This window comes from Sciurus carolinensis, chromosome 1 (assembly GCF_902686445.1).
Source record: "Sciurus carolinensis chromosome 1, mSciCar1.2, whole genome shotgun sequence".
In the NCBI taxonomy this organism is placed as follows: Eukaryota; Metazoa; Chordata; class Mammalia; order Rodentia; family Sciuridae; genus Sciurus; species Sciurus carolinensis.
Genome location: NC_062213.1, coordinates 43,174,981 through 43,296,876, shown reverse-complemented (window position 1 = coordinate 43,296,876; position 121,896 = coordinate 43,174,981). Strand labels below are relative to the sequence as shown.

Sequence of the window (121,896 nt, the reverse complement as noted above, 5' to 3'; positions counted from 1 at the left end):
TGTGTGTGTGTGTGTAAGATTTGGCATGTTTTATTTGACAATTAGGCATAAAAAGTGACAGGGAGAAAAGATGACACTCGTGTTTCTGACTTCAGTAACAGGATATATGACAGGAACATATCTTAGTATAGGGAATATCTAAGGCACAGGTTTGAAATGCATTTTATAAATGTTGAATGGGTATCACCTATGAGATGGTGGAAATATCCAGAAATCTTTTGTTTTCTAACGAAAGGTATATAACAGTTTTGTTTATAGGAGAAAATCAGAATCATGTGTACGAAAATATTTTGCAAATAGAAGAGTTCTATATATTAGCTAGTATTTATCAATTTTTCTAGGTATAAAAAACTTACCTGGGGGCTGGGGAGATAGCTCAGTCGGTAGAGTGCTTGCCTTGTAAGCACAAGGTCTTGGGTTCAATCCCCAGCACCCAAAAAAAAAAAAAAAAAAAACTTACCTGTTGGGCTGGGTTTGTGGCTCAGTAGTGGAGTGCTCGCCTAGCATGTGTGAGGTACTGGGTTCTATTCTCAGCACACAAATAAATAAAGGTCCATTGGCAAGTAAATATTAAAAAAAAAAAAGCTTACCTGTTGCTATGGTAAACGAAAGCATTTGAATGCAGACCAGATTGTTCCCCCCCTCCCACTAGGTTGTTATTGAGAGGTGGTGGGGCCTAGTGGAAGCAATGTATTAGATCATGGGGGTACTGCCTTCATATGGGATTATGGAATGAGTTTTATGAATGAGTTTTCATAAGAACAAGGTGTTGTAAAAACCAGACCAAACCAGATCCCTGGATCTCTCTGGCTTCCTTTCTCTTGTGATATCTTCTCCATAAGGTCCTGCCATGGTGATGCCATCTTCCATGACACTCTCAATGGGAGTGAAACTAATAGTCACCAGATCTTAGACTTTCAACTTCCAAAACTGTGAGTTAACTAAATCTCTTTTAAGTACCCAATTTCGGGTACTTGTTATATCAATGGAAAACTGATTAACACACTGGTATCATCACTTACCTGTATTTTCCTTGAGCTTGACCTCTTTTAATTCTGTTATCAACTCTAACTTATGCATTATTTTTATCCCTGCTTTAAAATGTGGAAACTGTGGTACAGAAATATTAAATTCCCTATCTCAAGCGTTAGCCAGGTGTGGTGGCACATGCTTGCAATCCCAGTACAAGGGAGGTTGAGGCTAGAGGGCTGTGAGTTGGAGTCGACCTAGGCAAATTAGTGAGACCCTGTCTTAAAAAAGGAAAAAAAAAAAAGTTTTAGAATGGTGGAGTGTAGTAAGTACACTCTAAATCAGTCTATGATCTAATGGACTAATTCTCTTCACTGGTATTGTTTATTAATAAAATATACAAGAACATTACAGAATGGAGTAAATGTAATATGGGGTTTATTGTATCTCTAGGGGGGATATCAAGAGGATCAATGCTGAGGCGCTAAATACTGAGAGCTAGTCCTGAGAAGTAGAAGGGAAATTTGATCTCACTGTATATAGTCATCCCTCCAGGAAGGTGTCGTGGGCTGGGCGGAGAGGGGAGCGGTGCCCACGATAATAGGTGACATCTGTACAGAGGAGGTAGGTGGGAGGAAATCTCAGAAATGGAGAGCACCAAAGATAGCTTTCCCGAGTCACAACTTGAAGCTGTAATGTTCGGATTTACGAAAACACTGAGGCCCACTGCAACCCTGGATGAGGTGCTTCGCTTTCTCGCTGAAGAACTTTCATGGAACCGGGAAAGCGCCTCTTGGATCTAGCGTCAAACTGAGCGGTCTGTCTTAGCAACCCAAAAGAGGCGTGGCCTGAGGGTTGGCCACGCCCCCATCACAAACTGAGACGACGATTGGTCCGGAGGCGCGGTGGGGACGCAGGGAGGCGGACCCAGGAGCTCAGTTCCGGCTCGCGCCGCCATTTTGGGCCTTGTGAGCTTCTCAGACGTTCCGATTGTGTCCTCTCTCTGGGTCGGTTCGGCAGACCACAGGCTTGGGGCCTGCGTTCGAGTGTCAGGTTGGAGCCCGGAAACGCCCCTGGTGGTAGCGGCGGCGGGGGCAGGATGAGCGCGGAGGCTGCGGACCGGGAGGCGGCCACCTCCAGTCGGCCCTGCACCCCGCCGCAGACCTGCTGGTTCGAGTTCCTGCTGGAGGAGTCGTTGTTGGAGAAGCATCTGCGCAAGCCCTGCCCGGGTAAGCGTCGCACCTGCAGCTTTTGGGTGGTCAGGATTTCTGGGCCACCGAAGCGTGTTGGGGCCTCTACTTAACCCTCTTGGATTAAATATCCCTGTGCAGGGATGCAGCCGCGGAGGGTCATCGAAACAAGGCCCTTTCGCCCTCTGTAGACCCTTTTCACTGTTTGGGGTTTTAGTACGGCTCTAGTGGCTCTTTGGGTCGGGGAGGGTGGCCGGAACCCCCCATCCCCACCCGCAGTGCTGGACGTTGAACTCAGAGGGAGATCAGCGCCACTGGGCTAGGTCTCCAGCCCTGTTTTGAGATAGGGTGTCGCTAAGTTGCCCAGACTGACCTTGAACTTGTGGTCTTCTTGCCTCAGCTCCCGGAGTAACTGGTATTACAGGCGTGCTCCACCGCATCCGCCACCCGGACCCTATCTGTACTAACCCGGGGTGGTATAAATTCAGGGAGGTGGGGAGGAATCACCTGTTCTGATGCAGAGCCTGACGCTAGTTATTATCTTAGATTCTTGTTTAACTCTTTTGTTCTGCAGTGAGAGAATTTTATATTCCAAAGCTGGCTGTGTGTTATAATCTTTGAAAGCAGGAACTGCTATACAACTGCAAGTTGGTATTACATAGTGGTGGTAATGCTTAATATTCCACTTAAATGGGCGTTTTGGGGGAAAGGAGGGAAACTCCAAGCATTTCTGGAAAGAGGTAATGGTATGAAAACCTAGGTTTCTTGCTTTAGTTCAGATCCAAATATAGGTTGACTCTTAACAGGCTGGCCTTAACCAAAGGTTGTCTTCAGAGACTAGTGTGAGAAGTTAGTGTACTTTACATAGGCAGTTTTATTACATATACTGTGTCTTTTTAGTTCATTCCATTTGACAGAAATCAATTGTTTTCCGGATGCCAGGCACTGTACTTAATTCTTTACATCTGTTATCTGAATTAATTTCAGTCTCAGAATAATCCTGTGACATAGGCGGTATTATTCCTCTTTTGCATTGGAGGGAGAAGGTGCAGAGAGGTAACTTATTGGAGAGTCCTCTAACTGTTGACTCAATAGTTCTACAACCTGCACCTCTTTCTTCTAATTGGCATTGGTCATTTGCTGAACTGGGAATAACTACAATCTTTCCTGTGAAGTGCTTTCTTCTGTACTGTTTTATCCCTTCTTCCTTACCTATGCTTCTAGATCTTCTTCTTTAACCCCCAGGTGCATTTCTTATGTATTGTATTTCTTAGTCCTTATAGCTGCACAGCTGTTTGGATTCCATTTATGACAAAACAGGGCTGGGATATAGCTCAGTTGGTAGAGTGCTTGCCTCACAAGCACAAGGCCCTGGGTTCAATCCCCAGCCCTGAAAAAAATAAGATTAAGCATTTATGACAAAACAAAAACAGTACGGTGAATTCTTTTTGTGTCTCCATGATTAAAATTTAAATTTAGGAATTTATTTTCTTTTAAATCCTAGATCCTGCACCAGTTCAACTTATAGTCCAGTTTTTGGAACAGGCTTCCAAACCTTCAGTTAATGAACAAAACCAGGTTCAACCTCCACCTGATAACAAGAGAAATCGTATTTTAAAACTTCTTGCTCTTAAAGTTGCTGCACATTTGAAGTGGGACTTAGACATATTAGAGAAAAGGTATAAAGATTTACATGAAATTTCATTCGGAGTACTGTTTTCATATTTTTGTTTATTTCTGTGTATGTATTTAGGATATTGGCTTTTAAAATGAAAATTTTTTTCTTATATTTTCTTGGTAAAATATGCAAGTATTTTTCACAAAGTACAAAAAGCATTTAAAGCAGGGTGTGCCTCGAGTTCCAGTACTTGGAGACTGAGGTGGGAGGATCACTTGAGCCCAAGAGTTAGAGACCAGGGTGGACAACATGGAAACTATTAAAATGTTGATTTGGCTGGATATGGTGGCACCAGCCTGTAATCTCAGCAATGTGGGAGACTAAGACAGGAGGATCACAAGTTCCAGCCCAGTCTCGGCAATTTAGTGAGACCCTGACTCAAAAAATAATAAAGATTGGGGATGTGGCTCACTGGTAAAGTGCCCCTGGGTTCCATTTCTGGTACGGTACCAAAAAAAAAAAAAAAAAGACTGATTTTAATTAGGGCTTTTTTGTTTAAAAAAACAAATACTATCAGACCCTTGGTTAGAAAAATTATTTGCTTTCATCCCCTTCTTCTTAGTTTAAAAAGAAATACGTCATAGGAAATAGGGAAAATTTCAGAAAAGAAATAATTCTGAAGAGAAGTACTTTTTAACATTTTCTTGTTTTTGGTATGTTTTTGTGTTTTCAGTGCTGAAAATTGAACCCAGGGCCTCAGGAATGTTAGGCAAGTGCTCTACTGCTAAACCACACCCCCAGCTCTTTACATTTTTCCTTTTGGTCCTGGGGATACCCAGAGACACTTCACCACTGAGCTACACCCCTAGCCCTTTTTGTTTTTTTTATTTTGTGACAAGATCTCACTAAGTTACTTAGGGCCTCACTGCATTGAGGCTGGCTTTAAACTTTTGATCCTCCTGCCTCAATTTCCCAATCTCTGGGATTACAGGCATGTGCCACGGGGCTCAGCTGCCGTTTACATTTTTAAACAAAGTAGTGATTTTATCTTGTGTACTGTTTTGATTTTTTTTTTTTCACTTAACATCATTAATTGTTTCTTAATTGACAGTCATTTTGTTTGTTTCTAGTTTTTCACTATTATAAATCCCAGGCTCTTAAATATCTTTGCCCATGAACTTTATTTGTATTTGAGGTATGTTTTTAGGATTTAACTTGCTTGATCATGTGATACACCCTTTTTCTTTTTATTCCCTGGATTCTAGGGATCAAACCTACGGCTTCTCCCATGCTAGGCGAGTGTTCTACCACTGTGTACAACCCTAGCCCTCCAGATGGATAGTCGAATAGTTGATGATAATAAGCAAATTTAAAATTTTTAGATGTGGAATATATATTATACTGTGATGATGTTAAAAGTTAATTTTCTGAGATATAATCTAAAATATTTACAATTTGGAAAATGGGTTAGATTAGAAATGAAACATTGGTCATTTGCTGATAATTGTTGAAGGTGGATGATGGGGGTTCATGTTCTACTTTTTGTGTATGTTTAATTTTTTTTTGTAATTAAAAGCTTAAAAAGTTTTTTTGAAATTTGATAGGCAGACCTGAAGATTTGACCTTTTGGAACAATGTAGTTATTTTCAGTGATGATTTAGAATTGTATATTTTGTGCTTCTGAAGCAGCTAACATGCAAACGTGTACCTTTTGTTTCTTTTAAGTTTGTCTGTTCCAGTATTGAATATGCTCCTAAATGAACTGCTTTGCATCAGTAAAGTTCCTCCTGGGACAAAGCATGTTGACATGGATCTGGCCACTTTACCTCCAACCACTGCCATGGCTATACTTCTCTACAATAGATGGTAAATTATTTCATAAACCCAGAATGTGCTGGACAACCTCTGTTTTATTGAACTCTGGCTTTCAGGATTGTGCTTTTAAGGCTGTCCTGCCCTAGGGGATTCTCAGAGGATCTTTGGAGCTATGAATGTTTTGATAGAGCAAATTTGTGAATGTGTATATTAAAAGCATGCTGCTAAAGTGTATATACATATATATATATATAAAGTGTATATATATATATATATATACATATATATGTCAAGACTTCAGAGAATTTATGCTACAAATCTTTTAAGTAGTATTTGAAGAAATAATCGAAGTGACATTTATTGGTATATTAAATTTTGTTTTTCCTGTCTTTTCTTCAGGGCAATTAGGACAATTGTTCAAAGTAGTTTTCCTGTCAAGCAGGCAAAACCTGGACCCCCTCAGTTAAGTGTGTAAGTTGGCATATATGACTCTTGCTAGGCATTTTTTAATCAGAATTTTTAAAAAATTTGCAAGTTTTAAATAACCTGTTACAGATGAAGCAGAGCAGAGGGCCTACATAAAGGTTTATTTGGAGGAGTTAAGAGGGTTGGAGAATCAGATAGTGCTCTAGAAATCTGGGATAGAGAGCACTGAAGAGGTAGGGGAGCATTTTAGGAATTGTGCCATTCATCTGAAAGTAGTGTATTTTTTTTGTCAAAATCAAAGCTAATTACAAAAATTTGAACATGAAGTTTTAAGTTTAATTCTTAAATTTCAGGTAATAGTTTATCCTCATTTAGTGATCAAAAGCATACTTTCTAACTTTATAGAAATGAGCTTTTGTTGTCAGTAAGTTTTACTCTTGAGAATTTTGTTATGCAAAGCAGATGAGAAAATACTGGCAAATTATTGAGCCTCCATAAAAGTAGGTATTTTGTGTGTGTGTGTTTTTAAGCATGAAAAGTAGTAGCATTAAAATACTTAAACTCACCTTAAAAAAAATGATGCTTTTCAATTTAGAATTTTTTAGTCTTGAGAATAACATTTGAATGATCTTTAATTATTTATCTTTTAGTATGAATCAGATGCAACAGGAAAAAGAGTTAACAGAAAACATTTTGAAAGTGGTAAGTATTGGCATTAGTTACATTGTAACAGTCCTGGATTACATTTTTAGCATGAATAGATGCATCTTCTAAGGTATGTGAGAATTGAGGAGGTCTAGATGATTGACAGAAATTTTTACTCTTAGAATGTAGCTAATACTACACTCAGTTATACAGGTTTCAACTCTAGTGGTAGAGTACTCTTAGCACCAGTTCTGTTGTTGAATGTTTCATGATTTAAGAAATCAGTATTACAGGTGATGTATTATATATTGTGTTTCTAAAAATTCCACAAGAAACATATATAACTTTGTCTTTTAAAATTATTCCTATAATCATGCTGGGCATGGTGATGCACACTTGTAATCCCAGCAGCTCAGGAGGCTGAGGCTGAGACCAGAGGATCACAAGTTCAAAACCAGCCTCAGTAAAAGTGAGGCACTAAGCAACTCAGTGAGACCCTATCTCTAAATAAAAATACAAAATAGGAATAGGGATGTGGCTCAGTGATCAAGTGCCCCTGAGTTCAATCCCCAGTACCCCTCTCTCTCCCAAAGAAATTATTCCTATATTCAGAAAATTGTAATTTTGGGGGTGGGGGGAGGTTGCTGGAAATTGAACCCAGGGTTTACACTCGTGGTAGCAGGCACTTTACCCCTTAGCTATATCCCCCAGTCCATACCATTTTTTTAAAAAATGATGATTTCCTATAATTTAAATATTATTTCTGTTTAATACCTACAGTATCCCAGAGATATTGTAAAGGGAGGGATGGTAAATAATCTTTATCTATATACAAGAAATATGCTGTAGAATATGGAATATGGAAACAAAAACCCTGAGTCATTTTACCTAGTGCCTAGTAAAATGCTTTGAGGCATACAGACATTTCTTGAATAGAAGTGGAGCAATGCAAATTTTTATTATTTGTTATTTATTTTTGGTATCATGGATTGAACCCAGTGGCACTTTACCACTAAGACATATCCCCAACCCTTTTTTATATTAGAGACAGGGTCTCATTGAGTTGCTTAAGGTCTCGATAAATTATTGAGGCTGGCTTTGAACTCATGATCCTCCTGCCTCAGCCTCTCAAACTCTGGTATTACAGATGTGCATCACTACACCATTACAAACTTTTATTTTTAATTTTGTTTTTTGTACTGGGGATTGAACCCAGGGGTGCCTTGCCACTGAGCTACATCCCCAGCCATTTAAAATTTTTTTCTATTTTGAGACAGGGTCTTCCTAACTTACTTAAGCCCTCTCTCAATTGCTGAGGCTGATCTTAAGCTTGGAATCCTGCCTCAGCTCTCTGAATCACCAGGATTGCAGGCATGTACTACTACACCCAGCAGTGCAAATTTTAAAATAATTTTTACTAACCTTTTATGAAAAAAAGCAATATTTCTGTATTTTGTTTTCTGATTTCATAGTAGGAACTTTTAATTTTTTAATTTTTTTTTCCTTTAAGATAACTTCATTTCAATAAATTTAATTGTATTCTTGCTGTGTTGGAATTTTTTTTTTTTTTTTTAAACTAGCTCAGTACCCAAGCTACTAAGTATCTTGTAAATATTTTTTGGTTAATATAATCACTATTTTTGTATTTTAATTCATTTATTGTATTTTATAGCTAAAAGAACAAGCAGCTGATTCTATTTTAGTACTGGAGGCAGCCCTAAAATTAAACAAGGATCTTTATGTCCATACAATGAGAACTCTAGATTTATTGGCTGTGGAACCTGGCATGGTAAATGGAGAGACCGAGAGTTCTACTGCAGGATTGAAAATCAAAACTGAGGAAATGCAATGCCAGGTATTTATTTCTATATTTTATTACTGCATGACAAAATTTTTTGTTTAATATGAGATCATTCTGGTACTTTTAATTGAACTTATTTCTGCCTTTTCGGTTTTGACTGAAGATGCTATTAAGTTTGAATTTATATTTTACACAATTTATAAGATTTGAGATTTTTCTAAAAAGGAAAATTTCTTGTGCTCTATTATCTCTGAAATAGTTTTCCAATTGTATTTAGAAGACAGTTTAAATACTGAGAATACAGTGAGTGTAAGACTGATTTGCAGTTTATTCATGACATTAGAAGTCTAATTAGATCAAAACCAAACAAAACCTTCCAAACTACTATTTTGCTATACTGAAAATCTAGGCTCCTAGAGAAAATATCTAGCTTTTTGTTGTTTTTGTATTAGGGGTAGAGTCCAGGAGTATTCTACCACTGAGCTATATCCCAAGCCCTTCTTATTTAAAAAAATTTTTTTTGATACTAGGGATTGAACCCAGAGGTGCTTTACCACTGAGCTATATCCCCAGTCCTTTTTATTTTATTAATTTTGAGACAGGGTCTTGCTAAGTGACTGAGACTGGCCTTCAACTTGTGATACTCCTGCCTCAGCCTCCCGAATCCCTCGGATTACAGTATGCATTACCTTGCCTGGCTTCTGCATTTTACTGACATAGAACCTTGAGTACAATAGAAATTTTAAAGTGGTCATTGATTACTACCTAAAGAGGTCCCTTAGATTAGTACCTTTAATCTATATTCTTTGTGTAATTGGTATGAATATTTTCATGACTAATTCTGGAAAGGGACAGAAGTAGTTAACATGGTGTTGTAAAGGGACTTTTCAGATTTGTTGACTCCACAGTTGAAGGTAATAAGTTTTTCAAAACCTGGTGAGATAAGAGTTCATAGGAAAAAAGAAAAGTTTGTAGTAGTAATCATTGATGAAACTTGCATGTGAGAATGTTTCTGGTATTTACTGTGTATCTTATAGTCTTTCAGAATCTGTTTAAAAAGCTGTTGGTGCTGTGTGGTGGCTCATGTTTGTAATCTCAGTGACTCAGGAGGCTGAGGCAGGAAGATTACAGGTTCAAGGCCAGTCTCAGCAATTCAGCGAGCCCCTAAGCAATTTAGTGAGACCCTCTCTCAAAATAAAAAGTAATAAGGGGTAGGAATATAGCTCAGTGGTTAAAGTGCCTCTGAATTCCATTCCCAAAAGAACAAAAACAAACAAACTGTTGGCAACACTTCTGATCTGATCTTCACCACATGGTAGTTGACATAACCTGGGGGCAGGGGGGAAACAGCTGGGCTGGAGTTGTGGCTCAGTGATAAATCGCTTGCCTGGCATGTGTGAGGCCTTGGGTTCAATACTCTGCACCACGTATAAGTAAATAAAATAAAAGATCCATTGACAACTAAAAAATATTTAGAAAACAAAACTATAAAACACTTAGATGTGCTAGGTTAGTTTTATCAGATATTCTCTTAATTACATAGCTGAGTTATAATTCCTGTTTTCGGAATTGAAAATTAGTGGTAATAACTGATTTTGCCACATGGTAATGTTTAAAGAATCTTTATAATACTAAAATTCACTTAAGATTCAAAAGTATTTGTATCATTTACCATAAAACGAAGGCTTGCTGAACTTAGTGGTGCACATCTGTAATCCCAGTTACTGAGGAGGCTCGGGTAGGATCGCAAGTTTGACACCAGCCAGGCAACTTAGACCTTAATGTGAGTGAGGTCCTGGGTTTAATCCCCAGTATCACTGGTGGGGGTTGGGAGGGGGGAGCTGTTTCTGTCTAGTGTAGTTGGTTTCATTATCTCATTTTTAGTTTTGTTTTTCAATCTGTTGACCACCTTATAACTATAGAATGTAAACTCATTTTAGTGGCTTATTATTTACTGTAGTAAGACTTGAGAAAGAACTTAATTTTTTTGTATTCTCTTTGCTTGGAAAGGAGAATTACATTAAACTATTGTGTGTGTGTGTGTGTGTGTGTGTGTGTGTGTGTGTTTTAATCCTTTAGCACCCTTCACTGCAGATACAAAAGGCTCTCTAGAATGAAAATCAGGCAGATATTTGATGTTGACTAAATAGTACAAAGCAGGGTAGAGGCTGATGAGAATTAACCTTGATTCATTGAACAGAATAAACTGTGTATAAAGCATAACAATAAAGAAGTGTTCCATAATGAGTACCAGACACCATTATAGCTTAGGTATTTGAAAGAAGAATAAGCATTCGTTGGCTAAATTTTGTTTGGCATAAATGGAAATAAGGTGTGTAGAATGAAGTTCACTTGTTTCTGGGATACTGTGCGAATGGGAAATTGAGAAGACTGATGTGATTACAATACAGGAAAAGAGACTTTGAGAGAAAAATTAAGGCAGATGCTGGGATCCTTAAAGATTGGTCAGTGAGATTGTACTTTCTCCTATATGGCCAGGGTTGGGGGGTCGGTGGGGGGATAATTGAAGAATTTTTAAGTCAGCTCAAGTAGACTTACATGGGGACAGGTGAGCTCAGTGGTAGAGTGCATGCAAAGCACTGTCTTCATTCCCTAGCACCAAAATAAATAAAACAACTGCTTTCTCAGCCATGTGTAGAATAAATGTGCTGCTTAATATTAGGAGTCTAGGAATCTGGATTTAAGCCTGGGCTCTGCTAGTGTTTGGTTCCATGTTTTCCATGTCACTTTCTGGAACCTATATTTTTGTTTTGGTCTTGGAATTTGAGTCCAGGGCCCTTTATCACTGAGCTGCATCCTGGTCCTTTTTTAAATTTTGAGACAGTGTCTTGCCAAGCCGCCGAGGGTCTCACTAAGTTGCTGACCTTAAAATTTGTAATCCTCCTCCCTCAGCCTCCCAAGTCACTGGGATTATAGGTGTGTGCCACTCCTGGCAGGACCTTAGTATTCTTTACTTTTAAAATATTTTTTTAGTTGTTGATGGACCTTTGTTTATTTATTTATATGCAGTGCTGAGAATTGAACCCAGTGCCTTATACATGCCAGGCAAGTGCTCTGCCACTGAGCACAGCCCCAGCCTTGGACCTTAGTATTCTTTAAATGACCAAAGTGACAAAATCTGAGTTTTCTTTGAGGTAGGTGTGCTTTTAGTGAATCTGGGCATCAGTCTAAAAAAAGTTCCTGGAAAAATATAGAAATTCTGCCTTTAGGAAAAGACAACTGGAAAAGTAGTATTTTTAGCCATCAATCTAAATTCCTGTTTAGTTGGTCTATTATGATAGATTTTTGTTTTCCTCCCCATTTGGGGGACTCCCTAGCATCTGTTTCCCTCTTCTATGTTGGAAGAATTCCTTATCTTTGGGACTTGGTGGAAAGCAGACCCTGCTTCTTAGGTTAGAAACTCAAAACTAAATAGTGACTTAGTGTCACTAAGCTTCATCCAGCTTGAAGGTAGGCATATCACAGATGAGTACAGTTAATTTAAACTGAATTAGCATCCTATAGATAGAAGAAGTGGTACTGATAGACAATCTGTTGTGGTAGGCAGTAGCAGCATCACTAGTTAAATATAGTTTCAAGGGGCAGTACTTGGAGAATGCAGCGGCCGCCTTTGGTGTCAAGTACTGGTGGCTGTGGGTGACATAAGCTATGGAATCTAGTGTTGAGATGGGTTACAGTGGTACCCGCATCAGTTTTGGATCTTGTCCTGACTACTTGACTCCCTTGCCTCTTTTGTTTTCCTCACCTGATTCTTTGGCCTTCACAATAGTTTTATAGGCTAACAGAAATCTTATCATTAAATGAGTTTTCTGCTTAAGTGAGTGGGAGTTAGTTTCTATCTTATTATTCATCAAAAAAAAATTTTTTTTTTACCTCTATCTTTTTTCCTTGGTTTTCCTGACATAAAGATCATTTTGAGTTCTGTCAACTTTAAAGTCTGTGGAAAATTATTAAGCAATTTTGGTATTCATTCCATTTTAGGTATGTTACGATTTGGGTGCAGCATACTTCCAGCAAGGCTCCACAAATTCAGCAGTTTACGAAAATGCCAGAGAAAAATTTTTTAGAACCAAAGAACTAATTGCAGAGGTAAATACAATCATCATCTATAGATTTTTTGGCTTTAATTTTCCTGAAGATTAAAAACATTTTGGGGGGAGGGTATTGTAGCTCAGTGATAGCATACTTAGCATGTGTAAGGCCCTGGTTCAGTCCTCAGCAGTACCACTAACAGAAAAAACCTCAGTGTGTTCAATTGCACTAAATTTGAAGAGTTCAAAAAAGTACTAAAAACTGGTTTAAAAAAAAAAATTCTATATTACTACTACCTGGAAGTAACCCCTTTTACCTTTTTTTTTCCCTCCCCTCTGAGTGGCTGGGGATTCGAACCAGGGTCCTTGCGCATGCTAGGCAAGTGCTATCCAACAAGAGCTATTTCTTCAGCTCCCCCTTTTACCTTTTAATCATATTTTCTTCTTTCTGTATGTTCTTTTTAAAATATATTTAGTTGTAGATAGATATAGTACCTTTATTTATTTATTTTTATGTAGTGCTGAGGATGGAACCCAGTGCTTCACCCATGCCAGGCAGCCACTTTCTGTATGTCCTTAAACAATTCAGCTCATATTGTATTATATTTTGTATCTTGCTTAAGTCTTTGAAAAGGCATTTTAAATTTATCATTCTGATGTGTGTGATTTTTTTGTTTTGTTTTGTTTTTGGTACCAGGGATTGAACTTAACCACTGAGCCACATCCCCAACCCTATTTTGTATTTTATTTAGAGGCAAGGTCTCACTGAGTTGCTTAGTGCCTCACTGTTGCTGAGGCTCACTTTGAACTTGTGATCCTTATGCCTCCCAAGCAACTGGGATTTCAGATGTGTGCCACCGTGCCTGATTTTGTGGGTGTTCTTTGATTAACTTTATTTCCTTTATGTTTGGGCACTTAGGTTATTTACTCTTTTTTTATTTTTTTATTTTTATTTTTATTTGGAATTAAACCCAGGAGTGCTCTACTACTGAGCTACCTCCCCAGCCCTTTTTAATTTTTAATTTTATTTTGTTTTGAGATAGGGTATTGCTAAGTTGTCCAGGCTAACCTTGAACTTATTATCCTCCTGCCTCAGCCTCCCAAATAGCTGAGATTATAGGTGTGCACCATGATTCCTGGCTATGTTATTCACTTTTTTTTTTTTTTTTTAATTTAATATTTTTCTAGATGTTGATGGACTTTTTTTAATGTGGTACTGAGAATCAAACCTAGCGCCTCACACATGCTAGGCAAGTGTTCTATCACTGAGCCACAACCCAGCTCAGGTTATATTCACTCTTTATTATAAAGCTTTATTTGTGTCTTAAGAATAAACTTCTGTTCAGATTTTAGAATTGTTTAATTCCTATAAATACTTACCATATCAGTGTTGGTTTGTTTTTTTTTTTTTTTTTTTTTTTTTGTGGTGCTGGGAATTGAACCCAGGCCTTGTGCATGCAAAGCAAGCACTCTGCCATCTGAGCTATATCCCCAGGCCCTAGTGGTTATTTTTTAAAAGCAATAAATTTGTAAAACCCAATTGCTTTCCAGCTTTATTTTTCTGATCAGTAGTGTTTTACACTTCATTTACTTGAATCAGTGTATTTAATCATTAGTATTAAAATTTATTTTGTTAATAAGGGTGAAATATAATATCTTTAAAAATTTACCTTAATTCCTACTGAGGATAGACTTTAAATCTGATTATTGCTGGGCATGGTAGCATTGTGTGTAGTCCCAGAGACAGGGGGCTGAGGCAGGAAGATCACAAATTTGTGCCATACGTGGTAGGTTAGTAAGGTCCTCAGCACCTCAGTGAGACTGTCTCAAAATAAAAAGGATGGGGATGGAGCTCAGGAGTAAAGTGTGCCTCAGGGTTCAATCCTCAGTAGAACACTTGTGTAGCATGTGTGAGGCCCTGAATTCAGTACTGCTATATTGATAGAGATGACTACATTTTAAGGTTTATAACTATGTTTTTGTATGCCATGTGCTTGGAAACATCCCTGCTTCAATCTCTTCTTTCCTTAGAGAAATTAAAATGCCTTTGAGATTTAATTTAGTTTGTTCTTTTCTCTGTGTGTGTGTGTTAATGGGAATCAAACTCAGGGCTTCATGCATGCTAAGCAAGTGTTCTGCTGTGGAGCTTATACCCTTAGACTAGATCTTTTATAGATCTATTAGGAATTCCAATTTAACCTTGCCCAAGGACCTCATCAGATTTCTAATTTCAGTGCGTTTTTAAAAGTATAGTAATGTAAAACCCTCACTTTCTCAAATGTTTCTCTTAAAAAAGATGTTTTTGGCAGCAGCATTTCTTTTCTTCCTAATTGAAGAGTTAGAGTTTTCTGTACTATCTCCTTTGCATTTCTGACTCACATGTATTTAAAAATGTGTAAACTTGTTTTTAACATTGTTCATTCTTCGTTAATGTCTTACTTTTCATGCCTGGATAGAGAAATGATAATGTCTTCTTTTTTTAATTTGACCCCAAAACTTTAAACCAGGGATTGGCAAAAAAAAAAAAAAAAAAAAAAAAAAATTTGGTGTGGGAGGGGTAAAGGGGCAGGTGGTAAATACATTAGACTTTGTGGTCCATATTCAGTCTTTGTCTGACATTCTTTTTTGTTATCATTTACAATCCTAAAAATTGTTTTTATCTCAGTGAACTAATAAACAATAGACCCCAGGCTGCATTTGTCCTATGAATAGTACTTTGCTGATCCCTCCTTTAAGTGTTTAACCTTTTCATTTTTTACGGTTCTTCCAGATGATAACTTTCTGTTATCATTTTCTTGTACTGTTAAGAACATTAAGGGGGTACTAGATTATTGTTTATATTACATTAATGGATAATGATATATAACTCTTACTTTACAGATAGGTTCATTATCTCTTCATTGTACCATAGATGAGAAGCGGTTAGCTGGCTATTGTCAAGCATGTGATGTTCTTGTACCTTCTTCTGATAGTACCTCTCAACAATTGACTCCATATAGTCAAGTCCACATTTGTTTGAGATCTGGTAACTATCAGGTAAGATATATGATGGGGATGCACTGGTATAGCTGAAAAGTTTTGGAAACCAGACAAAAAAACTGAGTTCCAGTCGTGATTTTACCATTTACCAGTTGTATGATTTGGACACATCACTTAAATCCACTGACTGGCTTAAAAAGTAGTGGTAATAGTTGCCACATTTCATAAGTGTTAACTACACAGATTTTTTTTTTTATTATTGATATTGTCCTTTTTTGACCGAATAGAATTCGCCCATCATAAATTAATTCTGTAAGAAACTCTAGAAACAGAACTTTTAACTTAAGTTATAGGTAGATAGCTTTTAATTTTATGGATCTTGAAGTTTTTTGTTCATTTTGAAAGTATATTTTTGTATCATAGCTTTATTCACCTTTGTAATACTACAGCAGGAGGAGAGTATGAACAAAGTGGTTTTGTTAGGTTGTTACGCTCATTTGCAAAGCCTACGTGCTCTTAAGCTTGGTTGTCATCTCAGGGTGTTGAGCTATCTTGCACCTCAGTGCTTATCTTTAGCTTTGTAATGAAATCACTGGAAGTTAGAGTGTGTACTTTGAAGTATTTATTGAAAAACTTTCATTCTAGATAGTGAACAGTGCCTTAATGTTATTTAACTCAAAACTGAAATCATGAAATGACAAAGCTGTAACTTACTTTCAGTTTTATGTTTCCATAGATGAAGGGGTGGCGGGAACAATACTTTCTTCCCTTGTTCCTGATTCTTCTTTTAATATTGCTTTCCCCTATGTTAGAAAATTAAATTTTCTTTTTTAAGAAGTAGATTTTTAGTTGTAAATGGACAAAATACCTTTATTTAGTTAGTTATATGTGGTGCTGAGGATTGAACCCAGTGCCTCACATGTGCTAGACAAGCACTCTACCACTGAGCCAAAACCCCAGCCCTGAGAAAACTAAATTTTCTTCTTTCTTTCTTTCTTTCTTTTTTTTTTATACTAGGATTGAACTCAGGGGCACTTAACCACTGAGCCACCTCCCCAGCCCTTTTTATTTTTGATTCTGAGACCAGGTCTTACTAAATTGCTTAGGGTCTTGATAAATTGCTGAGTCTGACTTTGAATTTGGAATTATAGGTGTGAGACACTGCACCTGGCAGAAAATTAAATATTCTTGAACATGAATTATAGATGTGGGTGAATTAAGTCTAGAGATCTTTCGGTTAGCCACTCTCTAGAGCAGACTTATAGACGAGGGTCCATATGGTAATATACCGATTTTTTTTTTTTTTTCTCTTCTCTGGGAATCATTGAACCCAGGGCCTCACTCATGCTAGGCAAGTGCTATACCACTGAACTACAAGTTGCCCAGGTTGACCTCAGATTTGCTCTCCTTCTTCCTTTGCCTTCCTAGTGCTAGAATTATAGGCAAGTAGCTGGGTTTATAAGCCCAGTGGTTCTACAGTTTGAAAACACTTTTATCAGCACTTTTGTGGTAGTGACTGATTAGCTTCGTTTTCAGAAATCCTCTTCCCATCTCCCCACCCTATCACCCCTTCTTTCTTTTTTCGTTTTCCATTGCTTGACAAGACTAAGAGGAAAAAAAATAACTTTACTAATGTGGGTATTTTTATAATTGACTAATATTTTAATATCATTTACATTTACTAGAATTTTTTTTAGTATATGTTTTTTCTAGATGATTTAAATTATTAGTTTTTAAAATATTTGTTCTGTGAAGCAAATTTAAAGTTTAAAAATTTTTTTATAAAGAGTTTGGATTGCTTCTCACTGATTTATTTTCCCCTACCTCTCATTTTTTGATCCATGATTTTCAACTTTAAAAAAAGGGAGAATTTTTTTTTTTTGGTATTGGGGATTGAACTCAGGGGTCACTGAACCACTGAGCCACATCCCGAGCCCTGTTCTGTATTTTGTTTAGAGACAGGGTCTCACTGAGTTGCTTAGTGCCTCACTGTTGCTGAGGCTGCTTTGAACTTGAAATCCTCCCGTCTTCGCCTCCCGACCTGCTGGGATTACAGTTATGCACCACTGTGCCTGGAAGGATAATTTTTTTAATATAATTTTTTCATTTGTTCTTTTTATATATGAATGATTGCAGAGTATATTTTGGCATATTATACGTACATGGAGTATAACTTATTCTAATTAGTATTCCATTCTTGTGGTTGTACATGATGGGGAGTTTCAGTGGCAGATGATTTTTATTCTTTTTTTTTGCGTGGTGCTGGGGATCGAACCCAGGGCCTTAGGCTTGCAAGGCAAGCACTCTACCAACTGAGCTATATTCTCAGCCCTGATGATGATTTTTATTCTTAATCTAATTTTAGAATTTTAGAAAGAGAATGTTTTCCCAGTAAAATATATTTATGATATTCTTCAACTTGTATTTTCCAGTATAGAAAGAATTTTTTAAAGTAAAAAAACTGCCATGATTTTTGAAATGGATACAATTTTATATATGTGTTCTAGGAGGTTATACAGATTTTCATTGAAGATAATTTAACCTTCAGTTTACCTGTCCAGTTCCGGCAATCAGTGCTAAGAGAACTCTTTCAGAAAGCTCAACAAGGGTGAGTAAGTTGACAAATTACTTTTCAGGTTCTGAGTAAAAGAGCAAGTGCTTTCTGGTTTTGAAAAACCTACCTCCAGTTTATCTACAAATCTTTGACATTACTTTCACTTTTGTTAATATAAGGGAACACAACCAAAGGATACATTCTAAAGTTGTTTTTCTAGTTTGTTTTAAAAGTGCTTTCAGGGAGAAAGTTACACAAAGCAGAATTAATTCTGTTGCCTAATCTGTAACTAATTATCCCCTGATAAATTAAAAACCTATTCTTTTTTTCCCCCTGACTTGGTATATGATATTTACTAGTTTGTTTGAATATCCTAAAATCTTCTTAAGTAAGATTGCCTGGGCTGGGGAGGTAGCTCAGTGGTAGACTTGCTTAGCATATTTGTAAGGCCCTGAGTTTGATCCCCATTTCTGGAAAGGGAAAGATAAAAATGACAAAAGGAATAAATGACTCATTTTTGTGAATTTATTGTTGTAATATACACCTTTTAAAAAATAATAAAAATAACAGTGGATCTACTTTTTTACAGAAATGAAGCTCTAGATGAAATCTGTTTTAAAGTCTGTGCCTGCAACACAGTCCGTGATATATTGGAAGGTAGAACAATTAGTGTTCAATTTAACCAGCTGTTTCTTAGACCTAACAGAGAAAAAATAGACTTTCTTCTTGAGGTAAGATATTGTTCCCCTTTAGATTCATAATTAAATTTAATTAATTTGGTACTGGGGAATTGAACCTAGAGGCGCTTTACCACTGATCCACATCTTCACCCCTTATTTTGAGTCAGGGTCTCAGTAAGTTGTTTAGAGCCTTGCTTAATTGCTGAGGCTGGTCTTGAACTTGTGATCCTCCTGCTTCAGTCTCCCAAGTTACTGGGATTAAAGGTGTGTACCACCAAACCCAGCCATAATTCATAATTTTGCTTTTAAGTTTACCAGTGTCCCTTTACTATCTTTATCTACCTTCCTTTTCTGTGGCGGGTAGTTGATACTCTTGACAGACTGCTCTTCTACTTCATCTTCACTGTAGCTCTTTTGAGTTCCCCTCCTCCATATTTCTTCTACAGTTTTTATTGGATTTTCTTTGATCCTGCATTGACTTTTGCTCTCTCTTTAATGATTTTGTTTACACAACATTTGTCCTTGACTCATTCATTTTATCAAGCCATACAGAGCTTCAGTCACCTGTTAAGTCATTGTGCTCTAGAAATTCTCAAATCATTCCTTTAGTCTGTAATGTGAGCTGCAGAATCTGTGTGTTTTACTGGATTTCTCTACCTCTTTTTTTTTTTTTTAAAGGTACTGGGGATTGAACCTGAGGACACCTAATCACTGAGCTACATGCCTGCCCCTTTTTTACTTTTTAATTTTTAAATTTTTTGTTACCAGGGGATTGAACCCAGGGGCACTTAACCACTGTGCCACATTCCCAGCTGTTTTTATTATTTATCTTATGATAGAGTCTCACTAAGTTACTTAGGGCCTCACTAATTTGCTGAGACTGACTTTGAACTTACAATCCTCTTTTCTCAGCCTCCTGAGCCACTGGGATTACAGGTGTGCACACTACCATACCCAGCCCACCTTTTTAATTTTTTATTTTGAGATGGGATCTCACTAAGTTGATGAGGACCACGCTAAGGCTGCCCTCAAACTTGAGATCCTCCTGGCTCAACCTCTGAACTTGCTAGGATTGCAGGTGTATATACCACCATGCCTGGCTGAGTTTCTTTACCTCTTAACAGTTTTTTGTTTGTTTGTTTTTTTGTATTAGACAATTAAACTCGGGGCACTCAACCGCCGAGCCACATCTCCAGCCCTATTTTGTATTTTATTTAGAGACAAGGTCTCACTGAGTTGCTTAGTGCCTTGCTGTTGCTGAGACTGGCTTTGAACTCTTAATGATTTTGATGTAATAGGCACTGAGAGAACTTGAAAAATAATACCGCTTAATCAAAAATAGAGCATTACCAGCATTCTAGAAGCCCTTCTTATGCTGTTTAGCAAACTCTCAGCTTCATCCTGAGGTAACCACTACTCCCCCCCCTTTTTTTTTTGTGTGTGTGTGTGTGTGTGTGTGTGAAACCACTTCTTTGCTTACCTTTGAAAGTACCCAAAAGCATATTATTTGTCTATTTTGAACTTCATGTAAATGAAATCATAGAATATGATTTCTCACCTTTTTTACTGAACATTAAATTTGTGAAATTTATTCGAGATGTGTTTAGATACAGTTTTGTTTTGTTTTGTTTTTTTCTCATTGCTGGAAGGTGTTAAAACTTTATATGGACCATGCCATAATTTATTTATGAAATCATGATGGACATTTGTGTTGCTTATTGTTGTGTTGCAGTTATGTTGTTTGGAACATACTTGCACATACATCCAGGTGCACACTTACACCAGTGTATTTTACATATCGAGGGAAAGTATGTCCACAACAATATAATATCAGAGATGATTGTTTGATGGTATCTCATTGAGATTTTAATTTCCATTTCCATATTGCTGAGATTTGACAACTTTTCATTTGTTTTATTTATTTATTTCCATGGTTCTATTGACTGAACCCCGGGCCTCCTGCATGCTGGGCAAGCATTCTACCAGAGGTACATCTCCTGCCCTTGTTTTTGTTGATATGAATTTTGTCTTTTGAGGTAGCTATTCCAAATGTTGTGCCTCATTTTTCTATTAGGTTGTCTTTTTTTGTCTTTTTGGAAGGAGGTTTTGTTTTTTGTTTTTGTTTTTGTTTTTTTTTTCCTTTCTTTATAGGAGTTCTTTATTCTTTCTTTTACTAGTTTTAAATGTTGCAGGTATCTTCTCTGAGTTTGACTTCTTTTGGTCTTATATTGTTCCAAATTTTAATACAGTCAAATTACCAATCTTTTCCTTTATGGTAGTGATTTCTGTGTGTTCAACATAGCTTTTCCTATCCTAGGGTATAAAGATAGTCTTCTATTTTTGTCTAAAGCTTGATGTCATAGCCTTCTTTCCACCTTTAGGTGTTTTTAATCCAAAAATCCTTGATTTTTGTGTAACATGTGAAGTCAGAGGTCAGGTGTCAGGTGTCATTTTTCTTTTTTACCTGACTACCCATTTTTTCCAGCACAATTTATTATTTACTTCCATCTTTTGTTGTTGTTGTTATTATTTTTTACCAGTCTAGGGCCACCTCTTTTCTGTGCCAAGTGTGGATTTGTCACTGTGTTCTCCCCCTCCCCACACACACACTGGGAATATAACCCAGGGTCTTATGTGTGTGCTAGGTAAGTGCTCTTACCACTGAGCTATACCCCAGTCTGACTAATTTACTATATGTAGTAATATTTCGTGTTAGTTTTTCTTATAACTCTTCCTTATCTGATTATGGAAGTTTCTTTCTATTCTTAAGTCACTGAGGGTTCTTTTAAATTGTGAATGATTTTTAGGTTTATTAAATGCTTTTCCTGTGTATATTGAGATCTCAAAATTTTTTAATTTGGTAAAGTTTATTGATTTACATGTATTATATAGATCACCTCATGTTTTATATATATATATATATATATATATATATATAGAGAGAGAGAGAGAGAGAGAGAGAGAGAGAGAGTGAGAGAGATGGAAAATATATCTGCATGTCTGCAACAAACCCAACTAGGACATAATCTTTTTTAGATATAGCTTAATTTGATATGCTAATATTTATAAGTTTTTTTTTTTTTTTAACATTCATGTGTGAGATAGATTGATGCATATACTTTTCTTATCCTGTCAATCACTTAGGGCATTTTCTTTCTTTCTTTCTTTTTTTTTTTTTTGCAGTATGGAGTGTGTTAAAATGAAGTCACTGTCCCCCTCCCCCCCCCTCCGTATTGGATAGAATTTACCAATGAATCCTGGACTGAAGACTTTTTGTGATATTTTTGACACTCATTCAATTCATTAGTGATTATAGAGCTATTCTGTTTTTTCTTTTTTTCTTGGGCTAGTTTTAGGAAGTTATTTTCTAAGAATTTGTTCACTCATCTAAAATTTTAAGTTTATTAACATTTTTATTGTTTACAGCATTTATAGATGTCTACTAGTTCATGTTCTTATATCAATAACTTTTAAAAAATAAGGTGAAATTCCCATAACATATGCTCATATTTATCATAAATTAAATATTTTCTGTTGTTCCATGACACCTATACAATGCATCTCTGTATGATACCAGTTATGAAAGGAAATTCAAGTGTAATTTGAAAGAAGATGTCTTACAAATGACTGCAAACAATAGAAATTCATGTGCACAATTGAGCAAAATTATTAGAATATAAGCATATTGTATATAATACTCCAAGATGCTCACATATGATTTGTACTGATAGTTTAATCAAAAAATGGTATTGAGCATAGTACTTATCAAATTGTTTTGTTTGTTCTATTGATACCAGGGATTGAACACAGAGGCGCTCAACCACTGAGCTTCATCCCCAACCCTTTTTATTTTTTATTTTGAGACAGGGTCTTGCCAACTTGCTTAGGGCCTTATTAAGTTGCTGAGACTGGCTTTTGAATTCATGATCCTCTTTCCTCAGCCTCCTGAGCCACTGGGAGTACAGTGTGTGCCACCAAGCCCAACTGTTTGCTTTTTGAGACAAGTTCTCAGTAATGTTGCTCAGGCTGACCTTGTATTTCTTTTTTGTTTGTTTGCTACCACGGATTGAACCCAAGGGCACTTAACCACTGAGCTACATCCCTAACCCTTTTTAATTTTTACTTGGAAACAGGGTCTTGCTACATTGCTTAGGGCCACAATAAATTGCTAAGACTGGCTTTGAACTTGTAATCCTCTTGCCTTAGTCTCCTGAGCCGCTGTCATTATAGGCATGTGGGACCATGCCCAGCTTGGCCTTGTATTTCTTGACTCAGGCAATCCTCCTGCATCAGCCTGCCAAGTATTTGACAATACCGGAAAACACTACCATGCTTGGCTTCTGTTATTTTAATAACAGCTTCAGTGAGTTATATTTCATACCCCATGGGGTCCACCTGAAGTGTACAGTTTAGTAGTTTTCTTTACCCCCACCAAACCTTTTATTCACTCCTCATTTTTTCTAAATCATCCCAAGCTTAGAATATACTTTTCTTTTTTTTTTTAAATTTTACAACTACAGTCCCAGACCTTTTTCTTTTCTTTTTTTGAGATAGGTTCTTGCTAAGTGTCTGAGGCTGGCCTTGAGTTTGTAGTCCTCCTGCCTCAGTCTCCCAGATTGCTGGCATTATAGGTGTGGTCCACTGTGTGTGGCTCTCAGAATCTACTTACTTTCTGTAGATTTGTCCATGTTGGACTTGTCATATGAATTTATTCATTTAATAGTTTGTCTTTTAAAAAAATTTTTTTAAAACATTTTTTACAGACTGCATTTTGATTCATTGTAGATGACGCAGAGGAAAATGGGGGGGGTATAAAAAATGGTGGAATGAGACAGACATCATTACCCTGTGAACATGTATGATTACACGAATGGTATGAATCTACATTGTGTGCAACCACAGAAACTAAATGATGTACCCCATTTGTGTATAATAGTTGGTCTTTTTTAACTGGCTTCTTTCACTCGGTGTAACATTCTCATGGTTCATATTGTAGCCTTTATCATTTATTCCTTTTTTAATTAATATTCCATTTTTCATTTATCGATTTGATGGACTTCAAATTGTATAGTTTTTGTTTAGAAAATATTTAACACTTTGCCGTTAGGAGCTCTTACATTAGTTACATTTTATTTTGTCGTCTTGTAAGTACTATTTAAGGAGGACTCTTAATCTATAGAATAAATTTAGAATAATTGAAAATATTGTTTGTATATAACTGATGTTCCCACAGTTAGTTTCCATTATTATTTTTATTGTTTATTTTTTCACCTTTGGTTATTTTCTCATCATTGGTTCTGTATTCATTAGCTGTTACTGATCATTGTTGTCAACTGTTTCTCACAAGAACTGTTGATTCCTACAGCTTATTACTTATATTAAATTATTTGTAGTAAATTATTCTTTACTACCCGTAAATACCTGCAGGTATTAGAACAGACATATTCTCTTTCTGTAGTGAACTGTTATTCATTGGTCTTATCTCTTGTCTTAAATTACTTAATCAGATCTGTGATTACTTTGTGGTTGAAACAGGAAAATTCAATTGTTTTAAATCAAAACTTTAAAAACTGATCTACATTTTTTAAAGTGCTTATATTCAAATGAAATCACTCAAATTCCTAGGTATGTTCAAGATCAATAAATTTAGAAAAAGCTTCAGATTGTCTGAAAGGAAATATGGCTGCTTTTCTAAAGTAAGTACCTTTCTCTTTTTTGAACCTTTGAACTTAATCCTGTGAGAAAGTATCTTTTATTACCTTTTTCTATTTGTCCTATATATCTTAAAATCAGGCAGTAACTTGTTGGAAAAGCCAGTTAAGTTCAAATTTGTGTAGCTAAGTGAAACTTTTGGATTACATAGTTACTTTTCTTATATATCATAGCACTGGTATTAAAATTTTAAATAATGACCAAAGGGAAATTTTAAAATCTATTTAAAGATATTGCGATATAATTTATGAAATAATAGCTTTTTAAAATGGCTTATTAATAAAAATTGATTCATATGATTATTTTCCTCAAACTAAATTATACGCTTTTTTGTTTTATAATATTTCTTACTGATCTAGGAATGTGTGTCTGGGGTTGGAAGATCTGCAGTATGTTTTCATGATTTCTTCACATGAGCTTTTCATTACATTGTTGAAAGATGAAGAACGAAAGCTTCTTGTTGATCAGATGAGGAAGAGATCCCCTAGAGTAAATCTGTGCATTAAACCTGTAACTTCATTTTATGATATCCCAGGTTAGCACTCTAGTCTGCCAGCTAGACTGTTGGCACATTTTTGCCCTTCTATTCAAATTTACATTGAAATATATTTAAGGATTCCCTTTCACTTGTTTTGATTTATACTTATAGATATTTATCTGTCTGCTATAGTTAAGATTTCAGATTTCTGTATAAGCAGTTAAGTGGTAGGACTCTGTCAAGCCTATGGTTAATAAACAATCTTTTATGAGGCCAAGATTTTGGATGAGTACATAAAATCTAGATGGGGAAATAGACCAAGATAACCCCACTGCTAAGTTGTTGAAATTAAAAACAAGAAGGGAAGGGGAGTGGTAAGGGATAGTGGGCCAAGAAAGATGAAAATTTTGATTTTAGCCTTTATCATTGTGCTGCCATCTGTTGGCTAAACATTCAGCTTTGGCAACATCGCCATTTTTGCTTATTTATTTAATGATTTTTCTCCCACTTTTGCCCTAATTCATAAAAAGTGGAAAATACAGTGCTGTTTATTAATTAAAAACCATAAACTTCAAAACTTAGTATAGATGAGGCAAAGAATTCAGTTAGTTTAACATAAGCACAATTTTAACTACTTTGACCCTCACTAAATTTAAATTGGTTGACTGACCAGTAATAAAGGAAAAAGTAGTAACATTAACACATGTGAAATGCTAGATATATTATTGAAGACTGATAACTGAGAGTTTTTTTTTTTTTTTTTTTTTTTTTTTTTGGTATGTGATGCTGGGGATTGAACCCAGGGCCTTGTGCATGCAAGGCAAGCACTCTACTGAGCTACAACTCAGCCCTATAATTAGAATTTTAATGATCATTTTGGCTCTTTTCCCTCTTTTCCTTTCTCCTCAAAAAAACCACATCTTCAGTGTTTATTATTCAAAAGTTAAATTTCATACATGCTTTCATTTACACATTATGTTCAAAAATAGAAATCTCTGTATATGAATTATTCTTTCCATGTATTGTGAATATTCTTTCCATGAACCAATTACTGACTTTCACTTTGTTTATATTTTTACTGTTTTTCACATACATTCACTTACAAAGGCAGATGTATTTCAAATTATGGTAGATTTTCTATGTGAAGATAAAGTTAATAAGTAACTTACATTATGTTGAATGAGTCAGTTCTCAAAACAATAGCTGCTTTCAACTTTGAATACTTACAAATATCCAGCTTTAGTTGTCATTCTCATAGGTTTACATGTATCTTTGAGTTAAATCATTATTAAAATGGAACTCTTTTCTTAGCCTCAGCAAGTGTCAACATTGGTCAGTTGGAACATCAGCTTATATTGTCAGTGGATCCCTGGAGGATTCGACAGATTTTAATTGAATTACATGGTATGACTTCAGAGCGTCAGTTTTGGACAGTGTCTAATAAGGTAAGAAACCCTCTGTTTAGAACCCGTGTGAGGGGCTGGGGTTGTAGCTCAGTGGTGGAGTACTTGCCTAGCATGTGTGAGGCACTGGGTTTGATTCTTAGCACTACATATAAGTAAATATCTTAAAAAAAAAAAAAAAAAAAAAAGGTGTGAATTAATCTTCGTTTTTTAATCTAATCTATTAGAAGACCTGTCCTCTGGCCTTTTTGAGAGAAAGGACCCATTTTACTTAATTTTATAGTCTTCACCTGATCATAATTGTACATTTAACATACATTGGCAGAAAAAATTGAAAGTGTCCCAAAAAAAAAAAAAAAAAACCCTAAAACCTCAAAAAACTATTAAATCAGTAACATCTGGGCTGGGGTTGTGGCTCAGTGGTAGAGTGCTTGCCTAGCTTGTATGGGGCACTGGGTTCAATTCTCAGCACCACATATAGATAAATAAAATAAAGGTCCATCAACAACTAAAAATTTTTTTTAAAAATCAGTAACATCTAAAAATGAATTTATATCTTGTTGCTGAAGTATCTACATGCATTTTAAATGTAGCTATAAATATATGTATAATGTATACTACCTATAATAATCTTTAGTTAATATTAAGTACTGTTTAGGGTCCTTTTCTTCCCTGACCAGTGCTGGTTATCAAACCCAGGGCTTTGCTATTGCTAGGAAAACAGTCTACCACTGAACTATGCCTTGGGCCTTTGTTTTTAGTTTGTTTATTTATTTATTTATTTAAAATTTTTTTTAAATTGTAGATGGACACAATACCTTTATTTTAATGTGATGCTGGGGATGAAACCCACTGCCTCACACGATCTAGGGAAGTACTCTCCCACTCAGCTGTAACCCCAGCCCCTTGTTTTTACTTTATTTTGTGTGGTATGTAGTACTGGGGATCAAACCTAGGAGTGCTCTGCCTCTTGAACTATATCTGCAACCTTCCAACTTGTGATCCTGAGTAGCTGAAATTATAGGCATTCACCACCTTGCTCAACTTGGTTTTGCTTTTCAATACTGTCTTCAAATCTAAAGCCTACACCATGGAATCTCAGTGTATTAAAAGTTCTTCATAGAACATTTTTGGCTTTAAATGTTCTTTTAAAATGTCCCATCTAATGTATTTACCTATTTCTGAGGTTATCTATTTAAATATCTTGCACGAAAAGTGCAAATGAAAATAACTTTTAAAGCCCCATTTCATCCTGGTGTGGTGGCATAGGACTATAATCCCAGCGGCTTGGGAGACTAAGGCAGGAGGATTGTGAGTTCAAAGCCAGCCTCAGCAACTTAGGGAGGCCCTGAGGAATTCATTGAGACCCTGTCTATATAAAGGGACTGGGGATGTGGCTGAGTGGTTAAGTGCCCTGGGTTCAGTCCCAGGTAGCAAAAAAACAAAACAAAACACCATTTCAGTGAAAGATATCTTAGGCATAAAAGTAAATAAACCACAGATGTAGGAGAAATATGTGGCAGTGCTTCTAATTAACTGCATACTACTCCTCCGGCTGAAGGAGTAGTGGAAAAGCAACCAGAAATTCATTTATAATTTTAAGGGACTTAAACATATTTAAGCACAGTGAAATGAAAAATTATTCTAAACATTAGTTGGTCTTCCTTGCTGTTGATATTATTTATTAGTATTAATTTTTAAGGTGAAGAAATATAGCATAATAGTTAAGAGAAGCAATTCTGAGACTTAACTGCCTAAGTTTGAATTCCGTCTCTGCACTTAACTAGTGCCATTATCTTAGAAAAGTTAACTTCTGTGTGCCTGTTTTCTCATTTGTGAAGTGGGGATAATAGTACCCATTTCATAGTATTATGAGGATAGCATAAGTTAAAACAAAGCTTCTAAATTTTACACATGCTTTCATTAACACATTAGGTTCAAAAGAAGGAATCTATATATGAATTAATTTCTTCAGAAAGTTCTGATCCATGTAATTATTGTTGCTCACCAACATGAAAATGTTCATTTTGATTAGCATTTCATTATTTCTGTCATTTTTCTTTCTCTTTGAAAAATGATCTGTAAATGATTTTTCCCCCCAGTGCTGGGTCTTGAACCCAGGGATGCTCTACCACTGAGATATATCCCCAGCCCTTTTTATTTCATTTTTGAGATCAGGTCTTGCTAAGTTACTGAGTATCTCACCAAGTTGCTAAGGCTTACCTCAAACTTGCAGACCTCCCAAGTTGCTGGGGTTACAGGTGTGTGCCTGGTTTATGAATGATTTTATTTTTTTTTATGTTTGAATGTTGCAGAAAGATTCTCATCTAGATTTGGCTTTCTTTGTTCTGTATTTTAATTTCTTCTAGTGGGAAATACCTTCTGTGTATAGTGGCGTTATCCTAGGAATTAAGGACAGTTTAACAAGAGATTTAGTATACATTCTCATGGCCAAAGGCTTACACTGCAGTACTGTTAAGGTGAGTAAAAGTGTGCATCAAATGCTTGTTATGAATATGCTTTAATAATTTTAGCAAAAAGTTAGGAATTAAAACCTGTTATCTTTTCCTGGTCTTAAAAATCATAGTGTAGACCTAAAAAGATTGGCCTAATATTCCATTTGAAAAGGCATTTTAGTCAGCTTTTTCTTTTACCCTTATAATTATACTGCAGTTGTTTCAGACATGTGGGCACCACTTTTATACCTTTTAAAAGTCTAGATAGCAGGCATGGTGGTTCATGCCTTGTGGTCCAGCTACATAGGAGACTGAGGCAGGAGGATCACTTGAGTCCAGTAGTTAGAACCAGCCTGGGCAACATTGTGAGACCTCATTTCTTTTTTTTTTTTTTTTTTTTTTTGCGGTACTGGGGATTGAACCGAGGGCCTTGTGCTTGCAAGGCAAACACTCTACCAACTGAGCTATATCCCCAGCCTGAGACCTCATTTCTTGAATGAATGAATTTAGAGAGCATGAAAAAGGTATCATTTATATTCTTTAGGATTTAGTTAGTAAGATTGTATAAAAGGATTTAAAAAAAAATGTTCAAATTACTTTTATAGTATATTTTATAGAAGGAATATGCAGTCTAAGAAGTTGAAACATGAGCATAAGTCATTATGAGTGTAATTGTGCAACTAACAGTTTTCCTATTATATAGGAAGCTTAAAGGTAGCATTTGGAAGGCAGGACTCCTGAGCTGAAACTGAGGCTTAAATCAGGTAGCTATTTAAAGAAAGTCAAAGACATTGAAGACAGAGGATGATACCATTAATAAAAGTTGAAAGATAAGAAAGAATGGTACGTGTGGGGATTGGAAGCAGTTCCCTTGATTACAGTGTTGTTAGGAAGGTAGTAAGGTAACTGGGAAATTAAGATTCACACTGAGAAGACTCCTGTGAGCTTTATTAAAGAGATTGGTGTTTCTGAACCAGCAGTCCTACCTGAATCACACAGCTAGAAGTAGTCTAAGAAATAGACATTGTAGTTTAAGGAAGCAGTTCTTAGCTTCGCAACTTAATTTTTTCCCTAAAATTGACCTGAAAACATACACTTAGAGTCCACATGTAGTGTCAGTTCTCCATTCCCACCTCTGTTTTCGCACTTACCCTTTTCCTGCTGACTAAACTACATGGGGTGGGAGAGCAGCATAATGTAACCAAGTTTTGAAACCAAGTGGTATAAATCCTCTGGTTTTGTTGTATTTGAAAGTCATGTTGGCTGTTATTGGTAGTTTGCTTTTTCATATAAATTTTAGAATTAGCTTTTTAGTGGCTAAATAGGCTATAGTTTTGATTCAGATTGTGATAAGTACGAATAAATTTGGAGAAAATTGCTATTTTAATCTTGTTTATGTACATAAGCATACTTTTATTTATGTCTTTATTCTCATCAGTTTGTCATTTTCATTGTACAACTCTTAAACACATGTTGTTGGATTTATTCCTAAATGTATGTTTTTTTAAAAATATAAAGTATAGGGCTGGGGATATGGCTCAGTTGGTAGAGTGCTTGCCTCACAAGCACAAGGCCCTGGGTTGAATCCCCAGCACCACACACACACACACACACAAAAAAAATTTGCAAAAAAAAAAAAAAAATAGTAATATAAAGTATAATTCATTATTTGAAAGCCAGTATTTTCGCTACAGCAGGAATTAATCCTTTGTACTTCCTTAAACTTAAGCTTTAAATTCACATAGAAAGTAAGTACTTTTACAAGAGCAGGTAGAAAGGGAGCAAAAAAAAAAATCTTTCTTTTTTTTTTTTTTTTTTTCTTTCGGTTTGGTACTAAGAATTGAACCCAGGGGTATTTAACCATTGATCCACATCCCTAGACCTTTTTATTTTATTTTCTTATTTTGAGACAGGGTCTCAATAAGTTCTTTTCTTTTCTTTTCTTTTTTTTTTTTTTTTTGGGGGGGGGGTTTCTGGGGATCGAACCCAGGGCCTTGTGCTTGCAAGGCAAGCACTCTACCGACTGAGCTATCTCCCCAGCCCCAATTTGTAATTTTTTAGTAGCTCACATTTATTCTCAGTTTGTGTATTTTTAGTGCTGTGAATTGAACCCAGGACCTCATGCATGCTAGACAAGTATTCTACCAGTGAGCTGTATCCCCAGCCCTGTAGCTTGCATTTTTTAAAAATTTATTTTTTATTTAATTTTTTTGTTCTAATTAGTTATATGTGACAATAGAATGCATTTATGCATTTTGGTAAATCATACATAATGGAATATAATTTCTCATTTTTCTAATTACACATGTTGTAGGATTATAGCCCCCATTTTAAAAAGTAAAAATACAGTGATTTTAATGAGACATTTAATTTGAATTATTATAATATCAAAATTATTTCAATGTGTAATCAGTATAGGATGTTGAGATATTTTGCATTCTTTTTCTTACCTGAGAGCTGTGTTCAAAATATACCATTTGATACTATAATTACCTCATTTTGGACTGATCACATTTTGTATGTGAATAGCCATTTGGTAGCAAGTGGCTGCTGCATTGGACACTGTCACTAGACAAATTAAGTTATTGACATTTTAATGGGAGGCATGTAATTGGCAGCTTTTCTTACACATCTAAAATAGCATATATTGGATACAAAGAGTATTCTGCAATTATATATATATTAATTCTTTTGTTTATTCACTAAAAATTGTGTCAGAGGTAAAGAATCAGAAACTCAAAGTATAAAATTGTCCAAGATCACACAACTGGTAAGTGGCACAGTAGGAAGGAATAAAAAGAAGAGAACACTCTATAGAAATATTTAGGGAGTACAATCTAGGGATTGGTGACTGATTTGATGTGGACAGCAAGAGGGAAAAAAGAATCAAGGATGATGCTTAGGTTTCTGGTTTGGGTCTCAGCGATGGCAATCTCAGTGAAATGTTCAGGAAACTTTTTAAAAGGCATATTATGAACTGTTTTGGCTTTTTTGTTTGTTTTTTGTTTGTTTGCTGGTGCTCAGGATCAAACCCTGAGTCTCAAGAGCTTTCTTGCTGAGCTACATCCCCATCCCTTATGAGTTTATTTTTGCAATGTGTAATTTGAGACTGCAATTGGAAACATAATCCTGAAGCATGGGAAATGGTCTGGACTGGAGATACCAGTGTGAGGTCATGGAAGATAACCCAAGAATTCACAGAGCATGGAGCTCAAGGGAATGCAACATTGGGTCCAAGAAAGAATGGTGTGATAGATATGGGGAAGACAGATGTGGAAAGGGAAAAGAGAATGTTTAAAAAAAAAAAAAAGTGCACAGCACTGGAAGGTAACTGAAAAATGTTTAATTGATTAGAAAACCTTTGGTTTGTGAAAGTTATTTCTTTGTAGTGATGGGAGTACAGTCAGATTATTAAAATGAATAAGACATGGAGAAAGATAATGAGTGAAAATTAGTCTTTAGAAAACTTGGGATAAGTAAATGCTAGAGAAAAAGATAATCTGGCTTCACTCCTTGAGGTGAGCATTGTTAATCATTTAAATTAATTCTTTGTACTGAAGACACACTTTTTTTACTCCAAAGAAAAGGGACTCAGGCTATTCTGTTATTTCTTTTATAGGACTTTTCCCATGCTAAACAGCTATTTGCTGCTTGTTTGGAGTTGGTAACAGAGTTCTCACCAAAACTTCGTCAGGTCATGCTGAATGAGATGTTACTTTTGGATATTCATACACATGAAGCTGGAACAGGGCAGTCAGGGGAAAGACCTCCCTCTGACCTTATTAGTAGGGTACGAGGATATCTGGAAATGAGGCTTCCTGGTAAGACTGGTTCACAAAGTCAAATTCAGAAATTCAGTACCTAAGTAAGTGTGGGAATAGCAGTTTAAAAAAAATGACTTTACTATCTATAAAAATTTCTCTAACAGTACTTGGATTTGGCATTCATTTGAGAACATTGGAGAAAAATGGAGGAAACTACTTCCTAGAATTTCTATAACACAGTATTACAAACTGGGTAATTTAAAACAAAAATTTATTGTCTCACAACACTGGAAGTTAGATGTCTGAAATCAAGGCGTTTCAGGCCATTCTTCCTCCAAAGGCTCTCTACCTCTTCTTGATTACCTCCCAGCAGTCTTTGATATTCCTTGGCGTGTAGCTAGATGTATCCAGTCTCTGTCTTTGTCTTTATGAAGCATCCTCTCTTGTGGTTGTTTCTTCTCTTCTTAAAAGGATATCAGTCATTTGATTTGGGGCCTACCTTAAACCAGCATGGCTCATCTCAACTAGTTATATCTGCATAGACCCTGTTTTCAAATAAGGTTACATTCTAAAGTTCCAGGAGTCCATGAATTTTTGTGGAACTATTCAGTGTGCTATAAAAACTATATTGCAGTGATTTTGTTTTGTTTTTGAAATAGGGTCTTGCCATGTTTCCCATGTTGCCCTGAAACTCCTAGGTTCAAGTGATCTCCTGCCTCAGCTTCATGAGTAGGTAGGGCTCTTGGTGTGTACCACCACACCCAGCTTATACTGTAGATTCAGGATAGTCTGTTAAAGAATCAAAATGTCCTTAGGAATACAAATTGAAGGTTTATTTCCCGTAAAATGTCCTTGTATTGATTGCCAGTGGTCCAGTTCATTTATGGCCACTTTAGAACAGAGCTTGAGTGCTCAATTCCACTGATAAATATTTTTTTATGAAAATGACCATATAGGACCAGATGTGGTGGTACACACTTGGGAGGCTGAAGAAGGAGTATCACAAGTTGAGGCCAGCCTGGGCAACTTAGTGAGACCCTGTTTCAAAAAGGGGTGGTATGTAACTCAGATGTAGCGTGGTACTCTACATGTTTAATACTATAACTAGTAAAATTGAGTTGTAAAGAAGTGTGCCCATGGGCTGGGGATAGCTCAGCTGTTAGAGTGCTTATCTTGCATGCACAAGGCCCTGGGTTCAATCCCCAGCACCACCAAAAAAAAAAAAAAAAAAGAATTGTGCCCAAATAGTTAACTCTGGCCCACTAGAGGACTTATGAGTCAATTATATTCTGATTTCCCACAGGGGGCAGGTAGTCATGAATCACAATCTTTTTAGCATTGTAGGTAGAATACCTTGGAGAGATTTAATGCATCAGTCCCCTTTGGTATCATAATGTCTTTTAGCGGGTAGTAGGGATTGAACCTACAGGGACTTTTCCACTGAGCCACATCCCCAGCCCTTTTTATTTTGAGACAGGGTCTCACTAAGTTGCTTAGGGCCTTGTGTTGCTGAAGCTAGCTTCGGACTTATGATCCTCCTGCCTCAGCCTCTGGAGTTGCTGGGATTATAGGCATTTGCCACAAGCCCAGTGATACCATATTTTTTATAAGAATTGATTTAGTAATATGCTGGCACTAAGTGTTGATGGACACATGCTTGTTGTATATGTACTTTTTAAAGGTAAGTTGGTTTTCATACATGATTTTTCTCAGAAGTTTAAAACCTTAACATTTTTTAGTGTTAGCTACATGTCAGACATTGTTCTAAGAACTTTAGTTGCCTAACTCATTTAGTCCTCACAGCAGCTTTGTCAAATAGTTATTGTTGCATTATCCCCATCGCATAAATTAAGTAACTGAGGTCAGAAAGTTTAAAGCATTGCCCAAAGTCACAAGGTAAGAGAGTGAACTATGATTTTATTATTCCCTCAATCCAGCATTTAAGCCTGTGCTCTTACTCTTTGAAATTGGTGGGAGTGACTTAATAATTAAGAGTTGATGGTACTTCCCCTCCCTCACTTTTTTTGGGCTGGCGATTGAATCCAGGACCTCCCACATGCTAGGTGAACCCTGCCACTGAACCACTGTCCCAGTTCCTTTATGACTTTTTTGGGGGTGGGGGTAATCAGGGATTGAACCCAAGAGTGCTTAGCCACTGAGACATAGCCCCAGCCCTTTTTATTTTTTATTTTGAAACAGGGTCTCACTAAGTTGTTTAGACTATCTTTTGAACTCACGATCCTCCTGCCTCAGCCTCCCAAGCCACTGGGATTACAGGCGTGAGCTACTTCAACTGGCTTCTTCCAAATGACCTTTTTCCTTTTTTTTTTTTTTTGGAGTTCTGGGGATTGAACCCAGGGCCTTGTGCTTGCAAAGCAAACACTCTACCAACTGAGCTATATCCCCAGCCCCCAAGTGACCTTTTTGATTTAATAGGTTGGAGGTCATGCCCCTTTTTTCCATTTCGTTTCATAAGGGGTTTATAATCTGTATATAGTTTATGTAAACTTTTAGCTTGTTGAATTTTCGACTTGTCCTATTGCTTGTGCTAGTTACCTGAGTTGAGAATAGACTTCTGCCTCTGACATTCTAGCTCTGCACCTCAGTGCCAGTGTAAGAGTTGATGTTTGTAGGCATGGTTTCTCCAGAGGTCAAGAGAGGGGGAGGGGATTGTCACCTGCCACCTTCTCTTCACTCCTTTTTTAAGGAAAAGAAACATCAGTTTTGCACAAGTAAGATGCATGCCCTCTATAGTAAACAGAGAAGCACTCTTTTACATGGGTTGACCTGGTTTTATTTTAAGGAACAGGAAGTGAACTTAACTGACAACAGATCCAGCCTTTCAGTTATAGTAGAAATAAGAGGAGGACTTTAATTTTTCTAATACTACTTATGTATTTTGGGAGAGAGCCCCAACTCTTAATATCTGTAGCTAAGTAGGGTAACTGTTCAGACACATTTCCTTTTTATGTTTGTCAATTTCAGCTAATTTGAATGTTAGACCAACTTTGGCTGTTAAAGCCTATGACAAAGCATATGACTTTGCATTTTTAATGAATAACTGTATTGCCAGTACTTTAGGGCAGTTCTAATCTCTAAATCACTGACTCTCAAGCTGTATCAGAATCCAACTCCCTACATTGATTCTCCTTTAAGCATCATTGCTGTAGCGAGCCAGTGTAACTGATGAAGAGAACTGGTGAATAAAGGAGGCCTTTGAGCCAAGCCCTGCCTTCAGCAAAATGAATAGAACAGTAACAGGCATGCATTTGGGGAACTATTTGTCTTCATTCTGTCTTTAGATGATGATGCAGATAATGTATTTTTATTTTGTTTTGCTGTGCTTTGCATATTTTTCATCCCCTCACATCCTTTTTTGGAATAAAGTGAGATAAAAATAGCCATAGGCACTGTCCAAGAAATATAAAAAGATTGAGGAATACAATTAGCTTGAAAAGGGGGAGCTCATGTTGATTTAACATTGTTAGTTGGGATTTAATTTGGTTTCTTTTTCCTAAAATACATTAAAATCTGAAATTACGTACTTTGAGCTATGAACTTTTGCAACATATTACGGTATATTATTTCAAAGGAAATAATGTTGAAAACTACTGATTTTTCTTACTTTTTTATTTGAAATTCTTTGTAGCATGGTAAATATTTTTTGAATGAGTAAATGACTTATGAATATTACATTTGAATCAGAAAAATTAAAAAGAATAAACAGATTTATTGCAATTTTGTATAGTTTACCTATTTTCTGTAAACATGCTAAAAGTTTATACCATACCATTTTGTACTTGTATAATTATTTTCTGCTCATTCGAATTACAAGTTTCTACAGGACAGGTATCAACTTTTAGACTTTAACAGTGGATTATTGGGCTCTGAGGGATAATTTGCCTGATTAATAATTAATAATAGAGACTATGGACATGTATTGTTGGGAAATGTTAAACTTTATAGAGAAAAGTTTAAAATATTAGCATTACTTTATTTTTCTTCTGTAGCTTTTTAAAAAAATTCATTTGAAATCTGAGCAGATGTTATGATGGTTATGCCAACCATTTGTTTTTTAGATATTCCTCTTCGTCAGGTAGTAGCTGAGGAATGTGTTGCTTTTATGTTAAACTGGAGAGAAAATGAATATCTTACACTGCAAGTTCCTGCATTTCTCCTTCAGAGTAATCCATATGTAAAGGTAATTAAGGTTTTATCTAAATAAAGTGATTTTTAAAATGGTATTATACCTGTTTCTTTATACTACTTTGGGAAGTTGCCTAATTTTTATGATACAGTGTAAGAAGGGACAAATGTGTTTAGTTAAAATCCTAGTGTTTGAAAATTCATGCGCTTGACTTTGCCCCTTTGAATATTTCTAATGCCCTATAACTCATGAAGATACAAATGCAAATGATGTGGTTAACAGACAACACTTTGGTATAATCGTAATGTAGCAAGAGGTTAGTTAAGGTTTGCTTCAAATGCTGTGTTTAAACTATAGAACCAGTGGTGCTCTGTACATTTTCCATTTGAACATCTTACCTTTCTTTAGAATCAATTTATTATTCTTAGTTTGATATGCCTGAATCTGTATCATGTGTATTATTGAATTAGCATAGTTTTCACAGTGTATCATTTATTGAATTATTTTGATTATTCTGTTTGACCAAAAAAGTAGGAAAAGCATCAGTTTTCATCTTTGTCATAGATCTTGCCTCTTCGCAAGAGAATCCACCTTAAGCAGTGGGCACCTCATGAGAAAACTTTCTAGGTATAGTTTGGTGGAACTGGGGTTTTCAGATGAACTTGAAATTATCCCTGCCACTGAACCCCCAAAGGAACCATGATGTATAAAATTTAATAAGTGAGGACAGAGGGCTCTCTTTTACTTTGAAATTATGGAAAGAAAATTCTGAATTTGACATAAACCTGGTTTTCTCCTCTGTATTTTGGGCTTATCCTTTTTTTTTTTTTTTTTCCTGCCTGTTGCTTTCAACCCATCACTATTTTGGAGTTCTTCCTGTGTCTTAGGTCATTAAGACTGCCTTTAATCAGTCAACCCTTTCTGTAATCTTGCTTCATTATAGCTCATATTAGCAGTAGCTCCATCCCCAGGTGTGACCATTTTTGTTAGAGAAAAGTTGCTTTAAGGGCTGGAGTTGTAGTTTAGTGGTAGAGGCCAGGTTCAGTTCCCAGCACCAAAAAGAAAAAAGTTGCTTATTCCTTTTTCTGCCAACTTTTAATTTCCTTAGTCTTTTCCTGTTTATAAAATGAGTAAAGGTAACAAATGTGTTTGTGCACATGTGTAAGCACTATTTTCATCTCAGCTTTGAACTTTCACCACAGTTAAGGTCATGGTGTGTGCTTTCCATTATATACTTTATTATTATTATTTTTAATTGTGGTGCTGGGGATTGAGCCCAGGGCTTCATGCATTACTAGGCAAGCACTGTACCACTGAGATACATCTCCAGCCCTTTTTATTTTGAGACAGGGTCTCATTAAGTTACCAAGCTGGCCTCAAAATTGGGATTCTCCTGTCTCAAACTCCGAATAGTTGGGATTATAGATGTATGCTACCACACCCAGCTACGTACCTTTTCTTAAAAAGATACATCATACTATGTGTGTTGGGCACTTTTCCCCCCACCTAATCACTTATCTCTTTGTATTCATTATCTCATTTTTTGTCCTCATTAGCCTGGTTTCTGATCTCTTAGATTATAATTGTTCGGAAAATGATGAGGTTTATATAGTAGAACCAGTGGATCCTCTTCCTCAGATTCAGATCTGTCACTCTACTGAGTGTAAGCCCTGAATTCCTCAGAAGTTTTATTGAATACACAGCATAAAATAACTGCTTGGTATGTTTGGGCAATAACCATCTTTCTTCAGTGTGCCCTAATAGGACTGTCATGTAGGATATAATGGATTATCTTTTGTCTATTTTCTGTTTGTTTTTCATGTTATAGCTTGGACAGCTTTTAGCAGCGACATGCAAAGAACTTCCAGGCCCTAAAGAAAGTAGACGGACTGCTAAAGACCTTTGGGAAGTTGTTGTTCAGATTTGTAGTGTGTCCAGTCAGCACAAACGAGGAAATGATGGCAGAGTTAGTTTAATAAAGCAGAGGGAATCTACATTAGGTATAATGTATCGGTATGTGTTGGTGTGTTTCTGTCAGTTACAAGTTTTTGCATTCTCTAAGATTTATATTCTCTGAACTGTTTCAAGAACATCTACCTTTATCCTGTATATCATAAAGATGAATAATCTTAAGAATTCTATGGTTCTCCTTTCTGATGAACTTATCTGCATGGCCACTTTGGAAAATATTTAAGAGAACAGCCTACCAATAACTGATTAATTTAATCAACCACAACTCAAAATCTTAGGTTGGATAGTACTAAATATCTGAGATTGGATGGTACCAAAGAATTCTAGGGTACAATTGTGAAGCCTGACTTTAATTCTTGCTTGAAAAACTTAATGTCATTTATTTAATGGTCAAAACCTGAGTTTCATTCTTTAAATGTTGTTGTAAGGAATTAAAAAGTCAATTTTTTGAGGTAGTTGGAATGAAAGTACTAGTTGGAAAGAGATCAAAAGTCATGAGTGGGGCTGAAGGTAAGTCAGTGGTGAAGCACTTGCCTTGCATGTTAGGTACAAATCTGTTAGGATTATGTAGACAACTTGTATTTCTGTATTAAAACAGAAGAAATGTTTACTAGGTTATTACAATAGTATATATTATACTCCTTTTCATACATGTAGAATTGGAGAGTTAAGAATAAACCTTTCCATGTAGTTTTCATTCTTGATCTTATTTTTTTTAATGTCTGATATTGTGTATACAAAAATTTTTTTTGTAGGAGTGAACTACTTTCTTTTATCAAAAAATTACGGGTAAGTTTTATTAATATTGATCTAATTACTTTTGCTGATTTTTGTAGAATGCTAAAATATATTGAGTGCCTCAAATGGCTGAATAGTTAACTTTTTAATGTGTTCATCTGCAGCAATTCAGTTCTTATTGGGGATGAGATAATCTGAATAGAGAAATTTACTTTGTATTTACCATGTTTTATTAAATAGAGCAGGTATTTTTTAAATCATAAAGACATTTCCACAATAGGGCTAGATGTGTGAAGCCTGGCTTCAACTTTCGCTTGAAAGATTTAGTGTTGGATTGAAGAAATAGCCCGCATTGGAGAGTGCTCGCCTAGCATGCTCAAGGGCTGTGTGTGTGTGTGTGGGGGGGACTCTTAAAAAAAAAAAAAAAAAAAGATTTAGTGTCATATTTATCTAATGTTCATGACCCAGGATTTGTCCTTTAAATGTTATGTTAGGAATAAAAAGTCAATTTTTTGAGGCAGTAGGAAGTTCTAGTTGGAAAGAGATCAAAAGTGTAGCTTAGTGGTAGAGCACTTGCCCTGCATGCTGGAGGCCCTAGGGTTGATCCCTTAATACCACCCAAAAATGAGGATTTGAGCCTAGAGAGAGAACACCATATACCAAACTTCTAAATATGGTAATTGTTATGTAAATTATGTGTTCTGATTTTTGTGTGTGTGAGATTAAAAATAAAGTTGATCTTTAATAGGTTCTAAAATAAAACAGATGCTAAATTCCAAAAGACAAGGGTCTTTTGAAGAAAATACTTAGTGTCTCTGAGATTGATAGGAGAAATATTAAATAGATATATTTATGTGTATGGTGTGTGTGTGTGTGTGTGTGTGTGTGTATGTGTGTGTAAACATATGCACACTATTTTAAGATTTTTTTTTCCCCCCCCTCCTAGGAACCATTGGTTTTGACTATTATTTTATCACTGTTTGTGAAACTTCACAATGTTCGGGTCAGTATTTTATAATTTCATGTTAAAAGGTATTTGAAAGAAATTTCTTTTTAAATCATACTTTTTTTTTTTTTTAAAGGAAGACATAGTGAATGATATCACAGCTGAACACATTTCTATTTGGCCATCTTCCATTCCCAAGTAAGTAATCATTCAGCTTATAATATATTAAATTAAACTAGTTATATATTTAATGTATACAATATTAATACATATAATATGTATTATGTATATTTAATATATATATCGTATATTAAATTAGTTATATATTTAGAAATCATCCTGAGTTGTATTGATATCCTTAGGTAATTTAATTGAAAGGTACAAATCTATTAGGATTCTACATACAACTTTGTGTTTCTGTGTTATAGTAATTGCCTTCCTAAAAATTAGGAGTAGGCCCTAGATAGAATATCTAAGTTTTCTGGTGAAGTTTTTTGGATCCTCTAAATATAGAATCATGTCATCGGCAAATCTGAATATCTAAGATGTTCTTATTTTTAGTCAATAGAATTGGAAAGTCATCTACCATTTGAAAATCATTTGTTTCGTACATAATTCCTTATAGATCTCTTCTAATACTGTGATTACCAGTCCCTTTAATTGCCATAGAAATTTCTTTAATTACTTAGGAAATCCTCTCTCACTTTCATCACCTGAGAGTTCAATAAAATCATGGGATAATTTTTTTAGAAGAGAAAATAATTTTTTTCTGAAAGAATAAACTTTCACATTTTTTTTTCTTCCTATATGTAACAACTTCTCATACAGAAGAGTTCACTTGTTTCCTGTCAAAAGTTTCTTTCCTTCCCTGCTGTCCCTTCCAGTTGGCTTATTTTGTACTTAAAGGGTAGATCCCTCCAGTCTGGAGGGCTCTTAAAGGCATCCTTGAGGAAAAAAAGATTTTAGTAGATTGGTGAGTATGCAGTAAAATGAGCACAATTTCTTCTTAGTCTTAGAGATTGGAAGTAGCTTTAAATCTCATATAGGAATTTGGAGAGTCAGAGTGGGTGAGTGTCATTGCCATCAACTGACTTAATAAAGGTTATTTTTTGTATCGGGGATTGAACTCAGGGGCACTCAACCATTGAGCCACATCCCCAGCCCTATTTTGTATTTTTCTTAGAGACAGGGTCTCACTGAGTTGCTTAATGCCTCGCTGTTGCTGAGGCTGGCTTTGAACTCTAGATCCTCCTGCTTCAGTCTCCAGAACTGCTGGGATTACAGGCACGTGCACCACACCCCACAATAAGGATTTTCCCCCGCCAAAGGAATACCCATGCTTCATGAAGCAAATGCATGTGCTTTGCAACATTCTTACTGCAAATTCCATCATAATATCTTTCTTAATTTTTGTGTAAAATTCAGTATGTTCGATAGCAGTAAAGAGAATTTTACTGGGGATTGAACCCGGGACCCTTAGGCAAACTAGACTACACCCCAAGCCCTTAATTGTGTTTTTTTTTGTTTGTTTTTGTTTTTTGATGGTACTGAGAATTGAAGCCAGGGGTTCTTTACCTCTGAGCTATACCCCTGTTCCTTTTTATCTTTTATTTTGAAACTGGATCTCACTAAATTATTGAGACTGACCGACGAATTGTGATCCTTCTGCCTCAGCTTCACGAATCCCTGGGCTTACAGGTGTGCGCCACCATTCACAGCTGAGAGTCTTTTGATTCCAAGAATAGCATTCAAACAATGGCAAGAATGGCATGGGATTAAATATTGCTATTTTAAAACTCACTGCCATGTAGATAGAATTCTTAGACAACATCTTGTAGGTATCTATCTATAAAATATAATCATAAAGCAATTTAACTCATTTTATTGTAAATAAATGGGGATTTGCTGCTAACACCATATCTTTTTTCCCCTATTGTCAGTGGTATTATGGTAAAATCAAACACCTGTGGGCAATAGAAGTACTTTGTCAAGTTAACTTTATAAATTAGATAGAATCCTGACTTGAACCTTTTGTATGTCTGAATCCAGAACCTGTTTTCTACCACTGAACCTTATTGCTTCTGGGAGGGAGGAGCCCTCAGCTTTGTTTCTGGCTTTTACTGTCACTGTTCTTTCTTCTGGTTCTGTATCTCCAGTCCTCCCCTCTTATCCAGGATCAGAGCAGCTGGACATGTTTCCTACCTGTTCCTTGACTCTCTTGCTACTACCAAAAGTACTGAAGTGTCATACTTGTCACAAATAAACCTTAAACCCATTAGGGCCAGTATAAAATCTAATCCAGGAGTCACTTACTCTTGCGAGAAGCCATAGGTAGATTTAAGGTCTCATGGCAGTATTAGGGTTTGAGCCCTTGTTGTTTGTGGCTTCTTTTAGATAATAGAACTTAAAAAGCATTCAGGGAAATTCTATGAGCCCTTCTCTTGTGTTGACTATAAATTGTCCTCTGATAGGTTGGATAAAGATTTTATCACATTTATGACCATAAGAGTTTAGACTTAATCTTTCTGTTTTTAGTAAATGCGTATATCTAATTTGAAGTTGACTTTTAAAATAGAAATTAATGTTAAGTATCTTTCCTTTAGCCTTCAATCTGTGGACTTTGAAGCTGTAGCAATCACAGTGAAAGAACTAGTTCGGTATACACTTAGTATAAATCCAAACAACCATTCCTGGTTAATTATTCAGGCAGACATTTATTTTGGTAAGTGAACCTATTTTGCTTTGGTGACACTATTAGAAGTAAAAGTAAATATATTACAAATTTTATTACAATAGTTTATTAAACTCTGTAGGTATTCTTGGTAATTATTAGTATTCTTGGAGATGAACTCCTAATTTCCCTCCCCCTTACTGATTATGTGTTAAATATTCCAACTTGATAAGAAATTTTTAGTATTTCTTTTACTATACAGATCAAATAAAAATTCAGACTGGTATCATTTCAGGATCTTTTTCTAGAAGTTGATTTTTTTAAAAAATATATTTTTAGTTGTAGATGAATATAATACCTTTATTTTTATTTTCATGTTGTGCTGAGGATTGAACCCAATACCTCACATGTGCTAGGCAAGTACTGTACCACTGAGCTACAGCCCCAGCCCTAGAAGTTGATTTTTTAAAAGAGAAAGTTCAAAATTTAAAGGTGAAAGGGATAGCATAACGAACTCCTGTTTATCTACCATTCAGCTTTAATGATAATTTATTCATGGTTATTTCTGTTTCTTCTGTATCCCTTTCTACATCCTTCCCCTCTCCTCCAGATTTTCTGAAGTAAATAACTGCTGATTTTCATGTTCATTTTCATCCCAGCCCCCAGAAGAGTTTAATCACCAAGACCTTAATATAGATTTGCAGAATAAGTATATTGGTTCTGAACTACCCCCCAAAATTAGGATGTTTCTAGTTGAATATTTGGGAAATAAATACCTCCAGATACTGAATTCTGTACTAATAAATTTGGTGAGAAACTGGAAGTAAATTTTTGGTTAATGAGTTTTAGGAGGCAAAGAAACTACTGCATCACTTTATTTGGGTGGTGGTGGTACTAGAGATTGAACCTAGGTACTCACATTTTGTGCAAGTGCTCTACCAGAGCTACATCCTTAACTCTCTTCTTTTTGGGTACCAGGGATTGAACCCAGGGATGCTTAACTATTGAGCCACGTCCCCAGCCATTTTAAGTTTCCTAGGTGTTGCTAAGTTGCTAAGGTTGGCTTTGAACTTGTGATCCTCCTGCCTCATCCTCCCAAGCTACATGCCACTGTGCCCAGCTATTATATTGATGTTTTAAAATGTGACTAAAAAAAGGCAGGCTTTCTTGGTATCGTCCTAAATAAGTACAGTTTTATCCCCATATCTATCATTTGAATCTGCTTTTGTTAATTAATAAAAGAGACTTTTTTTCCCCCCCAACTCATATCTAATGACAAGTAATTTTTACCTCTGTTTACTACTTCAGCAACAAATCAGTATTCGGCAGCTCTTCACTATTACCTCCAGGCAGGAGCTGTGTGTTCTGATTTTTTTAATAAGGCTGTGCCTCCAGATGTTTACACAGACCAGGTAAGTTCTTTTGTGTGCTTCCTTTCTTTTTACCTACGTTTACATAGTTTTCTTCCTGAGCCCTTTTTTGGCTAAATTTGGCCATTTCTGTGTATGTGATGATAAACTCCCAAGTTGATAGGTCTAGACCAGATTGCTGTCCATATTTTCTTTACCTTTTTCCCCTCTTTTTTTTGACTGTCCATATTTTCAGTGTCCATATTTCCAGTGCCTGTTGGTGTTTTGATTTCCCCCAACACCTCAAATTTAATCTGTCTAAAACTTGGTTCCATTTTACCAGCCTTCTCTCCTAATAAATTCACCTGCTCTTCAAACAAACAGACAAAACAAAAACTCTGGAGAGTACCGAATGCTTTTATTTAAACACTTGAGACAACTAAGCCCAATCCTTAGCATTGTCCTTGGCTCTTTTCCTTACTTAGTGATCCTGTCACCAGTATCCATTCAGCTTTCAAATCATGTTGACTGTCTCCTAAATCCCCAGTTCTTTCCCTCGTTGGGTGAATGCATAAATGGGTGTGTACACTTACAGTAGATAACACGATACAGGTAGAGAAATTAGTCAAATCCATCATCTTCCATAATTACCCCCCTTTGTGCTAAGAGCACTTATAATCTGTTTTTTAAAAATTTTTGGTTTTTTAGTTGTAGTTGGATACAGTATCTTTATTTTATTTATTGATGTGGTACTGAGGATTGAATTCAGTGCCTCACACATGCAAGGTAAGCACTCTACCACTGGGCCACAACCTAAAATCTATTTTATTAGCAGATTTTTACTATATATTATTATTTTTGTGTGTGTGGTGCTGGGGAGCAAACCCAGGCTTGCATGTGGTAGGTATGTGCTCTACCACTGAGCTATATCCCTACTCCTACTGTGTGCTGCTACTAACTATATGCTTTATACTGAATATTAGATCTGTAGACTTACTCATTCTACCTGATTGCAAATTTGTGCCCTTTGACCTATTTCTGTATTTATTCCCACTCCCTGATTCCAGTATCAATTTTTTTTTTCCTTTTCTGTTAGTATGCATTGCTGTTTCTTCTAATTTGGCCACAAGTACTTAACAAATGCATTTTTTGGTACTCAAAATAGTTTTTTAAATGATTTAGCATTTTTATTAGTTTTGTTTTTTATAGCACTTTTAGATTCACAGCACAATTGAGTTATGATGTACCCTCTGTTTTCCCCGCTCCTACAACTTGCCCTCTGTTTACCTCATACTGAAATGGTGCATTTATTATAGTCTGTGGTTAATAGTTTTTAAAAGTAATCAGTTTTGTTTTTTGTAGGTAATAAAACGAATGATCAAGTGTTGTTCTTTGCTGAACTGCCACACACAGGTTAGTTTATAATATGGCATTGGCTTATTTTCATATATATTAGGGTTTATAATAGGTATTAGGCATTGCATTGGGAAGCAGCTTTCATTTATCATGTCAGGATTACTTAATTTTATGGTGTTAGAAGTTTTGCAAATTTATATTTTTTAGTTTATAGAATTTTAACTAAAAGTATGAATTAGAAAACATTGATCTTTAAATCTTGTGAATAGAAAAGGAGCATTCTCAAGTATGTATTCTTATATTTAAGATTAGATACATTCGCCATTAGGGAAATGCAATCAAAACTACAAATAATCAGATACCACTTCTCACCTATTAGGATGTCTATAATCAAGATATCTAATAATAGCTGTTGATGAGGATGTAGAGAAATTAAGAATCCTTGTGCTGGTAGAAATATAAAATGACACAGCTTCTGCAAAATGATTTGGCACTTCCTCAGAATGTTAAATATAGAACTTTGGTGTGGTCATGTATGCCTGTAATCCCAGTGACTTGGGAGGCTGACCCAGGAAGATTGCAAGTTCAAAGCCAGCCTTGGGAACTCAGCAAGAACCTGTCTCAAGATGATTAATATCTAAAATATATAAAGAACTCAGAAAACTTTACGCCAAAAGAATCAAATAACCCAATTAATAAGTAAACATGAGTTAAACCCACACTTCTCAACAGAAGAAATATAAATGGCCAGCAAATATGTATAAATGTTCAAAATCATTAGCAATTAGGGGAATGCAAATCAAAACTACACTCACTCCAGTCAGAATGACAGTCATCAAGAACATAATATTAAATACTGGAGACACTTTTACACTCTTGGTGGGATTGTAAATTAGTACAACCACTATGGAAAATCCTCAAAAGACTAGGCATGGCACCACCATATGATCCAGCCATACTACTCCCATGTATTTATCCTAAATTAAAGCCATCATGCTACAGTGATATGAACATACCCATGTTTATAGTAGCTCAGTACCAGTCTAAGTGGCCATCAACAGATGAATGGGTAAAGAAAATGTGGTATTACACACAGTGGAGTTTTATTCATCCATAAAGAAAAATGAAATTGTCATTTGCAGGAAGATGGATGGAACTAGAGACCATTACATTAAATGTAATGTCATACTCAGAAGGTCAAGGCACTGTGTTTCATATGGAGTCTAGAGTAGAAAAAGGAGAAGGTGGGAGTGGATCTCATGGGAATCAAAGGGAGATCAGTAGAGGAAAGTGACCAAGGGATTGGGAGAAAATGTTTAGGAGTGAAATTGGCTAAATTATTATATTATGTGCATGTAGGAATATGTAGCAACAAATCCCATTATATGTACAACTATATATAGAACCAATTAAAAAAAATGAAGATAAAAATCTGTCTCAAAATTGATAAAGGAGAGTCACGTGTCAGCCGGAAATGGCTGGGCCAGGAGTAGCAGAGTAAAGGTTGTGGCTTAAGCCCCGGCGTGTTGGAGGAAGAACTGGAGAGTCACCCGCTGCTGCTGGGAGGAGAGCAACAGGGTCAAGATGGAAAACCATAAACCACATAATACCATCAGGGAAAACTCAATTTTTGATATCATAGCCAGAAAAATTGAACTACTACCAGAAGCAGAAAGGAATCTACTTGAACACGGATCCACATATGTTGGACTCAATGCTGCTTTCTGTGGCCTAATAGCAAACAGTCTTTTTTGGCGCATCTTACATGTGACACAGGCCCGAATAGCTGCTGGTTTACCAATGGCAGTGCTCCCATTTCTGACAGCAAATGCATCTTTCAAAGGTTTTGTAAATTTACCTTTGAGTACAGGTGAACTGCATTGTGAAACCTGTATCGTGACATGGAGTGGACTTATTGGTTTTGTTTTAGGAGGACTGTACCCTGTTTTCTTGGCTATACCTGTAAATGGTGGCCTAGCAGCCAGGTATCAATCAGCTCTGCTACCAGAGAAAGGAAACACCTTAACTTACAGGATTAGAATTTCTAAGCCTATCTTCAGAAGGATGTTATTTCCCATTTTACTTCAGACTATGTTTGCAGCATACCTTGGGCCTAGACAATATAAAGTACTTATAAAGGCCCTTCAGTTACCTGAACCTGGCCTAGAAATTCACTGATTTTAAGCAAATGTGTATACAAAAATAAAATTATAAAGACAACCTGTAACTCTAATGTTAAAAATAAACAGACTTATAATTTAAAAAAAAAAATTGATAAAGGACTGAGGCTATAGCTTGGTAGAGCACCCCTGTGTTCAGTCCTCAGTACAGAAGAAATTCAGACAGAGAAATTATCATATGACCCAACACTTCCATTTCTACATAAATATCCAACAGAATTGAAAACACATCCACAGAAAAAGTTGTTTATATGAATGTTGATAATAGCCAAAAAGAGAAACACAGTATCATTTACTATAGCCAAAAAAATAGAAAAAAAAAACAAAAAACAAAAAAACCCTTTGTCCAACAGTGAATGGTTTAATAAAATGTGGCATATTCATACAGAGAAATACTATTCAGCCATAAAAAGGAACTAGTTATGGCTACCTCCTGCATCATGGAGGATTCTTGAAAGACTATGCTAAGTAAAAGATACAAAATGCCACATACTGTATGATTGCATTCATATAAAATGTCCAGAACAGTCTTTTTTTTTTTAAATACTAGAGATTGAACCCAGGTTGCTCTGCCAGTGAGCTACATCCTTAACCCTTTTAATTTTTCATTTTTGAGACAGAGTCTGGCTAACTTACCCAGGGTGGCCTCAAACTTAGCAATCCTGATACTCCTGCCGCAGCTTCCTGAGTAGCTGGGATTATAGGCATAAACCACCTTGCCTAGCAGAGTGGGCAGATCTTTAGAGACAGAACACAGTTTAATGGTTTTCAGAGTCTTGAGAGACAAGGAAATGGAGAGTTAATGCTCATGGGTGTGTGTTTTTGGGGGGGGGGTCCGGGAGGGATGGATTGGTAATAAAAGTATTTTAGAATTAAACATAATAGTTGTACAGTTTTGCAAATAAACAGAACTATTGAATTGTGTACTTTCAAGAGGGTTATTTTTATGGTATGTGAAAATGTAAAAAATATTTCTAAAGTTTTTTTTTTTTTTAAAGAGATGAACACTATGACTTACATACTGATTGAAATGGACGCTTTCTATGTTAAGTAGACAGGCAGCCTAAATTTTGCCATAGTGAGCATCCATACTTGCCAGCTGTGAAAGGTTTATTTTCATGTTCTATATGCCCTTGAATGTCATACTTTCTTTTAGCAGTTTTCCATTCCCCCAGTTCAATTTTCTGAACTTGGCTTTTTGCCAGAGTATTGAAATAATGATAAAAATTTTGTGATTTAGGTCACTGATGAAAAAAATGTTAAGACAGACATTTGGATAAAGGTCTTTGAAATTAAAATGAGGTGGCGTTCATAAATATGAACTGACCCACTGTGATATGCAAGGCTTCTTAAAGAATACATCTTCACATAAAAATAATTAAAGATTATCCTGCAAATCCAGGAGTGTCATTGTTATATGAAACCATTTTCAAATCTTTGTTTATGTAGGTGGCAATTTTATGTCAGTTCCTCAGAGAAATTGACTATAAGACAGCCTTTAAATCACTACAGGAACAAAACAGGTATGAATTTTTTTTTTTTTTTTTTTTTTTAAATAAGACGTTTCTTCAGTTTTTCTGCATAAGAAAATATATATAACTGAATTCTGTTTTTCAGTCATGATGCTATGGACTCCTACTATGACTACATTTGGGATGTTACCATCTTGGAATACTTGACCTGTATCCTGCCATCCAGTCTGTGATGTTAGAAGCCAACTTTTATGGATTAGTTTTTCATATTGTGGATTTTATCATGATATTTAATACTATACTATCAGATTTATTATTCTTAACTGATTTATGTAGATCTTCATCATAAGAGAGGAGAAACAGATAAAAGACAAATTGCGGTAAGTTACCTTAGATTTTTCTTCAATCATGTACTTAATTTCTAGAACATTAAATAATTAACATTTATACCAACAACAAAAACTTTAGTATGTCCATTCACTGCCAGAATTTGGTTATCAGTGTTTACTTTTTAAAAGATCTTTTTTTGATATATGAGCTATTCCATCTCAGGTGTTTTCGTTTTCGTTTTCAGTTTTTGTTTTTGTTTTCGTACTGGGGATTGAACTCAGGGGCACTTAACTACTCAGCCACATCCTCAGCCCTATTTTATATTTTATTCAGAGGCAGGGTCTCACTGAGTTGCTTAGTGCCTTGCTTTTGCTGAGGCTGGCTTTGAACTTGCAATTCTCCTGTCTCAGCCTTCAGAGCCACTGGGATTAAAGGCATGTGCCACCATGTCCAGCCTCAGCTTTTTTAAAAATGATATTTCAGGCTGGGGATATAACTCAGTTAATAGAGTGCTTACTTCACAAACGCAAGGTCCTGGGTTCAATCCCCAGCACCGCAAAAAAAAAAAAAAATTATTATTTCTGTTGCAGATCTTCAGATGGCTTCTCCTATCACACAGAAGTCAAAGTTCTTATAATGGCCTACAAGGCCACATATAACTTGACATCCTGCTTACACAACTTACTTTCCTCCCCTCCTAATTTCTGCCACAGATAACTCTACTGTTCTTTGAACATTGATCCCCTAAAGGTCTTTGGGATTTTCTTTTCTAGGAAGAGTCAACTTCCCTCTTGCCTATCAGTTGTCACCTTCTTAGGGGTCATTTTTTACTGACCATTTATACCATGTCCCACTTTTTCCCTCTAATTACTCTTTTTTCATTCCCCTTGGGTGTTTCTCTGTTATACCAGTATTTGACATACATATTATTATCTCTTTCCCCAAGAGGATAAGGTCTTGGTTTGCTCATAGTATATAGTCAGAATGGTACATGGCACACAGTAGGAGCCCAGTGGTTGGTTGGTTTAGGTTTTTTTGTCTGTGATCGGGATTGAACCCAGAGGTGCTCAACCACTGAGCTACATATCCTCAGTACTTTTCTATTGTTTATTTTGAGACGGAGTCCCACTAAGTTGCCAGGGTTGGCCTCAAACTTGAGTTCCTCCAGTAACTGGGGGTTACAGAGGTTCATAGGATGCCTACCATCCAATGGCTTTGGACTAGATGAATTATCTATTTAAATTTGGCTTTGTGCCAAAATATTTTAAATTTAAATTTAATGGTTCATATTATAACTTAACTGCTGAATCAGTATCACCACAGATAATTTTCTTTGCTCTTATATTAACAAAACTATGCTGTTAGTGTGTTTTAAAGCTTTATACTTGGACAAAATTATACATTTTTTGTTTAGTGGAAACAAACTGATAATAGCATCATTAAAAAAGGGAAAAGGATAAACATGAAGCTGGCTCCTTTGTCTGGAGGCCACTCTTGCTGCCATTTCCAGTGCGCCTGGGGCTAGAAGGCAATATTGAAATGTCCTCAGCTCTCCCTTATTTCTTAACCATTTCTACTTTTTTTTTTTTTTTTTTTTTAATTACTAATGATTGAACCCAGCAGTGCTTTACCACTGAGCTGCAATCCCCAGTGCTTTTAATTTTTTCAGATAGAGTCTTGCTAAATTGCTGAATCAGGCCTCAAATTTGTGATCCTCTTACCTAAGTCTCCTGAGTCTTCTGTGATTCCAGGCATGCAGCACTGTGCCCAGCAAGCATTTCTTTTTGTAACATTTTTTAAAAGCCCTCTTTTGAAGCTTATATATACCTCCTTACTCTCATTTAACCTATTTCTCTACGTACATCAAAAGACACATGATGAACTTTCCCTAGGTTTATAGGTCCTTGCCAGCTTCAGTTATATCAATTATCACCTTTACTGTTTGCCAGCCACCCACTCCCATGACTGTGTCTTAACTGTTAGCCACAATTGTTGTATGTGAGGTTTTATATTGAAATTTAATCCACCAATAACATTCTTCTGATTTCATGTCTCTTGTGCTCCTCATGGTCATTGAGATGTTCAGGTATGTGACTAGTTTCCCCCCACTTTGTTAGCCCTTTGTCTTACCTTCCTTTCCTACTTATCCTCTGTACAGCAAATACCAGTCAGTGTACTGTGAGTGATGCTGATTCAGGCAGTTTGAGGTGGGGCCCTGGGATCTAATTTAACTAATCCAACTTCCCAGGTAGTTTGATGATAAAACAGGTTTGGGAACCCTAGCTAACCATGATTGACTGTCAGGATTGTTCTTTGATCGTGGCATTTAGCAGCATTTTTTGTTCTTTACCTCTTCTGGAAAAGTCCTGACCCAGATCTTGGTGGAAATTTGAGTCCTACAACCATGCCACCACCAAACCACAGTCTACAACACTGTCTCTTTAGCTCTTTTAAGTGGTCTTCATTCTTTTCAGAACTGTTTTAGACTTCCCATTAAGCCCCTTCCTCTCTACCTTTTCCATTTTCAGTAATTTCCTTGGCTCTTGTATGCTTGGGAATAGGTCAGAAAAAAGACTGACAAGCCTTATCCTCATGGCTTTTTCCACCCTTAAAATAATCTACAACTACACTCATCTTTAAGTCAACTCTTCAGTTAGTAAGAGGTTATTCTATTCTTTGTTGAAGGCAGATTTTTATGCTTTCAATTATGTCCCCTTGAGGATCTTTTAGTCATCTCTTTTCCTATATCGTTAACCTTTTTTTCATGGTCTGTAAACTATTTCATCCTTAATAAAAACTTTTCTTGACCCTGCCTCCCCCTCTAGCCACCTCTCATCCCTCTAGTTTTATTTTTTTATTTGTTCTAATTAGTTATACATGACAGAATGCATTTATGTACTTTTGATATATCATACATAAATGGGGTGTAATTTCTCATTTTTCTGATTGTACATGTTGTAGAATTACATTGGTCATGCAGTCGTATATGTATATAAGGTAATAATGTCTGTTTCATTCTACTGTCTATCCCCATATCCCCTCCCTTCCCTGCCCTCCCCTCTACCTAATCTAAACTAAATCAGTTCTTCGCTAGTGCCCCACCCTCTCATTTTGAATTAGCACCCACATATCAGAAAACATTTGGCTTTTGGTTTTTTGGGATTGGCTTATTTCACTTACTGGTCCAACTCCATCCATTTACTGGCAAATGCCATTTCATTCTTCTTTATGGCTGAGTAATATTCCATTGTGTGTGTGTGTGTGTGTGTGTGTGTGTATGTATATGTGTATCCGTTCATCTGTTGAAGGTCATCTAGGTTGGTTTCATAGTTTAGCAGTTGTGAGTTGAGCTGCTGTAAACATCGATGTGACTACATCACTATAGTGTGTTGATTTTAATTCCTCTGGGTATATGCTGAGGAGTGGGATAGCTGGGTCAAATGGTGGTTCCATCCCAAGATTTCTGAGGAATCACCATACTGCCTTCCATAGTGGTTGTACCAATTTGCAGTCCCACCAGCAATGTATGTGTGTACCTTTCCCCCCATATCCTTGCCAGCATTTATTGTTGCCTGTACTTACCTCAACATTTGTAAAAGTTACATATGCTAAAACCCAAGGCCAGCATGATTCTAAACAAAAACCGAAAGCATTCCCTTTAAAAACTGGAACAAGGTAAGGATCCCCTCTTTCACCACTCCTATTCAACATAGTCCTTGAAACTCTAGCCAGAGCAATTAGAAGAAAGAAATTAAAGGTATACAAATAGGTAAAGAAGAACTCAAACTATCACTATTTGCTGATGATGATTATATATTTAACATCCCAAAAATTCCACCAGAAAACTTGTAGAATAAATGAATTCAGCAAAGTAGCAGGATATAAAATAACACCCATAAATCAAATGTGTTCTTCTACCTCTAGAGTTTTGATGCTCATTAGCCCAGTGCAATTTGCCTTTGGTCATCACAACTCTTAAAAGTGTTCTTAAGGGTTACTGAATGCAAATGCCAGTGGATACTTTGCACTCTCTTTCCTACTTGTTTACATTTTCTTCCTTCTTGAAATTCTTGATTCTTTTGGGACCTCTGACAATATTTTTATTCAGTTCTTCCTCCTGTTCTTTTCTTTCTTGTGAACATGTCCTACCCACTGGTAACATTAGTTTTCCCAAGGTGTTAGTCCAAGGGCTAGTTTCTTATCATCCTTCATTCTTCCTAGTTAATCCTATCCACTCATGGTATGACTACTACTCACATGAGGTGTATTTATTTCTCTTAGATATGACTTCTATTTCATTTTCTCATACTTTGGACTTTATAACCAATTATCTTTTGGATACCTTGTTTGTACAAATCTTCAGTTATATCCCATTACAATGCCTTTTTAATTTTGAACCCAGTGGGGGCTTAACCATGTCCCCAAGCCCTTTTTTTTTTTTAATTTTTAGGCAGGGTCTCAATAAATTGCTGAGGCTGACTTTGAACTTGTGATCCTTCTGCTTCAGCCTTCTGAGTCACTGGGATTACAGGTGTATGTCACTTTCCCCAGTCTACTTCTGGCTTTTGTAGCCTGTCTTCTTTCATGTTGAAATGGCATCATATAGCAGTTTATATTGCCTAACCTCCCTTACCTACCTGATGATCATTTCTAAATAGTCATAGCTCCTTTCAAGCCACCTATGAGAATAATCTTAGCAAATAAGGTCTAGTTATTGGTTATTTTAATTTTAAAATCCAAAGGTAGGTTATAAGGTCCAAAAATATTCTCACTAAATACTCCATAGCAGTAGCATAGCACTCTATGAATATTTAGTAGGTTGAAATACTTCTTTCTAATCATGGAAAGTAGAGTCACAATAAGCTCTTTTTTAAAAATTTTAATTTTTAATGTTTTTTTTTTTTTTTTTTTTTTTTTTTTTTTGATACTGGGGTTGAACTCAAGGGCACTTGACCCCTGAGTCACATCCCCAGCCCTATTTTTGTATTTTATTTAGAGACAAGGTTTACACTGAGTTGCTTAGCTCCTTGCTTTTGCTGAGGCTGGCTTTGAACTCTCAGTTCTCTTGTCTCAGCTTCCTGTGCTGCTGAGATTACAGGTGTGAGCCACTGTGACCAGCTCTCAATAGGTTTTTATAGTGCTAAATAACTTGCTATTTTTGCACATTAAAAATGTAAAGCCCTTGGGGCTGGGGCTCTGGTCCAGTGGCAGAGAGCTTGCCTACCATGTGTGAGGCACTGGGTTCAATCCTTAGCACCACATAAAATAAATAAAAAGGCATTCTGTCCATGTACAACTACAAGTTTTTTTTTGAATGGAAAGCCCTAGAACATGAATTGTGATTTTCCCAACTATTTTTAGCCCTTTGAGCTACTTATTTTTATTAGAGCTTTATACATAGTAGTTGGATTCATCCTGGCAAACTCATCCATGTACAGAAATGGATTTCAATTCATGGTTCCCCCACTTTTCTGTCCTCCAGTCCCTCTCCCATTCTATTAGACTTCCTTTTGCTTGTCTTTTAATTTGTATTTGATCAGTTCTTTATCTTATCCTTCCCTTCCCCTTTCATTTTTTTTTTACTCTACCTTCTGCATGAGAGAAAACATTTTACCTTTGAGTTCTGCTAATTTCACTTAGCATGATAGTCCCCATTTTCCAGAAAATGCCATCCTTTCATTCTTCTTTTTAAAACAATTTTTTTAGATGCTGACAGAACTTTAATTTTATTCATTTATTTATATGTGGTGCTGAGAATCAAATCCAGTACCTCACATATGCGTGGCAAGTGCTCTACCACTGAGCCACAACCCCAGCCCCCATAATTTCATTATGGCTGAGTAGATCTCGTGTGTGTGTGTGTGTGTATACATACCACAGTTTCTTAATCCATTAATCTGTTGACAGGCATCTGGGTTGATTCCATAATTTAGCTATTGTGCTGCTATTAACATTGATTTGGCTATGTTGCTGTAGTATGCCAATTTTAGATCTTTTGGGGAAATACCAAGGAGTGGGATAGCTGGGTCATATGGTGGTTCCATCCCTAGTTTTTTGAGGAATCTCCATACTGCTTTCCAGAGTGGTTGTGCTAGTCTGCATTCCCACCAACAATGTGACAAGTGTACCTTTTTTAGGAATCTTAACTGTAATTTGGTATTGAATTACTAAGGAGAGTTTATTTAACTGGCATTCATAATCAAATATGGATTTACTTAAATGTAATAAAATGCAACTCAAAAAATTATTGTACCATAGTTACAATTTTAAGTCTTTGTTATTGATGAACCTTTATTTATTTATATGTTGTGCTGAGAATTAAACACAGTGCCTCACACGAGGCTAGCTAGCACTCAACCATGAGCCACAACCGCAGTCCATGGTGCAACAGTCTTGAGTGGCTCAAAAAAACCATGTTAACTTCTCCATAGCTCTTGGGTTTTATAGTTAGATTCATTTAGAGATTGAGTTAATCATTAAACTAATTTCATTATTGTTTGCAAATAATTTTATATTGTATATATTAGCTAGACTCAAGACTTAATTTTGACCAGGCCTCTAATAATATCATTTTTCTGTTTTGAGAAGATCAAAGCCATCGGCCAGACAGAGTTGAATGCAAGCAACCCAGAAGAAGTGTTACAGCTGGCAGCACAGAGAAGGAAAAAAAAGTTTCTCCAAGCAATGGCAAAACTTTACTTTTAAGCAGTCAGTTAAAAGTTTTTTAACTTTTATTTTTTAAACAATGGGCTAAAAATAAACAGTATTAAAAGATTAAGTTTATATAATACATATATACACATTTAGTGGTGTTTTCTTTTCAGACAATACTGAAACAAATAGTTTAAAACTATACAAAAGACTTCACACATTAACTGTAGCTTTATTTTACAGTTTCTTCAAAGGGAGAAGAGATTCACATGTCTGGTAACAAATTAGCAATCTAGGATAATGTTTTAGTAATTAAATCTATTTCTGAGGCTAAACTTTGTCTTTAAAAAAGCTAATTTAAGGTAAATAGTAGCTAGTCAATATACAGCAAGTTCTGTCTTTTTTAATAAATAGATTTGTCAGCATACATTTAATATTTTTCTGACTTAAGAAAATAGCTTAAGTGTTAATCTTTATCACTTTGACACTGTCCTTATCTCATAATGTAGGAATTTAAAATGGACCTTAACAGTTTTACAAACATAAATAAAGCCTTAGTCACACTAAATTTAAATTAAAAAAAAAATCCTTAGGGATATCTTAGGAGTAATAAAGTGACTTTCTCATATAAATAGTTTGAAAAAGTACTTAAGTTTTTCACCAAATTGTGTTATACAAAAAGGTCATTATAAAGCAACCTCTATATCAAGATAAAGACCCAAATAGGAGCCACAACATTTACCTTATTTTTAATTTCTTTGGTACTCCCACTGTTTAGAGTAGTTTAAGCCATCATGTTTATCGAAGCCTTACTGGTAAAGAGTATTATGTCAAGGCAAATAAGCAAGTTAAAAAAACATTATATCTCACCATTTGTAAAAATTCAAGTTTTATAATAGTTTGCTACTACAGGTTTAGATAAATTAGTCACCTTATTACAAAACTAAATCTTGGTAAACAAGTTTAAATTTTATTTTTAAGAACCAAATTGCACGAGTCAAGAGTATAGGAATTTTGAGACTAAAAGCTAGATTCAAAGTATTGTATCACTTAATGTACCCTTTAAGGTAGCACTTATCTAGTCTAGACCTCCAATGATAAAATTCTTAGTTTATCACGATAAACATAGTAACACTGAATCCAGAAATAATGGTAGCTGGCTTCTCTCCCATAGGTTTGTGAATGAAGTTGTAAACATGTTTGGCCTTCTTTAACAGCAAATACAGGAAGTGAATATCTTCTTGAGGGCCAATTTCAAGTGGTTTTTTAATCAAAGAATGGCAGTGTAACTTCTGAATTGCCAAGGACAATCACAGCACTATTTTCCTGTGAAAACTTTAGTTCAGTTGTATGAAATTCTAGCAATACTTGCTCAGTTCCAACTTGTTTGCCAAGTTAACTTCTTTAGTGTTTTCCTGGTGGTTTTTCAGTGCTCTTCGGTGGTGTCATAATGCCCCCATTGCACACTGGTGACAACTGTCCCCCTTTTCTGAAGGTGTTTACATAATTTACTTCATCCTATACATGTGAAGAAATCATGTAGCGATTAACAGCTAAGATAAAGTATTGATATAGTAAAACAAAGTCAAACCAGATTTCCAGTATCCATTTGAGACTATTCTGGCCAAACACAATGGTCCCTTTATGTCTTTGAAACTGTGAAGTCATTCTGAAGATTGAATGGTTTGAACTAACTGCAGCATACTGTGTGTGTGGGTGAGAGAGGGAATTTTAAACACTTACCTAGACTATTGTCATTGATCTTGAGATGCTTCACAAATCCTGATTTGACTTCAAAATGAGTTTTAAAAAAAATGTTCTTGAGTATTAGGGATTTTTTTAACCTAGGGGCAGTTTATCACTGAGGTACATCCTCAGCCCTTTTTCGTTTATTAGTTTGAGACAGGGTCTGCTAAATTGCTGAGGCTGGCCTTAAACTTACACTGCTCCTCCTGAGCTGCTGGAATTGCAGGTGTGTACCACTGTGCCTGGCTAAAATTTTATTAACTTCTCTACACTCTGAAAACATGGGGCCCATTACTTTCTCCTTATTACTGCTGAAGTTGTATTCCATAGTATGCTATCAGTTTCAAGGCTTACTAGATAGCAAAATCAAAACAAAAAACCCACAAGACATACCAGCATAGCCAAATAATTTGTATGTGTCTGGATATTATGTCTGTCTTCCGTAGGTATCTTCTTAAAAGTCTTTAGCTTCACTGGACTAGTACTTTTTACTACACTGACAAAAGGCACCATCCAGTCTACACATTCTGAGATGATGTCCCATTCCAAACCTAGATTGAAAAAGTTGGAAAATTCAAGGCTGTATATCACAAACTTTCTTACATATGCCTAAAGTACTTCAGTTATTTAAAAAGTCATTTTAAAACAAAATTAGTAAGCTTAGCTAAGGTCAAAACAGATTATCACTCTCAGACTATCTTTAAAATAATATGACTGTCTTAAAAAAAAAAAGTATAACCAGTATCTTGTACATATGAAACTGAAACTATTAAATCCCAAAGAACTCTTAAAGCCCAACTATAATTGTGTTGATTCACTTCAAATGGACTTAAATTGTATTTGGCCTTTGTGATTTGTGGAGACTCAGTATTATAAGGTATTTCTGAGAGAGAAGAAAAATCACTAAACTGCTAACTTTGGTAGGATATTAAAGTTGATATGGTCCCATTAGAAGTTGTGAACAGGTAAGAAGAAAACAAAATAGTGTCTTACCTGAGGCTTTCTTGACCACTTCAATGGAGGTAAAATGGCACAAGGCAGCAGCTGCCAGTATTCTGTACTGGAACTCTAAGGAGTCAATGGCTAGAATACACAGATCTAAAAGCTAACAAATGAAGACAGTATAAGTAATTTAGAAGAAGGGTGAGTACTACATGTTACTACTAACATCAGCTAACATTTTTGAAGTATATTATGTGGACCATATGCCAGGAATTGTTAAATTGCTTAAAGTTTCAAAGAAAAATAAGCTATCACCTTGAAGGAAGTCAAGTTTTGGGGTAGTAACTACGCTAGAGTAGGGAGTAACTAGAGTAGGAAAAGACTATTGTGCTGCAGTGTGATATGTATTAGCAGAAGGGGCACTTACTTGATCCAGATTAGAAAAGGTAGTACAGGCTTCTGATACCTTACATGAGTGTCTTAAAGAAGGTAGCCAGGAAGATTGGGAGGTAGAGAATGTTCAAGGTAGAAGAATGTGACTTGGAACTGAAGAAGTTTGGAAAACCTAAGGTGAAAATAAGTACCCTTTCTTATTCAAAAAAGGGGGTAGCTAAAGATTAGATCATAAAGGGCCTTTAGGAAGTTAGAAAGTTATCCTACAGGTATATAATTCAATCTACTGGAAGACTTAAATCACAAAAGTTACATTTCAAGAAAGATACCTCCAACTGCAGTGGAACGTACAGACTGGAATGCAACATGTTTAAAAGTCAAGAAGCAGTACAATCTAGGCAGTAAAAGAACTGAACAAGTAGCAGTGGTGTAAGACAGCTACATTTCAGAGGTTTGAGGTGATACAATGAGTTCAGTAGAATAAAACTTTAGTAGAAATAAGAAGTGAAATATCACCATAGATGAAGCATAGCTTTTTTTTTTTTTTTTTTTTTTTGCGGTGCTGGGAATGAACCAGGGTCTTATGCATGCAAGGCAAGCACTCTACCAACTGAGCTATCTCCCCAGCCCTGAAGCATACCTTATTGGAAGTGCTTGGGACCAGAAATACTTTCAATTTCAGATTTTTAAAAAAGATTTTGGAATATTTACATATACATACTAAGACTTAGGGATGACACCCAAGTTTAAATGTAATTCATTTGTTTTATATATACATACCTTATACACACACATAGCCTGAATTTTATAAAATGTTTTTAGGGTGACTATAATTTACAACCTGTTACAAGAGGTCAGTGAAATTTTCCATTTGACACATCAGCATTCAAAAAATTCCTAATTGGAGCATTTCAGATTTTTGGATTACAGATCTCAATCTCTGTTATGTACCTCTAGATAAATAAACTTTCCATATTGTTTCAGCTTATCAAAGGTTTACTCCCTCTATCAAAAGGGCATAGCTGCCTATGAAAATCTGAGGTACTGCGAACTGACTGAAAAGCCTTTCTTAGAAACTTTTTTACAAGATGAGCCAATTACTATATTGGCTGTTCAGTTTTAGTATTCATAATGTGCTTGTTAGATTTAGGACACAAAATTTAAGCTAGGTAATTTAATACTCATCCCAAATCCACTTTTATTTCTATTCCATAGGTAAGATTTTTCTCATCCTATGTAGAATAAAAATAATTTTCTTCACTAATGTATATGCTAAATACTTCAGCCTTAAGTTATTATTTTAAGCAATAGGCAAGAAAGAATGGAATATTCCTCCTCCTCTGGTACCTTTGTTAGACTATCTGTTATACGCTGACCTATGAAAAATTAGTTTGAATGCAAGTTTTAAAAAAAGATCCTATAACAAAATAAGGTGATTTAGAGTCTGATGAAATTTAACTTAAATAGGTACCCTGTGCATTCAAGTATACAGAGAACAAGAGAATCATACAGAATAATTCCATAATATTATAAAGCTTAACAATGACTGGCTGAAAAATACTTTTCATCATTTTATATCAAGAAGAAGTATTTAACTCTATTTTGGACTCCTACAGAATGAAATACTCTTAAAAGTTTAAGAACTTTGTTGTCCAGAATTATTAAACAACAAATATTGGGACATAATTTTACATGCTCCAAATTTTATTATAGTCAAGAGTATTTCAATATGCCATTATTTTGTTGTGTAGCCTATTTAAGACTATATACATACTCTAAACCTATAATAAACAGTAACATTAACATATACTCAATAACAGTGTAAATACCTGAGCTATTTGAATGAATGTTTCCTGAGAATACTGAGGTAGAAGAACTTTAGGAGCATCTTTAAGAGCATCAACTTGAAGAAAGAGATTTAACCAGGAGATGATTGTTACAGGACAAAGTTCCCATTTTAAAGCCTGTTAATGAAATTTAAAAATGCCCATTAATAAATGTACATACATATGCCACATTACACAGAATGTAAGAGGTTAAATAAATTTCCCTCCAAGCCACAGCTGTTTTATTTTGATGTATTATTAGAACAGGATGCCAATAATCGCAAACCTCAGTTTTGACTATTTATAGTATTTTGAAATACTGAGTCACAAAGTCATGACTAGAAATAAGGACATAATTATTACCTTTAATATAATGAGTTCCATCCTTAAGATATCCTCTTCACTGCAAGCACCATCAGTGACATAAGCAAACTCTTGGAGTTTTGGAGCGTAGATTTCCTTTAAATTGGAATTTTTTATTAGCCCCAATTGAGATTGATATTAAAAGAATTCTATACAAACCACATACAGGCTTCAGTGTTAAGAACTTCACAAAGTGATTATAAATCTTAGTAAACTTATTCTATAACCCAAACTACCTTAGTTATTTTTCATATCTAGGTATATAAATTGGTAACTATTATCAAGATTTATTTTCCTAGAATTGGCTTTGAATTTCAGTTAATAGACAACTAGAGTATATTAACCAGTTATTTCAGTTAAACAAAAGCCTGCCAAAAACAGTGGTGTATTCCTATAATCCAAGCTACTCAGAAGGCTGAGGTACGATGATGACAAGTTAAAGGCCAGCCTCAGCTACTTAGTAAGATCCTGTTTAAAAATAAAGAGTTGGGGATGTAGCTCAGTGGTAGAGTACCCCTGGGTTCAATCCCCAGTACCACACACACACAAACTCGTTTTAAGATTGTCTAGTATGTTGGTCTTGTCACACCAAACAAGACACTGTATAAAAATATGATTATTCAAAAAATATGGGGTGGCGGGTATAGCTCTGGGGTAGAGCTCGTATCTTACATGCCCAAGCCCTGGGTTCAGTCCCCAGCATCACAAAGAAAACAAAACAAACAAAAAAAAAAAACACCACCAACCAAACAAAAAAACTTACTGCAGTTTTGCTGACAGGTCGATCTTAGTCCAGAGAAGGACTAGAATGATCAAAGAATTAAAAGAGATGCCTGGGCTAGGGTCGTGGTTCAGTGGTAGAGTGCTTGTCTAGCATGTGTGAGGCACTGGGTTCAATTCTCAGCACCACATAAAGATAAATGAAGGTCTATCAACATCTAAAAAATATATACACTTAATAAAAAAAAAAGAGTTGCCTATTGAGGGTCACAAGTTTGAAGCCAGCCTTGGCAACTTAGTGAAACCATGTCTCAAAAATAAAAAATGGAAACAGGCTGTGGATGTAGTTCAGTGGTAGAGTACCCTCTAGGTTTGGTCCCTAGTACTGCAAAAAAGAAAAGATTGAGGCCTGCCATATAGGACAGGTTAAATATCAGGATTTCAGCCTAGAAAGATACATGAAACGGTATGATTTCACATAAGAACAAGGTGAGTTATGAGTCAACTACAAACTGATGTGCCAAATTTGGCAGAACTTGGGGATAGCCCTTCCCCTCAAAAACATTTGGAAGGAAAGTACGGTTCAGGAAATTATATGATCACAGTCCCTCTCCCACCCTTAAAATAATACCAGCAGCAAAAAGTATTGCTGATACTCATAATGTTTAAGAAAAGTAGATTGAGGTTACGTGGAAGGAAAATCTCAAGAAGAAAGGAGTTGCTTTCTATCATGATACCACCATTAGATAAAAATACTAGCCTCGACAGAATTATTCTAACCCAACATAGCATTTCTTTCATTTGATCAGCTCTTTAGTTTTCAAAGACCATTCTATTGCATCCAAATGCCATAATTATGTGTATAAAAACAGCATTGATATCTCATTTGTCAGAATTATCCACAGAACATCTCACCTATATAATAATCTCAGGAGTCTACACCAGAGACTTATATAGGCTCAGACACTACAGAAGAACTGTATTTTTTTTTCCATTTCTATCATAATGTTCAGAAAACGTACTAAGGAACAAAACCATTCACTCTAAAGAGTTAATATAAAAAATGATGGTATTATCTGGGCTTAATATGTTAACTGGAAAACAAGTTTGGGATCAATATATTCATGGATGAACTTTGAGAACTCACCTCAAGTTTGGAAGCAATGAATAATGAGGTAATTCCAATAAGTTGAAGCATATTTTTGTTTATATCCTTTTGTGTCAACATAAATCTATCAAAAAAATCTTGTGCAAGATAAAACGTTTCCCTATGAAGTGTGTATACTTCACATACCTAGGGAAAGAGTCCAAACATTTCATTGTTACCCTCAGATTTTCTCCAATTTAGGAAGTCATTGCAGCATACCAGATTTTAGAATGTTAAGCCACACTTTACTTTTTAGAATACCAAAGCTAAGATAGGAAAGAAAAAAAAATTTAATATGTACTAATAGGATAAAAAAGCCTATTATCGTCCTTATTTACTCTTCAGTAGTTTTATAGCTTTTTTTTGTTTGTTTTTTTCTTTTTTGGTAGCAGGGATTGAACCCAGGGGCACTTAACCACTGAGCCATGTCACTAGCCTTTTTTTATTTATTTTTCTAACTTTTGAGACAGGGTCTTGCTAACTTGCTGAGACTGACTGAATTTGCGATCCTCCTGCCTCAGCCTCCTGAACTGCTGGGATTGCAGGTGTGTGCCACCATACCACCTTTTTTTTTCCTTCACATTTTTACCTCAGTTATTTTTCATATTTTACTGCATTAGCTAAGAATATAGAATACTGAGTAACACTGGTGGAGAGAAAAATCTTTACCTTATCCATTGTTGCTGACTTTAGTGGAAACTGCCCAAATGTTTCACTGTTGTGAAATAACTAGTACCATTTCCATACTTAAAGGGGAGAATAACTGTAAAGTAGGTGTAATTATACCCATTTTGGAGATGAGGAAATGAACAGAAATAAAGAGTTCCTAATAAACAATGCCTGTTAAGGAAATCTCTTATTCCTACCTCACTCCATCCCCGCTGCCCTTACTGGGATTGAACCTAGGGCTGCGCTATCCTGGGCTACATTCCCCAGCCCCTTTTATTTTTTTGAGACAGGGTTTTGCTAAGTTGCCCAGGGTGGCCTTGAGCTTGCAATCCTCCTTTCTCAGCCCCTAGTTGCTAGGATTAAAGGCATATACCACTGTACTTACTGCTCACTACCTATTTTAAAATCAAGAATGAATGCTGAATTAAAAAAACAAACAAAAAAAAAACTCTTGCATCTGAGATCTTAGGCTTTTTCTTATTTAAACTATTATGGTAATAAATTGATAGATTTTTTTTAAACGTTGAATCATCTTTGCATTCATAGAAAGAAAAAATGTTATTAAGGCAGATTTTAACACTGTTTGATTTTATGTTTTGTATGGTTCTGCATATATGTAATTTTATTTAAGGAAAGACAGGAAACACTGGATAGGACAACCCAACCACTGATAAAAATCAGTGTAACATAAAAAGTAAAAACATTAAGTAAATGCTCAGAAAAAGTCAAAACCCTGGCTGGGAGTGTAGCTCAGGTAAAATGCATGCCCTTTGTTCAATGCTTAGCACCCAAAATGAAAAAAATCAAAACCCAACAACCTAAGTACCTTGCTAGGTGCAATGGCACATACCTGTAATCCCAGTGACTCAGAAAGCTGAGGCAGGAAAAAGGCAAGTTTGAAGCCAGCCTCAGCAACATAGTGAGACGCTGTCTCAAAAAATAAATAAGGGCTGGGCACAGTGGTATAGGCCTATAATCCTAGTGGTTTGGGAGGCTGAGGCAGGAGGATGTGAGTTTAAAGCCAGCCTCAGCAATTTAGTGAGGCCTTAAGCCCAAACCAGGCATTTTGAATTGGGCTTGGGTTGTATATAGTGGCTGTGTTCTTCCGACTTTACCCTTTATTTTGGTACTGCGAACTGAACCCAGGGCCTTGAACCTGCTAAGTACATACTCTACCATGGAGCTACACCCCCAGTCCCTGAATTTATTTATATAGTTTTATTCCACTTTGGGTACCACCAACTGTAGGAAGTACCCCCCAAAAGATGGCTTGCTGGCAATGGATAATATATCCTGAGGGCACATTTACATTTGAATAATTTTCCATTACATAGAGATAAAGGCAATTTCTTTTACTGGAACATACCTCTAAAAGCCAGTCTAGAAGTATTGACCTCATCTGTGGTTCCAAGTCAGAATGCAGAACTTCAAAATGCTTGTCATGAACATATCTGCTTTCTTTTTTTAGCATGTTTAGCCAAACCTCCTTTGAACATCCCCAGCTATGAGAAGGGGGGAAAACATAATTTAAATTATGTGATCTAAGTAATATACAAACTCTGTTTACACAGCATAAATCTAACTTTCAGTTAGAATTTGAAAGAAGCTCTTAAATTAGAAAAAAAAAATTCTACCTTAATTTTTAGAAACGATTTCTTTTGCATGAGAAATAAAAATCTGAAATAATCAGTAACCTTGATTATGATAAGTTGGTAATTTTCAAAGAGTGCTTTTTCATCCCACTTATTTACAGTTACTAAAAGGTTACTGTTTCAGATAACCAAGTTTTCTGAAGAGCAATTCTAAAAAGCTAAATATTGAAATTATGTGAACACAGTGAAGGCAAGTCTTAATACCTGCAAACAGATCATCAACAGTATGGTCACTTATAATTGGGGTAGCGTGGGACAGAGTTTAGGGGAGGAAAATTGATGTGTTTAAGTATCTGATTTCATGAATTTGCTTACTAAAGTCAAATACAAGTTACTATGGTACATGTTTTATATAGGCTGTACCTCTTAGTCATACTCATGGACTAGAAAAAAGAAGTATAGGCCCTACTAAGCTCAGTAAGCATACAACAATTGAAAATACTGTCCATGTTAAAATACTTCCATCTTAATTTAGATAAATTCCATTAAAATTCAGTCTGCTGTGCTCGCTTCGGCAGCACATATACTAAAAATTCAGTCTGCTAAATCTGATAGTATTCAGGAAGCAAATAAAAATAATTTTGTAGTGTTTTAAATACCCATGTCATTTGCAAATAGCACTACTCAAAATATTTGTGGAATTATTAGTAAAGAAAGCAATTTTTGAACAAGTTTATTTTATAATAAATGATACATGACACTATTCTGTATAATTTAATCTTTGATATAAATTACTGAAATTTTTCTTACCTTAAATCTGGCAAGGGTGAAGGATTAATAAAAAGATTTTTAAATCTGTAATTTGTAAATCTGGAAAAGTCGCTTGTTCCTATTTCTTTGTGGGGTGTTTCAATGATAATGCAAGGACTGATTCCCCCAGATAATACAGGTGGCCAACAATTCTGTCATGAAAAGAAAAAGATCTATTTGTGCAATAGGAAACCTTAGTTTTTGTCCTGGATCTTTTTTTTTTTTTTTTTTTTTTTGCAGTACTGGGGATGGAACTCAGGGCCTTGTGCTTGCAAGGCAAGCGCTCTACCAGCTGAGCTATCTCCCCAGCCCCTGGATCTTTCATAAATGAAGGTTAATATTTCTAAACCATCTGTAGTTTTAGCTAACATAGCTGACAATCTACCTAATTTGACATTCATATTTTATAAAAAGCTATACAACTCATCGATCTTCATAAAGTAACAGGATGTTTTAGATAAAAATGCAGTTCTGGTAATACAAGACACAAGGTATTGAAGGAGAAGAGTAATAACAAAATGCTCCTGTAATGTAAGATACCAGTCACTTTGAAGGTAAGAAGCAAGGATACCTTTTTAAATTAAAACAACAAAAGAACTCTTTTAAAGTTAAGCCTTTCCATACTTCAGAATACGTGAAGGCAGAAACCTTAAAAATGGAACCAAGTGAAATAGATCACTTACTTAGGGGACCCTTTCTCCAATAATGCTGGTTTCAAAGGGAATCATTGTCTCTAAGTGCTGTCCTATAACACATAGGAAGAAAAGGTAGCAAAAGGCTGGATGCCAGGCTGTCAGTGATCTCACATTCTGTTTATGCCAGAGTAGCAGCTCTTAGGACCCTTTGCTACAGTATGAGGAAACAAAGAGCAGCAGATTGGGCGGGCCCTGGTACCCTGGCAGCTCCAAGACGGAGGGATTTACAAAAAGAAACCAGCTGCTTTAAGGCAAATTTACTCTGCAGCTGTGGTTGGATTCAGGAACATATAAAGTCCTTCCTTGCTGTCCTCTGGGGACATTATAAAAGCGTCAGAGGAGTCTTTCTATTGCAAAGCAAAAATACAATTCTATTCATTTGTCTTCCCCTGTATTTTTTTCTCCCAAACCCACCCAATCCAGTTCTGCATTACCCTAATCTCATACTGATGTTTCTTGGTGACCTCCTCTCTTCTTTTTTTGACATCCTGAAAAACAGAAATGACCACTGGTAAACTAAGACTGTATGAAGAAATTTCCTCCCGCTCTCTTTCTTTCCCCTTAAATCACCTGTGCTGTTTTTCTCTTCTTGGGCTGGATTATCTGGACTTCTTGGGGAGAGTCTGGCTGGCTGGGCTGAGCATGCTGCTTAGCTTGTAAACGGCTACTGTGGTGAATTTTTAAGAAGGAAGTTTAATTAGTAAGTCATGTTTTTCAAAGATAGCAGCTAATTTTGAAGCATGTCTCCAAAACAAATGTTACCTGCGTCTTGACATTCTCTTTCAGGTGTATGAAACCTCCTGCAGGGGTTGGGGGAGAAAAAACAGTTAAGTACATTGTCATCCATATTCTCCAAGTGCCCATTAGAGCTGATTCAGAGGTTACAGTTAAGTCCTTCAGAAGGTGGCCTGGGTCATTTTGCCATGCTGTCTTCTGCACTATATTAGTTATCTCATAGTAATTAATTTTGGACACATGCCTTCATTTCCTCAACTAAGTGTACAGAACAGGAGCGTCTTCAAAAATTTACAAAGCACCTTCAGCACCCTGAACGCGCAGGGAGGCAGGTCTCCCCCAAACGAGTTTTTCTGGGTCCTCCACCCTCTCCCCACTATAACCAGAGTAGAACTGGGGCAGAGCTTCCACATCCCCCTCCCGTCGTGGACTGACTGGGAGAGGGGGTTGTGGAGGCGAAACGCAGTGGAGAAGCCGGTTCCGCGCCAATTTGGAGAGCGGCAGTGGCGGGGAAGCAGGGGGCGGAGGGAACTAAGACTGGTGTCACGTCCTCCAGTCTCCTTTCCCTCCTTCCCAAACCCATCAGGCTCTGCCCGCCACTTGGAGGGGCACCGAGATCCCAACTCCAGATGGTGGATGGAGGGAAAGAAAGTGAGTTTAAAGAAAGGGGGATATGGGGCAGGTCGGTAACTTTTCTTCCCGTGAAGGGATCCCAGATCCCCATCCTCTCTCCCGCTAAGAGCTCCCCAAATGGAGGCTGGGTAGAGAAGCCCGTGGAATGAGGGACTTTACCGTAGCCTCTCAGGGTCTGCCCTCCACCCCACCGCCGCTTCCCCATCCCCTGCCAAGGCTCCTGCCAAGGTCGGAACTCGGAGACCCATTCTTCCCATTCACCTAGTTTTCCGCCTTCCCACCTCTCCTCCCTCAAGGCTCCCGCCCGCAGACCGGATCAGCCCGGGCTTTCTTTCCTCTAGCATCCCCCCTAAACCCAGCAACTCCTCACCGCCAGACTCGCTACCGCTTCGCTCAGCTGGCGCCGGCGCCAACCCAATATATAGGCCGGGCCGGGCCCGCCCCGCACGCATGCGCCTCAGACTGACACCTCCGACAGCGCGCTCCCCTCCCCCGTCCGCGCGCGCGCCCCTCCCGCCTGCGCACCGCGCCCTGCCTTCAGTGCGCGCGGACGCACCCCGAATGACTGCAGAGTCTGCTCGCTCAGGCCCGTGTCCCACGTTCCCAGTGCTCCACTTCACCTGCCCGTGCGCCCGGGCAGCAGCGAGGAATCTCGCAGAGGCTCCTCCTCCAGGTTGGCTCCCAACCGCTCGGCTCCCGCATCTCCCGCCAGTTTGCTTCTGTCCCCTCCCACAGTAACTCCCGAATCTTGGGGGCATCGTACGGTTTTATCTCGGCATTCGCTCAGGGATAGGTGACTTGAGTGAGTACAGAATGCCCAGGAGGTGGCCAACCTGTGCTGCGCCCGGGTTGTCCCGGCAGGGCTTCTGAGAGCCAAGTCTTTCCTGGGAGACGCTGGGACCAGGAGGGCCCGCCCCCCTGGGAGGAGCAAGGCTCTGGATGACAAGCTGGCCAATGGGAGACGAGAACTACAGCACAACGTGGAGCCGCTGCAGAATGTAAACACAGCCGGGGCGCGCGGCGGGCCACGTGCGTTCTTGCGCGCTGCAGCCCGGGGCATGCTCTGCCATCCCAGGCGGCCACGCACAGGGGAGATATCTCCAGCTTGCGGGCCAAGGTGCGTATCAGCCCTAACATCCTGCTCCCTGCTGCGCCTACTGGGTTACCCTCTCCGAGGGTGGGATTATTCCTCAACCGCCGCCCTGCTCCTACCTTGCAACTTGCATCCCGCAATCCCCGCGCGGGAAACGCTCGCGCCACGCCGATCCTTCCCTTTCTCTTCTTAGCCTTCAAGTCCGGGGCCCCGAGAGCAAAACCCCTCTCCGGAGAGATTCCGGAGCGTTCCCCATCCCACGAATGTTGTGACTCTCTAAGGGCCCAGCCGGAGGATTAACAGCTACCACCACGTGCAGGCCCGGAACCCGCCGGTCCGCCGCGTCCTGCCCCGCCCCGCTGCCTAGCGCGCCCTGCAGAGCCCGCGCGAGCCACTTGGGCGGGAGGGAGCCGCCCTCCTCGCTAATGGGAGGCGGCAAATCCCGCTCATTTTCTTTCCTTTATTACTTTATTCAAGTTTAGGGGTCCCCTAGCTACGTCTCTTAGCGCCCCCGCCCCAACTCCCCCTTGCACTTCTCCAATTCGGACGTGCGGGGTGATACTCCGCAAACAGGTTTTGCGGCGGGAGACAGCTCCCGGAACAAAGACCTCCAGGGCAGAGGAGCCGTTTGAAAGCTTCCTGGAACCTCGGCAGCTCGGGTTGGACGTCGTTTGGGCGCTTCTGTGTCCTGGCCTAGATGAACCGTGGGAGAGGGCGGAGAGACGCACTCCCTCCCTGGCCTCAGCAAAGGCTCCTCCTGAGATTCACCCGGACGCGGCCCGCCAGAAGGACCCCGGCTTCCTATTCAGGCCTTTTGTGCTGCGCCGCTCGTTAGGGCCCCAGATCATAAGAAGAACCAGTGCTTTCCGGGCCTACAAAATCCTTTTTTCACACTTTCCCTTTCGATTCTTAGGACAGTCTCCGGATGCTGGCCAAAGAATGATTTTCTTCTAGTTTTACACGGAACAGCCCTGCCCAGGTTGATATAGAATCAAAATGTCCATACCTTGTCTGTTTCAAGAAACTTTTTATCATTTATAATACTTATGATGACTCGGTAGGGCGGGAGTTACCTCTCTTTTGCAGTCGCTCAAAACCCCTTTACCACGTAAAGCTTAGCGATCTAATCCATAATGACAAAAAAGGAGGCTGTCTTCCAACAAGTGTGTTTTAGTCCAGCATGAGCAAAACTGGTGACCTATATGAGTGAACCTGATCATTAAAATATACTGAAAACCAGAGATGTCATTAACATCTGTCGGGTGAATCTTTGAGTATTGTGTGTCCAGCACTGGCATTCACTAAATTAATTGTAAGCAAGGCATTGTTACTAGAAATGAACTTGAGTCATACCCTTGACTGTTTTATGGACCGAGTGCAATTGTAGTAAGGAAAAAATTAGAGCAATCCCCAAACAGCTTTGTATGTAGAGGAATAGAGTGTTTGCTGCCATTTTACAAGTACTTGGTTAGTGGATCTGTAAAAACCATGGGCTTTCCTCTCAGATCATCTAGGTTCCAACCTTGTGCTGCTCCAAGTTACCAATCCCTCTGAGCATGGATTTTTTTCTAGAAAAGTTATGAGACATTCCTCTCAAGGGCTATTTTAAAGATTAAATTTTATAATATACATAGAGACCTCACTATGTGTATGTACCTGTCGCAGGGTATAGATGCTCAGTAAGCACTAGCTCTTCTTGCTCTTAACTACTCTTACCTACCCCCCCTTACTAGTAGAAATTGTTTCAGCATTCTGAACAAAATAGAAAGCTGCTTTATAAAATTTATGTTTCCCAGAATTTTGTTCATGTAGTTATCCTTTGTTGGACACCTACACTGAGAATCATCTTTCAATATGTCATCTGTTCTATAATTTTATAATGTTCATTTTTTTACTTCCTCTTTTCCCAGTCATCCCAGTTTTAAAATTCACCTACTTTGAAACATGAAATTTCTTTATAGTTGTAATAATTTTAGAAAATTTGACTTTTTCTTTCTTTTTTTTCTGTACTGGTGATTGAATCCAACACCTTGTGCATGCTAGGCAAGTGCTCTGCCACTAAACTACATCCCCAGCCCTTTTTATTTTGAGACCAGGTCTCATTAATTTGCCAAGGCCGACCTCAAACTTGATATCCTCTTGCCTCAGCCTCCTGAATAGCCTCAGCTATTACAGGCATGCACCCCTACACCTAGCCAGAAGTTTTGACATTTTCTAAAGTGTATTTTCCCTGTTGTATATGTCCTAAAATAAACTCTTGGCTTCTATGGTGCTTCATTTGCATAATGCTTTTTACTCCCATTAATTTTTTTGTGGGGGTGATGGTAAGAAGTGTTTTGTTTTTTGTTTTTTTTTTTTTTGTGGTGGTGGTTGTACTGGGATCAAACCCAGGAACTCTCAGCTACATCTCAGTCTTTTAATTATTTTTTGTTTAGGGACAGCATCTTGCTAAGTTGCTGCAGCTGGCCTGAAATTTGTGATCCTCCTGCTTCAGTCTCCAGGATGACTGGCATTATAGGCATGCACCCCTCTGTTCGGCCCAGAAATATTCTTTTTTTTTTTTTTTTTTTGCAGTACTGGGGATGGAACTCAAGGCCTTGTGCTTGCGAGGCAAGCACTCTACCAGCTGAGCTATCTCCCCAGCCCCAGAAATATTCTTGAAGGAACAGTTTTTTTAAGAAATCAAGCTGGGTGTGGTGGTATGCACCTGTAGTCCCAGCTATTAGGGAGGCCAGGGTGGGAGGACTGATTAAGCCCAGGAGTTTGAAACCAGCCTGGGCAACATAGCAAGACCCTGTTTCAAAATAAGATAAAACAAAAATCAGGCTCAGCCTACCCATTCCTTGCTTCTGTGCCTTTGCTATACCTCCTGTGTGTATAGACTTCTCAGATCCTTTTCTCTGTGCTCTACAGGTACCCTCCTCACAAGACAATAATTATCTTTTGACTCCAGCTCAGTCTTGGACCTTTTGTTCATCTTTTTATAGCCAGTACCTAACGGTGCAGAGGCCTGCAGAATAGGACCTTGGTAAATGGTGATTTGAGTCATGCCTGGGCTATCTTATAATAGAACTTTGTCTCCAGGTTAGAGTAACAAAAGATAGGAGGAAGGTGAATTAGTCCCAATAAAAATCAGGGTTTTTTTTTTTTTTTTTTTTTTTTTTTTCTCTTACTAATAGACTTTTTAAAAACAGTTTTGCAGAAAAGATGAGCCAATAGAACATAGCTTCATATACTCTTGCAGCCTCATTTCATGCAGTTTCCCCTATTACTGACACCTCATGTGGCACATTTATTACTCTGATACATTTGTTATTAATGAATTAGTGTTGATGCATTATTGCTAAAATCCATACTTTCCTTAGGTTTCTTTAGTTTTTACCCATTTTTTTAAAAATCATTCCATGTTCTCATCCAGAATGCATCACATGCAGATGTCCTGTCTTCTTAAGTTCCTCTTGATTGTGACAGTATCTCGGACTTTCCTTCGTTTTTGATGACCTTGGCAGTTTTGAGGAGTGCTGGCAAAGCAATTTTTAGGAATTCTTTTGGAATATGATGTTTTTCTCATGTTAGACTGGGGTTGAGGGTTTCGAGGAGGACAATCATAGAGGCGAAGGATCATTTTATCCCCCTTCCCCCAGTACTGGGTATTGAACCCAGGGTGCTCTACCACTGAGCGACATCCCAAGCCCTTTTTATTTATTTATTTTTTGAGACCGGGTTTCCCTAATTTGTCAAGACTGGTCTCAAACTTGTGAATCTCCTGCCTCTGCCTCCCCAGTCACTGATATTGCAGGCATGTGTCACTGCATCCTGCACAGTACCATTTTCATCACCTTGATTTAAGGGTGATGCATACTGTCATCATGATTTATCATTGCTGATGTTGACCTTGATTACCTGGCTGAGGTAGTGTTTGTCCAGTTGTATCATTGTAAAGTGACTCTTTTTCCTCCCTTCTGTACTGTGCTCTTTTGGAAAGAAGTCAGTGCCTAAGCACATACTTAAAGAGTCGGGGATAATGCTTCTCCTGTAAAGTGAAGTATCTGCATTATTTGAATTTCTTCTGCATTGGTGATTCATCTCTTCTGTTTAACTTATTCAGTCATTTATTTATATCAGTATGTACTCATAGATATTTACCTTATACTTGAACTATAATTCAGTACTTTATCTTCTTGCTCAAATTGTTCAGTTTTGGCCATGGTATTTTTAATCTTTTATATTTGGTTTTTAATATGTAGTCATGAAACTGATTTGAGGCTAAGCAAAAATGAATCATGCCTAATGAGAATTAGTGTTCCTCGCGTAAGAAGAAAGGAATAAAATGTTTTTTCCCATTCAATAAAACTTGCTTCTTTCTTTCTTTTTTTTTTTAGCGGTGCTGGGGATTGAACTCAGGGCCTTAGTGCTTGCGAGGCGAGCACTCTACCAACTGAGCTATCTCCCCAGCCCTAAAACTTGCTTATTACTCGTGCTTATCCTGAATAAAAATCTAGGCGGCTGTGGTAGTGCATGCCTGTCATCGCTGTGGCTCGGGAGACTGAAGCAGGAAGATCCCAAGTTTGAGAGTAATTTCAGTAACTTAGTAAGGCCCTAAGCAACTTAGCAAGACCCTGTCTTAAAATGAAAAATAAAAAGGACTGTGAGGGGATGTAGCTTACTGGTAAAGCACCCGTGGGCTCAATCCCCAGTACCAAAAATGAATTAATATGATCACAAATACATATTTATATATTTTATGTATATTTTATGCATTTTATTTTATACATGAAATAAAAATCTATCCAAATTTTAACAGTAGATTACCAATTAAACCATTCCTTTTATTGCCTCATCAAGTGCATTCTTAAGTGAACTGCTTGTTTTGTTTTTTAATTGAGTGAATGACAGTGAAGAATATGACTACTGAAAAAGTTTGTTTTAACTTATGCCAAGGCACTAGCAGTTTTAGCCACCATTGTTTCTGCAGCATCACAATAAATATAAGCACAGTAAAAAGACAGATGTCTTAATTTTGTTATTAAAGAAAACAAATTTTATAAGCTAGTTTTGACTTTACAGTCCATCTGAAAGAGTCTTTGGGTTTCTCAGCAGTCCATAGAACAGAAGAACTGCAGATCTAGTTGTTCAAACCAGAATTCTGGGAATCAACTTAGTCAATTCTGTTTTCTGAGCTCCATAATCACAGTTAACATTTCTTGAGTAAGGTGCTGCGAGCATTAACTTCTTTAGGTCCTTCCTCATTGCTGGGACAGGAGTTGTTACTTCCTCATCGCTGGGACAGGAGTTGTTACGGATGAGGAGGCTAAGACAGGTAATTTGCCTAGGATCCATAGTGGAATCTGACTCTAGTGCCCGAGTGCTGTGCTCCCTCCAGTTGTCACCAAGTCCTTTTCTGTTTCCATTTTTTTTCCAGATTAAACCGTTGTTTTCCCTGCCTTGGCTCAGGACTCCAGTCTCCTTAGTGTGGTGAAATTCTGACTGGCTTTCCAGATACATGTTGCCCCTTCCAGTTAGCTTTGCGGATGTATCGCCAAAGCATTTTCCTAAGCACAGATCTGCCTGTGCTGCTACGCTGGTTAAAACCCTTCTGTGGGTCATCTCTAGTTAAAGGCCAAAGCCTCTAACACACAGGGCCTCTGGCACTGGGGAAAGCAGTCTAGCCACATGCCGGTTCTCCACACCCTCTACCCTTTTCCCCTTTAGACTCTTGCACCTATACCCCTCATTCTCCACACCTCCACTCCCGTTTATCCATTGATACTCAAACACGTACTCCCTCCTCTGGAATGCTGTGCTTCCTGCCCTAAGATGGGGCTTATCCCTTAGAGTCCTCCCTCCTAGACTGCCCTTGCCTGGTTGTGAGAAACTGCTCAGGGAGGGACTGTCTCTTATCATTGCAGGCCCTGGGGGATAGCTAGGTGACCCCAGCCCCCTTTGTGGGCTAGAAGAGGGGCAGCAGAGGTGTGCACACAGGGGTTGGCCCTCCTAGCCAGATTCCAGCTGGCACCTTAGTGGGCTCATCAGGTCTTTCTTTGCAGTAGCAGAGAGGCTCCTGGCCTCTGGGAACTCCAGAAGGATAGAGTCTAGAAGTGGCCCGGCTCTGCAGATGGTGGCCTGTGGCCAGCTCCCTCAGCATTCCCAGCTCTCCATGGTAAGAAGAGCAGAGGAAACCAGGGCAGCATTAGAAATCCAGGAGCTCTGGGTGGAAGTCGATGCAGGCAGGAGGGTGAGAGTGCTCTGGGAGTGCTCCCATTTACTCTGGGGACATTGGCAGTTAGCAAGGAATCACTGCTGTCCACCAGGTCTACCTTCCGTAGGGTGGGGTCAGCATTAATGCACAACAGATTATCTATTGTTAAGCACTACAGAAAAAATAAGGTGCTATGGTAGAGGAGAAGGGGATGACATTTTAGCTAATTCGTTACTTCAGCAAATGCTGGGACATAGTAGTAAAGTGGACAAAAATTCCTGACCCCCTAGAACTCAATTCCAGTTGTGAGGAGGTTGGGGGGGTGGGGGGTCATGGAATGACAGACACTGCAGATGGTAATAAGAACTAAGAAGGACAAGAACCGCAGGCTGAGGATGTGATGGGAGGTACAGTATTAGGTGGATGTTCAGGGAAGACTTCTGGTGTGACATTTGAGCAGAGAACTGTGAAGTGGAATAATCCGGACAGATACGAGGGTTCCAGGCAGGGAATCAGCAAGGCCAGAGTATGTTGGCATGTTTGATGAACGAGGGGGTCTTCTGTATGGCTGGAATGTAGTAGGGAGAAGAGATGCAGGGGGTGGGAATGTTGTAAAAGGGTCCGGCTGGCCGCTGTGTGGAAAGAGCCCAAGCCGGGTGAGTCAGGAGACCTGAAGCTGCATTTGGAATAGATGCTGGCAACCAAGGGGCCCATCAAAGGCCAGCCGCAAGATGAATGGCTGTCACAGGGAGGGGGAGCTGCAGGCAGGATGAAATCAAGAGTAGGTTTTGGATAGGTTAAATGTTAAAACTTTTCCTTTGTTTTATTATGGAAAGATTTAAAATGTTAAGCAGTGTTGGAAGGATTCTGTAATGAGCACCCACATACCCACCACCTATATTTCCACCATCATTTTGCCATACTTCCTTTATCTCTTCTCTCCCCATCTATTGTTTCATCTTTTATTTTTGGTACCTTAAAAAAAATGGAGAACTTGGTATACTTCCCCCTAAATATTCTAGGATGCATAATATTAACAGATTTCAGATTTTAATACTTACTGAGTTTTTCTTTGCAGGGCAAAATTTATTTTCAGTGAAAATATAAACATTTTTTTTTTTTTGAGGTGCTGGGGATTGTTCCAAGCATCTAGGTAAACGTTCTGTTACTGAGCTTTGCCCTGCAGCCTGAAAAGTATAAATCACAAGTATTTATTTGTTTTTTTTTTTTTTTTTTTTTTTGAGACAGGGTCTGAGTTGTCCAGGCTGGACTCACACACACAATCCTCCTGCCTCAGCCTCCCCAATAATTCGGGTTAGAGTTGTGAGCAACTTCACACGGCTGCAGTGTATACTTCTTCTTTTTTTTAATTGGTACTTTACCACTGAGCTACATCCCCAGCCCTTTTTATTTTTAATTTTGTGACAGGGTCTCTCTAAATTGCTGAGGCCAGCCTGGAACTTGCAATCGTCCTTCCTGCCTCAGCCTCCAGAGTTGCTGGGATTACAGGTGTGCACCACCACGCCCAGCTGTTGGACATGCTCTTAATAGACTTGGGTAACCCAAACTCCTCTGGGTTATAGAACATTACTATCACTCCCAGAAAGTCTCCTTTCCCCTTTTTAACCTCCCTATAGGCAACCACTGTTGTGATTTTTTTCCACTATAGATTGGTGTTACCTAACCTGAACTTTACAGAGATGGAATCATGCATGTGTACTTCTTTATGCCAGGCTTCTCTCGCTTGGCACAGCATATCTGAGTTTCATCTGTGTTGCTACGTTTTTCATGCCTTGTTCCTTTTCATTGCTGGGTCTTGCAGTGTATGCATGTGGCGCAGTTTTGTTTTTTAGTTTTTAGTTATTATAATTAAAGGTGCCATGCACGTTCTTGTATGTCTAAAATAAATCATTCTGTGGACATACAGATTCATTTCTTTAACACCTGAGAGTAGAATTTCAGGTCATAGGGTAGGTATATGTTTTAGTTTTATTTAGAACAAAACGAAAACTCTTGGACTATCTCTGAATTCTCTCTATTTCCATCAATGAAAGAAAAGTAAAAACATTGTGGTATGGTCATATTATGGGATATGGTGCAAAAGTTATAATGAAGTAGAACCACAGGTATCAACAGGGATAAATTTTTAAAACAATGTTTGGCAAAAAACAAAAGCAAATTGTGGATCAAAACATTCCATAGGATACAATTTTTATAAAGTTTGAAAGCATGTGAAACAAATATTACAAATAGTTATGGATACATGCTTATGAAGTAATTACGTAAGAGCATGCTTGCAAAATTAGTCATTGATTCTACTGGAATCTTTGATTAATCGTGGAATCTCTAGAGAAGTTTGTAATAGGCTTCAGCTATATCCCCAAAGTTATTTTTTTAAAAACCTCAGAAGCTGTCTTGGTAAGATGTTAAGATTTGATAAAGCTAAGAGATGATACACGTTCCATCACCGATGTGGATTTCTGTGTTTGTTTCTGGTGGCTGGTCCCAGGAACCTCCTCCTGAACTGTTTGTCTTCTCAATTCACCTCTGCCCTGTGCTTCTGAAGGTAAGTGAGGCGGGGCTGAGCCTGCTGGTGGGGAACCTTACTGTCCTCTGTCCCTGCTGGGCCTGGCTGTCATGGCCAGCACAGCCGGGAACAGCTCCTTGGAGACTGCAGTGGGGGAGGTCCTGGGACAAAGAGGGACAAAGAGCACCTCTGACCTGCTCCCGGTCAGCCTGGAGGCAACCTCGGCCTCCTTCCCTTTTAGTTCCTGAATCTAGCTCTGTCGTGTGGGCCAAGCTCTCCCTCCAGTCCCAGTCCCAAACCTTACCCAAAATCGAGCCGTATTTTAAAATATGTGTTCTGTTCCATCGTTTTGTTTTTGTCTTCAGGGACTCTACATTTGCATGATTTCATTTATCCATCTTCTCTGTCACTTCTTCTCTCATTTAAATTTTTTTTCTCCATTATTTTCTTCACTTTTCTTCTTCCTGTTCTTTATGTCTTTCACAGTGGCTCTAACAGTGGTATGTTTTCTCCCTTGGGTTTCTTGTGATTTGATTTTCATTTCTCAACATTTTTGTCTATTTCCCCATTTCTTTTCTAAGTCTCCCAGTTTCACAAATGTCACCTTGTATTGCCTTGACCGTCCCTTCCTGGAGTTGTTTCTTCTTTGTCATTTCCTGTGTAGCTGCCATTGCCTCATTACATTTTTTTTAAAGTCACAATAGAATTTTGGATTAAAATTATCTTCTGCTTGGTGGCAACATTTCCCTGATGATTCCCTCCCCACCCCCCAGGGAAGTTTCACTACTCCTTTTCAATCCCACCCCTCCTGCCCCCACACAGTACCTTTTAAGGACATTTTTCTTATGATGCCTTTAGTTGGATGTTGAGTTACAACTTTTTATCATTTGATTTTGGATGAGTTGAATTTTTCTAAATCAACAATTAGAATCTTGTGACGGGAGAGGAGAGGTAGCCTTCCTGGATCCTCAGCCCAAGGGCTCCCTCCTCTGTTGTTACAATGGTGTATACTCCCTTTATGTGTCCCTGTGTCCTCTGACTTCAGGATCCTAATGACTGTGACGGGCGCCTATAACTGATCGGAGCTGACACTGAGGCATCTGCCCCTTCCCGCAGATGACAAGGCTCCTCTCCTGTTGGAAGCGGTACTTCCCTCGGCTGCCCTGCGTCTTCCAGGTTCACCTGACTGCCTGCTTCTTTTCCAGGGTCTGACTTCTGGGTCCTCCTCACCACAGTCAGTTCCGATCCAGGGTGAGTCCTCTCCCCCTTGGAAGGCTGGGACCTGCCCCCTCTTGGATTTCCATGCAACTCCTGGTATTCCCTTTGGCTTACTTGCTGGCTGGGACTGACACCACACGCAGTATGAAATGAGTGAACTCTCTCACTTCCTTGTTTCGTGGAGATGCAATTTGTAGGCATCTCCTGTCCTTCATTCGTGTTGCACTGTAGGTTTTCAGGAGCAGTGAAAAACCTGAACGAAGCCAGCACCGTGCTCCCATCCGGCTTGCAGAGCCCTCTGCCGGCTCCCTGTGGTTTTTCCTCTGTGCTCTTGGCTCCTGCCACTGTCCAGCCAAACTGAGGGACTTAGCATCCTGGGCGCTCATCTGCCACATTCCTTCCTCACCCTTCCTGCTGCTTTCCATACTGCAGTGCCCATTCAGGGGCCTTTTTATGACAACTTTTGTGTTAGTGACCCAGCCCATATTTCTCCCCTGCCCTTCTCTGGGATCAGGATCTAACACCACCACCCTAATAGGGCAGGTGCATGAGCCCAACTTTTATCATGGTTCCCTTCCCTTGGCAACAGTGATTGTTCAGGTCAAGATAAATGTCCAAGTGGGGTTGGCGTCCTTCCCTGAACCGTCCCTCCACTGCCGTAGCTCAGAGTTCACACTGCACAGAATCTAATCACAGGAAGTCTGTCCAGCAGGAATGACTTTACCAGGCCTGCAGGGAAGAGAGATTCCATTGTGTGGTCCTGCACATCACTCTGAGTCAAAACCAGACAATAGGAGGAGCACAAACTTTATTGGTAGAAAGGCAATGAAACACCTTTTTTTTTTGGTCCTGGGTATTGAACCCTTGGGTGGTTAACCACTGAGCCACATCCCAGGCCCTTTATATTTGTGACAGGGTCTCACTTAGTTGCTGAGGCTGGCCTTAACCCTGCAATCCTCCTGTCTCAGCGTCCCAAGTATCAAGGATTAGGAGCATGTGCCACAATGCCCAGCCCTTTTTAAATTTTGTGACAGGGTCTCATTAAGTTACTTAGGGCTTCACAAGTTTGCTGAGGCTAGCCTCGAACTAGTGATCTTCCTGCCTCAGCCACCTGAGTAGCTGGGATTACAGGTGTGCACTACGACGCCCAGTGAAACATCATTCTTGAACCACCAAACAGACAAAATAAATTAGAGATATTTTGTGCAAGAATGAGTGTTCATACATTCCTGTTGTAAAATGAACTGCTTTATCTTTCAGGAATGCTGCCTCTCTATCAAAATAAAAATGGGTCTTACAATTAGTAATGTTGCTTTTGTTCATTTATCAAGGTTCCCATTTGTGAGGATGTGTTCAAGAAAATTTATAGTAGCTTTATTTGTAATAGCAATTTGTATTTTATTAGGATATATAAAATAAAGTATGGTTCATCTGTAGGTATCATGAATATCTAGACTGTATCATGTTTTTTTTTTTAATTAGTAAGATTACCTTGTGGGCTTGAAGGGTTATCTATAATACACATGATAAAGTGCAGGGTGATTTTTTTTTTTTTTTTTTTTTTTTTTGCAGAGTGATATTAATGGAATGATCTTCAGGGAAAAAGAAGGAAATCTTTGTGTTTATATGATGGAGTCTAGAGAAAGAAGTGGCAAGGCACCATCCCTGCTATTAAAATTTGTTAGCTCAGAGGTGGAGTTGGGCAGGGGAAGAAGCACTGACACACAAGCATGACCTGTATTGTGATATCTTTTTATTTTTGCGGTGCTGGGGATTGAACCCGGGGACTTGTGCTTGCAACGCAAGCACTCTGCTGACTGAGCTATCTCCCCAGCCCAAAATCTGCATACCTACCTGATTTGGGATAGGTTTTGTTTTTTTTTTTTTTTTTTTTTTTGCAGTGGTGGGGATTGAACCCAGGACCTTGTGCTTCCAGGCAAGCTCTCTACCAACTGAGCTATATCCCCAGCCTTGGGGTGATATCTTTTAATAGAGTGAAAATTTTTAAGAGAATGGCTTTGACATGGATGGATGACTATAATCCAGTTTCTGATAGGGCTTGGCAGATTGCTTCACCTCAGTTCTCCTCTGTAGAATGTACTCCATAGTGTCTGATTAAAGGACAGAAAACATGCAGCACATTGTAATCCTTCTATAAATGTCAGGGTTTTTTCCTGCTACACAAGAAATTTGCTGTTGAGTATTAGCACACAAAAAACATGTGGTCTCTGCTGCCGCTGAGTGTTCTCCTGATGTTCTCATCTTGGTCTGAGCCTACCAAAGAGCTGGATTAGTGTCTCTGTGAGAAAAAAATTATATATACATATATAAAATTATATATGTATATATAATATATATTTTATATATATATATATATATATATTATATATTTATCCGGGATAATCCCTCCCCCACCCCAAATCCTTTTAGAGATAAAATAAGAATAATCTACTGTGGTGCCTTGGCCTCTGATTGTTTGCCTGCTACCCCTGTTATTATCACAAAGCCAGCTGAGAGGAAGGAAGAGGGCCTCTGAATAGCTGACCCAGCTGTTTGCAGTTTGGGCTCTTGCCAGATGATCTCTGGTGTTTTAGACCACCTAAAGAAGCTTCTCCAGCCTCCGCACAGTAGTGGGAACGTGAGGATAGGCACCCAGAGAGCAGCCAGAAGTGAGAGCTGGGCTGAGCCCAGGGCTGCGCAGAAGACTAAAACAAACACGTGCACTCAGGAGGCCCGGTGGTTCACAGGGAACAACTGTGTTCATCATGACCATGCCACTCATTGCAGGGACGCTAATGGATTCTTCATTTGCTTTTGTAAAGGCCCCTGTTTAGAGTTCTCCATCTAGAAGTATTACCCCCAGATTAGACAGTCTTTCAGTTTTGCTGATTAAAAAGTATCAGTGATCTTGGGCTGGGGAGATAGCTCAGTTGGTAGAGCGCTTGTCGCGCAAGTCCCTGGGTTCAATCCCCAGCACCGCTTAAAAAAAAAAAAAAAGTATCAGTGATCTTTATACTATGAGGGGAAAAATATATAGTTAGAAATCTGCATAACCAACTGTGACAGGTGTTAGAAATTACTCAGAAAGGATCACAGTGGTGTGATTTCTGACAAGTGCACTGTTTGTTCTTTTGAGTGAAGTAAGGTTCACAATCTATAATCCCAAATCTCTGGGGCCTGAGGAGTTTTGGAGTTCAGAGCTTTTCAGATATTTTGGAAGGTGGCGTGCACGTGGCTATGCTGTTTGTTCTACAACAGTCGTGGCAAGTGTAAAGCAACACACCATAATCAGACGTTAATACTTCCACAGTGAGACGCCTGGAGCACTAGTTAGGACAAACAGTGAAGTCTTCTTAAATAATAAATGGTGAGTGAAATAGTGGAATATGCAGACTGTAAAACATTTTGTAAACCTTTCAGTAGATTCAGGGTTAAGTTCAGCATACACAAATTTCAGACCTGAGTGACCTGTGGTTCTTGTGCCTCCTGGAGGAGAGGAGCATCTGCCTGTTCCCAGCAGAATCGGGTAGATGTCCCATTCCATCAGGAGCAGGGTTGAGGGCAGGCCTCTGGCAGGTGCCCTCTTTAAGGACTTTCCCTGGGTCATATGTCTCATTTTTTGGTTTTCCATCTAAGCAGTCTCTGATTAAGAAAACTGCCATAAACTCACGTTCACTGATAAGTTAGGTGACATCAAGGTCACACTGATCACACATCTTCACTGTATTATCCAGTGTGTTCTTCTACCTGTTTACAATTTCCTCTTCGTTATCACTATCCTCATGATTATCTACATTTAAAACCATTCAGTACTACTGGATAAAGTCTGTACTTAACAGAGTTTACCAGTTTTCCCACTGTTTTACTCAGCTTTTTTTGCTACTGTGACTAAAAGACCCAATAAGAACAATTATAGAGGTGGAAAAACTTATTTTGGGGCTCACAGTTTTAGAGGTCTCAGTCCATGGAAAGATGGCTCCATTCCTTGGGGCTTGAGGTGAGACAGAACAACATGGCAGAAGAGTGTGGTGGAAGGAAGCAGCTCACACGATGATCAGAAAGCAGAGAGAGACTCCACTCACCAGATACAAAATCTATACCCTAAAGGCCACGCCCCCAGGGACCCACCTCCAGCCACACCCTACCCACCTTCAGTTACCAATCAGTTAATCCCATCAGGGGATTAATCCACTGATTGGGTTAAGGTTCTCATAACTCAGTCATTTCTCCTCTAAACCTTACGCTGTCTCACAGATGAGCCTTTGGGACACACCTCATGTCAAAACTATAACATCCACTGATGGCCTTTTCCTGTTCTAGGATCCAATCCCAGGTACCCCATCACATTTTGTCATCTTGTCTCCTCAGTCCCCTCTGATCTATGGCAGTTCTGTCTTGCCTTGTTTTTCATGATCTTGAAACTTGATTAGTACTGGTCAGGTTTTTTGTACACATTCCTCAGTTTGAGCAGCTGACGTTCTCTCGTGATTAGTGGGTGGTTATGCATCATATCAGTGCCAAGCCCTCACCCCCATGTTTGAAGATCGAACCCAGGGCCTCCTACGTGCCATGCAATGCAAGCCACCGCACCACTGAGCCACATCCTTGGCCCCAGTGCCAAGCATTTTTAATACAGATTTATTAACATCATTCCAAGCCTTAGCAACTGTATTAATAGCATCCTGAAGACAACTTTTCCAGAAAGCCTCCTTGGGAGGCCCTTGTTAACTGCAGTAAGCAAGCACCCAGGGTGTGTGTGTGTCCGCACGTGCGTGCGTGCACTAGTATGTTTCATTCCTGAGGATTGAACCCAGTAGCATTCTACCTCTGGGCTACATCTCCAGCCTTTTTTTTTTTTTTTTTTGAGACAGGGTCTCAAAGTTGCCCAGGCTGGCCTTGAACTTGGAATCCTCCTGCCTCAGCTTCCTAAGTGGTGCCCAGTTAGAACAATTCTTGTTTTCTAGGTGTTTTTGTTTGGCTCTTCCTGGATGGTAAAATCCCACATGGTAAGTGAGACATGGTAAGTAGTTTGGAATGTGGTTTTATTCTAGTTATGCATTCACTTCTTGTTGAATCCATTCAACCACATGGTAGGTAGTTTGGGATGTGGTGCACTTCCACAGGAACAGTAAAATGTAACTGCTCTTCCTGATCAGCTTGTCCACAGGGAGCCCAGGCCTCTGCCACGAAGCACTTATTGATCCCTCAGGTTCATCTGGTTACCCACGTTTCGTTAGCATGGTAAAGGAGGGCAAATGACACATACCTGCCAAACATCGTGGACTTACACTTTCCAGTCTCTGCCAATTTTAACGAATGTGACCGGCAACAGTGGCACTCCAAGAACAGCCCACCTTCATCTCAGCGCCTACAGGTGCTCAGCCATCAGCTTTGTCACCAGAGGGAATGTAGTTTATCAGCGTTGTCAATTTGTTCAAGGCTGAGGTTTTCATCGTACATGAATATGTCGAATTTTCCCATGCATTTGATTAGTAGGCGCTTCTTCGATTTTATTTTCAGATTATTTACACCACAGTGTTTTGTTGTTGTTGCACAATACTGGGAACAGAACCCAGGGGTGCTCCACCACTGAGCTACAATCCTGGCCCTTTTTATTTGTTGAGACAAGGTCTTGCTCAGTTGCTCAGGCCGACCTCGAGCTTGTAGTCCTCCTCCTTCCTCAGTCCTGAGTTGCTGGGATTACAGGTATATGCCATTATGCCGGGCCATAGTGTTTCTGAAATTTCTGCAGCCAGTTGATAGGAATGGTCACACACCCCTTCATGATTCAGATCTTTGTGGTATGTTCTAGATGTATTCTAGTTACACATTCACTTCTTGGTGAAATCATTCAACCAACATCTGGTGAAGATCTTCAGTTTTTGCCCTTTGGAAATACTCTCTTTTCATTAATTCTTATTTGTCAACACTATAAACTTGACTTCTGTTTCTTATGCCATAAATGATGGTGGTTCTGTTTCATGATCTGCTGTGAATGTGTGCGGGGATCAAGCCTCCAGTGACATCTCTCTGTGCCATTGTGAATGAGAGATGCTGCTTTTCTTCTTTTTTATCTTCTCACTATTACCTATAAGGGTATCTTTGACTCCGTTTGTTTTCATGGTTACAAAAGAACAACAACGAAAAAGCAACACAATATTATGTGTGGCAAAGTAAGTTTTGGTGCCAAACTTAGGGAATGTCTTTGAGTTTTAAGAGCTTTCACACTTCAGAATTGCAAATAAGGAATTATGAATGGAATTTGGGAGGAGAAAAATGTTTACATGTTGAAAGAAATATCAGTTCCCAGCTATGTTCATTAGACATTTTCTGAGCACCTAGGACAGTGACTCCCAGTTCTCAACCAGAGAACCCTTTAATCTTGAATCCATGTGTATTACTACTGTCAAACAAAAGTCCTAACTGATGTGGGCAATTAGCTTAAGCACAGTGAAATGATGTCATTTATACATACTTGGCCCTCTATACCAACTGAAGTTATATTTGTATCTATAGGTTTAATATACCATAGTTTAAATATGTTGTATATATTTATGTATAGTACATATAGATATATAAAAATATGGATATATATATATATATATTATATATATATAATCACAAGTTTTACATCAAGTTCAAGGGTCTTTGGCTACAAACTATCATATTTCCCAGAATTTGCCAGAAGCGAATATATGGTTCTTAAAGGTACAAAAGTGAACAGTAGCTGAATGACATACAAAATGGAGTCATGGGTGTCCTCGTCACTTAGGATGAAATCAAAATAGATACACAAGGCAGAGGGCAAGTAGCAGTAAAGGTTGGACTTCAGAGGAATGAGTGTTTAAGAAGCAGCAGGGAAGAAATAGGAAGACTGTACCAGCATTTTAGTGGGTGGGTGAGAGATTGCTCAGGTGCCCTGGTCTCTGCTCTCCCTCTTCAGTAGTAGATCCCCTAGTTTAGCTAAAGACCCCACTTCCTGTTTCCCCTTGCAGTTAGGAGAGGCCATGACTGAATTCTAGATTGTGGAATGTCATGCTGTATGTGATGCAGGCATCGAGGCACACGTGTGGTGAGTTTGAAGGCTGTTGAGCAGCTGAGGAAAGTAGCAAGATGGTACAGAAAAGAGAAATAAAGCCCTGTGTGCTTCCTCAGAGTCTGATGTACTATTTCTTCCTCTGTCATCTCCCAGTAGCAGTTCAACACTGAGCCCGAGGTGAGCTTCACTGAGCAGCACAGAGGCAGGCCCTATCCTTGGCCTGCGGGATCTGTGCCCTCAACAGCAGGAAATTCCTTTTACTAGGGCCACTGTGCCCTAATGCATCCAACTGAGGGGATATGGTCTGTGCCCTGGTTTTTACACCTCAGATGCCACCCAGTCTTGGCTATCGTCCTAATCAGCCACTTCATTTTAGGATTTACATTTAAAGACATCACTACAGTATAGGCCACATATTCACTTACTCTACTTATTAACAAAAACAGCCACAAAGAATAAACTTGAGACAATGTCTCTGAACAGTGTATATCCATTTTTAAGCTCTTGTAATAAAAAGTAACCCTACTACACTAACTAAGGTTTTGAGGCCTCCTGTTTCTGCTTTCTCCAGAGTACCCACCTGTGAGAGCCTAGGAGGTATTTTCTTATCTCCCTTTTTTGGTACCGAGGACAGAACCCAAGGCCTCACACATGCTAGACCAATGCTCCACCACTGAGCTACACGCCAAGCTGCGGAGCCATTTCCTAATGTCCTTGCATTAGCTTTGTATCCTCAAGGTAGTCCAGCTACTGGGATTGACTATAACACAGGCTTTGCTATGGAATAGGACCAGAATCCACAGTTCACACACTAGTTTGTTTAATCTTAATTTAACACTTGGAAAAGAAATTAAAAAGTTTTGCCAAAATCGACAATAAAATACACAAAAGAATTACTGCAATGAATTATTTTTGTGTAATAACCAGCTGGTTGCATTACTGGTATGTGTATTGATTGGCAAGTACACCTCCAAAATGGATTTAAAAATAGAAATTCAACCAAAGAATCTAAGAAAAAATTTAGTATGTTTATCCTATGGAGACGAAGGCTTTAGAAAATATCAGAGAAACATACAGATTCTATTAAAAATGTGGTGGGGGGTACAAACATTTTGTTTGGAACATAAACGTAAAGTTATTCCACTCTCACACCCTCCCCTACATGTTGTGACCACCCGCATTAATGTTCTACAAATCCAATTTTATGACAAAGCATGTAAGAGACAATTCTTGAGCTTATTCGCTTTGCTTTAAGAATCCAGAATACATGCAACTTTTTGTCCTGTTTGCTTTTATAGTTCAAGAACATTAACAGAGGCCTGTTCATGCCAGTGATCCCTCAGATATTTCTGTAGGTCTCTGGGGCTGTAAATGGCCATTCTCTCTCTAGCACATGCTGCCAAATACAAGTTTTGTCAAATGCTTTTGGATCAGCAAAACTTTCTTTTGAAAGCTGTCTCTTGGTTCCAAGACTTTTGAACTCGTTCTAGATATTTGTAAAAAAAAAAAAAAAATTTTTTTTTTTCAGAATGAAGTACTGCCTGACTTAAAACCAAGAGCTTCTAAGTTTCTGACCTAACCATTGTGACTCCCTTCCTGATGATGCCATCGACAGCCATGCTCATCAAGACACAAAGCCACCCTTGAAGGATGACACTGCTCTGACCACCAGGTGCCCTGACCTGCCCTCTCCGGGGTTTCCAGAAGTACTGGCTCAGGGCGGGCCCCAGGCAGCCCCCGATGCCATTGCATCAGACTCTGCTGTGGTACTTTCAGAGGTTTGGTTTGTCACTGGTCTGGTCAGCTCCTGAATTAGGAGTCATTTTCTACATTTAGAAACTCTGCCAGCTGTTTTTAGAATTTTGGGAGAACCGTACAAAATATCCCTTTATTTATTTCTACATTGTTATGACATAACTTGACTATAGTTGTCAAATGTTTCTTTGACAGGAATAATTTTATCCTTGTAATTAGTGTTGGAGAGCATCCACGTGCGGGGCGCAGGCCAGGTTTTGCCACCTGAGACCTCCTCACCCTTAGCTTGCCTCCTCCTGCCTTCCTGCTCTCCATGCCAGTCACACGCGGGTTCCTATCCTCACGGTACCTCCACCTCTTGAGGTGTTTAGCAAATGCTGACCAACAATTAAAATGCATTTCCCTTCCTGTGTGGATATATCGCTGATTATAATTTAGTTAAATGTTAAATTTTATTTAAAACATTTTATTTAAAACTTTAAGTCCAGGGTATATTGAAGCCATTTTGAGGCACATTCTCTTTGGCCTGATAATTCAACTGCAAAAAGCAAAACAACAAACAAACCCAAAAAAACCTCTGAACACTGCAATTTTATTCATGTTCCTCTATAGAGGAGGTAAATTCCTCTCTTCTTTTAGGACTGTTGCTTTAAACCCACATTATTTCCAGCTTAACCTGAAAAATGTCACCCTTCTAGGTATACCAGTGTAATTATTTGAATAAAAACCTTTTTTTTGGCAGGGGGTTTGGGTATTAGGGATGGAGCCTAGGTGCTCTTAACCACTGAGCTACATTCCAAGCCCTTTTTTATTTAATTAATTAATTAATTTATTTATTTAAGAAAAAACAGAGAGCAACTTTACTTGAAGAATTCTTTGTGATGAAAAGCAGAAATAATTCTAAAACACCCTGAGTAGATAGATAGAGGTCACAAAAGAAAACTAGCCACATATTTCATATTAAGATTGCCAGTGGCTGAGCAAAGGACCCTGGCATGTTGGACATTCTTTTTTATATATATAATTTATTTATTTTGATTCATTGTAAACAAATGGGGTACAACTTGTTTCTCTGGCTGTACATGAAGTAGAGTCTTCCATTTGTGGAATCATACATGTACACAGGGTAATGATGTTTGTCTTGTTCTGTTACTTTTCCTCCCCCTGCCCCTCCCACCCCTCTTTTTCCTCTATACAATCCATCCTTCCTCCATTCTTTTTTTTTTTTTTTTTTTTTTTTTTACAGTGCTGGGGATTGAACCCAGGGCCTTGTGCTTGCGAGGCAAGCACTCTACCTACTGAGCTATATCCCCAGCCCCCTTCCTCCATTCTTGAAAAACATGGAACGCTTCACGAATTTGCATGTCATCCTTGCTCAGGGGCCTTGCTAATCTTCTCTATGTCTTTCCAATTTTAGTTTATGGGCTGCCGAAGCGAGCACCCTTTTTTATTTTTTAATTTGAGACACAGTCTTGCTAAGTTGCTTAGGGCCTTGCTAAGGTGGTAAGGCTGACTTTGAACTTGTGATCCTCTTGGCTTAGGTTCCTGAGCTGGGGAGATTACAGACGTGTGCCACTGTGAATAAAAGCATTAATTCAATGGCAATTACTTCACTCTTTGATTGATATTTCCTTTAATGACTGGTGGCACTTTGGGAGGTTAACTCATGTTGTACAGTTCCCATGATTTGTTACATCATTTTCAGAGAAATCAGAAATTTGTATCCTTGAACCTACCCGCCTGTTTTCTGGGTCACTTAGTACATCCCAGGTGCAGAGGCTCCTGAAAGTCCTCCAGAGAGTGACATCTGCCTCTCCCAGTCCACCCTGAAACTCCCTTGTGCCCCTGAACAGCACTATGCTGGCTCCCACAGGCCACGTTCTGCTTCTGCAGAATGTCCTGAGTAACATGCAGGAAAGCCTGATGTTACCAGTCCCTCTGAAAACTAAGGATTCCAGGGGTTTTACCTTGTCTGGATTCATTCTGCACAATCAGCATTGTAAACTTACCAAGATAGCAATGAAGTCCTCAACAGCACATTGAAAAATTAAGTCTAGAGGACCTAAAGTTTCTAAATTAAGATACAACCAATTCTGCCAGGTGTGGTGGTGCATACCAGTAATCCCAGGAGCTTGGGAGGCTGAGGCAGGAGGATCACAAGTTCAAAGCCAGCCTTAGCTACTTAGCGAGGCCCTAAGCAAGGTAGCAAAACCTGTCTCAAAATAAAAAGGGCTAGGGATGTGACTCAATGGTTAAGCACCCCTGGGTTCAATCCCAGTATGGAGGAGGAGGGGGAGGGGGGAGGGGGAGGAGGAAGAGGAGGAGGAGAAAAGAAAAGGAAAGGAAAGAAAAGAAAAGAAAAAAAAAAAAAAAAGAGCCAACATCCAATTCAGGAAGAATCTGTGAACATGATATATGTATATCCCACAGTCTATTCACTTTGGCAGGTCACACCTTACACTAAATGTGGAGGATGTGGGCCTCTACAATTTTAAGAGGGGCTACTCTGGGTTGCAGTTATCTGTGAACATAATATATGTATATCCCATAGTCTATTCACTTTGGCAGGTCACACCTTACACTAAATGTGGAGGATGTGGGCCTCTATAGTTTTAAGAGGGGCTACTCTGGGTTGCAGTTATCTGTGAACATGATATATGTATATCCCATAGTCTATTCACTTTGGCAGGTCACACCTTACACTAAATGTGGAGGATGTGGGCCTCTACAGTTTTAAGAGTGGCTACTCTGGGTTGCAGTTTGATAGTGATTACATTCCATATGGTGATAATGATATGGCAAAATCAGACCCAGTTGTAAACGAAATTGCAAGAATGTTATCTTGAGAAACCAAAGCCTGGGGAAAAGCTCAGTTCTCCTCCCCTTCTGAGACCCTTCCTTCAGGAAGCCTAATTAACCCGGTCCCTGCCTTTTGGGATGTAAATAATCTGGACTTCATTCTTTTGAAATGTAAACACCCCTGTGCCAGGCTTTCAGACAGAAAGACTAGAAATTTAACAGAGCTCTTATCTGTTTCTGTCAATATGCTCTATGCCCATGCCACTCTTTCAGTCACGTAGATAAGAATTTATTTTTATTTTTATTTTTAAAAAATTTTTTACAGACTGCATTTTGATTTATTGTACTCAAATGGGGTACAACTTTTCATTTCTTTGGTTGAACACGATGTAGATTCACACCATTCACGTAATCATGTATATACATAGGGTAATACTGTCTGTTTCATTCTACTGTCTTTCCGTCCCCCACCCACTCCCACCCCATTTTCCTCTACACCATCCAAAGTTCCTTCATCCCCCCCCCTTGTTATGTATCGTCATCCACTAATCAGAGAAAACATTCGACCTTTGGTTTTTTGGGCTTGGCCTATTTCACTTAGCATGATATTTTCCAACTTCATCCATTTACCAGCAAATGCCATAATTTTATTCTCAGTTTATACCCAAAGGACTTAAAATCAGCATACTACAGTGATGCAGCCACATCAATGTTCATAGCAGCTCAATTCACAATAGCTAGATTGTGAAACCAACTGATATGCCCTTCAATTGAGGAATGGATAAAGAAACTGTGGTGTATATACACAATGGAATATTATTCAGCCATAAAGAAGGATAGGAATTTTTTTAAAAGAAAAAAGCCCCTGATGATAGACCGGGTCTAAGATGACACCAAATAACCTATAAATGTTGATCAGGACTCAGATTTTGGAGTTTGTTTTCCTCTGGGTCTGCCATCAGAAAATAAAGTTTGTAGTGTCACTTGCTGCTTCCCAACCAGCCTGTTTTCTGACAATTCCGGGGTCTCCTTCGCCAAGGGGCGAATGGCAACCATCACCTGGACTCTCTGGAGAGTCAGACCAACCCCTGCACAGTCTTTCGGACAAAGGTCAGGTTCCAGGATCCAGGATGTAGGCAGGCCTGTCCATGAGGACAGAAGGGGACCCTGATCACCCCCTGGCCACCTGTGATCACCCCGCTGGCCACCTGTGATCACCCCGCTGGCCACCTGTGATCGCCCCCCTGGCCACCTGAAACGGAGCCCTCAGTGCTGGGAAGGCCCAGAGCAGGGAGGAAACGTCTTAACTCTCAGCGTTCATGTGAGTGAATGCAAAACCGTCTGTGGCTCCACGGCTCTGTGCTGTGGAGTCTGAGTGAGAACCTGTGGTTCTGTGGTGACTTCATACATCATGATGGCGATTCTTGTCCTGTAATAGGACCTCTGACCCGTCCAGGGTTTATGCAGGTGTGCCTTCAGCCAGGAAGGACCCAAGAGCCTTTCAGGGACACAGCCAGGTGGACCTTGACCTCTCTTGTCTGTCTGGCAGCATCTGCACAGGAGGGGACATGGGAGGAACACAGTCTAAACCTACAGTCCGGGACTGTATGATTAAAAATGTCACAAAGTGCTGCTCTGGTGATTATGGAATTAAGCTGACAAAGGGCCAATTCTGCATTCTCTGTGAGCTTGAATGGCCTGCTTTTGGTGTTGACTGGCCTCCAGAAGGCGCCTCCGTGCCCCCACCATCCAGGCCGTTTGCCCCGTTGTCACTGGAGCCCCCGGCCACCTGGGTCCGTTTCCTTCCATGGACTCCTGGCTCCAGGTTACCCAGACTCTGCCCTCACAGCGTGCATGCAGTTCTGCGCTAACTCCAAGGGCCAGCGCAGGGTCTCGTTGGCCAGAAGCACGATGACTCCACAGCCGCCAAGCTCGTCCATCAAGAGAAGCCGGAAGAGGCGCCGTTGCTCCCGCCACCCTACATACCCACTGCTCGCCGCAGGCCCCCGGTCAGCCTGCCTGACACCTCTCATCTGTCCTCCTGGCCGCAGCCCCACCTCCACCAGAAGACCCTCGTACCGAACCTGGGGGACATGGCTCAGGTCCACGCAGCAGCCACAAACCCTCCAGCTCTCCCTGCATGTGACTCATGGGCCCCACAGGTCAATGCAGACAGCACCGTTTAAGAAGGTGCTCCATTTTCTACTACCAACCTTTCAGCACTACTGACCTCCTGAATCGGAAGTGCTGAACCCCTTCTGACTCAGAAAAGCCCCGATGGAGTCAATTTCCAACATTGACTCGGGGAGGCTGCCGCCACCTGCTCCTACCCTCTTTAATACTGAAGAGAGGAGACAGATTTTGACAGAAGCCCCAACCATGGCTCTGGGAACAGGCCCTCTGGACAAGAGGTGGATGATGGAACCTGGGCATGAAAGTCAGCCCCAGAGGAGGACCCTGCCTGGGACCACAGCTCCAAAGAGGGACGGAACTAGCTAGAACCCTGTCGAATCACCAGACTCCTCGGAGTCTGATCAAGTGCAAAGAAGCCCACAACATGTCTAGAACAGCCACAGTACTGCAGAAGCCGGAAGAGCCCACTCTGGAGTTTTACAAAAGGCTCCGTGAAGCCTTTCAATTTCACCTCTCATCCAGAAGTCCCAGAGAATCAGTGCGTGGTGAACACAGCCTTTGTGGCCCAGCCCAGTCCAGATATCAGGAAGAAACTCCAGAAGGTAGATGGATTTGCAGGTACGAACACTTCTCAGCTGCTTGAGGTGGCTGACAAGGTCTTCGTCAACCAGGACACAGAGAGAGGCAGATGGACGCAAAGTGTCCCTCCTAGAGGCAGCACTTGGATGTCTGGGCCCAGTCAGATGGTCTGAACCACTTCACAAGAACCAGGTGCCTAAAAGTCACCTCCCTACCACCACACACACACACACACACTGAAGGACCAATGTGTGTCTGCAAGGAACTAGGCCATTGGAGATATGAATGCCCAGACTGTAAAAAGGCCAGACCTATTCAGAAAAACCCACTGCTGAATCAGGAAGGCTGATATCAGGTGGAACCTGGCACCAGCGACCTTATTCTCCTGACCAGGATGGACTCTCTGGTCCCTGGCCCCTGGAAGCCCATGGTCATGGTCAAAATGATAGTGGGGGCCACCCAATGACATGGTTGACACGGTGCTGAACATTCCGTGGGCACCAGCCCATCACCCCCATTCACTGGACAAAAGATTACCTTAATAGGGGCAACTGGCACACAGACAGCTAGACCTTTCTATAAATGCTGCACCTGTTAACTAAGGGGATATCGTTGTCTCCTGAGTTCCTGTACTTGCCAGACTGCCTGGTTCTCATCCTCGGAAGGGAGTACAGATCACCTTCATCCCCAATGGTCCCACCTGCCTGACTCTAGGAAAAGAACCCAGGTCACACTACCATGAGGAGATGAAGAGAGATTCTATGCTCAAAACCAGGCTGCCACTAAGAATCCTTCCTCCCTGCTTCAAGAATTCCCCATGGTTTCGGCAGAAAACAACCTTCCTGGATTGGCCAAGAATTGACCCCTGTTAGTTGCTAAACTGAAACCAGAAGCAGAGCCCATCAGACTGAAACAATATCCCCTTCCAAGGGAAGCATACTTTGGGATAAGGAAGCACCTCCAGAGACTCAGAGCCTGGGATCTTGATCAAGGCCAGTCCCCCTGAAACAGTGCCCTGCTGCCAGTGCAAACACCACGCAGCAACGATTACCGACCCGTCCAAGACCTCTGAGCAGCTAAAGAGGCAGTGGTCACTCCACCCAGTGGTACCAAATCCCTACACTCCTCAGCCTGAGTCCCCCCAGCTAGAGGGTTCACATAACAGGACCTAAAGGTCTCTGATTAGCCCCATCAGCCAAGCCCTCCTTGCGTTTGAATGGGAGGACCCAGAGACTGGAAAGAAGACTCAGCTGACTTGGACTGACTTCCCCAAGGCTTCGAGAACTCTCTGGCCCTATCTGGGGAGGTCCAGGCAGGGATCTAACTATGGACCACCTAAACCGTGCCCTCCTACAGTATGCAGATAACCTCCTCTTGTCCCGCCGGATGGAGAGGCCTGCTGGGCCGGAACTAAAGCCCTACTGACCCTCCTTTTGGAGGCTGGTTATAGTCTCCTGGAAAAAGTCCCAAATCTGCCAACAACAAGTAAAATATTTTGGGTTTCCCATTACACCAAGCTCTCGGTCCTTAGGACCTGAATGGAATAAGCGTCTGTTCAGTCCCCAGGCCCAACACCAGGAAAAAAACCCCAGAGTTCTTGGGAGTGGCTGGCTTTTGTTGGATCTGGATCCCCAGGTCTTCGATGCTGGCTAAGTCATTTTATGAGGTCACCAAGGGGTCAGAAAATGACCCCTTATGCTGGCAAACCAAACAGGAGCACCCTTTACAGGAGATTAAGGTGCAGCTAAGGGGCTGGGGTTGTGGCTTAGTGATAGAGCACTTACCTGGCAAGTGTGAGGCACTGGGTTCAATTCTCAGCACCACAGATAAATAAATAAAATAAAGGTCCATCGAAAACTAAAAAAAAAAAAAGCTAATAACTTTACCAAAAAAAAGATGCAGTTCACCTTGGCACCAGCTATTGGACTACCCGACATAACAAGGCCATTCAACCTTTTTGTGGCAGAGAAAAACAGGACTTCCCTTGAGGTCCTCACCCAAGAATTTGACCCCTGGTGGTGGCCAGTGGCTTACTTATCACAACAACTGGACTTGGTGGCAGTGGGCTGGCCCCTGTGCCTAAGAGCTCCGGCAGCCACTGTGATCTTAGTCCAGGAGGCCGACAAGATGATGCTCAGAATATCAGTGTAAAAGTTCCCCATGTTATAATTGCCATGATGGACTGCAGGGGGCACCGATGGCTGACCAGTGTGCAGATGGCCCACCAAGGGCCATTATGTGAGAATGGAGCTGTATAAAATTGGAAACTGTGTGCACCTCAAACCCCGCATCCTTCCTGCTGGCCAAACTGGGACCCCCGCTCACAACTGCAAAAGCCTGATAGATGAAGTTTGCTCCAGTCGGCCTGACCTGACTGACCAGCTTCTCCAGAATCTGAATCTCACCCTGTTCACGGATGACAGTAGCTTCATACAGGATGGACAAAGCATGGCTGGATACGCAGTCAACTCAGAGAGACGTAGTGGAAGCAGGAGCGCTGCCTCAAGGTGGTCAGCCAATGGGTGGGGTTATGGGCCCTGATCAGAGCCTTAGAGTATGCTGCTAACCAGCAAGTCAGTGTTTACCCCAACTCTAAATATACCTTTGCCACTTTGCATGTGCGTGGGGCCATCTATATGGAAGAGGATTTCCTCAGCAGGAGGAAGAAATACTCAGACTTCTAGAGGCAGTCTGGAAGCCAGCACAGGTGTCCTGAGCACCAGAAAGGGACCAACTAGGTGAGCCGAGGAAATAGAGTGACTGATCAGGTGGCCAAAGAAGCTGCTCAGTGTCCAGACATCACCCCTAAAGCAGCCCAGGCTGCCCAAATGCCCTGAACTACCCTAAGTACACCAAAGAAGAACATTAATGGGTTGCCATAAAAGGGGGACAACGAACTTCTGAGGAATGGTTTTCCAACCATTGGTCAAAGCTGTCAAACTGCTCCTTAGGCTCAGATGGCTCTGTGACCATACTAGTTAGCAAAGTTCTGATGTTAGGTCGAGGGACAGTGAACACGCCAGACCACTGAGTTTTCATCCCACATGGTCTGGGATCTCAGGTGGTTCTTCAACACTGGGACATGGGTCACCTAGGAAAAACTAGATGGGATGCTTTGCTTAGCAGGTACTACTACATGGCCAAACTTCCTACTCTGTGCAACCGGGTCAGACAGAGGTGTGGGATTTGTGCCAGAAATAATGCTAACCAGCAGCCGGCTCAGCCTCCAGGGGTCCAGGTCCTTGGGACTTCACCTTCTGAAGACACAGAGGTTGACTTCACTGAAGTCAGACCAAGTAGAGGATACCAGTACCTGCTGGTAATGCTGTGCACCCACTCAGGATTGGTAGAGGCCTGTTTTTGTCAACTTGTTTCACTGCTGTGACTAAAAGATCTGACCAGAACAATGGTGGAGGAGGAAAAGTTTATTTAGGGGCTCTTGGTTTCAGAGGTCTCAGTCCATAGAAGGCAGGCTCCGTTCCTCGGGGCTCGAGGTGAGGCAGAACATCATGGCGGAAGAGTAGCAGAGGGCAGTTCACAGGGTGATCAGAAAGCAGAGAGAGAGAGGGACTACACTCACCAGATACACAATATATAGCCCAAAGGTATGCCCCCAATCACCCACCTTCTCCAGCCACATCCTACCCACCTTCAGTGGTTGATACCCCATCAGGGCATTAATTCACTGATAGGGTTAAGGCTCTCATAACCTTAACCTCTAATCCTTGTATTGTCTCACAAATGAGCTTTTGGGGGATACCTCACATTCAAACCATAATAAGACCATACCCATCTGGACAGAACAGGCCTGAGAAGTGACTAAAATTCTTGTTAAAAGAACTCATCCCCAGATATGGTCTGCCCCTGTCCATCACGTCAGACAATAGAACAGCCTTCATCACTGAAGTCATTCAGAACCTCTCCCGATACTGGAAATCAAGTGGAAGCTGCAGGCTGACTGTAGACCACAGAGTTCAGGGAAAGGCGGACGCATAAACCACACCCGAAAGACCATCCTAGCTAAACTCTGTCAGGAAGCAGGTTTTAGGGTTACATCTCCCTGAGGCTCTCCTTCAGGTCTGCTGTACACTTCAAATCACAGGGTAATCCCCATTTGAGCTCCTGTTTGGATGACCCCCACCTGGAATAAATAAACTAAGGCAGGGATCCCCACCAGATAGGTGACCTTGGCCTGTCCCAGCAGCTCCAGGCTCTAGGGAAAACCCTTCACCAGATATCTAGAAGTGTCCAGGAGAGGGCCCCCTCTCACTCAGAAACTAAGTACACCCACATCAGTCCAGAGACTCTGGATTAAAAACTGGAAGAAGAACCCACTTCAACCCCACTGGCAGGGAGACCCCATATTGTCATAGTGACCTGTCCCACTGCCACTGAAGTTGCTGGAATAAACCCACGGATACACCCTCTCAAGTTAAAAAGGCAGCTGCTACCAAGAAATCCCCTATCTGGACATCTGAGACCAACTCCAGAAATCCATTCAGCTTGACACTCGGGAGGGCTCCCTGTGACAGCTCTGCCCCAGCCACCCCAGATGCCAACCTGCCCCCTAATGAGACCTGAGGAAACAACAGTCCTATTCCAGTTGCCAACCTGGAGGTTGACTGGTCAACGCATGGCAAAAGCTTGAGGAATTCAACAGGGGACAAATGGCAGTGGTCACCATGTCCCCCTGCTTCACTGGGATGTATGACATTAATTGCTTTGCTGTTTTCTGCAGGTCAGACTGCAACAGCTCCAAACAACTGGAACTGAATACAGAAGGTTGCTTAATAACTTGTGTCTTATTAAGTTCTGGGACAATGGGTCACAGCCCCCTTCACTATGCTGCTGTCATCAATTCTTTTCTCCCTCCTGGAACAACTGACTCAATGCATGTATCAAAACAGGCCCCTGTGCTTTCTGCCTCCATGAGGGGCAAAGCTATGCAACAGGACCAACGTGCCCGATCTGCTGTGCTGCATTTCCTCCTGAGGAATGTTCCCCCACCTGTTCCTATTCCCAGACTTAAAATATTTACCCTAAAATGCCAAGTAAATGCTGCCTGGCAGAAAAGGTCTTTCCCTGTCACAAAGGCAGAAAGACAGGAAACATAACGGTTTGGGAATATCGGGTATTCCCAGACTGAGATTGCCTTAAGGTTTTAGGTCTCACGTTTTGAAAAACTGACCCAGGCAATCCGACCCTATCTAGATTCAATTCAAGTAAGATTTAAACACTAGCTGTTTCATATCCTAACACAACTTACAACCTTCTCAATGATCTAAACCCCCATTTAGCAAAAGACTGCTGACTCTGCTTACCCCTAGAGGCTCCCCGGTACCTGGCCACACCAGCGTCCCTACCAGATTTGACCAGCAACGGCTCTTTCCTTCTCTAGCAAGACCTATTTTGCAAAGAGTAGTACTGTCTCAAAATGCTCCATTATGCATTACCCTGTATAGATCAGAGAGACTCACTTGAAACGATCCTGGTGGGAAACCTGGCTAATAACCAGTGCATCCAAACTATTGAAGACAAATGGGCTGATGATCTTATGTGGCCCAGCAGGATGTGCTGTTGTCCTCACCCAGGCCTTGACTCTGTGTATGGAATAGATGCCTCTTTATGCTTATCAACTGGATGGAAAGGGACCTGTGCCTTGGTTTTCCTCGCCCCTCAAATAGAGTCCCCAGTCACCAGACCTTCATTGTACCTTTAGCAGCACATACACAAATAAAATGAGCAATCCAGTTCATTCCGCTGCTAGTTGGTCTGGGAATTATGGCTGAAATAGGAACAGGAATGGCAGGGATTGCCTTATCAGCCAGTTTCTATAATCAACTTCCATATCTAGGGATATGGAAGATGACATAGAGCAAGTGACCAAATCAACCATGGCCATGCAAGACCAGTTAGACTCCTTAGCATCAGTAGTCGTACAAAACTGGAGAGGACTAGATTTGATAACAGCTGAAAGGGGAGGACTTTGCCTCTTCTTAAATGAAGAATGCTGCTTTTTACGTTAACCAGTCAGGGATAGACAAGGCTCAACAACTCAAAGAAAGAGTTACAGAAAGGAGACGAGAATTAACTAACGCTTGGAGCATTTGGAGCAATATCTAGAGCTGGACTTCCTGGCTCCTGCTGGCCAGGCCCTCCTCACCCTCCCCCGGCACTCCTGTTTGGTCCCTGCATCCTTATGCTGACCCAATTCGTCTCCTCTTGCCTAGAGACCACGAAATTCCAAATGGTCCTCCAGGGGTACCAGCAGTTTAGCTTAAAAGACATGAACAGAGGTGATACCCTTAATAAAGTTAGAGGGCATTAAAGCGGGGGAATGAGATGGCAAAATCAGACCCAGATGTAAAACAAAATTTCAGTTCCCTGTGGGAAAGGTCATTTCCTCCCCCACCAAGAGCCTTTCTCCAGAAAGCCCAATTAACCACTTATACTTCACAAATACCTTCATAATTTACAAACAGAAATTTCTCACAGTTCTGGAGGCTGGGAAATCCACAATCCAGACACTCACAGATTTAGTTTCTAATGAAATCTCATTCTTACCTTTCAAGATGGCACTTCAGGCCTGGTCGGGTGGTGCAGGCCTGTAACCCCAGCGACTCAGGAGGCTGAGGCAGGAGGATCATGGGTTCAAAGCCAGCCTCAACAACTTAGTGAGGCCCTAAGCAACTTAGTGAGACCCTGTTTCAAAAAGGGCTGGGGATATGGCTCAGTGGTTAAGCACCCCTAGGTTCTCAGTACCCCCAGCATTCCCCCGCCCTGCACAAAAAAGATACCTCCTGCTGCCTTCTGACATCGAGCGAGGGGGAAAAGGGGCCAGGCATTTTTATGAAGCCTCTTTTATAAAGGCATGAATCTCATTTATTTATTTCTTTTTCTTTTTTTTTATTAAAACATTTTATTTTTACAGACACATTTTGATTCAGTGTACACAAATGGGGTACATTAATCCCGTTTACGAGGGTAGAATCTTCATGGTCCAATTCCTGCAGCAATAATTGAAGTCCCTGCGGGTTCCACTCCAGGATCATACAAGAGTCCCGCATGTGGTATAGGAAAACAAGGGGAGGGCTGCGGTTTGCGCCTACTGTAAATGCCACTGTTGCTACTGCAAGGAAGTCCCACTGCTGCCGAACACCTGCCCTCAGGCTGGGTACTCCTAATGTCACACCAGAGCTCATTGCACTTAACCCTTCGCCCCCAACCCCACTTGCCCCTGGAGAGGCATGCTGCCCACAAGGCCGTGTTGCATACTGACCAGTCTCTGCAAGCAGCCCACACTGGGGTTCTTACACTTAATTGTATGAAGTGAAAGTCTTGAATTCCTGCCCCTGCTCAGAGTTTCAGCCACCCGCTGGTCTCATCTCCACACTTAAAGCAACTCACCTCCATCTTCTCAGGCTCCAAAACCAACCAACTTGCTCCTCTTCAGTGAGGCTAGAGAAAAAGCTAATTGTTTTACTGAAATCCAAGGTAACATATGAACAGCCTAGTCAGGAGTGATGGAAAACCCGACCCCAACAAGCTTAGGCAAAAAGATTTGCTCATAATCCTCCAGGGTAGAGCTTGGTCAAGGTATTAAATGGTGTGGTCAAGTCTTAGTTTTTCCTCCTTTACCTCTAGTACATTGGCTCTGACCACCTCCCTGCTGTGGAGCAAGATGGTCATTGTAGTTCTTTTTTTTTTTTTTTTTTAAATTTTATTTGTTCTAATTAGTTAGTTGTACATGACAGTAGAATGCATTTATACATTTTAATAGATCATACATAAATAAAGTGTAATCTTATTTTTCTGATTATACATATTGCAGGATCACATCAGTCATGCAGTCATACTTGTATGTACATGAGGTAATAATGTCCGTTTCACTCTATCATTCCTTCCCCCATTCCCCTTCTCTTCCTTTACTCCCCTCTACCTAATATAAAGTCACTATTCTTCTCTATCCCCCTCCCCCTTATTGTGAATTAACTTCCGCACATCAGAGAAAACATTCGGCCTTTGGTTTTTTGGGTTTGGCTTATTTCCCTTAGCATGATATTCTCTGACTCCATCCATTTACCAGCAAATGCCAGAATTTCATTCTTCTTTAAAACTGACTAATATATATATATATATAAATCACATTTTCTTTATCCATTCATCTGTTGAAGGGCAGCGAGATTGGTTCCATAGTTTAAGTATTATAAGTGAACTGCTATGAACACTGATGTGGCCGTGTCACTGTACTATGCTGATTTTAAGTCCTTTGGGTATAAACTGAGGAGTAAGATAATTGGGTCAAATGTTGGATCCATTCCAAGTTTTCTGAGGAAGCTTCATACTGCTTTGTAGTTTTGGTTCAGATGTTCCTTGCTGACGTCAAGTGGACATAAGTCTCAGTCTTTCTCCCAGAGTCCCGGAAAGAACCTTGACTGGGGCACGACCCTGTCCTTGAGCTAGCCTGTGACTAGGGAAATGATCTGATGGGTCAGGCCCCAATCATATGCTCACAATAGAACTGGGAAGAGTTACTACCAGCTGAAATTAATGTGGGAAGAGAGGTTTCCCTATGAGAAAATTAGGATGCTATTGTCAGAAGAAGGGAAATGGTGCAGAATGTCCATAAAACATCTTTGCTTCACTGGATTCTTTTAATTTATGTTTTTATTTTGTAGTTGTAATGTCAACAGAATGCCTTTATTTTATTTGTTTATTTTGAATCTTTCTTTTTTTTTTTTGTGGTGCTGGGGATTGAACCCAGGGCCTTCTGCTTACAGGGCAAGCACTCTACCAACTGAGCTATCTCCCCAGCCCTTATTTGTTTATTTTGTGTGGTGCTGAGGACTGAACCCAGTTCCTCACTCATGCTAGGCAAGCTCTGCCACTGAGCCCCAGTCTCAGCCCCACCGGATATTTTAGTTCATTACAGATGTACCTTTTTTCTTTTCTTTTTGGTGCTGGGGATTGAACCTGGGGACACTTAACCACTGAGCCACATCCCCAGTCCTTAGTATTTTTTTATTTTGCGACAGGGTTTCACTATGTAGCTAAGGTTGGCCTCCAACTTGTGATCCTCCTGCCTCAGTCCCTCACGTCACTGGGATTACAGGTGTGTACCATCAGGCCCAGCACAGCTACATTCACTTACTAACTTCTGTCAGGGTGACGATGCTGTATGGGGGGCAAGCAGGTTCCACAGGAGCCCATGCAGGGCCTCCCACCCGTAAGCCTCAATTGCCTCCATGAAACCAGCAGAGAGGAGGCTGGCATGGATTACAGCTATGGTCTCAGAATGTGTTCCCTGGACTAGTTGTAGCAGAATCTCCTGGGAATTTGTTAGAAATACACATTCTCAGGCCCCATTCTAGACTTACGGAACGAAAGTCTTCTGAGGTGGCCCAAGCCCTCTGGGTAACTCCGATGGCCAGTTTGAGAACCGCTGGTTAGGGCTTTGCTGTTCACAGTATGGCCTGTGAGCTAGAGCGTAGGCATCAACTGGGAGCTAACTGCAGAATCTCTCTGGCCCAACACCAAACCTACTCGATGTGAATCTGCATTTTTTTTTTTAACTTTTTTTTTTTAATTTAAAATTTTTAAAAATTTTCACAGACTGCATTTCGATTCATTGTATACATTTTTAATAAGATCCCCCAGGTGGTTTGTATGCATATCAAAGTTTGATAAATATTTTGTTTGGAAGTGTTGAAGAGAACAGAAAAGGGGAATTACATAGAGTTGACCAGTTGCACACAGATGGTCTGCCAAACTGGCCTCCTGGGCATGCGCCCCCTCCGAGTTTCATGGCCCCTGCTCCCACCCACAAGTGTGTGATCGTCCTCTTGCAGCCCTGAGGCTGCTCAAGAGGAGAAACGCATAGGCCTTCAGATCGCCCGGAGGTGGGAAGTTAGCCGAGCAGGCAATGGAGACTCCTCCTTACCACTCCCCATCATCTTTCATCCCAGCAGAGGGATTCAGACATAAAGATCTGCGTTGTGATGGGCTCTAGCTGTGGAGTGTTGATCTTCCCCACGGATTGCTTCACATGGGAGTTATTCTCTGGGCTTCCTGTTCAAGTATTCTGAATGTTTACTGGTCAGTTCAAACCAGAGTCCCTCAGCAGGGTGCATTAGTTGCATAGGGAAGACCAAACTGCCGTAATGTTTGTTAGATTGTGTCTGCTTTCATCTGGAAGAAAATTCATTGAGAATTCCCCAAACTAACAAGGCTAAGAAATAGCATTGAATTCTATATTTTTGTTTGATTTTATATTTACATTTTTATCAGTGCATTGTAATTGTACGTAACAGTGGGATTCATCGTGCCATATTTGTGCGTGCACGTAATTTGTTTAATCTCATTCCCCAGTATCTCCCTTTTCCTTTTCCCTGATCCGCAAGTTCTACTCTACTGATCCCCTATTGTTATCCCCTATTTTGTGTGCGTGTGTGCGTGTGTGTGTGTGTGTGTGTGTGTGTATGTGCATAGGATTCACTGTGGTATTTGTACATAGACATAATTTGGTAGCTTTCATTCCCCAGTACTTCCCCTTGCCCTCCCCTCCTCCCTCCTAATTTCCTTTCTCTATTCCATTGGTCAAATAAAAATATAGAATTCATTCCCTTCTATTTTCAAATTCCATGCCTCCCTTCACCTCCCTCCTTTTTAGTTTTTCTCTCTCTCTCTCTCTCTCTCACACACACACACACATCTGGATGTGAGAGAAAGTATACTACCCTTGACTTTGAGTCGGGCTTAATTCATCTAGCATGATGTTCTCCAGTTCCATCCATTTGCCAGCAAAGTACAAATTTCATTTTTCTTTATAGTTGAGTAAAACTCTGTTGTGTATCTATACTATATTTTCTTTATCTTTTCATCTGTTGACAGGCACCTAGACTGGTTCCACAACTTGGCTATTATGAACTGTGTTGCTATAAATATTGATATGCCCATATCATTGTAGTATGCTGATTTTAGTTTCTTTTGGATAAATACTGAGGAGTGGGGTAGGTGGGTCATATTGTGGTTCCATTCCTAGTCTTTCAAAGAAAGTATGGAGATACTTCTTTCCAAAGTGGTTGTACTAATTTGCAGTGCACCAGCATTGTATAAGCGTACCTTTCCCCCCACATCCTTGACAGCATTGTTATTTGTATTTTTTTATGATGGTCATTCTAACTGCAGTAAAATCTCAGTGTAGTTTGTTTGTTTGTTTTGGTTCTGAGGGCTGAACCCAGGGGCACTCTATCACTGGACTATATCCCCAGGCTTTTAATTTTTGAGACAGGATTTCCCTAAGTTGTTTAGAGCCTTACTGAGTTGCTGAGGCTGGTCTCAAACTTGTGAACCTCCTGCCTCAGCCTCCCAAGTCACTGGGATTACAGGTGTGTGCCACTGTGCCCAGCTCAGTGTAGTTTTGATTTACATTTCCCTGATTGCTAAGGATGTTGAATATATTTTCATATATTAGTTGGCCATTTTTATTTCTTCTTTTGAGAAATGTCTGCTTAGTGCACCTGTCCATTTCTTGATTGGGTTGTTTTTCTTATATATTCTGGATATTAATCCCATGTCTAAAGAGGAAATGGCAAAGATTTTCTCCCATTCTGAAGACTGTCTTCACACTCACTTCCTTTGCTGTGAAGAAGCTTGCTAACTTGATGCCATCCCACTTATGCTTGGTTTTATTTCTTGAACTTTGGAGTCTTATTAAGAAGGTTGGCGCCTTATCAGTATGTTGGAGTGTTATCCCTGTGCTTTCTTCTAGCAGTTGAAGTGTTTTTGGTCTAATTTCTACATCTTTGATCCGCTTTTGAGTTTTTTGTGCAGGGTGTGAGATAGGGATCTAGTTTCATTCTACATATGGATGTTCATTTGTCCAAATGGCTAACTTTTCTCCCATGTAGGTTTGTGGCACTGCTATAGTTTAGATATGAGGTGTCCCCCAAAAGCTCAGGTGTGAGACAATTCAAGAAAGTTTAGAGGTTCAATGATTGGGTTATGACAGCCTTAACTTAATCAGTGCATTAGTCCCGACAGGGATCAACTTGGCTGTAACTGAAGGCAGGTAGTGTGTGGTTGGGGGGGTTGCCTTGGGGTATATATTTTGTCCTTGTGAGAGAAGTCTCTCTGCTTTCCTCCACCAGGCTCTTCCACCATGATGTACTGTCCTCGCCTCTAGCCCAGAGGAGAGACCTCTGAAACTGTGAAACCCAAATAAACTTTTCCTCCTCTAAAATTGTTCTTGTCAGGTCTTTTGGTTACAGTGGTGAAAAAGCTGACTAAAACAGGCCCCTTTGTAAAGGATTTACACCTGTGTCTATCTGGATTTGTCTGTCTTCTATTCCACTTGTCTTTTTATGCCAGCACCATGCTACTTTTGTTACTAAAGCTCTGTAGGATAGATTAAGGTCAGGTATTGTGACACCTCTAGCATTACTTTTATTGTTCACTATTGCTTTGGTTATTCTGGGTATTTTATTCTTCCACATAAATTTTAGGACTGTCTTTTTTCTAATTCTGTGAAGAATATCATCAGTTTGATGGTAATTGCACTGAATCTGTACATTGCTTTTGGTAATGTGGCCATTTTGACAATATTAATTCTGCCTATCCAAGAATATGGAAAGGTCTTTCCATTTTTTAAGGTCTCCAACTGCTTTCTTTGGTGTTCAGTAATTTTCATTGTAGAGTTTTTTTTTAGGCCTTTGAGAATGAAATTGTTTTTCTGATTTCTTTCTCAATGGAGCCATTACTGGAGTATAGGAAAGCTATTGATTTTTGCGTTTATCTTGTATCCTGCTACTTTGCTGAATTTGTCTACTCTAGAAGTCTTCTGGTGTCTTTTGGATCTTCTAAGTATAGAATCATGTCATTAGCAAACAGACAGTTTGACTTACTCCTTTTCTATTTGTATCTCTTCAATTTCCTTCTTTTGCCTGATTGCTCTGGCTAGTTTCAAGTACTACATCAAATAGAAGTGGCGAGAGTGGACATCCTTGCCTTGCTCCTGATTTTAGAGGAAATGCTTTTCCCCATTGGATATGATGTTGGCTTTGGGTTTGTCACCTATAGCTATTACAATGTTGGGGTAAGCTCCTTCAATCCCTAGTTCCTTAGTGTTTTTAACATAAATGGGTGCTATAGTTGATGAAGGCTTTTTCTGCATCTGTTGTGACAATTATGTGATATTTTTCCCCTTTTGTCTATTTATGTGACAAATGACATTTATTGATTTGTGTATGCTGAACCAACCTTGCATTCCTGGGATAAATCCAACTTGATCATGGTGTACAATCTTCTTAAATGTGTTTCTGAATGTGGTTTGCTAATGTTTTATTAAGGATTTTTGCACCTATGTTCATCAGAGAAATTGGTCTGTAGTTTTCTTTTACTTGATGTGTCTTTATCTGGTTTTGGTATTGGGGTGGTGCTGGCTTCACAGAATGAATTTGGGAGTATTCCCTACCTTTCTATTTTACAAAGTAATCTGAGAAGGAATGGCATTAGTTCTTCTTTAAAGGTCTGAGAATCCATCTGTTTCTGGACTTTTCTAAACTGGAAGGCTTTTATTACAGCTTCAACCTCATATATTTGTATTTTTTTTTAAATGTAGATTGACTGCATGAAAATATACTGGTTGGGGGATTCACACTCTAGTTCCTGTTCACATAAATGATTATTCATTCACATACTAATTTTACACAAGCTTTTAAAAAAGTATTTAAAGTACATATTAAAAAGCAGAACTAAACAGCAAGTATTTTAAATTAGTTGTACCTACCTTCAAGACTGATGATCATAAAGATTAAAATAAAACAATCTGACAAGTGTGACGTTAAAGGACATTTTATTTACTGACAGAATAAAAACCAAAACTCCGGGCAGTGCAAAATGCACCACTGAACCCGATTACAAAGGACTGGTGTTAATACACAATGTTTAAGCAATGCTACACTTATTTTTGGCAAAGTGCTGTATTGTTCACTCTGTATAAAACTGACCATCTATGAACCAATCAGTATAAAAAATTTCCATAAAAACAAAAAAAATTTAGACAGTGGCTCAAGAAAACAAGCTGCCATTTATGCATAGATTGATGTCTATAGGATATAACCTAACCAAATGTCCCTTTTGAGTTTTCAAGTTGATGAAAAAAAAGGTGTGTCCAGGAATACATTAAGAAGGCACATAGTACAATCTACAACACTTTTCAGTTTCCATAACTTATGCCCTGCCCTTGAAAAGCAAATGTGTTCACCATTTTACTTGAGAAAAACATAAAGTCACTTTTTAAAAAATAACATACAGAATTATTAATTAAAGTTCAAAACCTCTGGAGGAAACAACCAAAAGGGAAACAAAACCACTCACACACTGCAAGCCTGAACACACACCAACCTCCCCAAGTGCTGGTTTGGATTTTACACAAGTCCACCTAGAAAACTAGAACTTCAGGCAAACACAGAGCAAAACTGGGCATTTAACAATTACACATTTTTTTAAAATGTCATAAGGAAAATTCTCAACAATATACAAACATTATCCACATAAGCTGCCTTCCTCAGAATAGGAACTTCTCTTTCCACATGAAGGACACTGTTACAAAGAAAAGTTCTCCTGATCTGTACCTTGCAGGTACCCCTTTCTCCATTTGAACCTCTTTAATCGGTGTCAGATTTCAAGTGAAATTGCTACATGGCAAGGCTGACACCATTTTATTATGTAAGTTTTCTAAATAAAGCATTTTATATAAAATTTTAAGTTTTAAAATAAGTAGATAGGGATGTCATTTACAATACATCAGCATGGCTGATGGCTGTGAAACTATCCATGATAGGAACCCATCTTTAAAAGAGTTAAACTAGTATTTATGGGCCTTATAAAATAAAAGATACTTTCAAGGTAACATAACAAACATACTAGTATCTCCCAGTAAAAGGAGCAGTCTCTTAACTGATTCTAAAACAGAAACTAATACTTGGAAACTTTTCTCACTAATCTATTTAAATGCAGATGTCTATCTTCTAGTTGGATTCCTTCATTTTTTGTTTCCAACTCAAAGAAGATGAGAATCATGAAGATGTCCTTCCTTGCTCTTTTTAAGAATATAAAAAAGAAAATATATTTCCTTAAGGAAGAAGAAGAGAGAGCAATGTAATTCAAATTTCAACACACTAGCATTAAGAAACCAGTCTACTATACAGATTTGAGAAGCAAGAACAACAAGCAATGCTGAATGGCCCTCTCAAGTTTTAAGTAAACCATCTTCTTGCTGGAATCAAAGAACTGATAGAACAAAGAAGGTATGTAAACAGGAACAGTTTGCATGGGAATTGGAAAAATATACAGGAAACTAATGTCTGTGTATTGGGGGGAGCTCCCTGCAATGGGAAGTCTACAATCCAATCACTTTGCATTTTCTGCAAAAAAGTCCCCACCCACTCAGCCACATAAAGCATTGCTACAGAAGATAAATAACGGATAGCTAATCTTCAACTTACAGTGCAGAACGTAATTCGATTAGCTGAGGCAGAAAAAGTAATAAACATAGGGTATACATTATAAAATACTTTATTAATGAAAACATAAACTTTGATGAATGTGGTGCATTGTAAAAGGTCAGAAATCTATTCATGAAGCACTGCCTGTGTGCACCACATATTCCAGACTTTTTCCAAGTAACATTCTATGTTATCAGTTTAGAAACAGTCAGAGCTCCTAAATTCAGAGGGGTCTTATTTCTCACTGCCTGAATTTTTAAGTAATATGCACAAATGTGCATTGTAAACCACTAATAATTACAACAGCAAAAATAACAATCAACTCACAAAATGCATTTTGGCCATGTGACAAAGAATACGTAACAAGTCAACATTCTGTTATTGGCCTTGTGTCTTACACACGGTCAATGCCTCTTAAACATCTCACGACCAAAAACTTCAGCTGCATTATGTAGCCATTTTCTTCAATTCTTACATGTGCCAATTTTAGACAGAAATCTTAGATACTGCCATGAAACCACAGTACTCTATCACAGGTGGTAAGGTAATCCTAATTCTGAGGAAAAAAAAAAAAAAAACAGTGACTGAATTTTTTTGTTTTCCAGGTATAAAGCATAAAAAAACAAGGCCCAGATAAGGCAAACAAAAAGTCAATAACTGATAGAGATGTAAATGTATTTAAGGTATCAAGAAGTCTGAACTAAAAAGTAGTTAAAAAAAAAAGTCTATTGAAATTTATATACAAATCTGTTCATGCTGCCTAACAAATTCTCATGGCTGAACTTCTGTAGCTTGTGAGGTACTAACAACTTGCATGCAATGTACGAAAGAGGCCCCTGAAGGCAGAAGCTAGGTCCAAAAGACACCTTGCTGGTCTGTTTTCAAGTTACCAATGTGAGGCCCTAGAACAGACGTGGTGTAACACATACACACCTTCATGAAATCTCTCCCAACTCTGGTAAACACAAATAGTAACAAATAACTTCTCAGTTTGACAAAACTTTACAGACTTGGCCCCTAAATAGAAAACAAATAAATAAAAGGGGAAGTCCATAGAAAACGCGAATAAAGAAAGAGGGGGATTTAGACTCTTGTTCTAAGGAGACATCTGGCACTTCATTACAGCCAGTGGAAGAACAATCTAAACCACCAACTAACTACATATTTGACCTCTTCCAACTCTAATTCCCCAGTCTAGTCAGAAAAGAGCACAGCTCTTCCTGAAAGTCTCCCAGGGTTCCCTACATCAAGCTGCTACAGGGTTAGTGACAATTAATACTTCACAGGACTAGTATGCTGCCTTTTCCTTGAGAACATTTCATAGACATGCGCTCACGTACTTAGGATTGAGGAGATGGACAAACAAGCTGTTTGATTATGCAGGCAGTGCTACTCTTCTGTCAGTAGCATGAGCTTTCAGATGTGAATGCGTTTAAGTTAATTTCAGAGGAAGTCCGCAGTGAGTGCGGGGACAGATCCGCAGAAGCCATCACAGTGGTGAGAAATGAAGCAACTGGCTAGAGGTGCAGAAAGAGTCAAGTTAACTGGCCTTCATGTGAGCTGAACCCTGCGCCCTGGCCTCATTAGCACCAACACCGTGAAGAACAATTGTGGCAGAAGAACTGCGACAGCCCGCCATCACTAGATTCAGTAGAAAGGCCCTTGGAAGTTCACACGAGGTCCAGTCGTGGACAGCCCCGTTTCCCATCAGTGTGCGATCCTCACAACAACCCTGTGAGGGGGGTGAATGTTATTACTCTCCTGTTGTGGAGGAAACAGGGGCCAAAGTGGTTCAAGATTTTGCCTGAAAACAAAAAATGAAAACTCAAGGAAGCCACCTGTCACTCTTCTCACAGGTGCGATGAAGACGTCACCAGAAGTCCCCCCTCACCCTTGCTTGTCCCTTGGCAGGACAAGCTCCACATCAGAGGTTTTCACTGTTTCTAGAAATAAGAAGTCCATCACTTTTCTTGTGGGGAGACAGAAGTATGAAAAGTCACTCAAGTGTCTGGACAAGTACATCTGAATTTACAGCTGCTATAAGGAGGAGAGTGGGCAGAGCTCGCAGGAAAGAATCCAAACAACTTAAATATGGACTAATGGGTTACTTACAGACATGGGTTTTTTCAAATATAATTTCACAGGTCTAATTTCTTCCCTCTGCACATGAGACAAGTGCTTTTGTCCATGACACCTGATCTGTACCACATCACGTAGTCCCATCGGAATTACTGAATGACTGTTTACTAAAGCTTAATGTACCTGAATTCCACGATGAACTGCATGACTAATCTGGAAAAAAAAAAAAAAATCACACACAGAAAATATCAAGTTTTCTTTCAAAAGAAAGTCCAGCCATAATTCCATTATATCCATGGCAACTATCACCTGTTAATGCTCATGTTAGTGTGTAAAAATGTATTCATTATATACAGAAAAGATTATCAAGTACTGGTCAATAAAGTGTATGGCTGACCCTGAGAATAAATTTTTGCTTACTCAAAAGATTAAGTAATACAAAATAAAATGAAAATTGAAAGATGCCTATTCTCGTATTTGGGGGAAGAAATGTCTTTAAAATGCTGACTAACTTGTGTACACCTTAATAGATTTAAAGACATCCCCAAACACCAAACACTGTAAATGTATTGACATAGTTCCAAAAATATTTTGAAAAAGTTTACAAAAAAAGTAAATGTTAGGAGCAAGGCATTATGTGATACACGGCATAGAAATCTGGTTTTTAAGATAGTGTCTAAATACACCCATAAACTATGTGATTGGTCATCGACTGGCTACGGAGACAGCATTTTCATTGTACATATACGTACATCCCCACACAGATGCACAAACCAAGAGAAACCAACCAGCAAAACTTGAAATTCTTAGTAATTGTACTGACGCGGGCAGGGCTGATGAACCACCCAGCCACTGTGCCTGACTTGCCGGGAGTGGCAATCCCTGGTAAGGTTTTGGCGACGAAGACTATTTCTGTTCAGAGACTGCCTTTCACCATGTTCTTTTATCCACTGAGAAGGGCGAAAGCTCTTGGGTTGTTCCAGAAAAGTTGTATGAGCAGCGAGAGCTGCGACATAGCAGTGGATGTGCTGCCCCACCTCACTCTGGGCTTCCACTCTGAAACAGAAAAGTGGGATGCCTTGAAAAACAAAGTATGTGACTAAGAAAACTCAGACAGACACTTTGCAATTCAGCTGGACACATTAGTTTGTGGTTGGATGAGCATCTCATGGCTGACAGACAAGTTTATGTTTTGTGAACACTGACTGACAGTGGTAGAAAGGAGAAGCCAACTTTTAATAGAAATATGTCGTACAGTTCACAGATGAAGTAGACTGTATATGTTTTATACTTTGAATTAAATCAAGTTTTTCTAGGAGGGGAACTAACACTTTTTGAATTTCTGCATTTGCCAACTTTTTTTTGGAAGTACCTACTTTTCTTCTTACCATTATTATCTTTTTCCACAGTTCTGGGGATTAACGTAAGGGTGTTCCACCATGAGCTACCTCCCCAACCCTTTCTAAATTTTGTTTTAACTTTGGTTGCCTATGCTGGCCTTGAATTTGTGATCCTCCTGCTTCAGCCTCCTGAGTAGCTAGAGTTACAGATGTGTGCCACACTGTGCGGGGCAGTCACCAAAATCTTTTTTTTTTTTTTTTTGTGGTGCTGGGGATTGAACCCAGGGCCTTGTGCACGCGAGGCAAGCACTCTGCCAGCTGAGCTATATCCCCAGCCCTCACCATAATCTTAAAAGGAAAAAAATTTTTTTTTCTTTGGTACTGGGAATTGAACCCAGGGACCCTGTACTACTGAGCTGCATCCCCAGATCTTTTTATTTTTGATTTTGCAGGGTCTCGCTAAGTTGCTGAGGCTGGGTTCAAACTTGTGATCCTCCTGCCTCAGTTTCCTGAGTCATAGGGATTAATAGGTGTGTGCCACTGTGCCTGGCAGGAAAATATTTTAATTCCCAAATTTCATTGATCAGAATGAACTGTGCCAAGAGCACATTCACGTGCTTTCTGTCTACAAATAAAATATTCTAGGAAGTATGTTTTAAGCCCACATTTCAAGTATGTTTTAAGCCCTCCTTATATGCATAAGGAAATTCTGCTGACAACATTTTCTAATAAGAAGCCACTGCTTATATAGACGACAACTTCCAAGTTTTACTTATATTATGACAGGGCACATTTTGGAATGGCATTTACATGTTGAGGTTGCAAGATCTTATCATCTCGAAATATGGCCACACACCACTATAGTTATTGTGTGTCCTCTATATTAAAAGAGAATCAAGTAGAATTGGTCTAGACTATATTAATATACAACCTGAAGGGTTTTAAGTTTCTATTTTTTTGTAGCGCTGGGGATCAAAACCAGGGCCATGCTTATGCTGCCCATGTGCTCTACCACTGAGCTAAGCATCTAGTCCAAGTTTTAAAATTGTTAAGGGTTATTTTACACAGGAAGGGCAGTTGCATGCTTTGCTGGAAAACACTTCTAACACACCCGTGCATATATTTAAATTCGAATTAAAACAGGTTTCATTAAGAAACTGAGAGAGGGCTGGGTGTTCAGCTTGGTGGAGCGCTTGCCCAGCTTGTCCAAGGCGCTGGGTTCATTCCCAGCATCACACATGAAATAGAAACTAACAGGAGTTAATATGAAGAAGTGGTTCATAAAAGGTGGGCATCTGAGTACCTAGCCTCCCTATGCAAACTAGTAACAGAGATCACACAGTCTCAAAGGTAAGTATACTTACTCTGCGCCCGTGAGTCTTATAAGCAGCTTTTCCTGGCCCTACAAATGTTAAATGGTGAACTATTAAATCACTAGTAAGATTTAAAATGCTATTTTAATTTTACTGTTAGGATGTGGTCAACTTTTCTTTATTAAAACTGATTTACTATAGGTTATTAAAAGTACATATATTACTTAAGATTAATAATAGCTCATAAACTTTCACAAACAATATGTATAAAGGCTAAAATGCAATAAAATGCACGTGCCAAAGCTCATTATAATTATAAAGCACCTTACTTTTACGTGCTTTATGGTAATATCCCTGAGGACAGACAGCATGGTAGCAATTTAACTTTTGAAAGACATATGGTTTATTGCCTGCTTAGAAAACACAGATCTTTGTCATTGTCATTATTGTTGTTTTGTGATGCTGGGGACAGAACCCAGGGTCTTATGTATGAGAAGTAAATGCCCTACCACTGAGTTCTATCTTTAGTCCCTAGAAAACATGGATGTTTACTACCCCTTTAGCCTCCTAATTTTCATAACATCTCATTCTATCTGGGCCTTAGAATTTCAAATCCAAAAATATGAATGTTAAAAAAATTTAGTTACTATTATAAAACTATAATAATTTATAGGATTTTCCTAGTACAAAACGAATTCATATAAAGTTTGGTATATTCTTTTGATAATTTATGGAAAAATACTATTTAACTATTCTATCTAACATGAATGCAAAAAATAAAACAAGAGAAAAACATTTTCACTGCATCAAAACCACAAATACATTATAACCAGATACAGTACATGATCCTGGATTGGATGCTGGTTTGGAAAAACTTGAAAAAAGAAAATGTCAGTATAATTTGGGTAGTAGTGTAAAAATTTACTGAAGTAAAATGGTGATCACTGTCTAAACAAGCAGGTTTTAAACAGTATATATAGCCTGGTCCCATTTGGGGTAAAAGCAAGCATATGATTATGTAGGTATGGTCACATATAGAAAAAACAACCTGGAAGGATCTACCTTAGGGTATATATTCACCTATGGGTCATGAGAATGTCATTTCAAATTTTAAATGTTCACATATTTGCATTTCCTGTATTTCTATAATAGTATGTTATTTTACAAAGCTGCTCACTAAAGACACATACATGTACTTTTAAAAATGAAAAGTAAATATACAAATGCCAGTAAGTTTAAAGTAATTATTAATCATGCTAAATTTCTGAGTGAAATTTCTTAGAGATAAGATTGGAATCAGGAGGGAAGAATTTTTAAGACTCGAAGAAATTAAAACAACTACAAAGCAACTAAATCAACATCACCTCCAAAAAGTTGTACTTTGAATTTTTGTTGGAATGCCTGAAGCACCTCTTGACAAAATTATGAGGCTAAACAAGTGTCAGTTAGATGGACATCTCCCTCCAAGGATCTTGTCCAGTCTACAACCTGCATAATTTAACTACATAAGCACATTATTTTTTCATTTTGGTACAAGCAAAATGAAATATGTTTAACCTCACAAAAGATCATTACAATATTGAGACTTGATAGGGCAGCAAACTCTGGTAAAGTTAAGAGTTTCCTGGGCTTTGTTTATGTTTGGCAAACAGGAAACAGAATATATACACAATGATCTTGTTGGTGGAGTCAGGGCCTGGACAATCTAGAAAGAGGCCCTTTGGATGACAGTGAATTGCTTTAAAGTATCCAAATTCATCTGGACCTTTGACCTAAAAGAAGGAATTAAGTTGATGCTAACATCCCTCAAATGCTTTAATGTCACTGGGAACATGTTACTGAAATGTATAATGAACTAGCTGCACTGGGCTAATAATGAACATGGTGATGGGGCGTTATTTTAGTGGGTGGGGGCAATCTCAGATATATTCCTTGGATATGTTCTCTGGATAAAAGTCACGGAATATCTGGAAGTTTGGTTTGGAACATCAACATCTTCACTCACTGGGTACCCTGCCTGAATTTACCAGGCCCTCTCTACCCATCTGAAATTCAGACAGAGCACTTAAGACCACTTGAACCCCCATAAAACAATCAACCATCATTTCGGTGTGAAATTTTGCCTCTGTAAGGTCGAAGATAACTCTTTGAACAAATATTTTGGTAAAAGTCTTTCTTTCATGTTTAAGATTTTTTAGGTTTTCAAGTTTAAGCACCATTTAATGTGGCCTAGCTAGGAATATATAGAAAAAAGTAAGACATAAGACATATTGTTAAGTGTGTTAAGACACACTGTTCTAGCCAAATTTGATACTCTAGATGATCCAGTCTATAGTGTGCCCGAATTATATTCTAAGATACTTGGCAGAAATGCCAGTCTTTTATTTTCCTTCAGTAGAATTTTATAAAACAATTTTATAAATGAGAGCTATTGCTTAACTGTAACCATGCTACCACTTTTCAAAAAAATCTAAAATGAAGAAATTTTTATACCACTTATCACCTGTGCACTATGCACATGCCTTCATAAATCTCTCACAGAATTACTTTTGCATCTTCCTAAAAACTTAGCTTTGAATTGTAGCAGAAATAAAGAAAACACATGCTCAGCCGACTACCTGCAGAGAATAAACTACTTGCAACATACCTGGGACTACTTGGGTTATGAAATTCATCAGTCCCACAGCTGGCCTCACTGAGCCCAGGGCAGGAGTTATGCACAGCATAGACAGACATGCTGGGATGTTCAATGAGAAGGTTTTCCATAGGACTTGTTTCCACCTTGATAGTGGTTAATCCACCTGCAGTAAAACATGGGGGAGGGGTGATAAACCAGCTCTCCTCCATTGGACAGGACTCAAACTGGAGGAAACAGGAATCACTTGTATCAGCCAAGCATTCCAGAGATGCAGGTAAACAGGAAAAAACTGAAGGGTGCTCTGTAGGTGATTCTTCATTGATGTCTTCTTCTTCTTCTTCCTCTGCTGAGAAACCAGTGCAAGTATCTAGATAGCAGTCCACATTGCAGTTCACATCCATGGGAGGATGATCATCACAGTGAGCAGTCACGGTGGAGCCACCCATCAAAGACACAGCACAGAAAAAGGAGAGACAAGACTGTTAGCTGATTACATTCCTCCCTTTATTTAGTTCAGAAACAAAATTATTTATATTTATTCACAATGATTGTAAAATAATTTCCCAGTACTATATGTTGGGGAATGGGGGAATATTACACTGGCTTTGCAGGAATGGTTTTAGGACTATTTTTATTCTGCTGAATAAACATATAATAAGCCATAAGGGTTACTGCTTGTCTAATACGAGGTTTTCCTATTAAAGGGCCTCTGATTGGATCAGACTGTACAAGTTACAAAACTGGAAAGCCTGACATCAATCAATTTTACTGACTGATCATCTGGCCCAAAATGTTTGCTGAATTTTTTTCTTTTAGAAAATGTTTGTTTACACTTTTTTTTTTTTTTCTTTTTTGGGTACCAGGGATTGAACTCAGGGACACTCAACCACTGAGCGCCAGCCCTATTTTGTATTTTATATAAAGACAGAATCTGAGTTGCTTAGTGCCTCACTTTTGCTGAGGTTGGCTTTGAACTCCTTATTCTCCTGCCTCAGTCTCCCAAGCTGCTGGGATTACAGGCATGCACCACTGTGCCTGGCCTTGTTTACTCACTTTAAAGGCTTAAAAATCATCAGTTACTGGTTTACTTATGCAAAAAATGACATGTGAGAGTTTACTTTTGCTGTGAAGATTAAACCTTGAGTATATCTCACCAATGAAATCAACAAGAATCCATTCATCATCTTCTTTCTCGCTAAATTCTGGTTCTTGGTTGGAAGAAGTATTGACTTCACCCACAAACATTTTATTCAGCCTCTGGAACATTATTAAGGCAAGACTGAGACTTTGGCTGGGTGTATTTATAGCTGAGATTTCAAAATTCTATCTTCAGTTAACCCAACAGCACAGACAGGAGATTAAAGTGCACAGGGTGCTTATTCAGCTTAGGTGAGAAGCAAGAAAAGTCATCATTCCTAAAATAAAACAGAAAGAGGAGGTTATTCCAAATCAGCATATATTTACACGTGTACATTTTAAGAGTACACATATCCTCAGACGAAAGCACTCACTTTAGCCTACATTCTACAGCTAGTCTCTTCCTGCAGGAGTCAAACCTGAGACATTCAATATCTCTTATTTATAAAACATCATGAATTGAGTATCCAAATGCAATCTATACACATCTTAAAATGCAAAATAAAAAGGCAGGAGTTGTTTTTCTCACACCTGTGCTTTTATAAGGGATGAATTTGAAAAATATATTTCAAACTACAGGGCTAGGGGTATAGCTCAGTAGTAGAGCTCTTGCCAAGTATTCATGAGTCCTAGGGTTAAATTCCCAGCATTGCCAAAACACACACACACACACACACACACACACACACACACACACCCTTTACTTCATACAGTAGTTCCTCTCTGATATAAGCAAAAACTACATATGAAGAGTCTTGTCATATGAGGCTCCAATGCCCAGAAGTCTTCCAGTGAACACGGCAACTGTGCCTGGTGACCACTACTATGCCAGGCCCCAGTCTTCCTGGCTCTGTTTCCCTTCCATTCCATAATTCTTGTCTATGATTTAAGCATAACTGACTACATTTAAAAATCAATGCACACTCCGGCCTCTAAAATAATCCCTATATCTGGCATGGAGAAATTTACACTGTAGAAAACTGAGCGGGGCAGCAAGTGGAGCTAGAGACACCCTTCCCTGTGGAGCAGCTCAGCTGGGGATCTGGACCCTGGCGCTCTGCTGACTATGAGATTTAGGAAGTTATGCGACTTTCAGTTGTGAAGAGTTCTTACTTCAGGGAGTTCTAGTGAATTCTAAATGGGAAAATCCAGTTTGCTTGATCTTATCACAGAGTTTCAGATTTATTATCCATTTTTACCTGGTTACTAGATAGCATATTCAACTGCTCACATATCAAGAGTTTTTAATCCCCCCACTTATTCATCAACACTGCCCTCTGACACCTTCTCAGTAAGCAGAAGTAGCCCCAGCAGTCACTGAGGCAGAGAGCCAAGCAGCTACCCTTCACGCCTTCTGCTGCCTCCTGCCCACCCAGTTCTCAAACTACCAGCAAACCCTGTGCACTCTGGCCGCACACGTAGCTCAAATCTACCCACGGCCCCTTCATCTCTCTCATCCTAGTTGAAGCCAACTTGTCGCCCCAGGACTTTGCCAAAACCACCTTCTAAACAGTCTCCCTCATCTTACTCTTGTTAACTGGGTTAATGCAGGCAATGTGTTTGGTACACATATACTTGGCACAAAGATTTCTGTCTAGGTCAACTATTAGTCTATAAATATTTACTGGGCACCTATTAGGTATCAGGCACATACTGAGCACAGGGGAGATGGCAGTGAACGAGGCCCTCCCACAGCAGGTGACGTGACCTGGTGGGATGAAGTCATGCATGAAGAATACTGGACAGCCCTCAGAATGTTCTGAGTGTACTCCTGCAGTAAATGGCTTTAACCATGTGGCAGCCAAGACCAGGAAGGAAGGGAGGATGACAAGGAACACTATGGAAGAATGTAGATAAGTGAGAATGTGGTTCGAGATCCAGATGGAAGGTGATGAGAGCTGTCTGGGGGCTAAGCAGGAACCAGATCCTGCAAGGCTTTGTAAGGTAGAAGTTAAGAGGGTGGAGGGAGACAGGAAGACTGGATTTCTGCCTTGGCTAACTAAGGGATAGTGGCACATTTAGGGGGACCAGTATTGCAGAAAGAACAGGTTGGGCATTGTGGACACGCTGCATTTGGGGAGTCTGCAAGATGATGCATCTGGAGATGTCTAGTCAGCAGCTGAGTACAGGACACTGGAGTTCAGGAGTATGGTCTTAGCTGGGGGGACAGATCTGGGATTTTTCAACACAAAGCGGATGATAGAAATCCTAAGAATGGATGAGATTGCCCAGGGATGGTGAAAAGAACCTCACTAATCAGTTTTTATTGCAAGACTCAGCTTTGAATAACATCAGACTCTTGACATTTCACTTTCAAAATCATCATCTTCAGCTATGAAAGTAGTTGAGAGATGTAGCTGAAGAGACTCTTGCTGAGTTTGATTCCTTGTGTATAAACGAGACTGTACCAGTTGTTTGGCACAAAACTACAAAGGTAAAACAGTTCAAATAAATGACATTAGGACATTCTGTGGTCACAATTCATCATCCTCAGTCATTAATTAAAAGAGGGTAAACAGGAAGTATTACTTGCATAATCAGTCTTCCTGAAATCTTCTGGAAAGCAACATGGCCAAATCATGAAAATTGGAGCTCTAGCTTGAGAACTTAAATTCAGTAGTATGGTCCATATAAGACATTAATAGTGGGCTTTGGAGGCTGGGGGTGTAGCTCAGTGGTAGAGCACTTGCCTAGCACATGTGATGCACTGGGTTCAATCCTCAGCATCACATAAAGATAAATAAAATAAAAATGTCCATCTACAACTAAAAAAATTTTTTTTAAGTGGGCTGTGTAGTTTGCATGACCTACTGTGGGGTATGATAGTTATATCCCCAAAGATGAGCTGATCCAAGTTCTGATATAAATGAATACTTTTGAACATGTAAGTTAGGAGGAAAAAAGACATTTTTCTAATAATTCCTGAGAACACAGTACTGGATTCTGGGTCTGTATCAGCTAAGTAGCTGGAGCTGCTGGGTGACTGGCACCTACAGGGGTGCTAGTCCTGAATGAGTGCCTTGTCCTCCACTTGTGATACTGCCTGGGGCAAGGTACTGGGGCCCAGGCCAGATTAGTAGCAGCTACAGGGCAGAAAATGGAAAACATTGCTGGGGCAGCTGCAGAGTTCTTAAGTACAAAGTACCCCTCTGGCTACACCTCCAAACCCATGGAGTGGAAACTGCCTTGTACCTGGAACACGTACAGCTCTGCCGGAGCAGCTCCTGAGGAGCAGCACAGACCAGTGATTTTTTTTATGCCTCCAGGTGTCCCATGTGTTCAAGGACAACAAACCTGAGGTGGGCAGAGTGCAGAAAGCCCAGTCAGGTGAGGGAGGGAAGAGCTTCATTTGCCTTGAGTCACTGCTGGTATTACTTGACATATACCTGCTGGGTCCTGTTTGAAAGGACCCAAAATGGAGTCTCAGGGGAAGAGCAGGAGCACTGGCCTGGGTACCAGCAGAAGCTCTGGCTCTAACACAGGTGGGTGGAATTATACAATTTGGCCCTTCAGAGTCTTAGTGTCATTGTTGGAAAAATGGGCAGACAGCATCAGGTTGCCTAATGGAGATCCCCACACGCTTCTAGCTCAGCAAAGCAGTGAGACTGGTCTAACTATACAGAGCGAAATTCCTTCAGTCCTGTTTTCTGTGGGTGTCGCAAAGGACAAGAGGCTTCTGGATAGACCCTCATACATTAAAACTGTCTAGTGAGGTGGCCTCCAGGCACATAAGGTGAACAAATACATGAAATGTGACTAAGGTAGTTGAGGCACAGAATTTTTCATTTAAATCCACTTAAATTTAAAACTTGATATTTGAGTCAAACTTTGGAAAACTTTCAAGTAAGTATGTTTGGAACAATTAAGGTCAACTGTAAACTTCAGATATCTAAATACACATCAAGGATTTCCAATGA

General features: G+C 39.1%; 4 protein-coding genes, 1 long non-coding RNA gene and 1 other non-coding gene across 10 annotated transcripts in view; 3 read left to right on the top strand and 3 right to left on the bottom strand.

Moving 5' to 3' along the window:
• Positions 1-1,917: 1,917 nt before the first annotated feature.
• Ints8 (integrator complex subunit 8) lies at positions 1,918-56,494 on the top strand. Its single transcript, XM_047540693.1, has 27 exons — positions 1,918-2,198; positions 3,664-3,838; positions 5,503-5,643; positions 5,992-6,063; positions 6,669-6,720; positions 8,336-8,518; positions 12,467-12,574; positions 15,397-15,552; positions 18,003-18,103; positions 18,639-18,780; positions 24,355-24,425; positions 24,801-24,976; positions 26,231-26,364; positions 28,692-28,802; positions 32,398-32,599; positions 36,622-36,743; positions 38,518-38,702; positions 39,416-39,449; positions 40,345-40,401; positions 40,481-40,542; positions 42,948-43,066; positions 44,324-44,427; positions 45,727-45,777; positions 49,350-49,423; positions 49,518-49,582; positions 49,709-49,752; positions 56,291-56,494. Exons 1-27 carry the CDS (start codon positions 2,069-2,071, stop codon positions 56,405-56,407), a joined length of 2,988 nt encoding a protein of 995 aa, XP_047396649.1. The 5' UTR covers positions 1,918-2,068; the 3' UTR covers positions 56,408-56,494.
• On the top strand, positions 47,086-48,250 carry LOC124977286 (transmembrane protein 126A-like). Its single transcript, XM_047540738.1, has one exon. The coding sequence runs from the start codon at positions 47,305-47,307 to the stop codon at positions 47,896-47,898; it is 594 nt and encodes a 197-aa protein (XP_047396694.1). The 5' UTR covers positions 47,086-47,304; the 3' UTR covers positions 47,899-48,250.
• Ccne2 (cyclin E2) lies at positions 56,342-69,961 on the bottom strand. Of its 4 annotated transcripts, none has more exons than XM_047540711.1 (12): positions 69,837-69,961; positions 68,019-68,056; positions 67,827-67,923; positions 67,691-67,744; positions 66,562-66,713; positions 65,526-65,661; positions 63,491-63,637; positions 61,624-61,719; positions 61,264-61,398; positions 59,093-59,204; positions 58,493-58,650; positions 56,342-57,871 (listed from the first exon to the last, which is right to left on the bottom strand). In XM_047540711.1, exons 2-12 carry the CDS (start codon positions 68,030-68,032, stop codon positions 57,758-57,760), a joined length of 1,215 nt encoding a protein of 404 aa, XP_047396667.1. In that variant the 5' UTR covers positions 68,033-68,056; positions 69,837-69,961; the 3' UTR covers positions 56,342-57,757. The 4 variants fall into 4 exon arrangements, with proteins under 4 accessions (XP_047396667.1, XP_047396674.1, XP_047396658.1 ...); XM_047540718.1 differs by having other exon boundaries at positions 67,827-67,920; XM_047540702.1 differs by lacking the exon at positions 69,837-69,961 and adding an exon at positions 68,995-69,012.
• Positions 69,962-78,359: 8,398 nt separating this feature from the next.
• LOC124977293 (uncharacterized) lies at positions 78,360-81,330 on the top strand. Its single transcript, XR_007107135.1, has 3 exons — positions 78,360-78,482; positions 79,489-79,694; positions 81,234-81,330. It is a non-coding gene; the product is annotated as an uncharacterized LOC124977293 (long non-coding RNA).
• Positions 81,331-89,789: 8,459 nt separating this feature from the next.
• On the bottom strand, positions 89,790-89,896 carry LOC124968246 (U6 spliceosomal RNA). The gene has a single exon (XR_007105654.1). It is a non-coding gene; the product is annotated as a U6 spliceosomal RNA (small nuclear RNA).
• Positions 89,897-107,801: 17,905 nt separating this feature from the next.
• The window catches only part of Tp53inp1 (tumor protein p53 inducible nuclear protein 1), a 17,774-nt gene continuing 3,679 nt past the window's right edge, over positions 107,802-121,896 (bottom strand). The window contains exons 2-5 of one of the 2 annotated variants that reach the window (XM_047553562.1): positions 117,997-118,257; positions 116,852-117,209; positions 114,256-114,293; positions 112,473-112,607 (exon numbers count right to left, since the gene is read on the bottom strand). In XM_047553562.1, coding sequence (XP_047409518.1) covers positions 114,272-114,293; positions 116,852-117,209; positions 117,997-118,108 — 492 coding nt within the window. In that variant the 5' untranslated portion in view covers positions 118,109-118,257 and the 3' untranslated portion in view covers positions 112,473-112,607; positions 114,256-114,271. Of the gene's footprint in view, positions 112,608-114,255; positions 114,294-116,851; positions 117,210-117,996; positions 118,258-121,896 lie in introns of both variants that reach the window. The other variant, XM_047553552.1, reaches the window with a different exon arrangement.

Bases quoted from the DNA above. Each gene is read 5' to 3' on its own strand.
- Ccne2 (XM_047540711.1), bottom strand. The intron at 58,651-59,092 runs GTAAGACACTAT...TTTTCAATCTAG, and splicing joins AGTGGTCAAGAAAGCCTCAG to GTTTGGAATGGGACATCATC. The intron at 57,872-58,492 runs GTATGTCTTGTG...TCACATGTATAG, and splicing joins CAAATTATTTGGCTATGCTG to GATGAAGTAAATTATGTAAA.
- LOC124977286 (XM_047540738.1), top strand. From the start codon at position 47,305: ATGGAAAACCATAAACCACATAATACCATCAGGGAAAACTCAATTTTT.
- Ints8 (XM_047540693.1), top strand. From the start codon at position 2,069: ATGAGCGCGGAGGCTGCGGACCGGGAGGCGGCCACCTCCAGTCGGCCC. The intron at 24,426-24,800 runs GTAAGTACCTTT...TTACTGATCTAG, and splicing joins AATATGGCTGCTTTTCTAAA to GAATGTGTGTCTGGGGTTGG. The intron at 44,428-45,726 runs GTAAGTTCTTTT...TGTTTTTTGTAG, and splicing joins CAGATGTTTACACAGACCAG to GTAATAAAACGAATGATCAA.